The sequence below is a fragment of the Daldinia decipiens genome (genome assembly GCF_022478715.1).
Source record: "Daldinia decipiens strain CBS 113046 unplaced genomic scaffold F4813scaffold_26, whole genome shotgun sequence".
Taxonomy (NCBI): domain Eukaryota; kingdom Fungi; phylum Ascomycota; class Sordariomycetes; order Xylariales; family Hypoxylaceae; genus Daldinia; species Daldinia decipiens.
Window position 1 is genome coordinate 257,727 of NW_026054569.1, and position 111,260 is coordinate 368,986.

Sequence of the window (111,260 nt, forward strand, 5' to 3'; positions counted from 1 at the left end):
CTCTTTCTTATGCGGTCTTCTATCGTTACATGTAGGTAGTAAACAACGCCATGTAGCGTTGTTCTGCCCTTCGAAAGAATACTTCATACGGTGCAACGGTATCCAAAAATACCCTCTTCACGGCGCGGATACCGCCAGTTTATACCGACATAGAAGCGTTACACAGCTGTCGAAGACTGCAAGTCCGCACATACATATAAGAGCCAATGGCTATGGAGTGTCCCTTGTTGGGGCCGGCTCATCAAGTATCAACCTACTTCGGGGCCCCTATTTGGCCTGCTGAACCCTTGGTAATTCTTAAATAATTGAAACTGACCGCATGACGACACGAATTGATCGAATTTCGAGTTCCATTCGGCTAAGAAGTACCGAAGCGAAAGGAGTTTCCCCAAGTTCGGATCTGGCCTTACGGCGAGCTAAATCTTGCGTATGCATTCGTGGAAATGTACCAACCCCTTGCCTGTCGCCTCATGGACGAGATCAAGATCCTAGTCCAAACAGTAAGCGATACTTCGATACTTCGTTTGAGCTACATGTGTACCTAAGATACATATCGCCTACATATCTAATGCCATCCGGTCTATTTTGTGGCCCGTGGGAAATAGGTAGTTCTAGAATAGAACCTCTCAGGTTGATATATCTCCATATTGATCATCAGACCTGTGCTTGTAACAGTCGCCCGCCATTACCTCACACCACCCCTTACGTATGGGACAACGCAGCACATCAAAAACGTCTCTCCTGCAGCATGCAAGAAGCGAGAAGCGCCGCGAGCGCTGATCTAAAAGAGCTAACCGTCTACATAGGTTACGTGGGCTTGGCATCTCGCAGCTCGTAAGCAGGGATTCCTATGCATAATTCCTATGCATAATTGACATTTAAGTCTACTGAAAACAAGGGAACACCACCCACTAGCGGTCCGCTATCCAAGCTCACGTGGATGTGAACTCCAAATATGCCACCCAACGATATGGTCCATCAGTACGGCGGCTATTAGAGATCACAATGCATTTGTTCAATATAGGAGCCGAGCAAGATGGTATAGAGCAATAAGCCATCGTAACCGGAACCCGAGTATCTGGATAGCCTAGGCTTGTAGACCACCACAGCAAATTTGCCATCCACATCTCCAACACGCAACCGTTCACTCTCCACTCCCCCGGTTTATTCTACGGTCTACTAATGTAAAGGAACCGGATGTTCTCGGATTAGCAAGAACTGACCGACGCTCGAAGTCTCGTAAGCAGATATGTAATACCCCTTTCAACAATTTTAGTTACATATGGTTCATCGTCTCTCAATTTTCTTATTTTCCGCTTAGCGCCTTTAGCGACGATTAAATTCGGGATCTTGCTAAAATTTGACCTGGTTTGGTGGCCCAAAATATCCGAAGCTACTAATTGTGGGATGGCCCGTCGATTTGACCAGTTGAAATGGCTTTTCCATTGTCATCAATCAATGGATGGCCTGATCAGATTACATACAAGGTTCTACACAGTACGATTCAGGAGTCGAGGTGACCGCCAACAAAAGAGGGTTCCTTCGGCGAGCCGATCGAGAGGACCTAACCGTTATGTTTTCCCCACGAGCTTCCTGAATTGGTAATCTGCTCCATTCGGTTCAATGGCGTTCCTAATTCCTAGGCATCTCCATGGTTTTACATACGACCCCATATTGCTCTCATCCCAACAACACCCCTGAGGATAGTCGAAGTAGCGATTCCGATCCCACTACAAATCGAAAATCTAATGCTCAAAGCATTGTTATTGCCACCACCTGTCACATTTTATTGCTCATTTCCCTCGATATACATACTCTTCGTAGATCCAATAACTCGCTTCCCATGGACTCGGTCCGCGGGGTGCCTACTGACTAGTCAGGCTAAATTAACGCGTAGGGTTACGATTAACTTGGTTTAAAGGAATTTACATATTAGTAGTTCGGGCATTTTTAATCCTCCTTAATAAGTGGTCATTCTACCGAGCTTCAAATTTGGCCGAGTACGCCATGTCAACAAGAGAATAGCCTTGCAGTACTCTCAACAACTAGTGGAGTAGCTACTATATAGCCCGATATATTATTAAATTTCATTTATAAAAGTTGTAAACATGATTAAGATAGTAACTAAGAATGCGTGCCTTTATCATCTATAATAGCTCATGACTGCTCACTTAACTACTTTATCTTCAATTTTCCGATTTAATAGTAATCCGTTATTTATGAGATCTCGATATCCTTACGGCTGTATAAAAGCCCTTAAGTAAGGCCAGGCTTGATTCAATCTTATATCGTCACGGCCTATGAGGCTGCATTCCTATTTCTTAACTAAGCAATGGCATACTGGACTTTTCTATTTATAAGTAATTACATTTTGCGTACGGACACAATCGCCTATCCCGTATGTTTATATGGAAGCGACTAACCTAGGTATAACCCTGCCTACCAACCCTTGATCAATCTCTATCCAGTATGAGACGTTGGGAGACCTCATTTGCCAGCGGCGACCCCCACTACCCGATCTCTAATATATTTTCCTCTTTGCTTCCTCGGTCAACTCACCCAGCAAATAAGGCTTCCCCGCGTTTGCAGCTCGTAAGGGTCCATATGCGAATCATAGCTCCCCTCGCTTGGCGATGACATCTACGATCTTCGCCTGAGGGAATGGAAATTCCTCAAATGGGCCGAAAGCAAATGCGTAAAGCTAGGTATCTTGTTGATCAATAAATGTTGATCAATATACTTAAGTGATATGGGTATGTTCACTAGAAAAGGTAAGGTTTGAGGATCTGAAGTCAATACTGGTATTCGGAGGCGACATGATAGATCTTCGATGTCGCGTCACATGCACAGTCCTATCCTTCCACCTTCGCCTCGCTAGAACTAAGGTACCGGCTTAAAGAGTATCTGGGGAGACCCGCCCGGCAAGTAGAGTTATTATGGGCTATAGTATATATACTCCGATCTAGGGACCTATCTCAGGCCTAATAGGTCGGGCGACGAATCTATGCCACCAACACGTCAAGATCAAGATGCAATTTATGGGTGTCATTGGTAAAGCACCAGGCACGTACATACTACGACTAATGCGAGAACTGGCTGCCGCCAAGATCCTACGAGTTCGCGCTGGTGGATCCGGCGTCCGTGGTCGAATCAGCCCAATCGATGGCGAGTGCTGATCTCCTTCTGTGTTCCAGCTGATCCGGCATGATATGGTCCCCCGACGTCCGTCCGAGGTTTGGGTTTAGCTGCCTTGCTATTCGTCGGAAAGTCGGACGAGTGTTTGCTTGCGGAGCTGATGAGACTGGAGAGTCTTAACGATATAACTACTAAATTTTCGTACGATATTTTATATACTAAATGTTATCTTACCTATCCTGTGATTGAATGACGACGCAGGCATAAAACTAGGCTATTGGCATGATAACACAACCTATCCAGGTTGGTTAGTGTCTATATCAAACCCGTCTAGGAGCGCCATCTCGGGATATCAAGGGAGTAAACTTTCATCTCAGTTACAATATTAATGAATAGTACCGGTAGCGACGTCGTAAATTCTCGTACCCTATTGAGAAGTAATGCATCTACCTTAACTTACGAGGTGCACATTATCTTGATATTACCGACTCTCTAGCCTTTGATAGATAAATAGGAGGCTATCGGACCCCTCGCGCAACACATTTCTGAACCCTTTAAGCGAATGTAGGTTACAAGTAGACTGCTCTTAAAGTTATCATGTTTAATTATCGTATTTGTATAACTCATCGAGTAGTTCCACGCAGTGCCTATATAAAGGAGGCTGCCTTCTCAGGGCTACCCATATGTAGATTTACGAGCCAATATTCATAAAGGAATCATATACTTCTCGCTTGCTAAGGAGCCCCCCTTCATGAGTGATGTTTTTATTTAGCTCAGTAGTATAGAATCGCCTTCTCCAGTCAAAGCTCTTAGAGAGTATCTAGTTGCTAGAACTACCTAAGGTATGACATGCACATAGTTAGCAATGAAAACTTATCGTATAAGTCTCCTATTTGAATTATTAAGAGCAATAGCCATAGATCATCCCTTAGCTATTTATAAGGAACTTGTGAACATGTAGGTTCCTCTACCATTTATAGGCTTTTCTGGAGAGCTTGATAGTCTGCGGAATGACAAAGCAGATGTTATAGCTGTAAACATATATGATGATATCAAAAGATAGACATCCACATATTGAACCTTTGGCTTTTCTCCTATTTCAAACGTAGCTCTCAGGTATCACTACCTAGCTAGTTGCATAGAAACTGACTCGTAATAATAGGAAAGAAAAGGGAAATGACAATGGCGTAGTTAGGCTGGATACCTTAGGTAGACAAACATAAAAATTTATTGATGATGAAGCCGAGGCGCTGAATCCCGCGCTAATAAGAGTTTAGCAACTGCATGTATGTAACCTAGTACTAGGTATGTTCGCCAAAATCCAATGGGAGCTCCCGCTGGCCAGGCCTGAAAACATGTGTTAACTTAGTGGAGACCGGCGATAACCACGAGGTCTAGCCTAGGGCTAGCCTTGTTAGTTAGCTGAAAGAGAACCGGGGCTGGGACATACCAACCAATAGAAGGCCCAATTTCAAAGATTTTACGAAAGCAAGCACGCCTTTAGTACGCCTGTGATACCCCACGAGCACCCCACTATACATAGGTACACACGGAGGTCGCTTTCTAGATCTTGTCTAATCTATAAGACCAAAACCAGCTTGGACAAGACCGACCGGACCCGATATAATAAATATTTTTTCTTTCTTTTTTGCTTCTCTTCAGGAACGATTTCGCCTCAAGCTACCAACCCGTCGCGTCTTGCAAATAGACAGGCTATAAGTTAGACTTATACGTCCTATGAACTTGGTTCATCTCATGACCTTTTGCTTGTCTATTATCTCAAATCCCGCCCGCGCGCATAGACTTATGCGCACTCTCCCATCGAGGTAGCATCATTTGCAGGCGACTTGAAGTCTTTGCGCTTGCAGTAGGGAGACGACAGAAAGACTTACACGAATATAATCGGAGATTTTTGGATACCAGACCATAATTGATCTCAAAGTTATTATTCATTTGGCGCATTTTCATTTAATCAAGATACCCGTCTCGCTTGTCGATTTTATATGAGATTCTCAGATATCTCATCTACCACCGTACATACATTCCGAGACACATTTAAACGAGTCCATCGACACCAAGGATATAGCCGGATCCAGCAATTCGAAATGGGCGATTATAATAAAACAAGCCAATTCCAGGCTCCTACCACTACCGTCGAAGTAACAGGCGGTAACAGTACCAACGAGAGCTGTCGCGGTGCCACCGACACCGATCGTGCTACTAATGAAGCCGTCAGCCATGGGTTGCAGCAGATCGAAGCTAGGAAGTTCCATTGGTATTCATATTTTACTACCACCGACTTCTGGATCGTCCTCTTGCTAGGCCAGACGCTCTCACTGTGCATCACGGCTACTAATACTTTTTCGACCTTCCTAGCTAACGGCGGCGTTTCCATTCCAGCGTTCCAGACCGTTTTCACCTACATCCTATTATCGCTCATCTACCTAACATATACGCTCTATACCTACGGTCCCAAGAAGTACGGCAAGATCCTGTTGCGGGACGGCTGGAAGTACTTTATTCTTAGCTTCCTCGATGTTCAGGGTAACTACTTCACCGTGCTGGCGTATCGCTATACGAATATCCTGTCAGCGCAGTTGATCAACTTTTGGGCCATCGTGTGTGTTGTTATTATCTCATTCCTCCTATTGCGTGTGCGGTACAAGATCTTCCAGATCCTCGGCATACTAATCTGCTGCGGTGGTATGGGAATCCTACTCGCTAGCGACCACATCCAGGGCACCAATGGGGGTGCCGGAGAAAATATACTGAAGGGTGATTTGTTTGCCCTGGTTGGCGCCACATGCTACGGTCTTGCCAACGTTTTTGAGGAGTGGTATGTCAGTAAACGACCTATGTACGAGGTGCTGTCTTTCATGGGTCTCTTCGGCATGCTTATCAACGGCGTGCAAGCGGCTATTTTCGACCGCGAGAGTTTCCAGCAGGCGACATGGAGCAACTCTGCGGCTGGGTACCTGGTGGGCTACACGCTAGTACTAGCATTTTTCTATTCGGTGGTACCGTTCCTTTTGCGTATCGCGTCTGCAGCTTTCTATAATATTTCGTTGCTAACGGCCAACTTCTGGGGTACCATCATCGGCATTCACGTGTTCGGTTACGCGATCCACTTCCTGTACCCCATCGCCTTCGTCTGCATCATCGTCGGCCTCATCGTGTACTTCCTCGCGGGAAGCATCCTCGGCGAGTCCAAGAAGCCTTGGCTCGGTGACAACCAGGAGGACGGCGTAGCGGGCTTTGGAACCGCGAAGCTCAAGGCGTTGAATGAAGCAAGGAAGCAGGGCATGGCCCCGGCGACTAATGATACGGTTTAGACTTGTACATGATTATGCATATTGGGTCTTGGATAATGTTCATGAGGGGGGAGTTAGGAACCGAGGGCTTTAAGATACCAATGCCTTTAGCTAACCTACTCGCTCGCGTATTTTTATGTATTTAAGATCGATAGTATGTAATGAAAATACTGATCTATAACATCTTTCAAGATGTCAGGTATTCGGTGACTTTGTGTGCAACCCTAAGGTAAAACCACGACATGATTCTATCCCAGAAAGACATATTTTCTTATACCCCTTAACTGTAGTTGCTATCGAACACAGTAGCTATGTCGCCATATATGATCCTATATGATGGCTTGGATGATACACAGGAAAGGATGCCCTATTCCTACGTATGGTGGACGAAGCCTAAGATTCTAAGGCCTCAAATATATCGTGCTACGAGCGATTACTACCGAAATAAGTTTGTGCTTGTGCCTTCTCTAAAGAGACGGAATGGTCAAGGTCTAGCCTCTCTCATAGATGATTTATGATCTATTTATACAGGATAGTTTACATATTGGTTATGCAAGGAGCAATTTACCTTCGTCGTTTTACTACGTCTACTATAACTTGTAAGTTAAGATTCCGTCTTTTACAAGTCTGAGATCCAGACAATCTAGCCTCCCTTCACTATCATTGAACCATATTTAAACCTATTTCTTGGCCGCTCGCCGGCTTGCAAGGGTATAGAAGATACTCCCATCGTAGATTCCCCTAATGTCGTCTTTCCTCATCTTGCCGTCTGCCGGCCACAGCATCAAGTACGTCGCGAGCCCTATCATCTCAAGCGTCAGTCACATATTCTTATCACCTCGACGCGACAAGACAGGGATAACAGGTAGGTAAATAGATTCACTCACACTCAAAGAATGCCCCAAACCACCCCACAGGATCCATAATGCACCTCTGCCCTTTAAGCAAGTCTACGACACCCCAAATAGTCAGATAATCGTGACCCTTGCCGTACTTGGAAAAAACGTCTTCGAACCGCTGCGGTATAAACCGGCCCTCGGTGTCGAACGTCCCCGTGTCGCTGCCGTGCTTGTCCTTATGCACGTTGGCGATGAACACCCGGAAGAATGGGTCCGGCAGCCACCCTGATACCGTCGGGTATGAGAAGTTGGCGTGGATTATGAAGGCTGAGACTAGGGAGAGGATTATCCCGAAGCCGATCCGGTGGAAGCCCCGGAATGTATCTTGTGGCCAGATTACGCCGTCGCGGTCCTAGTCAGCGGGGTTAGTATGCTGAGGTGGATTGAATGGAGAAAGGGTGAAGAGCCGGCCTACGAAGTCGAAGAACTCGCAGTGCTGTTGGAGTACTGTTTTATCCCGGTGCCGTCTCGCCCATCCATCTTCCGTTGTTCCATAGGGCTTCTCATAAGTAGCCGCTATGTTGGCTCGAGCAGTACCTGTGCGGGTAAGTTAGGGAGACGGTATTCCGTACAATCGAAGGTGAAAGTACATACCAGTATGCGGTAACCTCTGGTCATCGTCTGGCTGAAGAAACGGTTTCCTCTCAACCGTTACTTTTACACTCGGTATCGTCGACACGACCGGCGGCTCACGACTGCCGCTCAAGCCGTTAATTTCGTCTATGCTTTTAACCTCGACAGGCATTGTTATTTATTATCGCAAGTCCACGTTATATGTTGTATTGTATATTTCAGCTCGAAGCCTACTATTTTATATTGAAGCTGCGATTAGTATAGAAACCCCATCTAATCGACCTTTTTGCATTCCCGAGCATTGCTCTGCCTAGAAATCTAGAATCTCATTCACACGTGAATGTGACGTCACTGAAGGTCAGATCCAGAGCAATCCCACCATCACGATCGTCATTCGGAGTCTAGTTTTAAACTGGAGAACAGGGTCTACTATGCAAGCCGAGATGTCTGCGACATGTGAAATATGACAGCATTTACTCATGACGCTAGTTTGATATTATAATATGATCATGTTCACTGGAGGGATATGGTTGTAGCAACATATGTAGTCTCGTATATAAATACCTACCTACCTATGCATTATCGCGACTTTCTCAAGGCAAAGATTTGATGCTGCGTGGTTTGGTTGGCAATCAAAATTCAGCCACAAAGGCCTGACCTAATAAACCACCTACCCATGAAGGCTGATATATATCGTTGACGCTAGGCTGATCTAGATTTGGGCTGTAAAAGAAGGGGCTTAACCTAGAGGGTTTGCCGATCAGATGTCAAAGTGTTCAACCATTTCAAAGTCTTAGTAACCGAACCTTAGAGAAGGCTTCCCATAGTCTCAGCCTTATTCATATTGATAATTTGTTGCTACGTGGCATATGCACATTTCACATGAATCTTATAACATTCTAGTAACTAGAGACGCCTCTCACGTACCGTGAGCGCAAAGTTCGATAGTGATGGATGGATATTGAAAGGGGAATAGGGGAACTAGGTACATAGTAAACTTCAGCCGTAAGATCTGAATACTCCTTACTTCAATTCACCAAGAGCCTAAAGATAGAACATATGTAATATATATATGCCGTCCGCATTAACAATAGACAGTAATCATAGATAGCTTAACTAGTCCAACAAACAAAGCCATATCTTTCTTTCCCATCTAAACCGCGCATCCTAGAGTAGCCTTCTCTTTTCTCTTCCTTCAAACAGATGCTATACATACATATGCGATACAGTAGGCGAAATACAAACCACCAATGCTTAATGCTGATGCCGATGCAGACAATACATGAGAATTCCATTTTGCTTCCCCCTTCCGAACGCCCAGCTCGAATCTCAATAGCGAATCCTATATATCGACAAAGGAAGTAAAGTATAGTAACGTAAAGATAATGTTACGGGTATGTGTGAATATATAAGGGGTATCTCGGCTGAAGATGATGCGATAGTGTAATGTAACGTGACGCGACGCGCTGCTATGCGATATTCTAAGGACAAAGGAGAGAAATAACAGGAAACTGAAGCTTAAAAACGAATGTTATCAGTTTCCGCCTGACTGTTAGTAGGCGTATGTGAATCGAAGTCAGCTAGCCAGCCAGCCGCAACATGATATACCATAACAATAACAAGGCTAGGTTAGATAAACCCACCACGCCCGAAATCATCCCCCACGATTGCCGGGCTTCTAAGGCCACGGCCGTGCCCATGGCCCATGCCGGGAGACACCGTATTTGACCTCGGCGGTAGCGGCCTACCAAATGCCGGCGAGGCCTGCGGGTCGCGGAATCCAGGTGATAAGGGGGCGGTCTCGGAGCGTTTCGGCGGCATTGCGATTACATTGTGACCACCACTATTACCACCATAATGATTAAGGTGACTAAAATCGTGGCGCGGCGGCGCATGTCCTAGAGTCGGCGTCATTGGCCGGCTGAAATTAAAAGACCGAATCCCAAACGGCGACTCTGATCGCGAACCAATCATTACGTTACCTCCCCTAGCCATATCCGCTAATATGCGAGGCGGTGTCTCAAAGGGGGATCCAACGCGCGAGTAATCATCGAATGAGGAGGCGGTTGGCGAGGGCATCGGCCACATCGTGGAATCTGGAGTCGGAACATTGCGGTTACCTAGGCGTGGGGGAATTAGCGGCTCGTCTAACTCGGCCTCTTCTTCATCCCCGTCGGCAAGGAATAGTTCCATTTCTTGTAGACGCGAACGCGAGCTCGCGTTCTTGAGCGGCGGTGGTGCTAGTGGCGCCTCGATGGGCGTGATGTATGGGCTTCCTGCTAGCGGTCCGGTGCGCGGCATTAGAGGGCTGTCGGGGGAGGTCGGCCGGTCATAGTTGGAACCAATGCTGTCCTGAGACATTCTCCTGGCCCGGGACTGAGATCGCGATTGAGATCGGGATTGTGGTTGAGACGACGGTTGAGACGACGGCTGAATCACGTACTCGTCTGCGGCGGGTCTGCGCACATTTCTAGTGTTTGGTCTACGCGCCCCGACGGCAGCAGGTGGCGGGCCACTTCTATCCCTCGGCATCCTACGTGGACTCTGCATCGGCGACTGAGGTTTCTGATTCATGGCGAACGGTGGTGGATAAGTGCCGGCGCGGTCGGGGGTTCTCGGACGAGAATCGATGTTCAACGGCGGAGGTCGCATGAGCTTGCGCATCTCGGGACCGTTCGATGTCCTTGGACGCTGTATTGGTTCCTCCATGCGCGGTCTCGTGAGCTCTTCTACTCGCATCTCGAGGCTTCGTCTCTGGGACAGGATGGGGGCTGAAAGGGAAGTTACTGTGTCGCGTCTTGCCCCGACTGACCGGATATGGATACCGGGATCGCCCAAGATATTCGCTAAGCCGCCCTGAACTTGGTCTTCGCTAACACGGGGAGTCGCTATAGGCGAAGGAATCGACGCCGGTCCAAAATGCCCGTAGTTCGGCATATCCCTGACATTTTGTACCTCTTTAAGCGTAGTCGGCCCGTTCCTGTGACTGCCTCTGCTTGACGGACGGAACATGTCCTCCCTAGGAAATGGCGGGCGTCCCAAGACCGGCGTTCCGCCCCTAATCGACTGCGGAGGAGATGGTGGCTTACTTGGTGACTGACTTCTCTGTGGTGACTCGGCAGAGTGTGGACCGGGGCTTGGCCTTATCCGCGGAGGTACCGGAGGCATTGATGGATCCTCCTCCCTAGGTAAGGGGGCCGTATCATTAGGGATTTCTAGTTTAAGTTGATGTTTGCTCAGCGATGGTAAGGGCGCCGATGCCAAGGACGGTGGGGGACCTGTGGTAGAATGCATTTCGAGGGGATTCATCCAGACTGTCTGCTTCTGCTGAACGGGAGTAGCTGGCCTTGAAGGATTTCGCATAGGAACTGGAGGTACTATGTCCTGAATCGGGCTATTTTGCCAACCACTACCACTTCCCAAGATGGGATTCGACGAATGTTGCTTTAAAGCCGGAAAACCTGGCTGAGGAAGTTCGGATATGTTCATAGTAGCTACATTGGCCATGTCTGCGCCGTAGGGAGATGGTTTCGCCTGCATAGCCGTGATTTTGACTGAATGAGACGTGTTGGGACGGGATACCGAATAGACGTTGGCACTATGAGATGCGGCTTTCCCGCCCTCCCTCGTGGGAAAATCCTCATCTAGAGGTTCTCTAACAAGTTTCCTACGAACCTGCGTTGGTGAAGCCTCTTCATCTTCTCGGCTTCTGGATATTGTTAGTCAGATAGATGTACTACGCAAGACTTATTCCGACTCACTTTTTCTTCTCGCCACCGAGCTTAAACCCAAAGAATGAGACCATTGTTTCCTTTCACAATTATACATGCGCTGCTTTCCACCTCTAAGATTACCGTACTCTCACTCTTACACGCGAGCGCGCACTCTCTCTCCCTAACAACCAAGACGGTAATGACTGTATAGAATAGCAGAAATCAAGAAAAGAAAGTTTAAACTAGGTATGTGTAGAATTCAGAAGGGATATGCTCGGACCGCAGATTCGGAACCAGGAGCGCGCGACAGGGACGTGTTGGATACAGCGGGGTTGAAACGAGGATGCTAGCAGTACATGTCGATCCTAATAGCGACCAAGAGCTCGGCGTCACAATGCAATCGACGTTGTATGTTAGGATGCCATGCACAATCCTCCGAAATCTTGATAAATCTGGCAGCGGCTGGCTTCTATTTGCAGAAAATAATAAGGGTAAGGTAAGAATAGTCTTAGGAGGGATCGTGATGAATTTTTTTTCTCCTGCAATTCCGAAATTGTCACGCGGCGGGTGGTGTGAGGTAGTATTCTTCGAAGTCGCCAAGCCAGAAGTCTAGTTCTCTTGTTCCTGACAGAGCAGTTAGGTAAAGAAGGGATAAATACTTATGAAGTAAACCTGTGTAGTGAGAATTAGAAATGGCGTAAAGGCGGCATTGATATGATCACAACGGGGCGAATTACAACATTATGCATAGGTAACTGCAGGGCGAATAGCAACCTACGTTCTATGGGTAAACTACTGATGTGTATGGTTCAAATTATGAGAATTGATGTCTTGATTCCATGTATCGTGAGGGCACAGGACCCCAAAAAAGGAAAAGGGATACAAGGGGATACGGCCCCATAAAATTCAGGGGAACATATTGACAGGGAATAGACAACCCTGGCTTGTCTTGGCAGGGGTTCATTTGCGCTAGAATTGTACCGATAGTGTTCTTTAGACTCCGCACATGCTTTTCTGCGAACAGTGACCTATTAGAGATTTTCATCAGTATGAACAAAGTGAGCGAAGTCCATGTGGATGAAGTTATATATAAAATGAGAATAAATTAGTCATCCTATTAGAGCATATTATATTCTTAGTTCTTAGGACTCCTCGGCAAGGCCGTCTTTAACTAATTTACAGCCTTCGTATGACATCTTTGTTTGTATTAGGCTATTAGCTAAAGAGGATATCATGGCAACTTACCCACTCCATACGAACAAAGAAGAGAGAGAAACCTTCAACTCGGGATGCCACGTCGAAGACTTATCACTATGCCTTGTCTTACCTAGAGATGTTGTTGTTGGTAGGTTTGAATTTATCAACAACGGTTGAGAAACATCAAACGGGGATGAGGGACATTATGTACGAACATAGTAGCTCGGAGCCATCCGAATCCTCACGTTTAATGGCCCTGCTGAAACCGTCTAACCAATACTGGCGACTCGAAACTTCAAACCATGATGTGTAGTTTGAATAGCGCGTGCGGTTAAACTCCTCATCCGGTCAAGGCTGATAATTATGTGCTTGTAAAATATATGTGACAACCTCGTATTCCTATTTTTAATTCGTTAGCTCGCCCCGTCCCGACCGGACGACGACTTACACTAGGCGAAACAAACCACACTATCACCACCGATATAGACTAGGTTAGATTCCTATCCCCTTGCATCGCAGCCGCAGAACTGCATACATACATAGGTAGACGAGGCAATCAGCACACTCAGCTTCTCGTACAAATTGCCGTATATATGTAGTTAAGCGACAGCATTGCCGATACTGGTTCCTGCCTAGTAAACATGGCAATATAGGGTATTATGAAATACACACTAAACCCTTATAAAGAGGACAAGTTCGCCGGCGCGTGTCCTAATAAGTAGTCCGACCGCTACGCTCGGCCAGCCTGGGTATTTCCAAATATCATTATATCTCTTTTCTTTAAAGAGGGTTAGCTTGGTGTGAGAAGCACTAATATTTGTCTACACATGTCTTGGCGGTAATAGCGTGTGTAATAACAATACATAGTATGTGGCTTTACCTAGTGTTATAATATACCGGTATCTTAGAAGAGAAGCGCCATTTTGTCTCTTCCTCATGAGATTAGAAAGTCTTTATAGGCACTATCTATCTGGCTATATAATTTGAATTTTGATTTTGATTCATAAATGTATCAGGAACCGTTTCCGTCAATAGGCAGTATCTGAAGTTATGCCGGGGTTCACTAAGGAAACATATTCGATGACACTGGAGTTCTTACGGAGTGATGCTACCGTTATACTATGCCCGAACGACAACCAAAAATTTCATACGCGGTTCTCATATTGGATCTATTAGCACGTACAACGATACACAACTATGCAACCTGAATATATATGATACATGATGGCCAGCCTCGTAGGTCGCAAAAGGTAGGTAGTTCTAATTCTTATTAATACATCTTGCTGCAGCTCCTAAGATTATCAAGTTGAAAATGTTCATATCACTACTACTAGCTACCACTAAATATAATCACTCGCCAAAAGCGAGGAAGATGCGCCAAGGTATTCTCTGTAACCTAGCCTTAGTTCTAAATAATTCTAGCATTGAGAAGTGATGAGTAGATTATGTTACCGTTCGTTACTGACAGTCTCGTAGGATGCGGCCCTCCTAAAAGTAGTATCTCCTATAACTTTTCCCCAAGTATTAGGAGGTACTATCCATCGACTATGAACTCTCTTGCTCCGATACCCAGCAGGAAAACAATATAATCCAATGCCTGCTTACCTAGGTACCTAGATACGTAACCTAATCGCTTCATAGAGGTACGTAGCAAACCACCTAGTAAGCTCACTCGGTTGTATTAGTATCGCTTTCAACTCGTATCATTCACACATCGATATTTATATATATCTCTACACTAAAGAGCAACACAAACCCGCCTCATCTGTATCTCAAAACACTGGTGGGTATATATTGTCTCTCACATCTATACACGGCCGGCCGGCCGCCCGTCTTTATAGACGATAATCTATACATAACCCACAACCGACAACTCACACATGAGACCGTGACAAGATTCCGCTACGGACTTGTGGTTTTGATTTGTAAGGTATGCAAGGTAGGTATATACCGCACCAAATACCCAAAGGCGAGCTTATAGCGCAGGCTTATCACCTCCGCCCTTGTCCTCCGCCCTGACACTGTCGTCCACCGTAACAGGCTTCTCCTTCGTAGGCTGCAGTGGCTCATAACTCATCTTCGCGTTATCCTGCTCTCGCGCCTCCACATCCTTTCCCTCATCTTTCTGGCCTTCCTCTCGATCCAATCTCTCAGCGCTCTTCGCCGGAACCGTCTCGCCGTCGTCCACGAGCTGTGCTGCATCACTAGGCGCAGGGCTCTTCTTAATGCCTGCCTTAGCACGATCCGGTCCATGCGTTCCAACAGTCGTTGTGCCCTCTCCCTGCTTCGCGACGTTAGCTTCGGATTTGTCGTCGTCGCCCTCGGAGATGCCCAACTTATTATCCATATCCTCGGCTAGCTGATCAAGCTCGTCGCGGATCTCCTCCTCCTTCTCCGTCTTGGATAGTTGTCGGTTTGCTTCCTTTTCCCCGACTACGGCTCTCCATGTCGCCTCTAGTTCATCGCCCCATCCTAGCTCATCCGCTAGCTTTCGGATCCCGGAGTCGCAGTCCCCTAAGACTAAGACGTCGTCTGCACGCGAGCCCATATCGCCTACACGATCGCGGTTGATAAGTACGCGCGGCACACCTTCACGTGCCCGTTGCGGTAGACCGGCGAACGGATGTACCAGCAAGCTGGTGCCCATGACAAGCATTAGGTCTGCGGTGTTAGGTATCGAGATGTTATTATAAAACGTCTCAGGGAGCTGCTCGCCGAAGAAGACGATGTCGGGCTTGACAAGACCCCCACAGTTCTTTCGGATACATCGTGGAGTCTCGCCACGCTTAACGTGCTCGCGCATCAGGTCATCAGGGAACTCAGTACGGCAGTCGATACAGCGCTGCGTAGCAAAACTGCCATGAGCCTCAACGATTTTCTCGGAAGGCACACCAGAAACGCGCTCTAAGCAATCTATGTTCTGGGTGAAAAGCATGCGGAGAAGACCCTTTTTAGCAAGTAGGGCGATAAATGCATGTGAGACTGTCGGGCTAAAGTTTCCGGGGTAAAGCTCTTTCGCCAACAGGTAGAAAGGCTCCGGGTTAGTGCGGAAGAAATCGATCTCGAAGACAGCCTCCGGATGCGGGAGGTTGAAGCGAGAAAGATTGTGATATAGCCCCGTCTTAGGGGAGCGAAAGTCGGGTACTGCATCGCGATAAGTAAGTGTGATATATGATAAGGCCGGCTATATAGAACTTGGGTAGATACGATATATAATTTGCATAGTGAGAAAGAAAAAGGGAAAAAAAAGGAAAAAAAAAGGAAAAAAGAACGGACTCACTTCCAGCCGCGGTAGAGATACCGGCGCCGGTCATAACAACGATATTTTTTGCGCCGCCATCTTTGATAAGCTGTGCGACAGCGCGAAGACTGCGCTCCGATAATGTCTCTGGCGGTGTGTCCGGGTCGATGAGATGCGAAGACTCCTGACCCATTTTTCTTGACCGCGGGTACGGTTTTTGGCCTTTTTGATGGCGGGGTCTCTTTCTACGACCTATGTTGAGTAGTGGTCAATTCTTTTTTTTTTTTTTTTTTTTTTTTTTTTTTGAATGAGATTGTTAATGGGGTATGTAAGGCTGAGAGCTAAAAGACCAATCCTTGATGACTTAAAGAATAGTAAAATGTAAGTTGAAGATTGAACGAATTAGAAGTTACATGAATTTTTTTATCAGAAACGGCGTTAGACTGGTTACATAGGCATGTACCTCTATAGATGTACACAAGGCACATAAGGTACATACTTGTATGTAGTGATTTCCATAAATAATCGTATGGCGGGGTCCATGTTATCTAATCGTATGACGCCGTAAGATGTATTGCCCTTCAATGAATTTAGACAACTTGAGTCATTTGGGGTTGTTTAATCCAAAAAGTTATTGCCATTGCACAGTATACAAAATCACATATGTATTTGGATACATGTAGCTATTACATTCCCGAACATTGACTTGAGCTATGTATCTAAGGGACCTATCCCCTCAATGTACAAAAAGTACATTGGACTTCCAACAAGTATCGATCCTGTTGAACGGTCTTCGCCGTGCAGTGCCGAACCTCGTCATGTCAGTGCCAAACCTCGTCATGTCACAATATACCTAGTCAGTCTCGCACTCGGTTAAAGTGTTCAGGCAATGACTAAGAGACATAAAGCCAACATATTTTCATCTTCACGCCGGACCATTGCTCAAGCTAGTTTTTCCTTGCTTTCTTTTTTCCCGCGCATCGCACATTATATAATACAAGTGTACAAGTGGTTGGATACCGAATGACTACACTTTTATCATCTTGCCCATTCTACCGTCTCTAGCGCCATCATGACGAGCACTAATGTTGAGGGGAGAATCCTAGAAACCGTTAATACTTTGAATTCATATGAAACTTGGCATGATATATGACTTACCAAATAACATAGCTCTGGAACAGGATCTTTGACATGACTCCTTCGTATACCTCGTTGATCTGACAGATCTGTGCCAGCTGTAAAGCGCTCGGCGCACCCGTGAGCAGAAAGCAGACGATAATGAATATTGGGTCGTCCAATATGCTAACGGGGACGTATTTGGCGAAGAGCGCCAGAATAGGTGCCATGATAAGGGTAGGGAGTAACATGCGGCTAATGAGCGAAGCTACAAGGAGGCGCTTTCCAATCTGTTGTTCTTCGGGGTCGCTAATCTTCTGGGCTTGCGTGTTTCGAGCGAGGTTGGCACCAAGCACCACTAGAATAAGAGGTACGGCGACACCGCCACTCTGAGATACTGCTCTGGTTACGCTGTTGTTGACGAATGTTCCTTCTTGAAAAAATACTCGCTGTAGGTCAGGTACCGAAGCCACGATAATGGCAATAAGCATGGCCCAGAGTGGTGGGTTCATGAAATCCCACAAAAAGTTGTAAACTCGGAGCCACCCTCTCCATACCCTAGCCAGACCATTCTGGATCGGATGGGGTAAACCTTTGTATGCGCGTGTAGAAAGCAGAACGATGCGTTGCTTAATGGACGTAGTAACCTTCTTGATTCCGAGACATGCGCGCACATAGCATCCCTTAACTCCACTTGGAATGTCCGTGTCATTCAAGTCTCGCATACGAGGAAACAATGTTATGTCGCTAGGCCCGGTTGTTACGGAGTGACCGTTGGGGGAATTAGTACCATTGCTATACCCCTTCGCTGATCGTTTTCTTGGCGCGGCAGTTTCGTCATCAGACTCGGCGGGCGATGCTACCGAAGTCCCAACTACTGGAGTTCGGCCGGCCGGTTCGTATACGTCCGACTCGTCCGACTCATCTGAGTCGTTGTGGTCATCATTCTCGGTAACGTTTCCGTCAAGACCTGGAATCAAAACGTCGTCTCGAGGTACATCATCTCTATATCTGCCCTCTTCTACCGTCTCATCCTGGTACTCTTCGTACTTGTTCTTGGGTGCTAGCAAAACGTGATATCCCCAGCTCCATCTGACCAATTGTCCAAGCTGCTGAAATATTAAAAGATATAAAATGCCGCGTGCGGCTACTTCATCATCATTGTCGCCTGGTATTCTGTCCCAATGGAGCCCCTTCAGAGTTTGCGAGAGCGAAATAACGAGGGAAATCGGTAGCGAGTTTGAATTTCCAAATACACCCATAGCCGTAACGAAATTCGCCGGGCGCTTCGAAAAACGGAATGCTTTCGAGACACATATGGATACCAAGTAAGATATGCTGGTTTGGATGATAAAGATGAAAGGTATAACTGCGAGGTCGATAAGTTTGTCGGCGTTAAGCTGTGATGCTAATTTGGTGAAAACTGCCTATCTGTTAGTATTATACCAAAAGAACAGACCCGTCCATATGCGCATACTTAGGCATGGAGTAAATAGCATGACGTTGAGATTCGCTAGGAACTTTTGCTTGTCGGCGTCGAAATGTCCTAACCTTGCGATAATGTATCCGGGCAAGCTGACACAGACGACCTCCAGCACAGCCTCAAAGACCAGTAGGATCAAGTGGTCAATAGAAGGATGGGAATCGTGAGTGTTTTCTATTGCCATCATCGGCATATCGGGAGCCCAGTTTACTAAAGCATTGTTGACCCGGAAGGAGGTTGGTCTTGCGCTTGATAGGTCTATCATCTTGTTCGACTTGAGAGATCTTGATCGACTAAGGACAGAGTGTGTTACTACTATTGCCGTTGGTCTTACTATTGGCGAACACCAGCAGTTAAACTCGTAATCCTACGACCAAACAGAAACACCGGGGTTCAACTTTTGACGGACGAATTAGTTGAATGGTAATCGAAGAAGATGGATGATCTCTCTTCGAATACGCTGATCAGCCCCTTGGTCTCCGGCACGAGATTGTAGGTAATTGTATGATGACTTCGTCTAGAAATCCAGTGCTAGCTATTCAGACCAGCTGCAGAGCCGCCAAGGTGTGACGCAATAGAGTTCGTCAGAAATACGAGGTGAAGAAAAAAGAAGGTTGAGTACCTAAAGGCTGAAAAAAAGTACCTAAGATAATGAGGTAATAAAGGAAAAGGGAAGAATAAAAAGGCAACTTGAGAGAAGCTGCTTTTTCTTTAATGGCAGCAGTGCCTAGAAGAATTGAGTGGATTAGAAACAAGAAAATGAAAAAGGAAAAGGTGAAGGATACTGTTAAAGTACCTGCTGATCTTAGCCTGCGCCGAGATCTCGAACGAGATAAGTCCCAATAAAATTACCGGTGAAACATTGAAGCGCATACCTTAACATTGATTAGCGTGTGTACCTGGTAGGCAGGTAAGTACATGAGGTATGTATGTATGTGATACATGTACCTTTTCAAGGCTGGGCGTGGAAGCTGCCCGGTGCATGGCCGGGTGCAACCTGCAGGTCCACTGTGTGAAACAAATTTGGAAGGACCTTTTAACTACGCTAATTGATTGGCCTTTACAAAACGCTAAAACAGCCCCTCAAGGTCTTGTCCTTGCGGGTGTGGGGATTAAATGGCTTGAGTAGTATTATAGAGAATAAAACGGTCTTACCGCAAGGAGGCAGATTGGAGACCTCACTTACAGATTATGAAGCAACTATAACCGTATGTTATGACGCTCTTTATTTCGGTTATGTATGCACATACTATCATATTGATATGCGTGTATATTAATATCTTATTAATACCGTTGTCGGGGATATCTACCTAATCATATCAATGAGAAAGAAATAAAGAACTTCTCTGTTGTTTTGTTACCAGTGATATATACATGTATCGTGTTATAATGATGGGATTAGCGCGTAACTATCACAAATGCCCAGTCTGCCAGCTAAAAGCCATTACCGGTGCCTATTACTTATCAGTGTTCTAGGTAGGTAGCTTTGGAGTCTACGGTATTGCTTTACCTATGATTTTGCCCCAATACGCCAGTGCGCAATAATGACGACTCTAGGTACCTAAGCCAAGAATGCTTACTGGATATATATTGCGCCCAGAGTCTATGTGCTTGGCCGGTGGCTTATTCAGGCCGTGTTTAGCTTGAAGGAATGCAACCATCCGTCTGTTAATCGCTCCCAACAGTTGTCTTCTAGTAGGTACTGGAAGTGACAAAGGATTCATGAAGTCACCGATAGAGGCGCATGCAGAACTTATACAATTGGAGGTTGTCTAGGTTAATTCATTTTCCCTCCCAGAGCATGATCTTATATTTTAACCATCTTGGAATGTACTTACTAAGTTATTTTATTTAGTTAAGCTAAAATGCTTAACAATATTTATTACCTACCTGCAACATGTTTCAAATGGTACGATATGGTCGTTGGACTACGATGACGTCTTTTTAGACTGTAAGCGTCGGAGAGGCTGGCTGAATAGTACCCGAATATAGCCACGGGCAGCAAGGCCAGTAAAGCCAACACATCAACCGCACAATGAGCGACGCAAATGTTGCCGCATTGTAAATCATGGACCGAGATCTTGAAATGCCGGTCTTATGGCCACATCTCCGATCCGGAATTCCTGCTTGCTTGCGTAGGTATATCAGCCATATCTGCCTATAGGTAAACAGTGTTGTATTTGGGGCGGTGATTGGGTGATTGGGTTGAAGTGATGACGAGTGTGGCGATGACGTGATTCGTTCTTATCAGTTTCTATTTACTGCCTTACGCAAGTACATGTACCTATGTAATGGCATACGGGAGTATGTAATACCTAGGTAGATAGGTACTTAAGTATGTCCTGTATTAGGTAGGTAGTGTATGTGGCTTGAGGAGATTACATACCTACATGTACATAAGGTATTGAATGTTTTAACATCAGGTGAGTTTATGAATTCCATTAACTACCTAGGTACCTAGGTACTTCTAAGATGTTATCCATAGTATTAACGTACATTAGTCCCTTATATACAGTTAAGATTTCCTTGGCCAGAAGCTTCTAATGACTATCTCTATAACCCCTACCTTAATACATATTGTAAGCCGCAGTCGTTGCTCAATCAATAATGTGCGCCTCACTAGTCAGAATGGCTTAGGTACATCGCGTTGGAATTCGAGATCTACGTACGTTGCATTACTATTTTAACAGCATCGTTTGCGGGGTGACCAGTTATTATAAAGGAAAAGATCACCGGGTTTTATCGGCGTTAGTATTGGTTTACAAGTTGGTCGTGATGTATTGCGGCATACTCAAATCATTCCCTGGTAACCTGATTGCATCTCCAAATTGGCTCGTGATAATTATAATGCTCCCCCCACCCAAATCATGCTTTGATATTTTCCAACCGCAGTCCAACCCGTAGTTTATCTTATTTGAGCCTCGCGCTTCTTCAGTCCGCCCCGTATATATGACGTCAACGATTTCTTCTTTCCTTCTTGTCGCTAGCATCGTTTAAGCATCATGCCATAATCTCATAGCATGCGGGTGTACGTTGTCGTTTAAATTAATGACGGCGGTTATATTAATAATAATTAATATTTAGGATGTAGGTTAAAGGGGAAAGGAAGTAAATGGATCGAGTTCATGAGAATTCCATCTCTGATGATTTGCGGCTAGAATACATAGGCCATCATCTTTTATCATTGTTTCGTACTTATTATTTAATCCTATCGGAGTTGTTTAATTGGATAAATCAGTTAAAGAAGCTGTAAGCTATGGCCACGTGAAAGTCTATAGCAGGTTAACCAGCATTTCTGAAACTAGAAACGCGGGGCAACATTTTGCAACCTTCACAAGCTAACCACTAAAAATCTATAGGCCATTACTACTGTCTCCATCATTCATTAAATCATCCCTCTCCAACTATCCAACTATCCAACTATCCAACTAAAAAAAACCTAAAAAACCTAAAAACCCTAAAAAACCTAAAAAAAGACGAACAAAAATTTAAAGCATCTAACAAGGAACAAGGTCGATTACCAAATCCCCAAACCCCATCGTATCCAAGGTCTTGGTTTTGAGGGTCCAAGGAAGAGAAGACACGTCTAAAAGGTTCCACAATCCCACAATCCCACAAACCTCTTTGTCAACAAGCCTCGGCCGCTTCATATTTCGTACGTTCGTTCTTAGCAAAAAAACTAATTATCCCACATACACACACATACACATACATCTCTTATATACATCCTTCTCACTACTATCTCTTGCATGCTAGTAGTTATCACCACTCCATACTATCTACACCCTCTCTCTCTCTCTATCACTCTCACTCTCACTCTCACTCTCATATTTACTCTTACTCTTTTCTTTCCCCCAAGACCCTTAGGGTACTCATACGGAAAGATTAGCCGCTGCTACATACAACCAAGAGTTTAACAGCTCATGAACCTCACAATTGGGCAGCTTAAGCTAGTGTCTCGGATTTGACTAGGTTCGTGCAGCCCTAATGATTCTGCTTTGCTTCGGGTTGTCAGACGAAGAGTGGCTGTCCGATATGGAACCCAATTACTCACTACCCTCCCACCTTCATTGCCTTACCTTACTTACCATGTCTACCCGAAGAGCTCGGCATGGGCTCCGATTCCGTGGACAAGACTACAGACCGCTAATGAAAAATAACTATATTATAGAACGACTCAAGACCCTTGTGCCGACGAATCGGTGTTGCGCCTTTGCCATTTATGTAGAAATTTTTTCCTCGATCTTTTAGACGCCCAACCTGACCTACGTTTTCGGTCGCCGAGCTGCCCCATCGTCATCTTTTTATTATTATTTTTTTATTAAACGCCGATTTGCGCTATTCCCCGCCAACCAGCAAACTAATCCCACCATACCGACTTCTACTTTAGTACCAACAATAAATAAAACATTATCAAGAGTTACTACTCGGTGATGATAGTATAGGCGCACTACTAGATATCTTGTTTCCTTTACCCTAAGACCTCTCTTTATCATGGCCGACGTACACGACGATCCGGATTCGGTGCCCGCGACGCCTGATGAGCTGATCGATAGGGATGGCATGGGCAGCCCCGGTTCACCTAGCTCTATTAACTCTTCAGAAGCAAGTACACCTCTCGAGACTCCCAACGAAATTAACCCCGAGGTACCTAAGAGAATGCCGTCGTTGCGCTCCGTTTCCGATCCCCAAAACCCGGCCCATCCAATGTCTGCTTCCTCTACTCACCTAGGCGTTTTGTCCAATGCAAGGCGCCCCGGTGCTGCTACGCATATGTCGAGTGGACGCCTACCTGAAGACCTTAACGCAAAAATGCGAGCTTTCCACCTGTCGCGCCAGGGTAGTTCTCCTCTAAATTCGCAGCAGGCCACACCACCTAGCGGGCCTTCCCCAGGCGGTCCAACAATAGCCGGCCTACCTGGGCGCCTTCAAATGTCTGGAAGTTTACAGAGACCCGGCGCGCCCTCGTTTCCAAAATCAGCCCCTTCGGTACCCTCGGCAGGTGGTGGTTTAGCAGGCAAGAGGCGGTTTGGTTTTAAGCTTGGGGATATGGGCGGAGCTCCGCCTGCTTCACCCGTATCCGGCGGTGTCAATACCGGCCCCCAAACGATGCCCATTCAAAACGGGAATGCCCACATGTCACAAATGAAGCAATTCGAGGAGTATATCGACTCTGAAAAAGGATACCTAACATTTAAGGGTAAAGCGATTATTACTAACAAGGGAGTCAACTTCTCGGACGGATCCGTGTTTAGAATATCGCTCGACGAAGTAGAGAAGCTCGATGAGCTAGGGAAAGGTAATTATGGCACAGTTTACAAGGTGAGGCATACGAAACCGAGGGTTCCGCGCTTCGGTCCTGGCCTCTCTGGATTCAAAACTGCTTCCTTGCCAGGTGTTCCTACGGGCACGCAAGACAAGGTAGACGCCGAGACTAAAGTTGGGTCTACTACCGGTATGGTCATGGCTATGAAGGAGATTCGCCTAGAATTGGACGAGGCAAAGTTGACAACCATATTGAAGGAATTGGTAATCTTGCACGAATGCGCATCCCCATACATTATCGAATTTTTCGGAGCTTTCTTCCAAGAAAGCGCAGTGTATATGTGTCTCGAATATATGGATGGAGGTTCTATCGACAAACTCTACTCGGGAGGAATTCCGGAAAATGTGCTTCGTAAAATTACGTACTGCACTGTAATGGGCCTCAAGGAGCTGAAGGATAAGCACAACATCATCCACCGCGACGTCAAGCCCACGAATATCCTCATAAACACCCGAGGGCAAGTAAAAATCTGCGATTTTGGTGTAAGTGGTAATCTGGTGGCAAGCATCGCCAAAACCAACATCGGATGTCAAAGTTACATGGCACCCGAGCGAATCTCTGGCGGAGCATTTATGCATGCCGGTGCGGGAGATGGCACATATAGCGTACAAAGCGATATATGGAGTTTAGGCCTGACAATCATCGAATGTGGTATGGGGAAATACCCCTATCCTCCAGAAGTATCCTCAACAATATTCAGCCAGCTCAGTGTAAGTAAATAATCAAGCTCGAGTCTGCAAAATTTAGATAACCCCTAACGTTGTTCCGTAGGCAATCGTCGAAGGAGATCCTCCCGATTTACCGGATCGATATTCTGAAGCTGCGCGAATATTCGTTCACGGCTGTCTCAACAAGGTGCCTAAGCTTAGGCCGACATATCAGGCACTACTAGCTTCCGAGTGGATTGAAGACTTGACGAAGCCGGAGACCATCGCAGAAGAAGATGAGGAGGTAGAAGAGAATGATGTTAGCGCCGAAGCGGTTGCCGGCGCGGCTGAGAAATTGGACCTCAGCCATTCAAGCACCGATGACGCGGAAGTCGCCGCATGGGTTAATGGAGTATTGGAAAAGAAGGAAAGTGGACAGTATGGCGAGGCAGAAGGGCAACCAGCGCTCCACCACGCCCCTCTTGATGCCGTGAGCCCGTTAACCAGTCCACAAATTGGGAAATAGAAATGGCATGGTACTTCGCGAAGGCAATTCCCATTAGATCACAAACAGCGAAGGGTAGAATTTTCTCGCGATATGGTGGAGCAGGCCCTCCGCGATCTTCCCTCATGATTACTTCGAGAACATAGCATTATTCGGCGTACAAACTTGGTTCAACACACATAGCACAGTCAGGGGCGGAAATGCTGTCTCAACATTTTATCATCTCGCGTCTTGTTCTCCTTCCGCAAAAGGGTCTCTTAGGGGTTTTCGATCATCGAAACGGCATTTTGGACGAAGCGAGGAGCCCCTGTATACGTATTCGGGATATGGAAAGGATAGGCTGTTATTTAAATCCGGGCAACTTGGAATGAATGACGCGACGCATACGCGAGGGATCCGTGTGATATTATAAAAGCGGCCGAGGAAAATCGAGAGATTCAGAGAGGGCTGGCTCTTCGTTCTATGCAACACATTGTACACTTTTTGTTACTATTTCTTTAAATTCTTCTGATCTTAATATTGGCATCACGCGAAGGGAAAGAAATAAAGAGAGCGGGATATTTCAAGCAATCATTTGTTTCTGTCTTGCGAGAGATGCTTTTTCCTCCCCTTACTCCTCGACTTCTTGTTCATCGCGGTGGATAATTTTTGCAGAGATAAGATGGGAATTCGCATTCCGGGCGGAGTTATAGGGACTGGAAGAGGCAAATATACGGAAAGAATAGCCGCTGAGGAAGGGATGCTTGGACGGTCGAGGCAAGGCAGGACAGAGCAGATTGAAATGAAGGTTGTTCGATAGGGGAAGTATTGCCTACCGAGGTGTAATCCGGGGGCAGATAAATAAGACTTACTTTGAGGTCAAGAACACGAGTTTAGTTGAGTGGATTATACTATAGATGAATTGAAATGGTAATGTGACTGGAGAAGCGAATACATACGATGCTGCTGTTAGGACATGAGGTTGGAAACATGCGTCAGAGGTGTGATGTGATATGATATAAACATGTATAGGAGTAATTGTAGGCTGAGTAGAGCGTATGGTACATCTACTTCTTAAGAGTATGGGCTGGTTTAATTTGTTTTACATTAGTATTAATACCGGCGAAATACTGAGAGAAATCCCAGTATTCATAGAGATGAATAAAGGGGGGGGGTTCTTATCCCTCGATCAATCTACTAAATACGGGTATGTAGGAGGTAGTCATTGGCTTGATAGCGGCGTAGTTCGTAGTTCTCTTAGGTTCTCAAGTATATACCCTTCGTACAACAATTCTAGTTCGCTCTTCTAGGGAAATTTGAGGTCCGATTGTTGACATACTGTTCAATTGGAAGGTATCTGTGATACTGTAGACACGGCGTTCAAGTACCAGTAAGCTCTAGCTATATGAAACACGATCATCTCTCAATCACCTGCAGTCATCCTCTTCACAATAACATCACAAGTATTTCCTCACGATATAACTTAAGCCTGCAAACTGGCTAGATAGTCTCAATCAATTCATTTACCATAACGACCGAGTAAGCACATAAGTACCTGTAGCATACATAGAGCATAGGCGCAACTTATGGTTGTGGTATCTCAATTATTACATTCTCCACTATTCATCTATCCATCCATCCATGTCTCTGTCTGCTGGTTTGTTCCTTGATAGTCCTCCGTATCCTTGCTCACGGTACCTCGTATGTAACTTTGGGTCGGTCATTATCGTCATTATCCATTATGCCAAGCTTCGTGTAAAACGCGTAAAACTTGAAGCGTGAAGTGGTATGCGTGCTGTCAAAATCTCCAACCATCCATTCATACTACTTCATCTAGCGCAATTTGTTTTTCTTGTTTTTCTTTCCCCCTTTTCGCACGTATGTTTCTTGATGTAATTCATTTTTCATACGTATTTTGCTATAACCCCTGAAACTCTTAGGCGTACTCCTCCTTAACGCGTCGGCCATTCATGTCGTAGCTTCGGTGGCTCCGCACACTCCTCTGACGACCCCACCTACGACCGGTGTGACCCTCACCGTTGCTACCGCGGATACCCAGACAGAAGAGTACGGTGGCGATCAGTAAGGCGGCCCAGCTACCCCAGCTGAAGCCGAAGGCCCATCGACCGAGGCTAGCATCACGGCCGCTCGCAATGAACGCATTACGCATCTTAACGAAGACAGCTGTCATCAGCGACACGGCGATGGTGTGGAAGAACAAGGCGACAAGAGCTCCTAGTCCCGCGATGGCCGAGCCTAAGCGTCCACAGCATGCCACGAAGCCTGCAAAGAAGGCAAGTACGGAGAACACGAGCGCGATTAAGAAGAAGACCCAGCCGAACCGCCACATGTAGAAATAATAGGAGCTCGTAGTATCGCCACCATGGGTACCGATCAGAGAAGATGGCGCATTAGTCGGGTTTGCAGACCAGGCCCAACCCAGGGGAGGGGCAGGCCATGCGCCGCTACAGTCGGTGTTGCCTTCACCGCAGATATAGAAGTAGGTCCACTGGGTGACGGAGCGGGCGCCTGTTATGCCGCCGGTCTGGGCTGACAGGAAGTAGGTTTGTTTTAGGGGCGATGTATCAGCGACGGCTGATAGGATCACGAAGAACAACATCACTAGGGAGCCGGCGAGGAAGATGAGGGAGAGAGGCGCGAGATATGCGTCTGGGGAGCTATTAGCGGTGTTGCAAAGCTAGAAAGTGATTGCGGTGAGACTTACTTGAACGCGCCATCTTGAACGCTATTGACCGGCCAGAGCTGATTGAAGTGTATAGAGGTTACTTGTGATATCGAGAAAGATGATTGAAAAGGAGCTGAGGGTTGAAAATGTTAGATTTCAGGTTGCGAACTTTAAAAAATTTTTTTTTTTTTTAATAATAACATTGAAATTTACGTTTGGCGGAGACGAGCAAACAGGTACCTAAAGCAGGACAGCTGGCAGGGTAAGGGGTAGGTAAAACTAAAACTGTGTGCAGCACGTACCTGATTTTTTTTAACACTTGTTAAAACACTGTTTCGTTTCCAGGAGAAAATAGAGCCAAGACACAATTTCTTAGATTAGGTTGTCTTAGATACGAATCCGGAAGAGGGTTTGAGATCAAAGGCGGTCGGGCAGATGGTTTAAGGGGATAGGTATCGAATTGTACAACCCAGATAGGGATTAGTATTAAAGGTATACGAGTAATATAATCGTAAGATCGAGTACGATTTTCGCAAGGTTGTTACCACGAACGAGAAAGGGGATGGAGACGGAGGCGGAAACGAAAACAATAATAATAATAAAATGGTTGAAGGTCTCTTCCGATTGAGAGTGTGTTGATCATCGAAAGAAAAGTCGTTAGAGGTTCGTCAAAGGGCGGGCACGAGCCAACTCCTAGTGGGGTAATATGACGACACTGACGAAGCTATTGGAAGAGCTCCTTACCTAAATTAGTCTAGCTCTGCCGAATAGCCTGATAATAGTACCAAAGAAGCTACATCCAAGTCTCTCCTCCCGGCAAGATCCTTCGACCTTATGATTGCCCATTTCGTTGAAATTAGCACGCACTTCCTTTATTAAGGTATGTATTACATATTACAGGTCAGGCCTGGCTAAACAAAAACCCGCTCTACTCATACGTCATCTATACAGCCCATTCAAAGAAACCAAAAACAGACGAAGTTGGATCATCGTGATAGCATAGCCCTGATAATCACCATGATGCCAAGTCGTCGTCATTCTCGTGAGGCTTAGAGATAGCGACAACGGCAACGTGGTGCTACGCTTGCGGCGTGTCCTCCGAGGTATCCGACATCCGAGTCTAGAACACCGGTATCCTACTTTGTATTTTTTTTTTCTTGACAACATTGAAATCACTGTGGTGCTTATGTAAGTACCTACAACTACGCATCGAGCTTCTATTGGTTAAGACATGAGTGAAGGCTCCAAAACAGGGGTTAATGCCGAAGTCCGTCAGTTAATTATCTACGCTCTCCGCGACTTGAAGTGGTCTTTTGCTTTATATTAATGCCTCTTTGCTGACGACGCTTAATATATTCTCATGGGTCCTCTATACGTGGAATGTCCATTTTCTTTAGAGTCGGAATTTATATTGAAAGGCTAGATGATTGGGCCCATTCATATACCTTTTTAGGGGTAGGTAGATTCGAATTTACTGTTACATCTAATCAATTACTACCTAGGTACTATTATTATCCCTACGAGATATTATTAGCACCTGAGATAGAGGTGATATTAGTATGCTATGATGACTTTATCACTATGATAAGGCTTGAGTCCCAGCCACAACTTGTATATCACGGCCACCAATACCTACCCCGTACGAACCATAACATCATTGTTGATAATGAGGGTTTTCGAAACTGAGAAGTTCGTATAACTACTTAACCTAGATGGTTGTTTATAAATACCTATTTAACTAAATATTTTGATGGGATTGATAAGATATAATATTTCCGAGTCTTGCGAGCTTTCCATTCCTTTCCTTCTCATTCGAGGCTATATGTGTAAGCCAAATAAATTCTAAGATATGTTAAGCGCGCTCTTTCTGACCCTTGTTAATACTTATTATTTGTAGTTTTGTACGCATTTAACGCTATAAAAGGCAGTCGTAACAGACTCAGAATAAAGATTAGCCGATCAACTCACCACATTACTTAGGCTGTTTTAAAAAATTGGTATGTAACTTATCTTAAGGCTATTGAGATGAGCACAGGAACTAAATTTTACGCCAGCCCGGGGCGTGCGACATCTATAGATACGTCGTAAGATTGCAAACCAAGACTGGCTTTGATTTCGCTACACTAGCCTCCTTTATCCATATCTCATGTTAGCACAATGGCTTCTTAGGTACCTGATTGGTGTCTATGGAGTTTCCTTCTTTATACTCTTATGTTCTATCGTATCCAAATATAATAATAGAATTGTTCCAGGAATATTCTTTCACATACAATCGTCTCTATAGACAACTAATGGAATAGATGGGGTTTAAAGTCTATCCGTTTATAAATAATTTGGGCTCGCTACAATTAGACTTTGGGAGCTTTGAAGAATCACAAACCGTAAACCAAGATAATCAAATATTGCGCCGCGAAACCCTAGGGATAGATTATAGAAATTTATCTTCAAGGTAAACTGTAGAGTGCCCGTGTCAAGGAGGCCATGCGCTGTAATCATTTATTTCTGGAGTCGAATCGACCATTTCTTAGCACTCCCCCCCTGAGCATGTTGGAGAGACGATACTACATGCCACTGAAGAAGTAAACATGTCTATTCCACTTTTTATTTTCTATCTATTGCTTCTAGCTTGGGTGGTCGTTGGGGTCGCCTCTGGCATGTTTATTCTTTATGTACAAAAATGCTACGCCCAAGCACAACAACCCGACGAATCGGATGAACATACTTTTCTGATCCAAGGATCAACGCTGCGAAGATCAGGCTATCTTTCCGATGATGAGCTGAGCTTTGATGGTTCTGATAATTACGACGAATCTCTAATGTCGGTTGAGATAGCGCCTGTCAACAGGTTTGAGTGGTATATGTATATTGTCTGACGAGCTCCATGCTCTATTGTATCACTACTCGGCTGCTAGCTGTTACGCGGGGTACAGTTGATATACTTTTCGTCAGATACCATTGTCATCGCCTGCCCTATTGGATCGAAAATATGAAGAGAGATAGATGAAGGAAACACCCATCACTGTTTAATGGCTCGATGGAAAACTACGACAGAGGCCACGAGATCCCTTATGAAAGCTTCGCTCAAGGCTATATTTGGATGAAAACCACCTTATGCCTTATGTTGACGCGCGCGCAGGGGCGCCGGGGGGTAATAACAACCATTATGGAGGATACGGTCTGGATAAGAAGTGCGAGACGAATCACATTATATCATGGGATATTTACGTTTGGCCAAGAATAATTCTACACCACCACTACACCAAACAACCGCCACAGCTAGCACTACTACTCCTACTCCTACCACTGGTACTATTGCTATAAAAAAAACTCATACAACCCATAAACCAACAAATCTTAAATAAGAGTTTAAAGAACTTGGGAAGTGGCTGTATAGGCAAAAGGAAATATCTTGTCCTTCGAACGTTGATTTAAGGGTAACTAGCTTGGACAATGGTCTATCTATGTATATCTTACTGTTATTTATGTATCTACTTTGTGTTTAATTTTATAGATTCTAACGAATTCTATGTCTCGTCAAGAAAACCACGCCTTGCTGATCGAGTTAGTGACTGAAATATCTGGCTGGATATTATGTTATAAGGGGCAAAATATTCTGGAATATGATAAGGACGAGGTAGCGATATGCTTATGCGTCATAAGAAGGATACACGGTATCGTATTATTTCTACGCTACATGATGATATACTACTCAATTTACGCCTTGGTAGTTAGATGGGCTAATTTGCTATGCGGATGAAATCGCAGGTACAGATGGTACTAAAAATAATATAAGCACTTCTGCAAGGATGATATACCAGCCGCTATATCTTCTGGTCTTTTTTAGAACGGGCAACACCTCATGCATAACTATCGTACCTAGCACCTCCAGCAGTAGATGTCTATTTCAGTGTATCGCAATATGGTCATATAGTCAATTACCGTTGTACCTAGGCGTGTCTGTCTCCAATATATAAATTAATCTAGACTGGACGTGGCGATTACGAAACGAATATCGAAGACACGGAAACAACTCTGTTACCCCCTTGAAAACTTTATATCCAAAATAGGGAACCAGCTATGTAATACTAAGAGTATTCTTTGTTCTAGACGTCTCATCGAGAATCCCACTAGTCGCTATGGTGCCAGTACTTGATAAGTCTCAGGATAGTCGCGACATAGCAGGACTTGGACATCACTCCCCCTTATTCTGAGATGAGACACGGATTAAAATAATCATTAGTATGCTATAAGCTAGGCCCATGCTTCTTAATCTGTGCAATTCGATGCCTGGTATATAAACGCTCGCTGAGGTATGAGAAAAGTAAGTTATATTTAAGAACCAAGCGAGAGTTAGCCGGAAACCAGGCCACTTCTAAGCACTGTTTAAGATATCATTGCTGTCTTGTTTGTATAATTGAAAATAAAAGTTCGTAATTGGAGGTTTAGATGACATCGAAAGAGAGTCTAGCTGATAGGTGGCGTCATTTCAAACTAACTAGAAAAGAGGTCTTAAAACTATCACCAAACATTATCAAGCCCTTTGGAGATGGATGAAACATTGTGACTACATTCTGCAATTGATGATTCTCGGCATTTGTTGGAGTGTAGAAATTAGCCAGTTGTTGTCCTATTCAGTCCGGGTATAAGGTGGCAAAGGACTGCCGTGCTTGTGCCGAGGTCTTGTGACATGGTAATAGGTCAAATTCGCCGAAAAGCTCCTTGGAGAAGCTGACATAAAACGATGCTCCATATCAGAAACCAGCTGACTATGCTATGACCGCATATTATTGCAATTGTTCTACTTGCTCTTTTTTTCAGGCACAAACTTTCGTGTCCATGTAACATTTGACAGGAAGGCAGAGGATCGACGGGATGTGCATTGAGAGAGCGTTTTTCGAGCACAGCTAAAGCACTCCAACAAATATCAACATGGAGGCGTCAGGGTAATCAGCCCTGAAGGCGGGATTGGCAAGGTACGTTTCCTTGTTTTCTCGAGATCCTTTGGGTAGGCGTTGGATACGATGGATACGGAGTCCTCTCCGTAGTGCTGGAGTTGAAATGCCCAACTAGGGGCCGAGGATGGACGGCAATCTTGGCTGAAGATCTTTTCCGCCTTACATGGGATTGATTTGTAAAGAGAGCCTACGCCGGGCCGTCGCGTGGGTGGGCATAGGGCGTACACCCCTTCCTCATCCCGGCCGTTCAATGTTAGAATGCATAAACTTGATGTTGGGCCTGCTCACTTAGTGTACATATGCCATTGTTGGACAAATATGTAGTTGGACAGGTATACACCATTACACGTAGTCTCGGCTCCTCTTCTCCCTCATCCATGGTTCGGTAGTGTCTGGTCCGAACGGAGCCGCACGAGATTACTAGTCTGCTGCGCATATACATAGGAGATAAGTACGATACATACGATACATACGATACTTGCGATACGAAGTGATGGACCGACAGTGAATTAAACACACTCCCTGTCCCGCCCCGGAGCAGATCTTTCACACTCAGCTACCAATCAACCCGAGGCGCCCAATAAGCGAATTCCGTATTTGGCAATGAAGTGCCATAACGTTCGGCTCTTGACAGGTTTGTACCACTGAAGTACCGGGCACCAGCGGGAACGTATACCCCCCTGGGAGGCTAGACTTTAGGGTAATTTGGATATAACAGATATGTATCTTGCGGCTGATGTGAGCAGAGAAAAGGAGGTAGCCATCGATGATCATGTGCACGATCTATTATGCGGTGAGCGAGGCAACACAATGTTGCAACGCGCAAGTGCTTACATGTATCTCTCAAGTATCAGTAAAGGAGAGACGTGATTTCTACCATGTATCAAAAGAGAATCATAAGAATAGAAGCTGTTTGAAAGTGGCGTAGTTGGTGGTATTTCATGGTGGACTAGACTGGAACTAGACTGGATTGGATTAGGCTTTGATGAACGAGTCGAGTTCGAGACGTTGTCAGCAATAAATAAATTCGAGCGCGAGACCGAAGAATTGTAAGAAAAGTACCTAACTACCTACGTAATTACGTACATGTGCCTAGATACCTACCTACGGTATGTTATGAGGTAGGTACATAAACTAATCCAGGATGACAAAAGACAGTAAGTACACTAACAAAACAAGTTTACACTAGTAGGTTAGCACAATGCTTTTAAATCGCCAAGAAATGACAGCTCACAAAACGATAGGAAACAGGGATCAAGGCTTTAAGAAACCCCCTGCTAGATCGTCCCGTGCCATGGATCCATCGTAGCTCTCTCGTCACCGACAAAAGGTGGTCTGAGCTTAAGCTATCTTCACCTTGAACTTTCCTGCTCTTTCCCTAAGGTACATTAGGTACCTACCTACATATGTAGCCTAGCAGCCTACCTAGGTAAACAGCCTGCTAAGCCTGCACGGCGCTAGGAACAGGGTTAAGTTTAGTTGAGCCGGGTACGTATGCCTTACCTAACACAGTAAGATTTACATGGGAACAACCTCAATTCATTCTCTCTCTTCCAATACATACACTATTTCCGGCCTGGGCATTGCTCCGCTTTCTGTTATTAATAATCTAGGTATCGTCAAGTGTAGGTGGTTTTTGCACCTTGCCGGAGAAAGCAAGCCCTAGGTTAAAAGATATCCCTTTCTCTTATCTCCCCCTTTCCCTTCTTCTTCCCCCCTCCTAGAGCGTGACATCCAATGCCGCTCCGCCACATCGCTATTCCCTCGTGGCCCCGGACCACGCCGCCCAGGTACCCGACCTATGCCCTGGCGACCCGCATCCAGTCGAGGTTGCAGAAAGAACTACTGGCCTGGAAGGCCCTGCGAGATGACCCACGGCGACGACCTGATGATGCCCCGCCTCCGTTTCCCACCCTCATCTCCTTTACCCCGGCGCCCACATACACTCTCGGCAGGCGGCAGACCGAGCCGCTATCCGCCTCCGAGCTCGCGCGCCTGCGCGCCCCTCTCTCCGTATCATTGCCCCCCCGCGACGACCACAAGTCCATCACTACTGCCGTCTTCGCGCCTGAGGTCTTACACGCGCCCCGTGGCGGGCTGACTACGTACCACGGTCCGGGACAAGCCGTGCTCTGGCCCGTCATAGACCTTCGGTCCCCGCAGCATGCGCACTTCTCCGTGCGAGACTACACTTGTCTGCTAGAAAAGACTACTATCGCGACGCTGCGCCGTGTGTACGGTGTTACCGGGTTCACGACCTCGAACCCGGGGGTATGGGTGCGCAAGGATGATGACTTTTCGAGAGACGAGGAAAAGATTTCGGCGCTAGGTGTTCACCTTCGGCGGCATGTGACCGGTCTCGGCGTGGCGGTCAACGTCGGTGTCTCGGTTACCGGGACCGAGGCGACGAACCCGTGGGCGCGAATCGTAGCGTGTGGATTAGGGGATAGGGGAGTCACGAGTATCGCCGCGCAATTAGACTTGCTGCCAACTCACGAGATTGCGCCTGAGGATATCACGGCAGCATGGGCTGCTGAGTTCGCTGAGAGGCTGGAGCTACCTGGTGCCGCTGTGGAGGAAGAGGACTGGGAGACGTGGGGGAAGGAATTGCAATTCGAACCGGTGGGGCCAGGCACGGATGCTGGGTTTATCGAGGGCCAAGTGATGCAATCATGATTCGTACTACACGTTGTCGCCTTGAGTCCCTTATTATCTGCCTATATGGTATATACGTCACGTCTACGATGCCCATCTTGCGTATTCTCTTCGAAGCCTTACGCAAACGAATCACGTGTTCGCGTACTGAGCCAGACAACGAAGTACTGAGGGTCATCGTGGGGGTTTGATCTGTACGAACAGATACCACGAACAATGGAACAACTCTTCCACGAAGCAGGGCTGGCCACGCCTCTGCCAGCCCAGCCCAGCCCAGCCCCAAAGTCTCCACGCCAGGGCCACGCCCCTCCCGATCGATCTACACACGCACTGGAGTACGGGTATACACACGTACATACATACATACACACACATATACATATTTATGCATCGCGATTGCTCATAACCTCCTAGCCCCGAAAAGCTAGCAGCCAGCAGCCAGGCCTACGTATACGCGACCTTCCCCACCACCAAGCCCCCAACTTAACCAGCACCAGCAACCGGATATCCGCTAGAAGCGCTCGGTCGGCGGACGGTCCGCTCCTATCTATCCACCCATCTGTCTTGTCTGCCTGTCTCGGAGGAGTCGTATATACGAACGAATCAATCAGTGAACACGCGCTGCGGACACTATCATCAGGGATGCTGGGATCTCATGCAGCGGTCCGCGGCCGATGTCGGCGCCAAGTTAAGATTGAAGGATAAGTATATACCTAAGGGTTTCGAGCTGGGACAGGATAACTAGGATAATACCTAATGTATGGTATGGTGTGTACTGTGCAGGAAAGCGGACAGGACGGACAGCCTTTTCACACAGGGAAGAGAAAAGCATGTACGCATATATATTTAGCTGGGTAGCGAGCGGCAAAGTGCAGTCTTCTAATCAGAGGGCGACGTGGCTTACCGTCGTGGTCTTGCTTTGCTGTACCAAGAATTGGCTGCCTTAGTCAGGCATGTAGGGAGTGAAGAGTGAGCGAGTTACTAGGATCGAGGATGCGAAGGTGTTCATTGTTTGGTGCGCGGCCGGGTCTAGCTGGTCAAGACCAATGAATCCTTGCTCTTCGTTGGCTCGTGCTTCCGTCCTAGGATGCAAGGTACAGCAGCTACTTCGATACGGCTATTGGACTGCATCTACGAGGCATTTATATACTGATATACTGCGAAACACCATTACGAATATCACAAATCACATCATAGACGTCGGATTAAAATATCATATTAGTTTCTGCTCGAACTTTATTAACTCATCTGCGTTCGGCTTTGCCGATTATTTCGAGGGGCTGCGGATATACGTGGAATTTTATCCTGTTTGCCCTCTGGTCCATATTACATACCAAACTCGTAGGCCTTAATTCTTGTATTAGGGATACCGGATACTCCGTCTCATTATTTCGTGTCGGTGATATAAATGGTACCGGCCGGCAAAACGGCCGCGTACCTCGCAGTCTTTCATTACCAAGTAACGCCGTGGGTGTAATAGACGGGAAGTGTCACCGCCTCCCAAACGGAAGAATGCTCATGGGACCGGGGGAAAAAAACCTCTAACCCCTGTTCTCTTTTTTGATGACCGCGCAATGCTCGCTACTCCGTTTCCGACCGCTGCCTTTTCCATGTGATATCTCTTCGTCTGCCTCTGGCCTGTACATCTCAGGCTGGAAATTCATATTATTGTAATGAGCCACATTGAAGTGGCTGTTTTTAAAGGTATTTGTCGTGAAAGCTGGTTCGTGAAACGTGTTGGTTTCAACTAGGTCAGGGAAGTTGTATTTGCTGAAGCGCAGAGGGTGCAACGTCATGGGGGTTGCTGGCTGTTGCTGCGGGGGACTCGGTTGTGGAGGTGGAGGCCCGGTAGCTAGGCCATCTGGAAACGGCTGCGGCATCCATGGCGATTGCGGAGAAGGGGCATAAGGATCTGACATAGGAGACGGTGCGGCCGGAGACCCCAAGGGGGATATGTCGGCAACACCAAAACCGGGTATCATAGCTAATGTACTCATGTCAACCGGGAAGTCTTGAAGTGGCATGTCGGTGCTTTCAATCTCTTGATGCGTGAAGGGCGTTGCCCGATTGATCGACAGTGTAGTTAGTGCGGGCGGCATGGGTGAAGGCTGGACAATAGAGTCGCGATATAAAATATCGTAATGACCTGGACGGTACAACAGGTAAATTATTGGCCCTAATGCAGTCTGGTCCTGACCGTTAGCTTCTTCGGGCATCCGATGAATATTGGCTTCCATGCCGTTGCTCCGGTCTAAGTAGACAATTTCGAGCACGATATTCGCTGGTTTGAGTAGCACGTCGTGAAGTAGCACAACACCTACGTGGTCGATCTCCCGGTCAATAGGTAGGATGGTATCTTGAACGTAGCTCTCGGCGCCACCCGTTATCCAGGGCTCGTAATGGGCATAACGACCCTTCAACCATGACGATGCGAGCAAGCGCTGATGGTAGACGATGGATTGCGACTTCTCAGGATTGTTGAACGTATCCATCACGGCTAGCATAGCATCCTGGCCATTAGACATCGCTCCGATGATCTCATTGAATAAGTCAAATGTTACGGCAACCATATCCTCGAACAGCCAGACACTATGTCCCCCAACGGTCTCGATGAATTTGTTCAAGCTTGTTAACCGAGCCAACTCGCCTTGAGCTTGATTTATATCGCCGCAATGTACCAACGTCTCGAAATAACCGAAGGCGATCGCTACAACAATATAACAAAGAGTCAACTTAGGATACTATAGGTCTGAAAACTAGGTGAGGTGATGAAAAAGCTGAATATTGTCCCCACTAAGTTGCCTTATCTTCACAGAAGCAGATCATCGATCGATCGAAGAATATTCTAGATAGGACCCAGATCCTAAATTGACTTGGCTACCTACGCATGAACTGCGGGGTATGCGTACGTGACGCAGGAGGGTCCTCGAGATATATTAAGTAGGAAATATGTCAGAACTCACCTCGCCAACCACAATTACCGTCACCTTGGACAGGGCGATAGTGGGAGTAGGTCTGGGGTAATGCCTACGATGTCACAACGAGTCAATTGAAAGTGTCCGATTGTGCTGCTGGAGCTCGGGTTTGACTAACCATAGTTTTGGCGACATATATAGGATCTGCTTTCGCATACTCCTCCGTGATTATCGTGCTTGGTCGTCTCTCGCCGACTAAAGGACTCTGTATGCCGTTGAAATGTGAGCGTTTTGATGCTTCCGATGGAGACGAGGAGGGGCAATGTGCAAAGCGAGAGGTATGATGGCGATATGAGCTAAATATATAGCTATTTACGTGTAGATAGGGTAGATGGACGAAAACAGAAGAGTATCGCAATAAAAACTGTACTTACCACTAGCTGAGGCTCGAATTCGCGAGCTGCAGTTTCTTGCTGAGCAAGGTCGGTTGGATGTGGTGGTTCCATCTTGATGTTGCGATGATTTTGATGACGATTGTGGGGTATCGCCGGGTTGTTTGTATTGGTATTGTTGGTGCTGTAAGGAATATGGCCTGAATTACTTGCGTGAGGCGGTATTAGAGGATTATGGTTATGATTGTGATAGATGGGAGAGGCGAAGAAGTCGACGGCTGCTGGTCTACCACCTGCAACTGCGCCAGCACCGCCAGCTTGCGCCGCCCCGAATTGTCCCAACGGAGTGGGCTGGAAGGCGTATTCGGGAACTTCTGCGTTGGCTATGTGGATTCCATAGGAAGCGTACGAGGAATATGGTGTGGGTTGAGGCTGGAACATGCCTGTGCCTGGGCTTGACGAGCCAGAGCTTGACCCCAAGCTTGGGAGCTTCGGGTCATGAAAGCTCCAAGTACGTAACCGGGTGGATGGTCTTTGAAGTTCGGGGTGGGCGTCCTAGCTGCAAGTAGCTCAGAGCTCATAGATTAATCTTAGTTCCGTCTGGATCCGCCTGGCTGCTCTCGTGCAAGGAATTATTAGGGCTTCTCTTCGGGCTGTAACCAGCAGCGACAGATAAAAGAGAAACGAGTGATAAAAAAGAAGGAGGCAGGAAAGAGAGAGCAAGAGATAGGAGGAAGATGAAGAGGAAGAGGGAGAAGGAGGAAAAAGAAGGAAGTAAGAGAAGACGAGAGGGGATCCAGAGAGTTGGTAACGGGCGGGTTTTTGTCTAAAAGGAAGATGAGCACCGAGAAGCGATCAATCAAGTCCATCAAAGTCGGGGTTACACATCCAGCGGTAGTGGTACCGACCCCCCTGCAACATGGGGTTGCTTATGTGGTAAGTGAGAGGTACCCTAGGCGTAGGGAAGCTACAAGCTATATACTTGCTTGTATACAAGTAGGGTGTATGTATACATTTAGAACCTTTAGGTACAATTTACGTTAGGTAGTTGCGCAATGTATATATAGGTATATGTCTACCTATTTACCATTCGTATATACATATACATTAGGTACTTCGTTATATGTGTAACCTAGGTATGTAAGAAATAAAGATATCTACCTAGGTATTTACCCCTTGTAGAATCTGGGCGATTCTATCGCTTTTCTAGCCGATGTCCGAAATAGTTTTAGGTGAATTTTGTAACTTGAGTTATTACATTCAATGCTGGTATAACATTACCTCAACTAGGTACGTTCACCCATATATACATATATACTTGGATATGTAAATGGAATGCAGGTATGAAGATACATTTAAGGTTCAATGTTTCAACGGGAACTTCCCGTTTACCTCTCAAAAATATACTAAAGTGCACCTGGGCCGTACCCCACTCCCGATACACCTACATCTATGTCTACGTGTAAAGACTTTAGAAGGATTGTACATTATCTTTTGTATGTACACTTTTACTCTGTACGTACCTAAGTTCCCTAGAAACTCCCTACGAAGCTTCTACCTATGTATAATATATGTCTAATATATGTAATCGATGACCTATCCAATCTATCTGCAATATGTAAGTATGTAAGAAAACAAAGTCCACGACTTATACGTGCAGGAGTACGGCAGACCCCTGAGAGTGTTACCCTATGTAGAAAAAATCCCCTATAAATTAGGATACTCTACCTAGGTAGGTATTACCTTAGGTAGGTAGGTACATACCATAGAGGTAATTTAGGTACTTAGGTACCTAAGCAGCTTGCGCAAGGTCTGTGCGTCTATGCTTCGAGCTAGTTGGGCTTGACGTCGGTTAGCGATCACAAGAGATCAACACATAGGTAAAACGGTTAGGTACCGAGTAGCACAGCGGTACCTAATAATGTCTACGGTGTATATCGCTAACTTCTGCCTTCTAATGCTAGAAGAAAGCACCCTCCCGTGTTTGTCTATGCACAAACCACACCTTATAGCCTTATAATTCATGTTAAATACCTACAGTCAATTTACTTACACAGATGCATAGATAATGCACTATACATGAACCAGTCAGAACTTCTCGGCCAAAAGTTCTATGTTGCATTTGTGGCTTATCTGGCTGGTTGGTGGCTGGTCATCATGTGTAATGGTTCTATATTTCCCTAAGATGGAAGATGGATTAATAACCAAGGCGTGAAAAACTTGGACTAATTATTGGCTAACCTGATAGTCGTTCGTCTATATGGTCCATCAGCCTACCTATCCATCAGCCTACAATTTTTGACATATCACTTCTAGGTACTGCAGCTGTACTGCAGTTTATTTACCTGGTATAACCGTATGTTGAAGTGGAATCCTTCACGCTATCAGACCCGAGAACTTTTACCCAGATCTTTCCTTACCCCAGACTGGTGCTTACGATGGATGCAGCACCATGCTCTGGTGGGTAAGGTATACCGACGGCCAAGACCGCTACGTACCTTCTCTCGTGGGTACCGGAGGATCGCGAAGCACGATCGTTGCGCGATATCGTCAACTTCACACGGTATCGGGGCATGGGAGCTGAGTACCTAGTGCATCTTCTAATCCTCATTCGTCGCTGGTCTTTCAGTTGGGGTCATTTGATTAATTTTTGACGATGAAAACCGGCCAGACAGCATGGACAATATTAGACTAGCTTTCCCGGTCAGCCCAGGAATCAGGATTCTCCGGCGCCAAAAAGGAAATCTCTCCAGCGGCTGAAGCGTTACAGAATTGCCAGCCGGCCCGGAAAACGCAAAGCAGATGCAAAGCAAAACAAGCAAGCGAGCCGTAGTAGCAGGGAAACGTCATTTGGTGGCAATTATACCTAAACAATGGGTGATACACGGCCTACCTACCTACCTATGCATACATACCGTGTATACGTGTTATACTGTCGGTTCATGAACCTAACTAGCGTAAACTTCATGCGCGTGGGTCGGGATATGTGTTGGTGGCACAAGGTAGACCAGCACAGAGAAAAGCCATCGTAACACAGCATCACAAGCGAGGATAGAAAGTATGTATCATCATCACGTCGTCCCTAACGACGCCGAACTAGACCAGTCCACCCACCAATCCGCATCATGCTCTGCGTGACAAGCTTTTCAGGGAATATTATTACAATTGGTGCTCAGGTGAGCCTCATGATGGCGCGAGATGGATACGTCGAATAACTACCTAGGTTAGGTAAGTAATGCTTTATTAAGAAACTAACTCAGAAGAAACTAACTCAGAAGAAACTAACTCAGAAGATGTAGGTGTAGCGCCGTTATTTCTGACCATAGACGGACCTACGAGGGGCAGGCCACGTAGGATCCATGGGTATTTTTGCCTCGTCCTTAAGAGGATTCGATTAATACTCCCGGAAACCTTAGGGCTGAAAAGACGGTGTGAGATGAAATCATGTCTATATGCTTTCTTCGAAGAACAGTACCTCTACGATCGCCCAACAGCTGGCAATAGTAGGTTGGAATTGGTAATAAAGAGCGGATATATCTACTTGGGGTCTTTCTTCACACAGTTCATCTTATAAGTCGAGCCAAGACCCGGGCTTATACCTATCTAATATCCATTAGTTGAAGGATCGTGGGTGAACTCCAACGGGGGCCCATGCCAAGTGCTACCTATTACTACGTACATAATAATGTATGTACGCTCTAGCTTTAACCCCGCCTTCCCACCGCCACCGCAACACGGTACTGGATCAATCTAAGACTTACATGGTGATAAACCAGCACCGATAGGCACGCCAAGGGTTAGCAGGTCCGGAGGGTCGCAAAGTTGTCGATACGCTACGTTTCTATCACTAAGCGAAATCCTTATACCTATGTCCCTCGAGCTCTAGAGATCTTTAGTGGTACCGAGTTGCTCTATGTATATGTTCTGCAAACCGAATCGAAGACGTCGGCAAAATGTCCCCCATCGTCATCATCTATCGAACATCCGAGATTTCTTCCAGAACATCTTACATGCATGCACGTCTTACAACCAGTTTATTCATACCGACCAGGTCTAGTGCTGGGGAATTCAAGCCTCTGCAGACGACTTCTCAGTGCCCTCTCTAAACCAACTAACTTCAGACCTTTCTGATATTAAACCCGGGAGCGGTGGACTAAGAGGTGCTTCATTTGCTACCGTGGGGTGGATTGATGATTACATACTAGAGTACGTTTTCCATTCGCGTCGAGGTCTCCCACCCTTGGGCCTATAGTGCCACCCTTGAAGCACTGCGATATGTAGCTCCTAAAAGAGATTACGGCCGCTGCCCTCGTGATTCGCTGGTTGTCATTCCATCTAAACTTCACGGCTACTACGCTTCGGCCTCTAGTTAAAGTCATTGGAGACTAAGCCGCTGTCGGCAGCGATCTATTGTACTCGGAACTCTCGGACCAACAACGAGTATCGCATTAACACGTGTGTTAACAGATATCAGGGTCTAGTAAGTAGACTACGAATCTAGACAAAAAGCGGGAATGTCCATCTGCCTTACCTCTCTTATCACAACTTCAACCGTAAGTCTTCCGGCAAGCTGCAATCTATGCATTGATTAGAACTCGAGCTAGGCTTGGGGGCTATGGAAGCATCCGAATTTACCGTAATATCTGCATAAAATCGAAGAGATCGACACTTGGCCGTCGCCGCAGAATTAGAACGGCTTGGTTATTCGGTATGCTCATTGGATAGGAGGTAGCTCCATAAGCTATTCTACGCCTCTATTTCTGGGCCATTGAAATGTATGGAATTTAAGCTCTAATTTCTGGAGAGTATGCGTGGATAGATACGCGACCTAGAACTCTCGTACGTGAGGTTGGGATCGCACAGCCAACGGCATTCTGTCAATTTGCTCTGCTGTACGCTCTGTCACGTACACTGCATACTATCAAGTACATTTGTACTATCATATTACACAACAGGTAAGCTGTATGGAGAGAACATGCAAGGCGTTTTCATACGAATCATATTGGCTTTTAGCTAAATGCACTTTAGGATCTAGAGTTGCTTATAGACAAGGACAACACATCGCCTTTTCGCATATTATTGTTCAGATTCGTGCGTAAGAAGGATATCTGAAACGAAGAGTATCGCAGAGCTGGAACGATCTTTCTAAGGATCTGGACTTCCATAGACCTATCATGCTTGGGTCATCTGTACATCGAAATTCAAGCATGTTTTAAAAATTCTAACAGCCTTCAGAAAATGCACAGCTATGCTGTAAGCAGACCAAGCCAACCAACGGGAGCGTGCAGAAAATCGCGATATGTGTTACGCCAAGCCGGTGAAATACCTACCTAGGTAGTATGGACGCCCACGACGCAAACCGCCGGCCGCTGCTGAGATTTCACTACAAATGAAGCAACATCAACATCCACCCGCTATTTGTCTTACCTCCCGCAAACGGACACGAGAGGGCGAGGTCGCATTCGAACCAAATATGTCCTCAGTACCATTGCTTTTAGACTACACACACGACCGCCGAGGAGCCTTGTTACGACCTGTCACGTAGTTCAAGATGAGTGAGGAGATTGATCTCCCGATAGTTCCCTTCCCATCTATAATCCGCATTATGCCGGTGTCCACTCGGCATACCTCATTCGTCAGTCTAGGGTGCTCAGCAGGATTCCCGCAGCGAGAACCGTATCTAGACGCTTTAAAAAATTTTATATATCGCAATGCCGAGCTAATCTATTAGCACGTTGCCATCTAGAAATTCAGGGCTTCGCTCGTCCTTTTGCGCTCCATCTCACTGTTGTTGTGCGCGCAAACAAGAAAAAAAATCTTTTTACATCCATAATCCTGTAGTAAATAGCCCCTAGTCATGGTTAGAAACGCCGTTTAGTATTCAGCCAGGTAATTCCCGAAGCAAGGTCACGTATCCCTTAGGTCTGGGTTGGCACAGAGAGACGTTACACTCGCTTCCGGGCCGTTCTACCCACCGCAGCCGTTTCGACAGCCGCGTTAGTTGATCTTCTGGGTCGCCGACCGGGGATGGGGAATGAGGATCACGGTTCTAGACGAAACCCCGAATATTGCCCTCTCGCTCCCCCCTTCCCCCCATGTCCTATGCCAATCTACGGCTTCCGCGCATCGCATATCATGCTTCTCCCTTAACAGTTTGGATAATATGTATAATATATATGCAGCAAGCTTGTTTAAACGGGAAGGGCCAATCATATCGTAGCCATGAGACCGCCGATCAGGAGGATATTAGGATATGAAGTAGGAGGGAGGATAGGCTGGTTCCAAGACACGCATCGCGTGCATCTAGCCACCAAGCTGCGTGCCCACCCAGTCACAATCACGTCCTTTGATGAAGGATATTGTGATTTCCCATCTCGCTCTACCCAGATCATACTCTTTGCAAGTCCTCTCCGCCCAACCAGAGTGAGGCGGGTAAGGAGGTGCTCGAAGGGGTCATTATATTACTTGCCGCGGGTGTTACCTACGGTTGCCCATCTTGCCCTCGTTGACCCCGATCCCGCCCGCGGGGTGCGTGCCTTAGAATACGACGGTGACGCTGTGGCCCCGCCACAGTTACCTTACTTAGATGCTTACCTATCCATCCAGATGCTACTTCTTCATCTACTTTCCAAATTATGACCTATCTGTGTTTGGCTCTATGTATATGCCCATGCTACCTCCTATATACTATATACTACCTGTTACTACCTACTATAGCATCTGCCTTCTACCAAGGGTCGGGGAGGAACATTGGCTTTGCGGTAAGTGGCGTACGGAGAGGATTCCTGCATTCGCTAGGACCCGGTGCTATTTCCTATTCGCATGCTACCGTATATTATTTCGTTACACGGGACACGACGTATGTAGTTAGCAAGCAAGCAATCAAGCGGGTGAGCAAGCGGGCAGGCAACGCCATACAAGATAAAGTAGCCTAGTTTCGAAATGCTGTCAGCCGCAGCCGCAGCCGCGGCCACGGCCACGGCCACGGACTACTATGTTAGGTATCTGAGAAGTCCTATGGATGGATCACACCGGCCAATGGCTCAAGTTAATATTGGTCTTGGTCAAACCCCCTTGGCACTCGTGGCTGTGGGGTGTGTGGTCACATTTGAGGGGATCGACTTTATTATTAGTATTATGATAGTTATTATTATATTTTCCCGGAGGGGTTCCGAGACGTACTACGCTCATGTCTATTACGGTTTGCTAATTGCCCGACTATCCGAGTCTTTTTTCGGGCGGCGAGTGGAAATACACGTTATGCGCATGCGCGGAGTCGGTGGGAATGGCCTATCTAACAATACAGCACAACACAACGCGATACACCATATCCTGTCCCATCGCAATCTAAACCACGCTTCTGAATACAGGATTCTTACGGCGCCGGGTACCTACTTACCCGGCAACCGTGGGCTGAGACATCATGCTAGGAGTCTCACTTGTTTACTTGATTACTTGCTTGCCTGCTTGCTGTCTGTCTCGCTTCCGCAAAGGGTACTATATATATATATACAAGAGGGTAAAAAATAAGAAAGAGTGGAAAGGGGGGGGGGGGGGGGAAGGCGTTTCCCGGACAATCAGCGACTTGATGGCGCCGCCGTGGCGCAGCGATGGCTTGGACATGCGCGCGCGCGAGACAGATAAGTAGACACATAACGGATTCCGCGCTGCCCAGAACGGCAGGCCGAAATGGCTGGGTGGCTGCTAGGGGGGGCTGATTCGGTGCCCCTCCCTCCCCCGGATGGGACTGAGTATGACGTAGGAGGTGGTAGAGTAGGAGTGGGTGTGAGAATGAGAGTAGGAGTAGACAGGTAAATCAAGATGGGGATTAAGGTTTGGACATATGGATATATGGCGAGGATATTTGGAAGTGGATGTATGGGAGAGACAGTTGGAGAGGCAGTTGGAGGGATATGCGCGGTGGTGAGTACCTAGGATATAGATTAGGTAGGTATAAGTGATCCGTTTGAAAGCCGTATTATAAGGAGATTAGTAGCAGTTTACTTTGACTGGTGAATTGACAAGTTTTCAATCAATATCGATCGAGTATATGGTAGCAATGGAATTAAACTTACTATTTATACCAAACTCTCCTAAGTGTCTACCTACCTACCGCACGTTGGCCCCTTAGGAACATCGGCAACAACTATAGGTCTCATGAAACAGCAGGAATATATTTCATTGTATATTTTGTGGTCCACTCTTCTATAGGCGAGATAAGTCTGATATGTCGCAGTTACACATGAAGGATTGAGCTGGTCTAAACTCCTATTGCCGAAGACTAACACATACAATTATTAAAGATACCTTATTGGCATCTATTGCGCTCCCCAAGCGCTATAAGCGACTTTCAATATCAATATTTTATTATGTTATATTCCTCTTTAGAGATATTGACTTGATACACTCCTGCTAGTTGATACTGAAATCTACTTGACGACCCTGCTTTCCTATATTTTATGCTAGTACTCTCATCTGATAATAAACATGCATTGGGCTTAGATTAACATTGCAGTATGTAAATAATTGTCGGTGGCATCTCGAGTTAACCTCAAGGTTGGTAGAAATTTGATGTTTCAACAGGCGTATGGTCTTGGTGTCATAACTTCTACAAAGGCTGACTAACGCCAACTACTTTCGAATTTCGACTTGAAATTAGACCCATATGAGCTGCTAGTAAAATTTATTCTCGCTAGAGGATATTCATGTCATATTTACTATATAATGCTTCGTCATAAATCAAGACACGTAAACCGTAAACCGTACGCCATGTGTAACATAAGGCTTTTAGCAACACTCTACTATATCCTTAGTTACTTAAATCTTACTCCGTACTATCTTCTTCAAAAACCACTAATACCGTGCCAGCTTTACATTTATCCTTCAGTTGAAATTAGCAATCACGAGACCTAACTAGTAAGACGCAAAGACTTACCCCTTCTTTATGCGCGAGCCTCTTGATGACGCCATCTTGTGGTGACCGAATGACTGTTTCCATCTTCATGGATTCTATACTGGACTTGATATGAGCACACCGCCGAGTTATCATGTCAGAAAATGGGAAATGGACTTACACGACGAGCGGGGCTCCTTTGGTAACTCTATCACCCTCCTTAACTTCGTTCTTGAGGATCTTGCAAGGCATCGGGGCTGCAACCGACCCTGTGATCTCTCTCAACCCCAAAGCTTTCTCGTACCATGACGGAGATACTAGTGTTAATTCCGTCTTAGTCCCAAGTTGGAATATGGTGACCTTATTATCATTATTGGGATCTTGAACCACTGTCGTTCCTATCCGCGTGTGGGGGAAGTAGGTTATCAGACTAGTCTTGTCGGAGCTTGAAACGAGGGAAGACACGAGATCTTTAAAAACCTGAGGATCTTCATCTTTCCGTATGACTCGAGCGTCGAACAAGCTGTTGCTTTTTTGAGTTATGCTAATATTCACCACCTCTCCTTCTTTCTGATCTAGCACATCAAGGGACTTGAAAATAAACGTTCGTTCACTGCTGTTTAAGCCAAAGCCGAGACACCCTCCATGAGGCTCAACAACCTCCGCAGGCTGAAAAGCAAACGTGCCAAGTGCTGCTTGTATATACACTTCAGGCTTGATTACCACGGGATCGAAAAGTTCCCCTTTCCACTTTTCGATAAAGCCCGTCTCGACATCTCCTTCTATGAACGCCGGTGACCTACATAGGCGTTTCAAGAACTCAATGTTAGTGCTCAAACCTACAACTTCGTAGTCGCGTAGAGCGAGCTCCATCTTCCTAATAGCAGTCTCGCGATCCCTACCCCTGACGATGAGTTTCGCAATCATCCCGTCGTAGGCTTCGGTAACAGTATCGCCTTCAACAAAACCAGCATCGATTCGGATGTCCTTGTCGACCTTGGGAGTTTTCAGATGAACAAGCTTTCCCGAGTCAGGTAGGAAGCCCTTTTCGGGACTTTCAGCGTATATCCTGGCTTCAATGGCCGCTCCCCTCTCGTGAATTCTGTCCATGATTTCTTTTTGCGTCAATGGTAACCTTTCCCCAGCTGCAATACGGAATTGCCATTCCACTAGATCCGTTCCCGTGACCATCTCACTAACGGGATGTTCAACTTGGAGTCGAGTGTTCATCTCCATGAAGTAAAAGTCGCCAGTGTCCTTGTCGAAAATAAATTCTACTGTTCCCGCACCCACGTAGCCTACTGCTAAGGCCGCCGTCTTGGCCTTTTCCCACAGATCTAGTCTTGCGTTATCATCCAAGTCTGGAGCTGGTGACTCTTCCAATATCTTTTGGTGGCGGCGCTGTATGCTGCAGTCCCGTTCTCCTAGGGCAACACAATTACCGTGCTTATCTGCGAATACTTGTACTTCAACATGTCTTGGCCGTACGATGTATTTCTCAACCAGCATAACCTCACCGCCCTCTCCGAATGAAGCTTTGGCCTCTGCTCGCGCGCTTTTCAACTGTTGGATAAACTCCCCTTCTTCCATGACGATACGCATGCCCTTGCCGCCACCTCCCTTTACGCTCTTTAGCAAGACTGGGAATTCGATCTCCTTCGCAAATTCCAACAGCTCCGCTTCGCCCTGTTCACTGCCATGATACCCGGGAACGCATGGTACGCCAGCTTTAGTCATGATCTCCTTGCTTCGGGCTTTGTCTCCCATGTCTGCCATGGCTTGAGCAGGTGGCCCAACAAACACGATGCCCTCTTGCTCACACCTCTTAGCGAAAGCGGAGTTCTCCGATAAGAAGCCATAGCCTGGATGTAATGCCTGAATACCGTGCTGCTTTGCTAATCTCACTATCCTCTCCCCATCAAGATATCCATTAGCAGCACCAAGGCTGATGGAATGTGGGGAGCAAGAAGCATGCTGTGCGGAGGCGTCTGGGTCAGTATATAACGTTGTGGTTTTTATACCGAGACGTTCAGCCGTCTTATTTATCCTTAATGCAATCTCACCGCGGTTTGCAATTAGTAGAGATGTTATAGGAGTAACGTGCGGTTGTATAGAAGAACTAGCTGAGGATAGGTAACGGGGAAATGGACCTCGGCGGAGATGTCTTGGCTTGATTGAACGCATTTTGAACTTGTTTAGATTAATGTGATACTCATGAGGTGACCACGAGAGGTACAAATAGTATATTGAGTTAGTTATAGAGTAAATACATTGAGTTAGGTATGTTAAGAGAAGGATAAGAGGGAAGGAATATATTTTTGTCCATTCCATCTTGCCGTCCTCGACGTAAGATGGATGAAAGCCGTAAGTAAGCGGACCCACCCCGCGAAAAGCCGCGGTTCTAGTGTAAATCCCCGGTTTCTGCCTGTCCTTTTACCTTTTAGCTATGGCCCAAGCTCCCAGCTCCAGCCTCAATGGAGTATTCCAGGGGTTCAGCCCCAACCCCAACGTCATCATGGGAGATCTGATAGGATCGCTGATATGTAGGATTATAATTTTTGACCCCTCCATCGCCAAACCACTTCACGCGACAAGAGATCCCCAACGCTCACCACCGACGCGATGGATCAGATATCTCTTAACCATGAGGCCTCGGCCGGCGACACACACAAGCAATTGGTTACGTCGCTTCCTCCGGAAGTTGTCCAATGCCTCGAAAATGCTCGTTTTGTAAGTCCCCCTCCAATCCCTGCTTATCATGTTCGACCCCCAGGCGCTAACCCAGAATCCCGGTATAGCTTCACCTGGCGACATGTACCGATAACCAACCGCACGTGTCGCTGATGAATTACACTTATATCCCTTCTTCACAATATTCTTCCGCGCCGGTTATCGTCATGACGACAAACCCTTCATCTAAGAAGACCAATAACCTCGTGGTCAACCCTAATGTCTCCTTATTAGTTCACGATTGTGAGCACCCTTAATTAAAGATTATTGTCGAAAAAAAAAACGCACTGGAAAAGGGCTAACCGCTTACAGGGGTTTCGCATAGGCCGCCAACCCAAGGCCGGCGGATGTCCGGTGGCTCTCCCGGACCCGAGAATAGATCGAGCCTAGCATCGCTACTGCTGAACCTTAACACGAGCGCCATATCTAGCATCAGCGCGACAATCAACGGGACAGCGGAGCTTGTATCCCGCGGTTCGGCCGAGGAGGAATATTATCGTAGCCAGCATCTCGAGAACAACACCTTCGACTCCGAGGGCGGCGTCGCGTTCAACGCTGCGGGTGGGCTGACATCGGGAGGGCAAGAAGATGGTGGTCGCGAGTGCTTCGTTGCGGGCGAGGAGGTGCGCGTTATACTGGTGCATATCAATGATATACGGACCAGCGACTGGAAGGGCAGCGTCAAGGATTGGGTTTTGGTTCCGGATGCGAATCCGGCGCCGACTATGAATGGTGGGGGAGGGGTTGGTCTGTGAGTTGGCAAAGTTGAGCTGCTTTTGAGAGAGATGGCTTTATTATTTGCTCAGTGTCGCTTCAGTTCAGCGCATTCGGTGAGTTATTTCAGAGACAGGAGGATATTCACCCTACAACATGTTCTATTTATGTTCTATTACATTGTAACATCGGGATAGCTTGTCCTATAGCCGTTTACATGGGTTAAAAACCAACTACGCTTTTTAGTCCAGATTTAAGTAGCGGGATATACGTGAAAAGAAATAGCCCGCTAGGCTACCTAAAACTATATCACGTATATACCTTTCCATGTTCACCATTTTCAGGGTTAGTTAATTATGTCAATGTTTAATTTCGAACTTGTTGACTTAGTAGATGAGTCAACAGATATGATATTTATTGGTATTTTATCGCACTTGGCAACGCATTTAAAAGTAGACCAGCGAGTGCAGTATTTGGTTCATTTCTTTTCGTTGTTTTGTCATCTAGATGGCTCAGATGCCTCGGCGGGCATTGTACCTGAGATGGTAGTCATACAATCTTCGAAGACATACACATCGAAGAGTAAGCCCTCCTGCTTTCTAATATATACATGCTAGGTTGAGCTACCGTTTTAGTGGGCATATTCCAGGTCTAAGGGCCTGGCTTTGTTATAAAAAGAGGATAAAATCGTGCAAGTCGACCTTATATGCTCTCTCTTCTTGATATTACTGCCCCATACTGAGGTTACGAGGCGCGATGCGCTTTCTATACGAGCATATAGAAATTCTTAATTTGTCGGATCTTGGGGTTTTGAATCGCCTTGGATCTCACGCGGCATGGGGGGCGGAGTCCGTGGTTCGGTATTTCGATATTTTGGTTCCATGATACCGACCTGGAGGGTAGTCAGCATGCAATTACTATTTCGTATAATCCCTATGCCTTTACGCGTTTATAGTCATGACGTAAGACTAGCCAAAATTGAGAAATATGTTTCATACCATTGATAATAGTCTCCAAACAGTATCTGTGGGCTGCGCACCAACACCGATCCAATACTTAGCTCTTAGTGTGTCCAGCTTGATGTCTTTGTGCAAATTTCCCGAGTCGTCATATGGGTCAGGCTTCGGGATCGGGTCGTATGTGCCGATGACCTCGAGTGGCTTGCTATTTCGTGCCGTTCTATTCCGGCGGTTAGCTTCCATGATACCACCCGGCTGGTAGTCTTTTTGGTTGAGTGGCTTATATAAATAAAACTAACCTCGCATGGGCGACTACAATATTGTAGAAAGGAGAGTTCTTGCGCCCGAAACGCGCAAGACGAATCTTCACTACCATCCTGATCGCAGTGCCGTTTTGTGGTTTGTAGGTCGACTGCGACTTACGATTGATTGTATTTTTGGTGTCGCATGCGATAAGGTTCCATACAGATGGATGGATGGAACCTATTCAATAATTTTGGCGGATCTGGAAACTGTTTTCTCCGTTCTAACCAATCGGAGTGATGTAATTGCTTAGTCAGTTGATCGTATGGTACTTATACCAGTTAAAGCCAATTAAGATCACAGCTTTCCCCGGTGATGTCAGTCGATCAGTTTAACTAAATCCCTAAACTCTCAAACTCCTCCTTTTTCAAGTAACTTTCCAACCTTTTTTGATTTTAGATAGTTTAAATTGGTGACCTCATAACTATCAACTTCCTAACATTATATAACTAGTATAATAAAAACCATGGCAATCAAAGTAAGTTAGGTGGCATATCAATACATCAAAGTTGGAAATTGACTTACACCATTTCAGACCTTATCGGCGAAGGCAGCAGCAGCTCTGGATCAAGAGCTTATGAGCACCGGTGCCTTTTCGCTTGATCAGCTCATGGAGCTTGCCGGATTAGCAGTCTCACAAGTTGGCACGCGCTTTAACTTGGCTAATTACTCGTCTGCCGGTATCTAATGGCTGCTGCACAGTGTACCGGGTTCATCCTCCGAATAAAGGCAACAGAGTGCTTGTAGCTTGCGGTCCTGGTAATAACGGTGAGCAACTCCATTGAACTGCATAGTCAAGATTTCTAATATGTTAAAGGTGGCGATGGGCTCGTTGCAGCTCGTCATCTTCGTCATTATGGGTATCAGCCGGCTATTTACTATCCAAAACAAAGCAAAAATGAGCTCTACCAGGTATGTAGGATATCGCATGCTGTCTTTGAAAGCTCCCAATACTATTAATACCCCGGAACTGGTTCTCAAGTACCCTCTGATTTCTCCGTCTCGATCAAGTCATAATAGCCATTAGCCACGTTCTTAACCGCTCTATTTCATCACTGTTACTATACCCCTAGACTTGTCTAGTGTATATCAACCCTTAGTCGTGGGCTACGACGCGTATATATTGTGTTTCGCTCTTCTTAGACGATTTGATCTAGCGTCCGATATACTGATCATAAACTCTCTCAAATAGCGACTCGCTAAACAGCTAGAAGACCTTGAGGTGCTGTTCGTGGAGGATTTCCCGGCGGCTATTAAATCGGCGGATCATATTGTGGATGCCGTTTTCGGTAAGCATTATTGTCGTACTTCGAATATACCAGACTCATCCATAAGCAAGGATTCAGCTTCTCGGGCGAGGTTCGTGAGCCCTTTCCTGCGGTGATCCGTGCTTTAGAGGACACTAAACTTCCCGTAACCTCCGTTGACGCACCATCATCTTGGAATATTGAAACTGGACCACCGGAATCCGGCCTGGGAAGCAAGTTCAACCCTGATTTCTTGATCAGTCTGACAGCTCCCAAGCCACTCGTTAAATACTTCAAAGGGCGTCATTTTGTAGGCGGCCGGTAAGGGTCTTCTTACGGTATGAGAAAGCCTCTTGACTGACGTACTCCACAGCTTTGTCTCTCCGGCAATTGCTAAGAAATATGATTTCGAGGTGCCAGGGTATCAGGGAATTGACCAAATTGTCGAGGTAAGTATTGGGGGGGGAAAGCTCTAATTGCAGAGGCTCGACCGGGGGTGCCCTCCCAAGCTGGAAATACCGGCTTGTCGAAGATGCGCATACCCTGTGTTAACTGACACAGCAACCGCCGGTGCGACTGTAAGGACAAACTGGGCTGGGACATCTTCCTTCCTGCATATCTTCGCTCTCTTCAGCTATTCCCCTAGGGCACCGTAACAATGGAGGATGATAGTCTTTGCAGAACTCGACATAGACGAGATATTGTTTCCCGCAGACAGGGCACTCCGCGGTGTGCTCAGTGCACATTAAAGTTGCAAGCTGGGTCTTTGCCCCGAATTGCAAAGAACACCTGAATATGGAAAGTCCCTGGAAGGACGAAAGTCTCGACGACAACTGTTGATTTGGCATACCATCCGTATAAACGTGGCTTATTAAAGTTGGTGTGGCTTTCGAGTACAGAAATAGGACACAGGCGTCCATAAGAGTTATTGTAATACGACTATAGAATCGCCACCACCCGAACCAAAAAAGCACATTTGACCACTGATGTACTGCTAATGAAACCCCTGTGGCAATTACTGGTCATGGGGATACGTAACAGACAACCCCGATAAATGTACAAGAAGGTGGTTTCTCATTTCTGTTTACTCTAGCAGTTCATATTTACAGTCTGCCTGCTCTTCCTAATTTTTTGTGCTTGTTTAATCCAGCATACAACTAAACGGAGCCATACTACTGCTCTGTGGTGAGCCGGAGCAAATGCTCCGTAACACATGTGATAGGCCAATATGGATCTGCAACGCTTACTTTGTTAGTGGTCCCAGTGAACAGGTCTTTTTTTATTTTTTTTTTATTTTTTATAATTCTTTCTCCATTTAGGCTTCGACCGCCTTTAGGTGATGCTCGTAGATTCTGGATCAATTCGACCAATCTTACTCTCTACACGAGCAAATTCGAATCAGAATAAGCTTACCCTTAGACAATCCACAAGAGAACGTTCTAGTGTTATCGTTAAACCTCTACTGATTATTGATACCCGCCGGCGGGAGTGAGGTTTTGGGGGATCACAAATCCATGACGCTTATCTGCTATTGCTAGTAACTAAGCGACGATCAGTAAGAGGATGCGACTGCAGCCTTACAGATCCGTCACTGGTTTAGGGGCTCTCTTTGGTGTAGGTACGTAGGTACTAGAGAGTTGTTCGCGGATAAGCAAATGGCCAATATCCTGCATCTACCGTGAGACATTCTATTTGACCCGCTACCTAATACCGACACGGTGGCGCCTGCGATGCAAATAAGGTCGCTGCATTGTTGACATGTAATCAAACCATTTCCTTCGAGGCATCCCTCGCTTGGGAGACACGCCATAGTAAAGAAAAGGGGCAACAAACGTTTCGAGCGAACGATCCAATCCACCACGTCTACGTCTATGCATCTTGGCCTCTCGGGATGTTCCCACACGATCCCCACACGATCCCCACGATCCGCATTAGAAACATACATGTGTACGCTGCATGTGTATAATTCCCATTACCCACACTAGATGTTCCTTTCTTTAGCCACTGTTCTGGCCTGAAATTTATGTAGGAGTCAGCTTCATGCCCAACCGTCCCGCTGAGTGCAACCGAAAGGATCATGTTCCCGCTCTCCGCCGTAGCCAAACGGCCGGGGCCATAACTACCTATGTAATCAAATACCTAGCGGCTTCGAACCGGCCGGTGTAAATGCCAAGCTAGGAGCATTTAGCCCGCTCGTAGCCCGCTCGGATAGATAGACAACAGATATAGCAAACGATGTTCACATTCAAGCTCGTAATCCTTTTTCCTCTCTTAGAAAACGAAGGCTTCTCCTCGTCTGCATGCGCACTGCCAGCGTCGAGTTCGGTATGAGGGCCGTTTTTCGATCCCGATTCATTCGCACGCGGCCCCTTACCAAAGTCATCGAGATTGATTCATCTCAATACGACATTGGATGCGTTGTTACCTTATAACTTTTGATCAATATTAGGCATCTCTTCCGTCATTGTTTGTATTCACTAACTATCCTTACTTTGTGGCCTCGGTTATAGATAACCTAGGATCGCGCCTAGCAGATCATCCAGCCTCTTAGAACCCGTGTCGGTGAGCAGGTGTATCCACATATTAACATCCTAATGCTCGGATCATACTCCTCGATAATTCATTGGTATTTGACTGGGCTGCCTGGGTGCGGTCTAGGATCAAGCAGATTTAGGGTATCACTATGTAGGTCGCGAAGCTTGATGAGCCGAGCTAAAGCTGATATCAAGCTGGAAGCATAGCTAGCCAAATTATAGATGGAGACCTTAAGAAAGGGCCGAATTTTCCTCTCATCAAGCCTCTGAAAAACAACGCACATTTTCTTTCGCCACAGCGGCTCTTGAACATGAGTATCATTCCCTCAAGCTTGATCATAGTGACATGCTGATATCGTTTGGTAGCTATGACGGTGAGTTATCTTAAGCTTATTTCACTCCGCTACGCTACGCAGAGCAAGCATTATTCTAAGGAATGGCGTCGCATATCGCGTTTGGTTCGTCAATCGCACGACAGCAGTGCATCAATAACGTCGATCATGGCCTCTTACGGATTCACTTATACACCAGGTAAGTATAGAACTATATAGGCCAGCTAGGTGAACCCGAGCTGACATGTAGCCTCGTGGTCTTGACTGTTCGCTAATCTCCGCTCGGGATAGGCCTCACTTGCGAATCCGCCGCTGACGCTGTCGAAAGTTGGGGGAGACTAGGTTGTTTGAGAATATTCGCCACTCTTCTAGCATCAACCATTACCCCCTGTCTTATGCACAGCCGGATCATAAGCCATAATGTGGCACCTATGTGGCTGAAGCTACCCCCTGTCACATGACCCCACTAGAGTACCTAAGCTCAATTCCGACTTTGTAAGGTTCCACTCCGTCTCCACTCCGTTTGCCACTTTACAACGACAACTTGCGAGGCCAGACGCGAATCTACGGGATTCCCATATGTAGAGACCCTTAACCTAGAGATAAGATGCAAAATTCTTTAGTAGGCAATGCGAATACGAATATTTCCCCATATTGCTAGCCACTCAGCCACTCTCGCACGATGTATACAGGTCGCATTCCTGGTAATTGTTTGCCGTGATAGCCCGAACTCCGAAGCATTCATGGCTTGACTCTTAGCTTCTATCGATGACTGGATACCGTAATTATACCTGCCTACCTATGTTTCATATCCAGCCCTACCGTATTATTTCCGCTTAGTGTTTTTGACAGGTGTCTGATGCTGGGGCGCAAACAGGGCATTTGAGATGAAATGTGACTGCGCTACACGTGTTATATTCGCCTCTATCACGAGACACGCCTCAGGTGGCGTAGTCGGCAGCTGTCCCGTTTAACTCATATGTATTATACAGTCCTGTGGCAAAGTATTTCTTCAACTCTGTGAGATACCGGTCTCGTTTAAAGCTATGAGACTAAGCCGTGCAGAAGTCTCTTGCTAGAGGCAAATCTGGACAAGACGCGATAGTCTTTTTTTACTCTATGTAGATCAACTGCTGAGTTATTCCCTGGAATGGAAGGTTTTACTACGTATATGACAGCCTGGTTTGTGATATTTAAGTTAAGATGGCACGACGGATACTGCCATGGGAAGGTATAGGTAAATTGGGATGAGAAATCGTAAAAACCTTTTTAATTACTTAGGTATGTTTCTAGTGCAAATGCCAAGTTCCAACAACGTCGATGTCATGGCTTCATAGTAATGGCCAGCCTCTCCCCTTGGGGTACTTTGCCTATCCTGTCTCATCTGATTTCTTACTCCTCCCCATACACCAAACAAAAACAATAAAAATAGTACTACCGAAACAAAAGCTCTATCCGTCCTTGCCCCCCTTTCAAAAATCTCGGTACGATAACAAAACTAACAAAGCAAACAAATAAGCTGAGACTCGAGAGAGGTCCCTGCATAAAAATGCTCTTAGAATTCCACCATGCCGTACGAAAATGTTCTAGTGGCCTAGTACTTGCAGACGATGCGAGAGAAAATCATATCATGATTCATATATCATCGCATCAAATCCACCTTCCTCGGAGGTAATTGTCCAGAGTCCAAATATACTGCCGTGTTTTTCTCCTTAAGAAGTTGGTTATGCTGATCTGGCCTTTATTCCCCCCTTCTCAAGGATTAATATGAAGGTAAATGCAGTTTGGACGAGCTGGGCAAGGTGTTGCCTTTCAGGCTGCCTTTAAGGGCATCTCGGTAGGAAAGGCATGGTAGTCGGAATTGGTGGTACTCCGGCTCTTGCTTCGACTTTGGCTCGGGTCTGGACTCCAGTTTAGGCGCCGGCTTAGGCTCCAATTCTTGTGTGCGTTCTTGTTGTTTCTTTTGTCCACGTTTTTGCTTTTGCCCCTTCCTCTTCGGGCGTGAATTCCTTGATCCCTTCTGGACGAGATCCTTCTTCTTCGGATTGTCTTGGCTCTTAGTGTGGTCTATGGAGTGACCGCGGAGACCGGTAGGGATAGTCGCGGACGAGGCGCCGGTAGTAATTGCCTGGCTATAGAGGAGGGGCTTCTTCTGTGCCTCGGGTAGCACAGGTGACCTTTGCTCATCCTCTTCACGTGGAGCAGCTAGGGTGTCCTTAGGAATGGAATATTTGGAAGTACTAGCCTTGGCCTTCTCAACGTTTACCTTGGCTGATACGACGACGACTTGTGAACTGGTTGGTGCTGGAGTCTCAATTTTGGCCTTTGTTTGAGTCGGGGCCGCAGTTGGAGTAACGATCGGAGTAGCAACAGCTCCTGGGGTAGATGCAATCTGGGATGTAGCAGACCCTCGAGGAATCTTGGCTTTAGCTATGGGAACAAGAGGAATCACCGGGATGACCGCGGTTGATCGGGTAGGCCTTTGAATTCCTAAGGGTTTCCCGCCCTCCTGCTTGTCAATTCTGTCATCTTTAACGGTATCGGCGCTGAATACTACTGGAGAAGTCGGGGCGCTGGAAGCCACAGTTGCATAGCTCGTAGCAACAGGCTGCCCGATGCAGTCTACAGTAGCAGATTTCGCATAATTGCCTGCGAAAGTTGGAGCAGAGGCCAACGGGGTCACAATTTGCTTGCCTTTTAAGTCATTGCTGGATGCTGTTGCACGAATATCGATATCGTCAGAATCAACCGGGGTAAACGATATAGGCAAATGCTTCTCGTTGGGCATAGTGATGTCTGGCTTAGCAGCATCTCTTGGCCATACATTAGATGGGTTTGGGAGAGAAGATGACGAGTCTTGCTGGTCCATCTTGGCAAACACCATCCTATGTGTCCTATTTGACCAGCGACGGGTTCCTTTGTCGGTTCTACGACCAGGCTGGCCGCCCACAAGGCCTTGCTCCAGGACCGGTACAGGAGGTCGAAAATATGGCTGAACCGTCAAGTTCAACGGGATCGCAATTTGATAGTGGAATGCGCTAGCCCGAGACATTTCAGATGAAGTAACGATAAAAGAAGCTACCTTTTGTGGTGGTGAAAGGTTGTGTGCAAAGTGGTCTTTAGTGGAATTGCTATTTATTGCCGGATGACCGGCCTTGAAAGGGCGGATGCTTGTCGGGCCATTGAACCCCATCAACCAGTTGCTAAATACCGAAACGGTAACATCATTTCGGTCCGGTATGGCCGCTACGCGAAGCATGCCTTCCAGACTCGCGAGATTGTCGAGGTATTCTTTGGTCTTCGACAGTACAGGGGCACCGCCAAGACCTACGTTAGAACAAAAGTAACAGTAGCGTGCTACGATATGTCGCTCGTAACGAGTCGTGTCCAGGCAAGCTGGTGCTCCGGGAGCCACATGCCCACAGAAGAAGTTAACAGCGACATAAGCGTCCTCGCATATGCAACAAAGCCAGTGCTCGAGTCGACACATCTTGGCTGTCGATTTTGCAGTTGAAAGACGAACAAGTTGTATTGGATCTCCCTGTTTCGAAGCTTTGATAGGCGAATGGTTCAAAGGCAATTTAGACAGCCAAGGGTTTATGTCGTTTATCCTATGAAGATGTCGATGTTGAAAGGACAAGGCTGGGGAAAGGGGGAATATATATAATTAAATAGAAGATTTGTTGGATGTATTTGTTAAAAAACAACCACATCGTTTCGTAACCATCTTTGTGTGAGGAAAGTTCTCTGATTCACGATCTTGCACTTTGTTGCACAACACCTTGTATTGTCGACCAACTCATAAGTAGCTTTAGTCTTGTGATGGGTTGTTCCGAACAGACTATTGGCTGTGTAGCACCATATAGGACTAAGCACTTACTTGGAAAGTGACAAGAACTGACTCAATATGTGAGCCCGAATTCGGAAGAAATTATCGGGAAGGAAGATACAAGGCCGAGAGGTTTTCCGGTTCGTGGTTGTTTTCTGGACACGGGATCTACGTATAAAACCGAAAACCGGGGCATATGATAGCTTCCGAGATTTAGGCTCTGAGCTGAATATACTTATTTTAATTGTTTAGGTTCTTGTAGGTAATGAACTCAAAATTAGTAGTTTGTTGGTTTTTTTTTAATTATTTTCTTTTTTATAATAAACAATTTACGGCCAGTTTTGCTTAGATATATCACAATAGAAGCAATAAACTCCTTATCTATTTCTAACATAATATTCTATAAGACATGTTCTGGAGAGGAGAGTTCCTTTGATATCGTTAGTAGCTCGCCTTTCTCACATGATATATAAATACCTTACCGAAAAGCTCACCTACTATAAGAGGTTGGCCACGAGTAAGGGTAGTGGAAGTTAGTGGTAACCTCGCACACTGTCGAGAGTTGGTGGAGGGGACAAGCCCTTTATTATAAATAAGGAAATTGTTTCTGATTTGTCCAGGTTAACCATACGTCCTCGAATAGACTCAACATGAAAAGCCTAGTCTACACACAATCGAATATGCTTAAACGTCGAGGCTTTATCATGCTTGCTGCAATTGTTATCTTAGTAAAAAGAAAAATAAAGGATAAGGGTCGAAAACCTTCAACTACAGATCTTTATAATAAGTTTTCCAAGTACCTATGCGATTGAGGAAATATATTAGGCACCTATATGGTTAATGTTGTCATGGGTGATGTTGTAAGCACCCCTTATCAGTGGGTGAACTCAACGCCATCACCTACTAATATTTTAAGGTTGCCTAGGGCTGACGGAGATATGCTATATGCAAAGCATGTCTACTTAAGGCTTTTAACCCACAGTAAAAAGGGAGGTAGTAAGATCAGACCATTAAAAGAACTCCGAATCGGGGAATTGAACCCCGGGCTTGGCGGATTTGTCAAGTTATTATCAGTTACGAAAATGAGAGCACCAAATGTTAGCCACTACACCAATTCGGATTGCGTTTAGATGAGTTGGTGAAAATAATCTAGCGCAAAGATAGGGTTATATAGAATGTTTGCTGGGGTTGCCCTAACCTTGTTAGCGTCCACGATGGCATCTAGTCGATGCTTTAAATACTGAATATAGGCCATACCATCGGAAAGCTATCTTCCTTGAAGATTGTGTAGATACCCTAGGTAGACACCCTAGAAATTTCTTCTATCAAATGTCAGAATTGTAAGGGAAATAGTGCTGTTAAATATCTTTGGGGCTTAAATGATCAAGCGAACTCTTTATCCGATGCTGGTAAGCGGGATGAAAGTGTTTCAGCGCCTCTTTCACCTCTGTTATCTTAGTGTCAAATGGCTAACAATGATACATCTTCAGTAGAACAAGTTTCTGGGGTTATAACATAGAATTTATCTCTCTACATTTGATTTGAGCCCGGCTTGTTAGTGATTGGCATATGATGTTTTAAGGTACCCGATAGTCATTGGATGGCCTTAGATATATCCAAACCAGTAAGAGGGATGTTCATAACACCAGACCTCTAACCGTAGTAGCATGGGATAGAACGTACTTGACCATAACCCTAACTAGGAATACGACCCTTTACGGCACTCGAGGAACAAAAATAAATTCTCGCCAGGGATTTCAAAGTTGATTCTACGCACTCCAGAGTTTAAAGGTCGCTCTATATCCGTACAATAAAAGTGATGCCCTGGTGATAACGTCTAAAAAGGGTCCTATTGATGTAGTTAATAATGATTACATACAGACGAGAGAATTTTGAAGGTGTTAAAAGTAAAGGGATGATTGACGGCAATATACAGGTAATAGTTATAATTGATTGATGCCTCATTCAATATTGTCCTAATAGTTAGGCATAATAACATAAGAAACTACACCGAATTTCTCACTGCCAGTTGGATATTAATGTGTACCTAGGTTTATATCAGTCAATATTGATGTAAATTTTCAGAGCAGAGATTGATCTATGAGATAGGCAACTGTTGCTGATACCTTGCCCTTTTATATCACAATATTATTTGTTGCCGTGCGTGTCATACCGACTAAGTCAAACCACCCTTACTAGGGCCATCTTAATGGGGGCCACCCATTTCCCATACAAAATCAACAATTTCGCATATTTGTATCTAATTTAAGAAAATAGATAAAATTATATAATCCTTGATTTTAAATACGGTATTGGATTTTTACCAGGCATAAAATTTTAAAAAAATGTTAAAGCTAATATTTATAATAAAATAAATATAAAAATATACATTAATAATTACATATATAAATTTATATATAAAATTATTAAAGAATATTATTGCTTATAACTTTATTAATTAATATAATATAAATATAAAATCTATATTATTAAATAAAAAATGTTTTAATATAACTTTTAAATTTAAAACCAATTATATAACTTATTTATTTAAAAAGTTATAAACATTTATAAGGTTTTATAATAATTTAATAAAATTCTTATATAAAATTAAAATTTTAAAAATTTTAAAAATAATATTAAAAATACACTTTATTATTTTATTATTAAAACATTAGATTTTAAATATAATAAAATATATATAAGTTATTATAATTGATGGTTATATGACATTAATATAAAAGCACTTTATTAATGATAAGGTATCTTTATTATTAATAAGAAAAGAAAAAATAAAATATTTAATTTTATTAGGTAAAAGGGTTAAATATTTATTATTATTGGAATATAAAAATACGATATACTTAATTAACCTTAAATAAATATTTTTTCTTTAAATATCTTAATATATTAATCTTAATATTATTAATTTATTTATTATTATTTTATCGTTATTATTATTATTCTTATTTATGTATATATTTATTAATATTAATTAATATTGTTAAATAATAATAATATAAATTAATAAAATTAAAAAAATTATTATTGTTTTAATTTAAAAATTTTTATTGTAATAATATAAGTAATATTAATATTTTTTTTCATTTTATTTTTATAATTTATAATAGATTATAATTTTATTTTTTTATATAATCTATTTATATTTTTGGTAAATTATTACAATTTAAACCTTTTATCCACGGAATTGTTATTATTTATGTTATTAATTTTTCTTATTATATTTTAAGAAATATAAGTAAAAGGTTTAACGTAGGCGTAGGTTTACGTTATATACAATTTTATTAAATAAGAAAATATTAATAAACTGCATAAATTTTTAAACTATTTCCTTAGTTAAATATTTATACTTAATATAATATTTGATTATATGGTAGTATAATAAGAAAATATTAATTCTTAAATAATTACGTCCGAATAAAAAATAATATAAACATTTTTTACATTAATAGATTTTAAAACTATCGATAATAAAGCATTATATATATGTTTAACCAAGGAAGTAATAACCGAGTACCAGGAATAATTTAAAAAATTTATAATAAATAATTTTAAAATATTATTAAAATAATTACAATTAATATTATTAAACTGGTGCTGGTGTATCAAGTGATTTTGATCTTGATCATGTGATTATATTCTTAGTATAAGTACTATTTATGGTTGCACATACCTATTTTACATAGTATTATTTATTTTTAATATAAGTTATTCCTTTTTATCATTAATCATTATTTAAAAATCCTTGATATTAGGTTTAATAAGGTTTGATCCAAGGCTAAGACGTTTAAGTCTTGTTTATTATAAAACGTATTAATATAAAAAAATATTTATATAAGAAAATATAATATTAATCACGTAAAAGTATTTATTAATTTTATATTATTACGTAATTTATTTATATAAAACGTTATCAAATTAGAAGTAGTAAAAATAAAATGGCTTAACGTATTAACGTGGAAAGTTTCGGTTTATAAAATCGAAAAAAAACTAATATACCCCATTATACGCGCGTTTATACAATTATAAGCGTTAATATAATAATATTAAGTAATTTTTAACCTATAAACGTTAATACATATAATTACACCTATAAGATAAATTTTAATATAAAATATTATACCTTAAACTTTACCTTTTTTTAACTTATAATATATATTATTTATTTTATAATTAAAATAAATATTACCCTTTATTTTTAACTAACCTTCGTTAATTTTTAATGTTTTATTATTAACTTAATAATTAAGATTTACTTTTTAACCCTTTAACCAACCATCGTTTTTAACATATATCTTTTTTCCTTTTTTCCATACACTTAATTTAAATCTATTATTATAAAATATACTAAATTATTTATAATAATTAACATAATTTTAATAAAGTAATAAATAAGACTTAAATGTCTTAGCCTTGGATCAAGCCTTATTAAACTTGATATCAAGGATTTTTAAATGATGATTGATGATGAAAAAGAATGACTTATATTAAAAGTGGATGATATTATGTAAAATGGGTGTATGCGACTATAAATAGTATTTATACTAAGAATATAATCATATGATCAGGGTTAAGGTCACTTGATACACCAGCACCAGTTCAATAATACCTAAGATATTAAGAAGGTTATACCACAAGGTTAATGATCAATAGCCTTAATAGCCTTAATAGCCTTAATAGCTTAAGCAGTGCGAAATTTTTTTTTTAAAGCTTAAGATTCGATCCCCACTCGTGTTATTTTGTTTCTTCTTTTTTCAAGTCTTAACCCTTATTTCGTAAGTCGAATTTAATCTCGTAACCTTGATAAAATTCGAAAAGAAGTTATAAATTGGTATTAATATATTAAATAACTTTAACCTTAATTATATAATTATATTTTTAATATAAATACTATTTATAATCGCATATACCCATTTTACATAATATTATCCACTTTTAATATAAGTTATTCCTTTCTTTTATTAATTTCATCATTTAAAAGTCCTTGATATCAAGTTTAATAAAGCTTGATTTAAGGTTAAAACATTTAAGTTTTATTTAATATCTTTTTTACGAATAATATTTTATAATTTAAAATGTATAATAAAATATTTTATTAAAGTATAATTATATTTAAATCTTATATAATTTACGAAATTAAAAGGAAAAATACGTTAATATCATATAAAAAATTATAATTTATAATATAAAGTTATAAAAACCCCGATAAAAATTTTATTATAATATATATTTTAATAATTTAATACGTTAATTAATATTTAATATTAGTTTTAACATTTATATTATAATAATAAGATATAAAGGTAATAATATAAAATATTATTATAATATATATATAATTTAAAACCTTTATATAAAAAATAATATACGTATATTTACCTTTAAAATTAAAAAGTAAATATCTTAAAAAAATATTATTACAAATGGTTAAATTTTTATATAAACTTGTAAAATCAAATATATATTAATTTAAAACTTATTTTAAATATTATTAAAAAAAAATTAAATATAACTTTATTAACATTTAACCTTTACTTATTAATTGTAAAATTAAATTAATTATTTAAAATTATAAATTTATAAATAAATAATATATTAAATATTAATATAATAGAGTTTTTAACCGAAAAAAATAAGGTTTTTATAAAGATAAATGTTAAAATAAAACTTTAAAAGGTTTTTGATGGTCGTGTGACACTGACATAAAGGCACCTTACTGATGATAAGGTGCCTTTATCGTAGATAAGGGAGGAAGAGATAAGATACCCGACTTTACTGGATATAGGGGTTGGATATCCACTATTATTAGAATATAAGAACATGCTATACCTAGCTAACCTTAGATAGATTCTTCCCTCCTTAAACATCTTAATACACCAGTCTTAACACCATTAATTTACTTGCTATTGCTTTATCGTTATTATTATTATTCCTATTTACGTACGTACCTACCAACAGTTTTAAAATTAAATATAATTGAAGACTTTAACGGATTATAAATTATAATTTATGAAAAAACAATTTTTATTATTTAAAAAGGATAAATTAAAAAATTAAAAAAATTAAACTTAAAAATACTTAATATAATTAAGAAATTTATAAAATAATGTATAAAAAATGCTTATATTATATCCATTTATTAACCCGAAATAATCTTCGATTACTTTATAATAACGTAACATATAAAACTTAAATTAAAAAAAACTAAAATCTTTAACGCAAAGATTAAATGATAAATAAATTATAAAAATCGAAATTTTAAATATATAAAGTTAAACCTTTAAAACCTATGTTTATACGTTTTTATAAACGGCTTATTTATTAATAATAAAAATATAAGCTTTTAAATCAGTTATATTATAATATTTAACAATAAAAGATCCATAAATTATAATAATAAAATATAATTTATTAACAATATTATTTATTAATTATTTATTAAATACAAACGCGTTATACGTAACGTATTTACTAATAAAATTTATAAAATAATATAAGATTTTAATATAAATTATATTATTTATAATATTATTAATATTATTTTAAATTAATTAAATTTTTTAATAATTTCTTTTATTTTATATATAAACTCTTTTTTGTTATACCAATACCTTATTTAAATAGGTAATATTAACGAAAAAAAACTAATAATTAATTTTATAACTTTAAAATAATTATATAAAAATAAAAAAATTAATAATATTTAATAAATATATAATAATTATAATTTAATTAATATAATAATAAAGACGTTTTTAAATAAGATTATAAGAATATTAATAAAAGATAATCAAATTAATTTACGTTTAAAAAAATAAATAAAACGTAAGAAAATTAAAAACAACATTAAATTAATATAATAATAAATTATTAAAGCCAATTATTAATATTAATTTAAATATAAATTATTATAAAAAATAAGGAAGGATATATTAAAAATAAAATAAAATAATATATATTAACGCAATTTTATTTATGTAATAATTTTTAATTTAAATTATTACGATTTTATCTTTTAACTATTATAAATATATACAATTATAAATATATAATGGCATATATTTAAACTAATACAAATATACGTTAATATAAATCTTAAGGTTTTATTTATTTAATTATATTTTACAATTAATTAATCGCAAAAAAAAAAAAAAATAAATAATAATTATATAATATTAACATAAAAACATTTTATTAATGATAAAATACCTTTATTATTAATAAAAGAGAAAGAAATAAAATATCCGATTTTATTAGGTAAAAGGATTAAATATCTATTATTATTGAAATATAAAAATATAATATATTTAATTAACCTTAAATAAATACTTCCCTTTTTAAATATCTTAATATACCAGTTTTAATACCATTAATTTACTTATTATTACTTTATTATTATTATTATTATTCTTATTTACGTACGTACCTACCAACAATAATAATCGCAAAGTAAAACATAAGAGATTATATATTTTTATCTATTTTCTTAAATTAATTATAAACATGTAAAGTTGTTGATTTTGTATGGGAAACAGGTGGCCCCCACTAGGATGGCCCCAGTAAGGGTGGTTTGACTTACCGCTTTGCATTAGTAGTTGTCAGGGGACAAGTGAGACTAGTATGAATTAGGCATAGATCTACATAGAGCACATATATAAGGGGGCGCGAAGCGCCCTCGAAAGAGAATAGAAGGTTAAGCGTTAATAGATTCATACTACTATGCGGCTACTATACAGCAGCAAAGCTGCTGCTTCTAACATTCACTCTACGTATGACATCCATCAAGGGGTATCTCTGACAGTAGTCTGGGTTGAAACCCAAAACGTGGCATGTTTTCTACATAACTAGATAAACGGCACAATATAACTTTCTTACGAGGGACCTATCTAAATAGGCGCATATCATGGTTTGGAACGATATTATCCAACTAAAGATAACGCTGTCCGTTCATAATATATAGGAAGGGGGAAGGTTCTCTACCTACGTTGAACTGCTCAATTCAGTAGAACAAATTTGATATAATTCGAGATCGTAGTAAATATATACTTTTCTCATATAGAATTGAATAAGACATCCGAGTTACTCAAGTAATTATATGCGTCTTACTTCTTACGTAGACCTTCTGGGTTGAGTCAATACCATAACTTAATAAATACCTAGGTACCTACCTGGGCGGTAGTTTTACCATATTATTACTTAAAGCATGGCATAGCTCAAGAATATTTTCTTATTGAACATAGCCGAACGCAGATATATATGACCTCAAATCTATTGGAGGAGGACGAATTCAACCTCCACCACCTACACTGTATTATAAATCACACATATGTTACAATGTAAAACGCCACCGGTGTACAGAAACTCATTCCAAATTTGTGACAGTTCCATGAGGGGAAGCTTTAGCGATGAGGAGGGGAAAGCCTCGACGGCAAGGATTATGTAAACGTGATATGATGATGGTTTTTATTACTCCGATATATGTAATACCTTATATTTCCCCGCCGTGTAGTAGAACGTTATCCTTACCTCAGTTGACCCTCACATCTCGTTCTTGACAATTATCCCCCTCGTCACTTATAATTCCAGCGCAGCTTTTATTGAATACTACACTGTGATTTATTGATATGGATCTTCCTCTGAGAAAAGACTTGCGGCCAAAATCCGGTCAGCCCGAAGATGCAGCATGGATATGGGGAAGCGATGATGAAGTTCGGTACCTCCTATTTCAAGTTAATGAATCGTAAAATATGTAGCCATCCAGCTGACTTCATCTAAAGCTAGGTAGATTAAACCTTCAAACGCCGGAAAGGGTGAAGAAAGCACTGGAGACCATCTCTTCTGGAGAGGTTATCCCTCTTGGGTGAGTAAAATGTCGAATATAGTTCAGACAATGATTAGTCTGAGGTATAGAAATACTTGCTTACTAATTCGTACATATAGTCTCCCATTCGACCAGGTTGCACCGCCATGCTATGAACGACAGGTTTTTAAACATTCTATCCATGCTTTGGGAGAGATCGGATTTGACGACCTCTATGACATGAACCCTCAAAGCACTTCTCAATGGGACGGGTTTCGTCATGTAAGTTTCGGCCGAGCATCTGGTGGGCTTTATCAGCACAGTGATTAATCCAGCGCAGTTCTCCCATATCCCTTCGGGGTATTTCTATAACGGGGTAAGTTTATTCATCACAACCGCTACGTATGTCACGTAGTCTGAATCGTGTCGTCCAGACCACCGCCAAGGATATTCACGGTGAAAATGCTTCGACCAAATGCGGCATGCAAGCGTGGGCGAAGCACGGCATTGCGGGCAGAGGTCTACTTCTCGACTATGGCCGCTGGGCCGAAGCCAGAAATATCAAACCAGTATATTATGACAACTTCAAAATTACTCATAGCGACCTTGTCAACGTGGCAGAGTCGCAAGGAATCGATCTGAGACCTGCCGCACAAGGAGGCGACATTCAGATTGGCGATATCCTAGTCGTCAGATCTGGGTTTCTGAAGAACGCAAACTCGCTTACATACGAGGAGAGGGCTCCTCGCCACCTCGGGAAGAATAAATTCGGGCCTCACGATGAACAGCGCTATATAGGTGTGGATCAGAGTGAGGAGATTCTCGACTTATTGCATGACTCCTACTTCTCGGCTGTAGCTGGAGACCATCCCGCCTTTGAAGCGTGGCCATCAGAGAAAGGTATGTTGGTATTTCCGCTGGATAAACTCATGGGAAAAGAGAGGATTGCTGATGCAATTTACCTCATGATAGATTACTATCTTCACGAGAAGTTGTTGGCACTTTGGGGGGTTCCCATCGGTGAGCTTTGGGACCTCGAGAAGCTTGCAGAGAAATGCGTCGAGAGGAAGCGATGGACATTCTTCCTCTCAAGTGCTCCTAACCATGTAAAAGGTACGTAGTGTGGGGTTGGATAAGAACGGGGTTGTTAACTAATAACGAACTTATAGGAGGAATATCAAGCACTGCGAATGCTGTAGCTATCGTATGAGACGGATGAATCAACCTAGATGTCTTACATTTAGTCCTTCTTCCTTCTTCCATTTTTTCTGGACGGTATAGTGCTTGTGAAAATAAGGCTAGCTCAAGGTGATAATATTGAGTGGCTGATCAGTTTCATGCCCCTTGAATGTACGTAGCCGTGATAGTGGAGATGGATAAATGAATATGGCAATATCGCAGCGAGACCTGTAACGTCTTATCCACATGTGACTTTTGTTATCGGGCTGACCAAGCTCAACGCTTGGACCAATTCAATTCAAGGTGCAAGGCAGCGCGAGCTTTCGTCGCCTCGCAGCCGCCTTAAGCTTCCCTCTATCATCATCGCCTTAAATATTCTACCACGAACTATCTAACACATCAAATATAACCCACCAAAGGTCCGCCCTCGCACATCACTCCGAAATTATTGCACTTTCCTCCGATTGGATTATACGTTAGCAGTAAATTTCAGAAATCATGGCGGACGCAGCTCTGAAGCCTGAGAAGGACTTCAGTAAGGAAGCTGACGTACAAATCGGCGAAGCAGAGAAGCTTGCCAAGGTGCACATACCCGGGTTAGAAATATTGGAATATAAGTTGCTAATGCATAGTTATAGAATGACATTCAAGCGGCTATCGAGAAGCTTACCATTTTCGAGAAGCAAACCCGACAGGTGAGCTATTCTCTCTAATCTGTAATCGTCTAGCACCACTAACTACAATACTTTATAGGCTTCCGATCTCGCCTCTACATCCCGAACTCTAATTGCCATATGTACGATCTGTAAAAATGCCGGAAACTGGAGTTTGCTCAACGACCAGGTCTTGGTCCTCTCCAAGAAGCATGGCCAGCTTAAACAAGCTATCACCAAGATGGTTCAGACCGTTATGGATTTCCTCGACGCTACCCCGAATCTAGATACTAAGCTATCGGTAATTGAGACCCTGCGTACCGTGACCGAGGGCAAGATATTCGTCGAGGTCGAGCGCGCTCGCGTGACTAAAATCCTGTCGGACATCAAGAAGGAGCAGGGAGATCTTAAGTCCGCTATGGATATCCTCTGCGAATTGCAGGTAGAAACATTTGGTTCAATGGAGAGACGGGAGAAGACGGAATTCATACTTGCCCAAGTCGCATTATGTATCGAGAACGGCGACTGGACCCAAGCTAGCATTCTTAGTCGCAAGATCAGCACCAGATACCTATCTCGAAAGCCGAAGAAGACAGCGGAACAACTAGAGAAAGATAAGAAGGCCCGCGAAGAGAAGCTTAAGCGAGGGGAGGAGGTTCCCTCCGAGCAGGAGGACGACACTACCGACTTAAAGCTGGCCTATTATGGACAACAGATCACTCTAGCGAAGCACGACGATAAGTATCTTGATGCCTGCAAGCATTACAGACAAGTGTTGGATACCGAGGCCGTAGAAGAGGACCCCTCAAAACTACAACCCGTACGTTGTTCCCATGTGTTTATCAAGGTAACTTTTGCTAATGCCAATTAGGTCTTGCAACGCATCATCTACTTTGTCATACTCGCTCCCCATGACAACGAACAACATGATCTTCTCCAACGTGTCTTCCGTGATACCCGAAACACCCAAATCCCTGTCGATGCGGCGCTTCTCAAGCTATTTACAGTACACGAGCTCATGCGATGGCCAGAGGTTGCGAAGCAGTACGGTCCTCATCTCTGTGGCACTGATATCTTCGACGAAAGTCCAAACCAGTCGGGCGACGAGAAAGCCCACCAGCGATGGCAGGATCTTCGCAAACGGGTTATCGAGCACAACGTTAGAGTTATCGCGAAATACTATACCCGCATTGGCATGAAGCGCCTGACTCAGCTGCTCGACCTGACGGAGGATGAGACCGAGAAGTATATTAGCGAACTGGTGTGCTCCAAGACGGTCTTTGCCCGCATTGATCGGCCAGCAAGTATAGTCAGCTTCGCCAAGCCCAGAGATGTCGATGACGTCCTCAACGAGTGGAGCCACAACATGAAGAGCCTACTCGGTTTACTGGAACGTGTAGATCATCTCATTACCAAGGAAGAGATGATGGCGAGGATCCAGCCTGGAGTGAAGGAAGGCAAGGAGAAGAAGGGTAAGAAGAAGGCGTGATAGACGATTTATGACTCTGTTTTGGGGAGTAATTCTGTCGGGGCTGGGAGAGGGGCTTGGTTTCGAGAGGAGCCGCACAGCACAGCACAGGTTTGCATCAAAAGTATGCGAATGTATAATATTTAAATTAGGAGGCACATAATGCCCGTGAAGAACAGGGTTGCCTTCTATGTCTTGATTCTACTATACGTGTAGTCGTGCGTATGATGCCCCCATACCTAGTTTCTAATCCCGGGTCAATCTCTCTTGTAGAGTCTCTAAATTTTAGACCTCAACGGCGTAGCCCTACCTACCTATTCACAGCGACCGTTTACTCGCAGCCTCCGGGTCCTCATACCGCTGCCTTAACCAGCCTGCCAAAGCCATAGCCCAGTCCTTGGCAACAGGCACGTAGTGACCCCCTGGATGCACAATGACCGTAGGATCCTTGCACCGGTCCACAAGACCCTTGCTCCGGCTCTCCTCGACAACCGTGTCCAAGCTACCTAGGAAATGCAGCGTCGGCGTCGTGATAGGCGGCTCATATAGCCATCGTAGCGAGTCTATCGGCGCGTAGAAACCAGAGTACACGACAGAGAAGCTCAGCGCTTGGTTATTGTTCGCTCTGCGCAGCTCGTTCACCCAGGACCAGTCTGCTTCTTCAGGTTGCGAGGACGGGTCCGAAGGGGATGCTGCGTGGGACGAAGACGGCGGGTCTCGATATGGTTGCTCCAACGCTGCAGCCACAAGCGCAGCCACCGCTCCTCCCTGGCTAAACCCACATACACCATCAATACCTCCCGCTTTGGCAATCTCAGCCGCAATACTCTGCATTCCCTCCTCAAACCCGCGATACGCACCCGTCGCCTCGTCCTTGCGGAACCAGGCCCAGTTGTCGGATTCTTCGTCGTCTTCGTCCTCCTCCGGGGGGACGTACCCCGGAATGTCGGAGGGACGCAGGCGATGCGGGGCCGTGGGGAAAAGGAGCGTTGGGTGTAGGTTATAGGGCGCGGGGGATAGGGCTTTGATGAGGAGTTTGGAGAGGGCTTTGGTTTTGGAGGAGAAGAGGGGCCCAGATTGGGTGTAACCGTGGAGCATGAGTATTTTCAGCTCGGTTTTGCCTTTGGGAATTGAGGGCTTGGTTTGGGTCGGTGTACCCCGGGGTGCGGCCGGTGTTGACATGGTGAGGGACCGGGTTGGGTGACGGGGGAACGTTGCTAATGTAAAGTGGATTGTGCGAGGATGGGATGGGATGAAAAGTTTCATAGAAGTGGTATAGAGTTAACCTAGTTCTGTTAGTTAGTTAACTAGTTATAGGTTATGTTATAGAGTTATGTAAATGAAGGAGGCCCTTGCTTATTCGTGGGTTCAGGTGTGTGTAACGTTGTCTGATAAGAAGATGTATGTCTTGAGGTAAATTCCATAGGATTCAAAATTGACCTAACATGGCTGGTATAGGTACCTAATATTTGTCATGCAGCCACTATGACATTAGGACAAATATTGGAACATTTATTGATTAATTGGCTTGGTATAGAGAAACGTATCCAGGGAATTGACAATCTTTACTCCTTTTTAACATACCCGATTATACATGAAATATGGTGAAAGTTAGTTCCTTTTGAAAATCTGAGCTCCCAAGTCTATTTTCCTTTAACCTACTTGCTACAGCAAAAGACTAGTCGTCTCGAAAGGCTAGATATAATGTGATCATCGATAAGTAAACTTGCATGGGTATTACGGTAAACTTGCAACTCTAAGTGTAAAGCCAGCGATATATTTCAAACTAGTGAATTGAGTTGAGCCGTTAGGACTGCGGCTATGCTTGAAATTGTGATGGGCACAGATCGTACATATCCCAAGTCTGGGGTAGTCATTCGACCACGGCACGAATGGATAGATTGTTGGACATAGCCCTCGATTTAACGCGAACTCACGATCTATGATACAGTCCCGCCTTGCTCATTTATCGGAATGACTCGACCGTCTATAATGCTTCTCGCCCGGGATAGTTTGTCGCGTTCTCCAAGTTTGTCACCTTCATTCTAGTGTCCACCAGACTTTGCGTTCGGATTGCGAGGGTCGTTCTTCCACTCGTCGGCTATTGAAGAATTGTCAATTATTTCTGCTCCTCTGCCCTCTGCCCTCTAGGGGCTATAGTCAACACATACACTTCATCATGGCATTTTGCAGCGAGTTGACACCGTAAGCGATGATTAGGCCTGTTCGTCTGTTAGGCAATTATTCGCGCATGCTAATTTTCGCATAATATCAATCGTGGTTTATCATACCAGCGGCGAAGAAGGGTGCATAAGGCCGGACTATCGATATGTTAGTAGCTGTCGCGAGTTATGCAATCGGAATCCGGGCTGCGGAGTCAATTGACGTACGAACTGGCGCCGGGAACTTCTTGAGAGGGGTAACACCGAGCCAAGACATCTTGAATGTGTATTCGGAGGATTTGAGTAGTAGACGGCGTCGAGATTGGAGATGATTGAGGTTGAGGTTGTAAAGCGAGTGGTTTTCTTCTGCCGCTAAGCCTGAACTTGGCGATTAACTGTTGCCTTATCGAGCTGTGTTATGTAAGCCTGGTGCCTAAGGCATGAAGTACTGCCCGTACTGTACATACCCTGTCGGCCTACGGTCAATGGTTTTACCGCTGAATTTAGGTGACATCATTGCACAGTGTTACACCTTTGGAGATCATGTCCACATTTGTTAAGCAGCAGTATGTATCAAAAGCTGGGGAAATCGAACTTACAACCTTCAAAGCTTCCCTCCCGAATTCAAATGCGGGGAGTAAAGTAACCAATTAATCGAAACCGCTACTTCCTACCTGCCGCTTGCTACCCTCCACCATCGACCTTGCTTCTTCTCTCCGACCAGTTGTGCTTTGCCTTTCGATATCCAAACTGCTCCGCGGAACCTCCATAACTGCCTGTTCCTTAGAGGACTAAATTCGTCTAGACTTCCCCGCGAAAAACCACTATATCCGTGCAGGGGTTTTCACACACAGATACACCATTCCCACACCTCAAGCTTGATCATATCACCAACCAATCCCGAGATTAGCATTCCTCACCACCTTCACTCATTTTCTTATCGGGTTGCGTCAAATTCGACGCTGCTACCAAGTTTCTCAGACCCTTCTTCTCGAATCCTGCTCTTACGAAATCCCCCCACTTCAACCCGTTCCTGTTTATTCTTTTTACACCCCCCCAGAAATATCTCAAACTCAAGCAACCGTCATGTTTTCCCGACGTCTCGCGCGAGCAGCAGCGGTGGGAGCTCCGCGTTCGCTTCGAGCGTTCAGCTCCACCGCTGCTAGCCAGCGTACGCCGACACTGGCCGACATCACACCCGAGGGTGTCGACTCGTTCAACTCGAAGCAGAAGGAGTTCCGCGAGCAGTTGGTCAAAGCACATCAGGAGCGCGAAGCAAGTAGGTTCACTAAAAATTCTTCTACTAATGATTCTTCGTCTGCTGCCCGAGAAACCTCCCAAGGCTTGGGCTCATTAAGCACCCATACAGGACAGCGAGCGGAGGCATCAACTAAGGAACCCGAGCGACCCGATAATCTTCTATCCAGGGTTATCTACGGAACAAAAGAAGGACGCGAACTGGATGCTCAACTCGAAGCAAGTTTTTCCGCGGTTCTGGCTCGTGGCAAGTACGTTCACTCGATCGTGTTTCACGAGGTGCAGCCGGACAAGGTGGACGAGTATGTTCAGTTGGTTGGCCAATGGTATCCGCGCATGGCTTCCTTGGAGGATAATAAGGTTCATCTCGTTGGAAGCTGGCGAACCGAGGTGGGAGATTGTGATACATTCGGTAAGTTACGGCTTGGGCCTCAATTCAAGATTAGCTACAATATGCTAATGACGTAAATGCCAAGTACACATTTGGGAGTACCAGCGTTACCAAGGATACCATCAGTCCCTAAATTCCATCTCCCGCCACCGCGACTTCGCCGAATTCGACAAAAAGCTCAAGACACTCATCAAGTCTAAGAATACGTCGATTATGCAAGAATTTTCGTTCTGGCCAACAACTGCACCACGCCAACTAGGCGGTTTATTCGAGTTACGTTCGTACACTCTTCACCCTGGAAACCTGCTGGAGTGGGAAACCCACTGGCGACGAGGCTTAAAGGCGCGGAGACAAGTTATGGAAGGTGTAGGTGCTTGGTTCGTACAGATAGGCGATCTGAACACAGTCCACCATCTTTGGCAATTTGCGAACCTCGAGGAGCGTAAAGTTCGGCGAGAGGAGAGCTGGAAGCAAGAAGGCTGGGCCGAGACGGTCCATAAGACTGTTCCTCTAATCCAGTCCATGAAGTCGAGGATCCTTGTCCCACTGCCATGGTCACCCGTGGCATAATTTCTGCAGATAAGGGATGATTGCGTTAATATCAGCCGATTTTTAAACCTACCTAAGCATCTGATATGGAGAATTGGAGTTTGGAGGCGATTGTTTCTTTATGTAGTCGATTCGCCGTGTTGGCGCGAGGGCAGCTGCGGGAGTGATTGTACTTTTACTGCCGAGATCGGGATATTCATGATGAGAGCTTGAAGCTGAAAATTACGCCTTGAGGACTATGGCCACATTTCACTGATACTAATACGAAGCAATTCGAGTTTTCTTCTTGGAGGCAAAGTCAAAGCCAAAGTCGAGATGAAGTTCCAAGTGTTTATCGTGATTTGATTGTCTTGTGGTTTTAAACTTGTTACCCTATTAGGTACCTAGCTAATGCTGCTGTCCTTCATTTTCATCCAGGGAGACTCCACCCCCTATTCCAACAATGCATATAGCTCTGCCGTACTAGTCTATTAGCAGGAGATAATTCTGTGATGCCATATTCTCCCGCGTGGCTTTATTCTTCCAAATCTTGTTCCATGACGGCGGCCAAATTACGCCGTGCCAACCCCAACGTATTGCCCAAAGCGCTCAACTTTGCGGATAGCGAAAGGAGGCTAGGGTCCGCGCTCTCAACACGCACCTTCTCGCGAACATATACCTCGACTTCTTTCTTATTCCCCCCGTTATCCTCACCACCGGCATTACTACCACTACGACTACCATGATGCTCGGGGGCGGACGTGCCGCCATCAATTCGCGACTCGTCGTCACATCGGTACGAGAACACGCGGTCGGCTTCATCGTGCTCGATGCGCCGTGTTGTACCAATAGCAAGCGCGAGCTTTGTTCCGAAATTTACGGGTGCATCGGCGGGTTCTAGGGCGCGCAAATATATGACCAGACAGGCATCTTGAATCGTTACGTAGAGAGATAGGTTGCGACTAAGCGGGGGCGTGAAATGGCCTAGTGACACTGAACTTGTCGTCCACGTGGTATCAAGAGGAACTTTCTGCTCCGGTAGATGCTGGCGTCCGGGCACCTCATGGCTCGCCGTAGAAGCACTAGTCGATGGGCGCGCAGGCGGTTGAGACGGCCCTTTGACTAACGCTGCTGCTTCCGCAATATGTAGTGCTAGCAGCCGTAATTGGGAGGCGAGGTACGGCGCAGAGGGCGGGGGCGTAGTTTGATTCTGGTGCTCTTCTAGGGCGAGGCATAACTCAAGCGAGAGCGAGAGAAGAGCGTCGAGACGGATTAGAGCGGGGACACGGACGGGACGCGAGGGGTCGAGGGATATAGTCTGTGGTGGGAGAGTTCGCAGTCTAAGATGGACTAAGCCGCGCACCAGGCGCGCGCCCACACGTGTCGTGTGTCCCTTTACGGTCTCGTTGCGTGGCGTTGTTAGCACGAGCGTACTACCTGCAGAGTCGGCGGGAGCTAGTAGTGCGCAGCAGTCTTCCAAGCCGCGCTTGATTTTCTCGAGGGTCGCACGCAGGGATATTAGGAGCCAGGTTAGCTCGCGGGCCTGTTTGGGTTGCCGCTGTGGTGAGTATATAGTTGTAAGAGAGTGGTACGGGGGGACGAGGACGAAGTCGTCTTCGGTGAGGAGCATGGTATTTTATATACCGACTTGGGATTTGGGACCTGATAAGGGGGACATGATTGGAAGCAAGGGAATGAATGAATGGGGGTGATAGGATCGTACCTGAGTGGCATCTTCTTGGATTTTAAGCTCAGCCAGCGAGATGGGAGGCCAGATCTCAACGGACATTGTGGACGCGAGACGGCATAGGCAACCGCATTTCAACGGGCCATCTGATGGTATCGTGAGGTGTACGCTTTGGAGCTATGATGATCGGGCTGAGCGAATGTGGTGGTGTATAAGCTGTAGCCTTGCTAATGCGTGTAAGTGGGGGATTTCGACTGATGATGCTTGACTTGCATAATGTTGGATTGGACGATGGCGGATACCTAAGCTAAAGATAGCGATGTGGGTCTGTCCCTAGCTGCAGGCCCCCACGTCATTTTTATACTTTCTAGCTTATGGATAATTGAATATCAGATGCTATCAACTATATCTCCAAATCAACTGCTTCTTTATTGTCAACACGACGGTGTTTTCGAATGTGACTACTATCTCCAAGGTTTTCATGAGTATGAAGTGATAATTAAAAAAAATTTTACTAATAAAAAAATTAAAAAAAGGAACTTGGTAGATACCTTAGGTACACAACTGAACCATCATAAAAATGGCTACCGAACAGCCAGAGACCGTTTCGCAGGTGCCTGAACAGCCCACAAAGCTAGCAAAGCTGCCACCTATACCAAAAGGTTAGATCAGAAGCTATAGTTACCTCAATAATCTCTCCATTGTACTAATTGATAATACCAACTCAGGGGCTACCGTCCGAAGACGTCCCATCCCCACGCGCACACCCTCCACACGCGCCTCGAGACGCATCTACATAACTCCCAAAACGCCCTTCCGCTCCGTAACAGCGCGCGTGCGCAAACAACTCGACAAGAATCTACGCGAAGCATCAGCATCCAATAGAGCCTTCACCAACAGGCTCGCCAGCAATAAGAACGCATCCTTGGACGAGCGTATCCGTGCTATCCAGCGACAGTCTGCCTCGAAAAATAGCGGCAGCGGGATCGGGCTCGAAGACTCGGGCGAAGTCGTGGTGCTGGGTACGGGGCGCGCTATCCAGAAGGTCGTTGAGGTCGCCATGTTCTTCCAGAAGCAGCAGGATTGTATTGTGCAGTTGAAGACCGGGAGCGTGGGCGCTGTGGATGATGTTGTGTTGGAGGGGGAGGAGGAGTGGGGGGGTGAGGGAGAGGAGAGGACCAGGATGATGAGTTCTCTTGAGGCGTCTATCAAGTTGAGGTGATGACAGGATTTCTCGCGAGGAACGATGATGCTATTTTCCGGATTCGGGCCCTTTAGGAGTATGGCCCATCCGATCAGCAGTTTTCCTACGGTATCATTACATCCTTAGCGTTATAGACGCGCCGACGACAATTATTCGCCGAGGTCGGTTCTAATTATTATAAATGGGCGATACAGTAAAATAGTAGGACTAGAGGTACGGATCAACCACCAGCACAAGCGTGGCGGCGAAGTCTTAAAGCCGGAAAAATCCGTTAACCTCTAAGGTTATTCATTACCCTCAGAAGTAATGAGGGAATATACATTAAACCACCTCAGCTTACATTCCGTATGTAATGCATACTGGGCTCCTGTTCTAGTCATACGAGCTAGATGTTTGAGGCGAAAACATGCGATAAGGCCAACAATGATACGGTCACAGCATCATGGACTTGGGACTTACTAGCAAGAACAGCGGAGTAAGAAGAGTATCGAAGCTATTATAAGTATTAGAAAGAACAGATTGATAGGATCCGTCCAGCGAGGCGACTTGACCGACAAAGATGATAGGAATTCATTCTATCCGAACACATTCAAAATATATAACATCACAAGTTACTTATAGAAGGAGTGCTGGGGCCGTCTAGGTTTGATATTAGCACCATGTATTAGCAACTCAAAAATCGATGTAATATTCCTTGGGTGCATATGGATGAAAGCCGAAGAATTTGTATCAATTTAAGGTAAATCATATTAAAATAAATAAATTACAATGCTTCTATCATTAACTAAGAAATTTATCGCGCGTAATTCTCGTTCCCGTTTCGGCGATCGAGATCTCGGTCCTATAATTGGAGACTGATCGGCTGCTGATGGGCACCACGGCGTTAATGTCGTGATCGCATTTAGGACTAAACCGAAGACACTAATTCGAAATCAATTTATGCTAATCCCCCTCTTTCTATATAAAATAGTTTCATAGATACCTAGGTAGATATACTGTTAACAATCGCGATGACATCCTCCCAGCCTTCTCCCTCTTATATCATCGTCGGGGCCGGCGTCTTCGGCACCTCGACGGCACTACATCTTGCCACTAAATTTCCAGATTCATCCGTAAGACTTATCGACCGCGACGCGCACACAGCGCAGCGCCGCGTTGCCGCATCCTGGGACTGGAATAAGGTCGTGCGTGCCGATTACCGGGACCCGGTGTACTGTCAGCTCGCGCTCGAAGCGCAGGACATCTGGCGCGCAGACCCCCTGTGGCGCCCGTTCTACCACGAGACGGGCATCTACTGGATTAGTCGCACGGGGTTCGCGCGTCAGGCTTTGGATAACTATGCTCGGCTAGGACGGGCTACGGATAGTATCCGTGTCGTGACAGTGGAGAAGGCGAAGGGATTGTACGGGGGGATTTTTGACGGGGCGGATTATACAGGGGTTGAGAACGTGCTGGTCAATGAGACGAGTGGGTGGGCGGATGCTAAGGGGGCACTGCAGGCTGTAGCGGAGAAAGCGGTTGAAAAGGGAGTTAGATTCGTTGAGGCTGAGATTGAGGAGTTAGTGTTTGGGGAGGATGGAGAGTGCGTTGGGGTTTTGACCAAGGACGGAGAGAGATATGCCTCTACCCATACGATATTGTCGACTGGCGCTTTTACACCGAAGTTGCTGGATAGAGTGGCTGAGAAGACCGGGCGAGATGAGTTCCTTGCTGGGGACAGGATGATTGCGGCGGGAGTAACGACTGGGCTGGCGAAGCTTGACGATAGCACTGCGGAGGAATTCTCGGGGATGCCAGTTGGTATTCAAGAGAATGATCCCGAGAGAGGTGAGCGGTCAACTATTTTCTTCTTTCTTCTTGATAGCACTAACTAGCAATACAGGTGCAAGTAATGGCGCCTTACCCCTGACCGAAGACAAGAAACTGAAGTGGTGGGGTCAGTGCATATTCAGGAACACACAGACGATGCCTTCTGGACGTCAAATCTCCGCACCGCCAGCTTCCACGGACTACTCGCAATGGACGGTTCCGAATACTCTGGTGCAAGACCTCGAATTTGCCAACAAAGCCACATTTGGGAAGCGCGGAGAGGCGTGGAAGATTTCAGAACATCGCATATGCTGGTACGCGATTATTATAGCTTGTTATTTCTTCCCCTTGTTATATACCCATCTAAGTACATATAAATTACGCTTAGAAACTAACCCCTGGACGCTAGGGATGCGGTCACACCAAGCCAGGATTTTATCATATCGCCTCATCCAGCTTCTAAGGGACTATACGTCGCGACCTGTGGTTCGTTTCACGGGTGGAAGTTCTTCCCCATCATTGGTGAGTATGTTACGAGGATGTTAGACGGGTCCCTAGAATCGGAGCTGCGACGGCGATGGGCATGGAACCGTGATCGTCCGGACCCAACAGGGAATAAAGTCTGGCCTGTGAAAGAGTTGAGAGATTTGTGATATTATTTTGGTCGTGGCTTGTAGGAAATGAGCAATACGGATTCAGGTAGGTAGTCAGGATCGAGATCACTTCGACCGCGATTTATATGATATATGATATCAGCTAACCTAGTTGAGTGGCACACGGTGTAACTCGTGTGAATCATGTCCTTATAGATCATGTAGCTACGGTAACTGATGCGCATATATAAACATAGCGTAGATATACTAGATCTTAATCTCCATCAAGTCGTCACCATTTTAGGAATCACATCCAAACGACTCAATATTGCTATAATAAATCACCTCGAAAACGCCAGCATTGCGCAGTGCCTACCAGATGGAAATCTATCTAGCTCGGATCTCTCAGCATGATGACGGTACATTTTACGTGGAGCGGAAGCAGGCGCCGATTGACGCAGAGCACTACGTCGCCATCTCTCACGCATGGGGCCACCCGGAGACAATCGAAGAAGTCCACATCAAGGGAGTAGGATTGTTAAGCTCAGCCCAGGCAAACCATATCTTCTATTTATTCTACACTGGCCCGACGTGTGCGGTACCGGGTGATTCTGGCTGGATCTCCTTTGTATTGACCAGAGCGACGGATCGCCTATCAACATTTCAGATCAACTTATGGCTATCCCGGCCATTTATAGACATAGCATCATCATCGTCGTACTTATCGAGTCGCTCGTATGTCGCGAATGGGTTGGTGATGTTACTAACGCCGCATACTAACACGTTAACGATGCCGCTGTCTTCGATGAGAAGGAGGCGCATCACGCAAAGGAGTGTCCTAATCTCGTGCTGATGGACTCCTGGTTCGACCGCATCTGGATCCGACCCGAGGGGCTATATGCGACAAAGCTTACAATGTCTATACTTAACGAGGTAGAATGCTGTCGTTTGCTATCATACAAGAAACATGGGAGCTCCTGGCTTGCGGAACAGCAAGTCAGACAAAAAAGAAAAAGAAGCAGTGAACAACTTCATTGATGATAAGATGGTGTATCATGGAATTAATAGTAGCGGGGATTTCCAAATACGTATGTCCGTCTATATAGATTTGATATACAAGAACCATATAGAAGTCTCCTGGTACGGAGTTTACCGGGAGAAACTCTCGGGTTAGGTCATTATCACATGAGTGTGTAACGTCCAAATACATACGGCCATCTATAACTTTGCGCATCTTGTTAATGTCAACAGCCTCCAGGAACATATTGCATGTTTCGAGCGAACACTCAACAGAAGTTATTATGCCATTTTGGAATATGCTTATTAACCCGGTTGCGAGTAGAAACCAGGTATCTTGCTGGATTCCGACTACGAAGAAGTATACTGGGAGACTCGGAGAATTTGTGCCACGGCTGTGTACCCTTAGGAGAAGGACTGCCGGAGAACTCCTCTATTTCTAAGCGGTGCCCATTACTTTGATAACCATGATGTACCTAGATCTATTACCAGATGTCAAGGCGTAGCTAAATTTTGAATTTTGTTGGTTGGGGAGTTTCCCAGCTGCCCATCGGGGCAGCCTACCAGTATGAGACTCAGACATGTCCCTACTATTGTAATAATCAGGACACCTCATTCTCCATGCATTACGATAGGAATACTGGCCACAATAAGTTTTAAGAACATAGTAGCAGCACCATAAGCATGAATATAGCCGAAGGAGAAAAGTATACAACGTTCAGATTTAGCTTAGCCTCGTAGACGGTAATTCGAATATCCTCATTTTCGAGTGGATCCTGTTTCGACATGAAAGTCTCACGGTCGCGTAGAAGCTTTCCATGACACCAGTTCTGATTATCTCGGTAGTAGCCCGATTTAAGATTCCAGACTTTGGCTGGAGAATCTGGTGGTGGTAGGAAACGCCCATCGCCAAAGGTATTGAGACGGGACATGAACGCGTAAGCGACCCAGCCGAATGAGAAGCAGACAGGCGTAAAGGCCTTGCCGGCTGTTTGCGCTAGGGTTTTCTAAACGATATCAACATCAATGACTATCAATACTGTACTAACGTTACGAGGAATTTTCCATTGGGTAGAAAATTCGCTGATACCTACGCCCCTTTTTGTTGTCAATTGACTGAAGAAGTTAGAAATGTTGTGGTAACCAATGTCAACATTTCATAAAGGGATAATCATTGTACTATGTTTTCGTCAAGAATTTATAGCATAGACTTTGCGCGTGCTTAAGCTAGAGGTTCTATCTATATTGAGAGTCTAAGGTGAGGAAGGAAAAGCACTGACTGTTAGCCGCAGGCCGAGTATAGGATGTTTGGGCTGAGATGCGAGAGGGGAAGAATGTACAAGTTAACTCAAACGTAATAATAGCGCTTCGCTTATGAAGAGAATTTGATATCTTTTTCTATATCGAGTTTCCGAAAAGGTTCTTAGGTTGTTGATTTATGATATTTATATTACTTCATTGGAACGGCAGAAAAGCCAAAGTTGATACGTGAAGGTATTTACTTTTGGTGCTTCCATGTAAAACCTTCTTGGTCGCTGATTATTCTTCCTTCGTATCAACGGGAAATCCACCTGAGAGCACTGGGAGTCTCCAGTCCAGCTATTTCACTCTCAGCAACTGACCCCGTCTATGCCCGTCCTAAGCACTATTAGGGGTAGCCTCGGCCAAACGCTTCCATTATTATCTGGATCTCTTATGGATGACGATGTGACCTGACAGTAAGTTTCTGTTCGTCGTAAGTAGTTGGCTGAGCGATAATCTCACACGTCTGAAAGGCTTTATCAGGGATTTGCGAGAAAGTAAAGACGAATTTTCATAATGGGTTACTGCAAGCAGAAGCTGTTGGTAGGTACGTACGTAAATAGGAATAACAATAATAACGATAAAGCAATAGCAAGTAAATCAATGGTGTTGAGACTGGTGTATTGAGATGTCTAAGGAGGGAAGAATCTATCTGAGGCTAGCTAGGTATAGCATGTTCTTATATTCCAATAATAGTGGATACCCGACCCCTTTATCCAGTAAAGTGCCTTTATGTCAGTGTCACACGACCATCAGAAGCCTTATCACGAAATAATAGTGAAAGTAATGACGGCAAAGTTAGCTCGGCTTCTGCAAATGCACACAAATTGAACGGGTATGTTTAGAGGCGTTATTGCCAAATTCATAGGAATCGCCATTCTAAGTTTGCGATATCTCACGAAGGCTCGTGTTGGCGGTCGAAGGATTACTACGTGATCCTGCTTCGGCATTCCAAGATTTCATCGTCTCGCGTGCCGAAGCACATTTGCCAACAGCGGATCCAGGTGAAGCTGAAGTCGATTACGGGCGGGCAACACCAATAGAGATTGAAGTTACGGAACCTCTATAGTCTATGTTTTTGGGATCTATCTCCTCTCTCAATCATTATATATTTTCCATCGCAAATAGCGCCACTCCAAACCGCTATCGTGTCATCGACTGTTCTCGCTTAGTTCATCGCCTTGAGCTACGTATCGCCGTGTATATGAGCGTCGAAAAAATCAATTTCGCGGCCACCTCCTATATATGGCGTGGAGTTGTTGGACCCTCACTAGAGGCCATGTCGAAGTGGGGTTCTTTTGATGTTGCCGAAGCGACAGACGGTGATTCTATCAGCGTTGACATTTTGCTCCACGTCACGCGGGCTTGCCTAATAGACAAAACCCCCCTCGTGTGATTAGATCGACTATGTATAATGCAGTGCAGTCAAACCTGAGTATCCCGAAGATCCCAGTACCAGCAAGCCCAGGCACAATGGCTACGATGTGGTTTGAGAGGCGCTCGAACTCGCAAGAACATGGGCCAACTCTAGCGGGGAGATTATTCCGAGCCCGCTGCATTTAAAATGGGTAATTAACAAGATCGATGAAGATAGCTAAATCGCGTTGATGCGTGTTGTGTAGTAAGAATATATGGAACAAATTTTGTGTCTCCTTAGCCACGGCGCTGACACAACTTTGAAGGACAGGAGGCGAAGAACAGCGTATTAACTAGCTAAATATCGGTATCATCATGTTGTGGCCATAGTTAGGTTAATACCCCCGAACAGCATTAGAAAAGCCCAAGTCAACAGTGTGAATCTTGATCCTATTACTAATTCAAGTCAATTCTACTTTTAAGGTACTCGGGGATATTAAATACATATCTTGGGGTCTCGAGTTTCTACGACTATTATAAACTGGTACTTGAATATTATTCTGAGATTGGGAGTCATATTCTTGTGATAATTATAATATTTCATTCCTTGACTGCTCTATGAAACACAAAAAGTCTGACTCTTAATGTATCTCCGACTTCTTCAATCACCCCAAGGCCGCCGCCCCCATTTATTAGGATTTTGGACTAATTGCACAGTAGAGAGCGGCCTATAGCATGGAGTATAGTCTTGTTAGTTACTCATGGAAATATTCATGCGACGATTTCCGCGAAGTGACATATATTCTACGTCGATTTCGGAGAATTCTTCTTGATACTTTGCCATCAGGACTCCTCATAGGACCGCTTATACCACACCGTTCGGCGTCCGGATTGTTGCAGTACCTAGACTTATACACATGCGGGAATGTACTAGACAAGGTTCCCCGCAAGCGGTACCTCGTGTTTGGAGAAAGGTGACGGAGAAACCGACTCCACAGGGAATCAAACATCATCGGCCGTTGTAGACTGGGGAAATACCTTGGCGGCTACTATGTCGTATAAAAGATACAGCGGCGCTCGGAAATTTCGACGCATGAAGTTGATATGGGAGAGCATTCAGACAGTTCAGCTCGGGTGCGTCCGTAACTAGGTCGCAGATGAATTCCCGCAAGATGAAGACTGTCACTACTTCGGCGATCCTGCTAGGGGCTTCTGCGGAAGCTGCTCTTTACAAGACAAAGACACCACCGATGGGATGGAACAGTTATAATCATTATAACTGCTACCCTAGCGAGGATATCATGAAGACCAATGCCCAGGGGCTCGTAGACTTGGGATTGGCTGACCTGGGTTACACATATGTCACGACGGACTGTGGGTGGATGTCGAGGGACAGAGACTTGGAAGGTCGGCTACAGTGGAATGCTACTCTTTTCCCATCTGGAGGCAAGGCCCTAGGAGATTATATCCACGGCCTAGGCTTGAAATTCGGTCTTTACTCCGGTGCAGGTTACTATCAATGCGGCTCGACGGATCTCCCAGCTTCTCTCGGTATGGACCATGCGTGTCTTCGCTGTTTGAGTAGAATTCTAACTAGCCATAGGATTTGAAGAAATAGATGCGCAGTCGTTTGCCGAGTGGCAAGGAGACTCCTTAAAGTGAGACTAAAATTAATTAGCAGAGGAGAAGTTGACAATGGCTGAGTCTTTATAGATATGACAACTGTTATTCATCCTCAAAGGACAAAATGGCAGATTATGTGTCACCGGAATCTACATCGCCTGAGCGTCACAAGAAGATGGCCGCGGTTTTAGACGACGTAGAGCGAGATATCGCCTACTTCATTTGCCAATGGGGTATCGGAGAAGATCTAGGTGAGTGGGCGCCGCCCATTGGCAACGTCTACAGGATCAGCAATGACATCTATAACTCGTGGAGGAGCGTGTGGCGGATTGCAAACCAAGTCGTGCCGTTTTATAAATCTACCTCGGTCGGTGCTTATCCCGATATGGATATGCTCATGTAGGTGTACACGTATTAAATTGCATACAGTTGCTGACATATATAGTGTTGGACTTAACGCCCTGTCTCTCGAGGAGGAGAAATTTCACTTCAGCATGTGGGCTATCAATAAGTCTCCTCTTAACATCGGGGTGCCAATGGACCCGAAGCTCGCGCCGGCCGCCTCTCTTGATGTGCTTCGCAATGAAGAAGTTATAGCTATCAATCAGGATTCGCTGGGAAAACAGGCGCGGCTTATCCGTCGGTACACCGAAGAAGAGTGGGATATTTGGGCTGGCGAGCTCTCCGGATCAAGGATCGTTCTTGGAATTGCAAACTGGAAAAACGATTCTCAGACGGTAGAGTTCGACCTCTCGGCAGCGGACGTCTCGGAGGCTCACGCTCGCGATGTTTGGGCAGCGGAAGACATTAGTACGATCTCGGGGGTCCAAAAATTCGAGCTCGCGGCCCACGAAATGAGATTGCTGGTCCTGGGCGACATCGTGGCATCGACCTCACGACCTACATCAAAAGGCTATTACTCGGTAGAAAATGCCACGCTCTCGGGTGGCGCGACGAAGGTTACCTGCGAGGCAACTCAATGCGTCCCTACGGGTAACAAGATCAGCATTGCCGCCCAAGGAGCGAGCGCAACTTTTGACTCAGTAACTGTAGGCTCCGAGGGAAAGAAGCTAGTTGGTGTTGATTTTATTAACTACGAGATCGCCCTAGACAGTGCCTGGGGCTGGGGTTCCAATACTCGAAACATGACAGTTGTGGTCAACGGCGGATTGCCGAAGAGATGGGCGTTTCCTATATCAGGAGGTGACTGGTTTGAGTCTGATAGGTTGCTTATCGAGGTTGACGGATTTGTGGAGGGTGAGAACCAAGTAATCTTTGCTACGAGTGGAAACTCGCCAGCCCCGGACCTTATTGGATTTGAACTGTTTGAATGAACGAGTTAAATGATTAGTTGAGTAGCCTTATAGAGCTGATTGGTATTATTTCGTTAGATGTATAAAATATGACAGACAGTTGCCGCGATGTCAACGAAGTTATGAACTCTATTGGATCGTTTGCGATTGATTGATTTCTTAGGTTGGACGCTCAACACATTCAACTGTAGTATCAATTGTCAAATAAAGAAGATGGCATCAAACGTCTATAACATTGGGCTTAAAATAAATCCTGAACTATCGTGTTAGAAAGGAAATACATATGAGACCTCATTCAGTGAAAATGTACTAACCTTATATAAACTCAATTCGCAACTTACCTAGGTAGGTACCCATGTACATGTACAGGTCACTGATTACCGATTAGCAACCCCTCATTGGCCACTGCCACCCGGACCTTTACCTTTCTAACTTTTGCCTCATGTACCTTTGCAGCATTTTCTTTAAATCCGAACTAGCGCCCCGCGACATTCCGTAGACTTCTACCTTTTTACCCTTTCGCTGATCCATCTAGCAACTTTTTCTTCTCCATCGACGTTCTTTTCTACGTACTTCACATAACACAAACATACACACGCTCATTCGCGCGCTACCCATTTATACTTCTCGACGCGTAAATCAAGATGGCTCGCAACCGTTCCGCCGCTCGACCTGCTCCGGCTCGTCCCACCGTCCCCAGCAGAGCGTCTGCTTCCTCTTCTCAACAGACGCGGCCGGCAGCGACTTATGCCCCGGCGCAATCTGCGCACCCGCATCCCCCTGCGCAGGCCGCTCCCCAGGGCTCCCAGGGACCCGGTTTGTTTGGCCAGATGGCCAGTACTGCGGCGTACGTATCATCTTAATCGACTTTTTATATAAAATTAATATATATAAACTATAACTAACATCAACACATACAGTGGTGTCGCAGTAGGTTCCTCCATCGGCCATGCGATCGGCGGGCTCTTCGGCGGCGGCGGCTCTGCGCCGGCCGAAGCCTCTCCCCAAGCCGCCAGCGCACAGCAGCAACAGAGCCAGTGGGGCAACAACTGTCAGGGCGCCACGCAGTCCTTCACCAAGTGCATGGACGAACAGGGCGGAAATATGCAGATCTGCGGCTGGTATCTCGAGCAGCTAAAGGCCTGCCAGGCTGCTGCTAGCCAGTACTAAGATATTCATATGTTCCAAGATGGGGTAGGGAAGGAGGAAAAAGAGAAAGGAGCAGGAGGAGGCTGTGAGGATGGCTGGAAAAGGGGGTAATGAGAACTCTCCCATCTCTGCGCCTTTAGGCCGAAGTAATCGTGTCCTCTAGCTATTTGTATCGTCTTTAGCCAACGCATAGTTTTGTCTGTGGAGTGCAGTCGCGTTTGCTTGCGGAGCCCTCGAGCCAGTGCTTCTGTATATACTGACGTAAGACGATTCATAAAGTAAAAAATTTCACCCTACGTTCTTTGATATGTGTATTCCTTCTGGTATGTATGAGTTGACCGATTTTGATACATTTTGTCGTCGAATATAATTAGACCTGTCCCCAATCTAACACCGCTACCTCATTCACTACCTACGCATGGTGGACTACAACACGTTACAAGTAGATATCTCTAATATAGAGGCGAGACGTTGCACGTGGATCAAAATCTAACATCTCTGATTCGTTATACAAATAATTTGCGTAAGTGTACACTATATACAATACCAACTCAAACCTGCGTCTGTCTATTTATACTCGGGCCATACTGTGAGCTGCAGTTTCTAATAATCATCATATTCCGGTACAAGTTTGAACGGAATTTCGTGCATCTTACGTCTGCTTTCTACCCTCGCTTTAAGCATGGATATAGCTAGGCTATTATCCCTGTGGTCGACTCCGACCTCCTGGGCACGTCTCACAAAATAGCCGTTGATGAACTGGACGGGCGGTTCTCTTCCCATTCGGACATCCGCTACCCACTGGCTATACTCCGCACCTTGCCTCTCTAGCCTGACTCTGAGCATTGTCGCAAACTGCCTTTCGTGTAAGAATCTGAGCTTCTTGCGATGGTCTTGGAATTCGGGAAGAGATGAGATGATGTGTATCGTCTCTGCTAACATATTTTCCCATAATCTCATCGCATTTTTATTGCGCCTTATAAGGTTGAAGTTGCAATCTAAGATGGCCGAGAGCGTGTCGGCTAGGGATTGAAATATCATGTCGGGTAGCTTTTGCAGCAACAATCGTGACCAGGACACGCCGACTGCGTTGAGGTCACTAGTCGCCGAGAGGAGTTTGATCATGTGCCGAGTATGTTGATTCCCAAGCAGTTGAGACGTTGCACTGTCTAAATCCTCGTCTTCGTCATTCCTAGGAACCGCGTGGAGAAGTAGTTTCCCAGGTATGTGTCGTATCGAGTAATGATAGTACGAATGTCTCGCAAGTTTATGACTGCTGTGACAAATTACGTAATTTGGACGCAGAGCGGGAACACCAAACACCTCCTCGTTTAACATTTCCATCAATCCAAGCCCTGGTTCGAGCAAGCAGATTGTTGTTCGACGGTCGATGCGTTTACGCAAGGCATACAAGGTGGGGAAAGCAGCCCTGGCCGCAGTGCTAATAATAATATTGTCCAAGATAGGCTGATACCCTAGCGACTTATACCGACGACTGACATAATCTGGGCAGAGGATTTCCCGGGAAGATATGGGATGGCCGTTGCTATCATGAATACTGACAGCTCTACCTTCCTGTCCCCATGCCTTCATCGGTATCGGGTTGTGAGTGAGCATCTGAACCGGTGGTAGTTTAGGATCAGCGGCAAGAGCGTGGGCGACGAATCTTGCATGTGGATCGAAGCCTACAACGTGAATCTTATTCGAGAGCGTGATCGCGGGTACTGGTCTCGGGGAATTTGACTCGGTTTTCGTTTCGGCTCCTATTTGTGCTGCTACCGCCGCCGAGGCTCTAGCGGAATCTGCATCCTCTTTAGTAAACGGGTAGGGAGGTGTATCAATGTTGTACGTTGGCGGTGACGTATAGAAGGGATAGCTTGGAGAAATACCCTCTCTCGACCCGCCTTTATGAGATGAGGTTGGAGGGTAATATATAGGAGGATCGAGGCGGAAGCCGTCATTCTGGCGTTGTAGGTCCGGCATTACGGCAGCGACAGCGGACAAGTACTCGGTGGCCCCCCGGCCCACAGAGAGGTTATCGCGACTCCATGTTGTAGCTCTGCTAGGTATTCGCGCTGAAGCCCGCGAAAGCGGCTGGCGAAAGATATGAGAATACAGGATGGGAGTTTATCGTGAGTTAATCGGCTGTTCTCATGTCGTTGGAATGGCCGAGGGCTGAATCGTGACTCTTTGCTAAGGCCAAACCCTGGACATCGGGCGAATATTGAAGAAGATGAATAAGAAATTAGAAGAAAGAAATATCGGTCGAAATAATAGATACAAATTCGACGCGGTGGAACCCAGCAGCGTGCGTTTACAGTATAGGTTTACACCTGCTTTTCATGACGACGATATGAAATTTTTTTTCTTGAACGGATCCGATTCGGGCCCCACGATTGCGCTAAGCCGGTGCGAAATGAAATGGCTATTATTGGCGGAAGCAACTGAAGGCCCATATTTACATCCAAGTAGGTAGGGTAGGTACGTCGTACTGACATGTATAGAGGTACCTACGTACAATTGCCCAGGGTTCTTAGAATTCGCTTTATTCTTTCTCCGTTTCATATTCTGCCTCTAATCACCGCCATAATTGTTTCAATCCATGTTTAATAATTGCGACCCGCGCCAATGCGATAGTCAACCTCAGATAAACCAGCGCTTTCCTCGAATGATGGTTGCGAATATCTTATATCTGATTCTTGCATAATGGACCCGCCAAATATTTCACCCCAGTTAGATCGGCTCGACGATGAACTTGATAACCTTGAGGAAGCCCTACAGCCCATCCTTGGTAACATCTCGGATGTCGCTAATAAGCTGCCCCTGCTCGACAAGGCCAAGCTCTACGTGCTTGCGACCTATTCCATCGAATCGATGCTCTTTTGTAAGTGCAAGCCTTTTAAATATTGCAAACATCTATTGGTCTGACATACGACAAGCTTCCCTTCGACTCAATGGCGTCGAGGCAAAAGAACATCCCGTCTTCAAGGAACTCGCCCGCGTACGACAATACTTTGACAAGATTAAAAATATCGAGACTCCCCCAGCGAAGCCCGAGCATACCCTTAACAAGGAAGCCGCCATTCGATTCATCAGAGCCGACTTAGCCGAGAACAATAATAAGATAGTCAACACTAAGCTAAGCGAAATGATCGCGAAGGAACGCGCCAAAGCCGCCCTAAAGGCTGCTCAAGCAAGTAGCAAGCGAAAGGCCGAGATATCTATACCGCCAGTAGAGCCCAATACCGAATCTAATGCCGAAGAGGTTGACTTGGAAATTTCACGGAAGAAGAACAAAAAAGAGAAAGAAGACAAGAAGCACAAAGACAAGAAAAATAAGAAATCTTCCAAGTAAGATATGGAATTCATGGGCGTCGCGATTAAAACCGAAACTTGCAGCGCCATCATCTACCACAGCTTCCGTTTCTACTCATAGAAGTCGAGGATGCGTATTAGGAGGGTCGAAGAATTGCTTTATAATCTCTAATATGTTGCGCCGAGATATGCTAAGTTGGAGAACTAATTCAACGCCCTAGCAAGGCGAGCGAAGGAAAGCGAAGGGCCCTCGGACCAAGTGAGCTTAGCAGGTTAGCAGATTGCCAATACTCCTACAAACACTAGGCTACCAGGCTACGATACTAAGGAAAGTCGAGCCTTTAACATAGATAAATGAGTATTCAATAGCGCTGGACTCATCTGACCAGTTGATGGCTAGGTAGGTGATGCTGCCTGTCCTAAACTCTGCGCAAGGCTTGATACCGACTGCTATAGTCATCCATATACCAACTTAATAAAATGCGAAGAAACTTGATACCTCCGTAGGAATCTGCATTGTAAACATGTAATACTATGGACATACCGCGCGAAATTGTCCTAACACCGGCGAGGAGTCGGATCCCCCATACTGTAAACCGGCATCGGAAAATGTGGGGCTCGATGGCGGAGCCGATCTGGCGTACCGAATTACCATACTGGGTGGTCCTGTTACCGTATGCACCCAACCAAAATACCTAGGTAGTTAAAGGTATGTTTGGGTATGGTATTTAGATAGTAATTAGAGAGTCCGATATATTTCCCTGCCTTTCCCATTTCATAAACTACTAGTTAAAAATACGCTGCTGCAATTCGAACGTTCATGTTGCTAGGCGTTGTAGGTAGGTACTTTAGGATTGCGGCGTCGGGAGGCAATTTGAGTCCCGTCCGTCAAACCCTTGACAAAACGTATCCGGTAACGTCATGGCGGAACGAGATTTTAACTGATTCAGCCGGGTCCCTGGTCAGAACCGGGATTCAATAAAACATCCGGTCCGAATAAGAGATATGCGGATTTAAGAACAAGAAGTCCAATATGCCGTAACTAAGAACGATCTGTTCCACGACAGAGGATATATAAAAGCCAGTCGCCACGCAATATACGTAAGAAATGTCTAGACCAATATTGGTTCCCATAGCTGCGCCCTTCCCTTCCAGTAGCACAACTTACAAGAGAGCCCCTTTCTCGATTTTCCATCAAATACCATAACTCGACATAACTCGACAGTTTACATCATGGGCCCAGGAAAAGCAGCGCCCACTCGTGTCGGCGGCAAGGCCGTAGGCCCTGTTGGATTCGGCATGCTGGGTAAGTAGCCTATCATATATGACCTATGCATTAACATCAAGGTAATACTAATTAGACACCATATAATAGGGTTAACGAAGCCATGGGCCCCTGTCGAGTATCCCATTGCCGTGAAAGTCTTGAAGACTGCATTAGAGCAAGGTGCGAATCTTTGGAACGGCGTAAGTGAACCCCCCCCCCCCTCTTTACAAATCCCTAAGAGAGTAAGACTGATTCGAAAGTAGGGCATGCACTACGGAACTCCCGAGGCAAATTCTCTACATCTAGTCAAGTACTACTTCGAACAGTATCCCGAGGACGCTAGCAAGGTCGTCCTCAGTGTCAAAGGTGCATTTGGGACGAAAACCGGGCCAGACGGCAGCCCGGAAGGTATCCGCGCTTCTGTTGAGGAGGCCCTCAAAGTGCTAGCTGGTACCAAAACCATCGATGTTTTTGAGTGCGCGCGGGTCGACCCTAATGTTTCCGTCGAGACCTCGATCAAAGCATTGGGTGAGCTGGTAAAGGAGGGTAAGATTGGCAGTATCGGCCTCAGCGAAGTTGGCGCGAACACAATCCGCAAAGCTCACGCAGTGCATCCTATCTCGGCCGTCGAGATCGAGTTGAGCTTATTCACGCCCGATCCCCTTCACAACGGTGTTGCGGATACTTGCCACGAACGTAGGTAATCTGGGATATAGTAACAAGTTATAATTCATCCACTAACAGTGCCATCCGCATCTAGTCGGCATCCCCATCGTAGCATATAGCCCTATCAGCCGCGGGTGGTTAACCGGCGAGCTGCGCAAGCTGGACGATCTCCCGCAGAACGACTTCCGCCGCATGCTCCCGCGCTTCCAGCCCGAGGTCTTCGACCAGAACTTCAAGCTCGTCGAGGCAGTGGAACAGATTGCCAAGCGCAAATGTGTTACGACGGCACAGGTGGCTATCGGGTGGGTGATTCGTCAGGGCGCTATTCCTATCCCCGGTTCTGCTCGGGTCGAGCGCGTCATTGAAAACACGAAGGCCGCCGAGCTGACGGATAGGGAGTTGGCTGAGATTCAGAGGATTCTTGATACCTTGCCTATCAGTGGGGAGCGCTACGGGGGTGGGCAAGAGAAGTTTCTTAACGCGTAGTGGGTAGGAGAGTCTACTAGGTTAGGTTGCTTCCTTGACGGATGATGAATGAGATTTAGTATGCTTCTAAGGGAGGAGGGTATATGCCTCAATCTCTTTAAATTACTCGAGTACCTGAGCGTAGCTGGAGGATTGTTGATATAACAAACGCCAAATAACCCAAATACATTGCTCTCAACCGCTAATGAATACTTTCGCCTTTTAACTCAATACGAGGCAAGTTATCCTGTAGAACGTCCTACCTCTGCAAGACAAGATAATAAATAAGCCGGTAATTGGCCAAATCTCGAGAGCCTAATGCGTGCTGATATACTTGACATGTCATGTATATTTGAGGCGCTACCAGGTGAGACAATCTGACCTCGATTATTCCTGTTAGGTTTTTCCGAGACGCCTGTAGCTCTGGATGTATTGAATCATGTTGACGTGTGGGCAACGAGGATTTCTTCGACTATCCCCGAGTAATTAGCGAATGTGTATTCTAATTATCTCTATCTCATTCATCGTCGAGGACCTAAACGATAGTTTATCAAGAGGTTTTTGCTCGTAAGCGTCATCGTATAATTACCCTCTTTTCGACTGTGAGTACTTTATCGAATATTTGAACAAGCAGCACCCGAATTTCTGCTTGGATCGGTGCATCTTCATTGATGCTCCGATTATTATTCTCTGGACGGTGTGCCATCTAGATGGGCTAATGACAGATGTGTTTCGATGTCTGCTTTTTGTTGCGTAATTACCCACATAGCCCATCGGGAGGGAGTAGGTGAGTGTATCGTAGGTTTCTACGTGTGTAAATATAAGCAGATGGTTGGGTACCTCTTTGGTAAATAACGTTGTACTTTAATGCCTTATTGAATAGGGGTAGATTTATTCGGGCGTCGCCGTTCCGACAAACTGGGGATGTCTAACAAAGTAGAGCCGGTGTATTTAGTTTACAGACTTTAATACCTTATGCTATGCAAAAAGAATTTGCCATGTTTCATATTCCATTTCATTGGCTGCCATAGGTGCAGTTGAAATCGTGCCTAGCATAGAAGAATTAAAAGGCAACTTAGAAAGATACCAACTCTTCGCCCATCTCATTCTTTCCGCGGACCTAGTGAAAAGGCCTTTACCGTCTTCCATAATCTTGCACCTACGACCAAGTAACTGCTCGCACGCCACGAAATAATCGCTGAGCCGCTCCGTTAGGTCGGGGTAGTTAACGCTCTCCCGAGCGGTATGCGCATCCCAATCTTGGTCTTCTAGGAAGAGGAGGTGGGTTAATACGATATTGGAGTAGGAGAGATGTGCAATCATGACGAAGCTGAGCGCCGCAAACATGTCTCCTGGGATGGTGAGATACAGCTCAAGAAGCGACTTTGCGCTTTGACAACAAGTCCACAAGGCCTGGCTCCGCATAAATGCCTTATTTGCAGTATCTAATGATTTTATATCGATTACTGGCTCGTACAACCGGATGAGGACCATGTGATAGTGATGCCATACGAGGACTGTAGGATTGTTAATTGGAGCATACGAATTTATGAATGCTTAATAAAACTTACAGTTGGACTTCTGGTCTTCTGGAAGGCGATTGACTATATCATCAAGCTGCCGTCGAATACTAGTCATCGCCATGACATGCGATACTCCTAATGCCGCCTCCCCATTAGTACTATTCTCCGATACTATCTTGGTCGCCTGAAGTACTAGATGCTGCATGCGCACAAGTGTAACGGCAAGCTGATCTGTAGAGCAATCCATGGCTTGGGTTAACTCGTTACAGCATTGACCCACGTATTCCGTAAACTCCATCGGTTCCGTACGTCGAAAAATACTTCGTATACTAAATGGGTACATTTAGACTTTGACATTGGTGATAGGTAATCATCATTAATACCTACACTGATGAGATATAGAACACGCCAAGTAAAGTTCTTCGTTCGGCATGAGTATGCTCCTTTCGGATATTCATCCCTCTAACTAGTATCGTAGTTTCTTCTATGATAGATCTCGAAGGCATCGTTTGAGAGTCTGGAGGTCTATTAAGTCCCATGTCGCCGACCATTGCAATCGCTAATTGCATAAGACTTGAATCATGAGCATGTACGAAGAAATGCCAAACTTGCCTAAAATTTCATCAACAAGAAAGCACGATGAAAATCACGGCGTCAGAACCTCGCGCTAGTATTGTGACGACTTACCAAGCAATATAAATAAGTATAGCTTGTAGTAGCTCTAAGCTTCTTTCCTCCTGCACTACCACGTGGAGGGCGAAATATTCCCGAAACCACTTTTCTATCTCACACTTAACCGGCCAAGGCTGGGGACGACAGACGTATATGATGGCTTTTAGTAGCAAGGGCCGATCCTGGAGCATCTCACGGGCCGACCAGGGGGGTAGATTAACGTACGGAAAGCTGGGCTGCATAGTGGTTCTATATTCGAATAGAACTTGATCGGCCTCGACAACGGATACACGGAATCCAGCCGGAAAGTCGATATACTCTTCAGGGGGCTTAGGAACTGAAGATAATGCAGAAGGTATGCCGACGTTTGGAGAAATTGTATATGAATTGCCAACTTCCCCATACGACATCCGAGGGCCTAGCTGTTGGGTTTGAGGAGCCGGCAAATTACCTATCTTGGGGATTTGTTGACCCGTGGTTAACATGGTCATGATGCTGTCTACTTTTCTCTCAAGTTCTCCCACCCGTCTGAGAAAAAGGAAGAAAGAAGTATTAGTACTAAGCATCTAAGGCTGGTCAAGCGCTTACTTTGATCTACCTCGCCGTTTTCTGGGACCTAACTCTTGAATAAAGCAGTGCAGCTTAGATTTAGAGCATCTAGACTCATGTCAATTACAGACCATCGGTATGGTATTGTCAGTTTTCAAGAATATACCTTTCACAGACAGACCCTGTTAGCCAATGACATTTCGTCTTTGAGCGAGCACAATTCACGCACGCCCTCTGCTTATTGGCAGATATCTCCGGCCTATCGACCTCCATGCCGGGGGGTACGGGTGGGGTAAATGCCGAAGCCATTCTCGAGGAGCAAATTAACCTCCGCGAATGATTAGTACGGCGGGTTGAATGATATTGGTTTTATATATATCTCGGGAAATTTAAGTAGTCCGAAAAAGCCGGAAATGTAACCGACCAATTGGAACTTCATTTGCTTTTTGAATTCCGTCGCTAAAATCCGCGCCTTATTTACTGCTTTAAGTTTACGAAAGGCTATCGTGTCGCATTCTTTCATATAAATGTCGCAGTTGAAATAAGCAGTGAAATTATGTCATTTAATTTAGTTAATGTAATAGAATTTATCTCTAAGACATTTGTCCGAAGGTTGTGTGCGAACAAGTTATAAACACTTATTCTTCTCCAAGGAGGACAGCCACAATGCGGTCATCTTCGAAATTACCAAGCTTTCGAGGCTCACGATATGATTCACCCATGTGTACGAGATTGCAATGGCCTTGCCAAATTTGATCTCGACACATTTTCCTCGAATAGTGAGGTGCTCATTGCCCATTAAATAACAACCCGGCTCACGACAAAGCGAAAACTCGAAAAATTCAGGGGCACGGTCTAAACTCATGTAATTCCAATCTTGTGAGAAGATCGCTGATTTATTCAGTGGAATCTAATTGTGCTTAACAACTGCAATGATTAAGGGGATTTATTTGTTTAAAACGGTCATTTCCCTTTTAAAGACCTTTCCCAGCACCGACGACCTAAGGAGTAAGCAGCTCTCGCTCAGCCTGCTTATGACTATGAGGAGAAGGCAGCCAGTAAAAGTTTACTCCCAAAATACATGGGAATATTACATTAATAATCAGAAAACATTACCATACACATTTCTCAAGTGCGCACTCTAGCCACACGCACAGGAGCTTTCAACTTTCTTAACCATACAGCAGTTTTACATTGTTAATAGAGTCATACCGGTCTTTTCGTCCTTCATGACAGTCGATGACATTTCACAAAGATGCCGTCTCGATTATTCAAACCTTCCGCTTGGTTAAACTTTCGTCATGATGGATACCCCGTCGTACCTTTCAATCAATATTTAAAAATCAGAAAGCAGCATTCCATTCCGGATCAAAATGATTCCGTCGAGCCTGCGGCCTCGAGTCTGGCTGCAGAGATGCAAAGCCTGCTGACATTCGGCGTTTTGGAGGCAGTGGTGGAGAAACATATCCCCGAAAGCGCGTTGACGAGGAACCTTGGTGATGTATGTGTCATCTCAAAAGATGGTCTGGATCAAATCATCCAGGACTGGATCCAGCGAATTCGTGAGCACACAGACGACCACGAAGCCTGGTTTGGAAGAGTACACCTCGCGCTTGAACAATCTAACGCAACATTGGTGTTACTACTGAAGGAACAATTTCGATGTTTTCAGGCCCTCGGAGATGATGCGCCATCTACAGTTTGCCTTATCGCCACGATCGGCGAAGCATTGGTAGCCGCAAAGATGGCGTTTACACAAAATCTTCCTCGGGAAGGCTTCGACTGGTCGATGATTTGGACTCCTCCATATAGAAACTTACTACAAGAAGATATGCTCGCTCAAGGATGGTGCCCTTCTATCATCAACTATCTCATCAGCACTTGCTCTGTCTCATCCCTGGAGTATGCAGTCTCGTGTGGGCCGGGAGAGGACGTAAAGAAGCATCGCGATTGCTCTTCGCGATCTTGTTCCAGGTACATCGTAGATACTGCAACGTATACAGCTCACCATACACGCGATTGCCAGTCCTTGCTAAGTCGGCTCCGGTACGAATGCCGCTTGATCTACAAGAAGTCGAAAGACTGATACTTGCCGGTAAGATACCTGTCGTTAGCTTTGATCGGAACGAAGGTGCGCGCGCGTACAAATTGAACGTGCAGAGTAGCGATGATAAACCATACGTCGCTTTCTCACACGTATGGGCAGACGGTCTCGGCAGCACTACAGAGGACGGGCTTCCAGATTGTCAGATTCGCCGGATATCCGATCTGGTGAGCACCGGAGATGCATTCTGGATTGATTCATTGTGTATCCCTCGCTCGGATACCGTGCGCAAGAGGGCCATCAGCATGATGGCTCAAACGTATAGCCAGGCCAAAGCTGTATTAGTACTTGACGGAACCCTACAAAGGTGCCTATCGACGGCACCCTTGGGTGTACGTGTCCTTCGGGTTCTTACCTCAGGCTGGATGCAGCGGCTCTGGACCTTACAAGAGGCTGTGCTTTCCAAGGATCTTAATTTCGCATTCGCTGACCAAAGAATTCCGTTGATTCATCTAATACCACCTCCATATGATATGCTCCGGTTTCCACACATGACCGACCTGGCCGCCGAACTATTTCGTCTGCTTAAAAAGTCATCTTACAATGTATATTCCATTGGTGATGTTTCCCGGGCTCTTCGATGGAGGACTACAAACCGCCCCACGGACGAGACGCTGGCAATAGCAAGCTTATTAGGGGTTCAGCCTTCTATCCTCGTCGACCGGAGCCCCGAATTGCGGATGATGTGGCTTATACAGGAGTTAGGTCGGATACCAAGTAATGTCATTTTTCTCAGTGGCAATAAATCAGAAGTCCCAGGATTCCGGTGGCTTCCGTCGTCATTCATGGCGGCTCACGGTGCGGGGTTTGGAGGATCTCAGCTATCCTCTGGCGCTTCGGACGCGTTGGTGACTCCCCGCGGTCTTAAAGCCATTTACTACGCTCTTAGATTCCCGAAAAGGAGAATAACAGTTGGCATGCCCTGGGGACTGAGCGATGCCAAGGGTGATCGAATGTACCAGGTACTCGAGCCGTCACCTTCTGCAGGTTCTTACGAATGCGACATGCTTTTGCTCGAAACTAATCTCTCAGCTGGGAGCGCAAGTAAATGTGTGGCCGTCTTAATTCTTGAGGTAGAGACATGCGATGATTCGTTTGTGGTATACACGAAATACCAACGAAGGCTAATACTCAGCGACACGGTAGATCAGCGAGGGGCCAATTTAGGTAAACAGTCGAATATTGTTCCAGTGACTACGTCGGGGCGTTTACGTGTAAACGTGGAATGATTCCCTGATTGCTGCTCTGCCTACCTCTCAGCTATCTAATTACGTGAGAGTTGACTTACTGAAATATTAACTAAAGACCTTTGCCTTTTAAGCCCTGCTAACTTTACTTAATTGCATCATAGCCCAGTTAGATCGATATAACGCAATGGCCTGTTGGTTTATGTATTTTCAAACAAGAAAAAATATATCTTTAACTTAAGCACCGAGTTTACTTGAAATCGTGCCGCCACAATGATTACCACTGAGGAGGCAGTTGATCCAATATCGTCTTCAGTGTGCAATAGTTGCCGGAATACGTTATTTACTAAAGATTTGTTAAACTGGGATATCACTAACCTTTCCCGTAGATTCTCACACCTAACAACGTGGAGTGAGGTCAATGTCTCGGCGAGTTTGGGTTGCGGTGGGTGTCGTATCTTGCAAAAAAATCGAGATAACTAGGAATACGAAGGCGTATGCAATGTAATCGTGAGCTTCTCTAAGAAAGATAGTTCTGGTTCCGCTCCAGAAGGTGTTACATATCTACAGCTCATAGTAAACCGCATTCCTGGTAGGCAAGTACCATAAGAATTACGGCTCTATTCTAGGTTACAGTCTGATTGCTGATTTACTTCAAATAAAGATGATCCTGCTTCTCGATTCCTGCGCGCTAGAGATCTTGTGGTAGATGGCTCTTCACCCTCCAGTTACCAGTTAGCCACGGCTTGCGTTGAAGAATGTATTCAAAACCACAGCGGCTGCTCTCCATCCCGACCAGCTCAACTTCCGACTCGGATCATTGACTGCTTACACCCACAAAATCCGAGACTCTTGCTTAGTAGAAATATGAGAGGTTCTTATGCGGCTTTGAGTTACGTATGGGGAGAGAAGCAACCTTACATGTAACGATAATAGCAGCCCTCGCCAAGAGGGTTAGAGAAGGAGTTCTCCATGATCGACTACGTCTTCCTCCTTACAGCCGCCTACCGTCCATCTGCCCAGAAAACGGACAAGTTGGCAGCACGTCACTTTCTCCGGTGTGGAAGCCATACGATGACAAACAAGAACCTGTGAACGGGCGGGCGTGGTGCCTCGAGGAACGCTTACTGTCGCCTCGCGCACTCGTATACGCTTCTCATACTCTACAGTACCACTGTCAGACTCATACTATCAACATCGGCGACAGTATTAACACGCCCCAGAACGGAGGGCGATTGCTACAGGTCGTTTTCTCTTCCACCACTCCGCTTCCCCTATCGAAGGCCGCGTAGTCTACGGTGATTTCGACAGTCGTTTGGATCCCCAGCGATATAACGTGACGGAATGCCATGTACTCCAATGCGAAGTTTCTTTAATAAACACAAACTTGCCGTTCGGCCGGTTCGATGGCGGGACTATAAAAGTCCGTAGTCCTCTAAGACGCGTAATATGGATTATGGAATCCTAGTGCGTCTTCACCAATGTTATACCAACGTGCAACTCCGAGTGAGCGAGATCCACTGCATCTCCAAAGCGATTGACCCCCAGGTAGAAGGTCTTCGGCCCCTTTTTAACGCATATCCAGACTCTTTGGTTGAAACGTCATCGCCACCAGGTGAGGTATGGGCTTGATCATTGTAGCCAATTCTGACGGCTGTTTTCGTCGGCTAGGATATTTTGGGTCCCTAAACAGTCTGAGGGATATATCCTGGCTCAAGCAAAATCCAGGCTGGTGCGTAATCATTATCTAATATACCTTACGAAAGCATACTTTTCCCGAAGAAAAAAGACGAAAGACCTTTTTAACTCAACATACCTAGGTTAGCAATTACTATCACCTTTCTCCTTTGTTACATGCTTCATATAGCCTGCGGCTTTCTGCTTTTCGAAATCCACGGCCAACATGTCGAATCCATTCTAATTATTTATTTCTTCTTGTTTCGATTCACTTGCAAAAGGAAAGTGACAAGTAGACCTTTACTTATGCATGGGTGCCGGCATTCGATCGCGAACGTTGTTAACGTGGCTATGTGGCGGTCAGCGCCATTAAATTAGTATAAGATTAGTCAGCTATGTTAAGTAATTTAAAAATCTTTAGTTTTACGTAACATAACGGGGTTATACGCGTTTGTATAATTTGTTACATAATTAATACGTATTGAATAAGCAATATATGAAGTTTAATTAATGATATTCTTAATGATTTAATTAATGTTAAATTAATTAATTATGTTAAATGACTTAAAAATCTTTAATTTTATATAAAATAACGATATAATATACGTTTTTACGATTTTATTTTAATTAATTAAATTATTAAAAATATTATTAAAAAGATTTTATATATTACTTATTTAATATATATTAATTATATAATAATTAAAAATTTAATTAATATTATATAATATAATATATATGTGTTAAAATAAATTTTAAATAAATTATTATTTATTATTTTATTATAAATTTTATTATATTATTATTAAGTTTAAAATTTAAATATTTTAATAATTAAAATATATAAAATAAAACGTTTATATTATTTATTTAAAATTATTAATTTTAAAAATAAATAAATTTTAATAATATTAATATATATAAAAAGTTTAAGGTTTAACTTAAGTTTTTTCTTTAAATGCTTTAAATTTAAAATTATAAAAAATTATTTAATTTATTTAAATTTTAACCGAAAATAATAATAAAAATAAAAATTTTATTAAAAGGTTAATTATTAATAATTATTAAAATAATAATTATATAACCTTGTTATATAATTAAGGTTATGTTTATATACATTGTTTACGTATAATTTATACATTTATATAATAAATATTTTTCCTTATTTAAAGGAAATATTTTTTAAAATAATTAATTAAAATATAATTATTATTAATATTTTTTTATATTATTATATAATATATAATTAATTTAATATTAATTAATGGTTAATTGATTAATTAATTATAAAATAATAAGGAAAAAAGACGATATTATTTTTATATAATAATAAAAATATTAAAAATTGTTAAAAAGGTAAAAGTGTTAAGTTTTATTTTTTTACGTGTAATAATAAAAATATTATTGAATAAGAGTTGGTATCTCCTACAGAGTATAGCATATCATTTTAACGTTTAGATTTTTATGAAAAGTTTTAAATAGCTAATGATAATATTATATTTTGGAAAAACTGTAAGGATTTATTGATCGGATAAGATATGTAAGATAAATATGTAAAATAAAGCTATAAGTTGTAAATATGGGAAAATAACGAATGTATTTATATTGAATGTATAATTGAATGGTAATAATTATGGTTATCTGATTAGAAGAATACAACGAATATTAAACTTTTATATGGTTTGTGATTTAAGATTATATAATAATACTTTTGCTCTTAGCGATGTGGCACTACACCAGTTCATTATATTATTTTAAAAGTTTTAAATATTTTTAATAAAATAAAACTTATATTTATTATATATTTAAAAATAATATAACGAAAATTATAACGATTATAAATAATATAATTTAATAATAATTAAAATATATTATAAATAATAATAAAAATATTAAATTTAATTTTTTTTAAATTTATTAAAGTTATAAAAAACAATATTAATACATATTATGTAAAAAGTTTTATAACGTATTAATATAACGTATATAATAAAAAATTATAAAATTTTTTTAAAAGAATTTTTAAAAATAAAAAAAGGTATATTTCGATTAAATATATTATAATTTATAATTGTTAATAATAAAATATTTAATATATCGTAAAATATATTTCGAAAAAAATAACTTTTTTAAAAAATTATTAAAAATAATTAATATGTTAAAAAGCTATTAGTGTTGTTTAAGTATATATAATAATTTAAATATTATTAAAAGATTTATTTTTTTTACTATAAAATGCAAAAAATACATTTTTTTTATAATTAATATTTACATAATAAAAATGGTTAACACCTTAATTATTTATAATCGATATAATAACTACGTTATATTTATAATTATAAGATCTATGTACCGTATAATATATCTTTTAAATAAAAATTATATTTTATATTTCCATATTTATTTTTTGTAAAATAATTTATATATTAATACTATAACGTTATTATATTATAAAGATATTTATACTTATAATTTATAAATTTATACATTTTAAAATATAAATCTATACTTATATTAAAAATAAAACTATATTCTTTAATTTATATAAAAATTATATATATATAAAAAAAATAAATTTATTTATATTTTTAAAACTTAATGGTTGTGTGACACTGACATAAAAGCACCTTACTGATGATAAAGTGCCCTTATCGTCGATAAGGAAAAAAAAGATAAGATACCCGATTTTACTGGATAAAAGGGTTAAATATCTATTATTATTAAAATATAAGAATATGCTTTACTTAATTAACCTTAAATAGATTTTTCTTTCTTTAAATATTTCAATATATTAGTTTTAATATTATTAATTTATTTACTATTATTTTTTTATTATTATTATTATTTTTATTTACGTATGTATTTATTAATATTGATTAATATTATTAAATAGTAATAATATAGATTAATAAGGTTAAAAGAGTTATTATTGTTTTAATTTAAAGATTTTTATTGTAATAATATAAGCGATATTAGTATTTTTTTTATATTATTTTTGTAATTTATGATAAGTTATAATTTTATCTTTTTATATAATCTATTTGTATTTTTAGTAGATTATTATAATTTAAATTCTTTATTTACGGAATTATTATTATTTATGTTAATAATCTTTTTTATTATATTTTAAAAAATATAGGTAAAAAATTTAATATAGGTGTAGATTTATATTATATATAATCTTATTAAATAAGAGAATATAAACGAGCTGTATAAACTCTTAAGTTATTTCTTTGGTTAAATATTTATATTTAATATAATATTTAATTATATAATAATACGATGGGAAAGAATTAATTTCTAAATAATTATATTTGAATAAAAAATAATATAAATATTCTTTATATTGGTAGACTTTAAAATTACCGATAATAAGGTATTATATATATATTTAATCGAAGAAATAATGGTTAAATATTAGGAATAATTTAAAGGATTTATGGTAAATAATTTTGAAATATTATTAAAATAATTACGATTAATATTATAAAACGTATTAATGTAAAAAGGTATTTATATAAAGAAATATAATATTAATTATGTAAAGATATTTATTAATTTTATATTATTACGTAATTTATTTATATGGAATATTATTAAATTAAAAGTAATAAAGATAAAGTGGTTTAATATATTAATATAGAAAATTTCGGTTTATAAAACCAAAAAAAAGCCGGTATACCCCATTACACACGCGTTTACATAATTATAAATGTTAATATAATAATATTAAATAATCTTTAACTTACAAACATTAATACATACGGTTATATTTATAAGGTAAGCCTTAATATAAAATATTACGCTTTAAGCCCCAACCCCTTCTAACCTAAAATATATATTACCTATTTTATAATTAAAATAAATATTATTTTTTACCTTTAATTAACTATTATTAATTTCCAATATTTTACTATTAATTTAATAATTAAAATTTACTCCTTAACCCCTCAACCAATTATTATTCTTAATATACCTCCTTTTCTTCCCTTTTTATATATTTAATTTTAACTTCTTACTATAAAATATGCCAAATTATTTATAATAATTAATATAACCTTAATAAAATAATTAAAATAATATTTAGGTATTATCTAACCTTTTTTCCCTTCTTCCATCAATTTAATAAAAGTTATTTATATTTTTTATAAAATAATAAAGGTATAACTTAAAGTATAACCTTAAATATAAAATTAATTAAATATAATTCCTTCCCTCAATTATAAAAAATATATTTAAATTCCTTAAATCGCCATTAAATAATTTATATATAACGTTAATAATTTTACTAAACATTAAATTAAATAAAGGAAATTAACCTACTAAAAATTATAATTTCTTCTTCTAAATAACTTTATTACCTTTACAAATATTTAATCTCCCTGTTTTAATTTTTATACTTATTAATAATTAATAAATTTAAACCTATTATAATATTCTTCCGATATAAATTCTTAATAAAATATATCTTTTAATAATTATAAATTATTTTAAAAAGATTTAAAATAATAAAAATAATTATATAAAAAAAATATATAATATTTTTAAAAATAAATTTTAATTTTTTTTAAACATATATTATATAATAAAAATTTAATAAATATAATTTTATACTATATTTTCCATTATTTTTACCGCAAAAATAGCAATTTACTTTTTTTATAATATATTTAAATATTAATATTTTATAAATATATATATAATTATAAAATAATATTTTAATATAAAATAAAATAAAATATAATACCACCAAAATTAAATAACTATCACTTTTTATAATATAAAAATTAAAAAAAAAAATAAAGGTAAATTTAATATAAAAATATTATAAATTATTTTTAATAAATTATTACTATATCAACATATTCTTAAACCTAACTTTAAAAAAATAATAATTTATTATAATTATATATTAAATATATTACAATATACCATAATTATAACATATATTATTTATTTTATTATATTATTTTAAAAAATTAATTAATAAACTTTAAATATTTATTAAAATATTTAAAAACCTTAAAAAGATACGTTAATTTATAATAAACACTAATAACAAAAATAATAACAATAATAAATATAATATTAATTAATATTATATTAATTAATATTATATTAATTATAAATATTATTATAATAATAAAGATAATAAATATAATATTTACTAAAAAATATTAAAATATTAAAAACGCCATTATTAAATATATAAAAAAAATATTAATTAATTAAACATTTAAAAAAAAACGTAAAAAAGTTAAAACTTAATAAGAAATTAAGAAAAATTAAATAAAAGAAAATTATATAATTTTTTTAACTAAATATAAAGATATTAAAAATTCTAACATAAAAAAGTTTAAAAAATTTATTAAAAAAAAAAAGTTAAAAAATTAATATATAATTATAATTTATTTTTTAAATAAATCTTTTTAATATTAATTTAATTTATAAATATTACCCCCCAAAAAATTTACTAATAAATCCAATATTAATACTATATTTATTTTTAACCAATACGCAAAAAACATATTTTAAAATATTATACCAAATATAAAAATAACATAAGTATTAATTATAAATAAAAGTTAATATTAAACCCTTATTAATAAAAATTTAAAATATTATAATAATTTAAATATTAACTGCGTTAATAAAACCAATATACGTTTTAAAAATAATTTATTTATTAAATTATTAAAAATTATAATAATTAATATCTTATTTGATAAAATAAACTTTTATATAATAAAAATAAATATTTCGTTTCTTTTTTCTATTAAAAATATAAATTATTTAAAAATATACTTTAATAATATTATTAACCAATTAATTAATAAAAACAATATAACAATTAAAATTATATAAAAATAAAAATATTTATAATTTTAATTTAATAATATTACCTACTTTACAAAAATAAAATTACATTATTTATATATATATTTTAACCACTTATTTATTAATAAATTTTATAATTTATTTAATAAAATAAAATATAAAATAAATATTAAAAACCTTAAAAAAATTAATAAATTTTATTACCATTATTAAATTAAAAATAAAATATTTTAACGTTTTAAATTTAACCTTAAAAACTTTAATATAAATTTTAATTATAAAATAATTATCAATATTATATACCTAAACAAAAAACCAATTTTTTACGTAATCAACATAATAATAAAGTTTTAAACAACCTAATTTATAAAAAACATTTCTACCAAAAAAACTTAAAAAATATTTAAACAATATTAAATCAACATATACCTAAAACTATTAAACATTTTTAACTATAATATAAATATTAATTTCAATAACGTTAAATTCCGTAATAAAACTTACCTTACAAAAATTATTTACAATTAAATACCTATTAAAATATATTAATTAATTAATAAAATAAAAAAATATTATAACTTAATTTAAAAAACGTATAAGATTATTTCCGAAAAAATATAAAAATTAAAAAAAGTTTACCTACAAATAATAATTAAAACCGTAAACGATATAATAAATCCAAACAATTTTATTTCCACTCTATTAATTTTTAACGCCTATTTAAAGATTAATATAGATTTTTTTCTTACGTAATCGTAATTAAAAAAGATTTAAATAATATAAAGAATTATAATTAAAATTAAAAAAATTAAAACGTAAAAAATTATCCGTAATATTATAAATATATAAAATAAATTAAATATTTTAAAAATATTACTTATATTATTACCTATTAATAATAACATATTAATTTATTATAAAAAAAACAAATAGAAAAAATTATATAAAATTATTATTATTATAAATAAAAACGTAATTATTATATTAAATACGTTAAAAAGTATTTTAATTTTCTGGAATACATATGTTAAACTATATATATAATTAAAAAAATTTTTTAAAATTTATTTATCGCTACTATTACCTTAATTTAACCCTAATAAATATAAAGTTATATCCGATAAGGATTTAGATATATTTATTATAAATATAATATATATCAATATAAAAAAAACAATTATATTTTTACCTTAAAATTATAATTAAATAAAAAAATAATTACGTTAGGAAAGTTATATAAAGTTTTTAATATAAAGGAATTTAATGCCTTTTTTACAAACGATATTTTATAATTTAAAATATATAATAAAACATTTTATTAAAACGTAATTATATTTAAATCTTACATAGTTCACAAAATTAAAAGGAAGAATATATTAATATTATATAAGAAATTATAATTTATAATATAAGGTTATAGAAATCTTAATAAAGATTTTATTATAATATATATTTTAATAATTTAACGCATTAATTAATACTTAATATTAACTTTAATATTTATATTATAATAATAAAATATAAAAGTAATAATTTAAAATATTATTATAATATATATATAATTCAAAACATTTATGTAAAAAATAATATATATATATTTATCCTTAAAATTAAAAAGTAAATATTTTAAAAAAATATTATTACAAATAGTTAAACCTTTGTATAAACTTGTAAAATCAAATACATATTAATTTAAAACTTATTCTAAACATTATTAAAAAGAATTAAATATAATTTTATTAATATTTAACCTTTACTTATTAATTATAAAACTAAATTAATTATTTAAAATTATAGATTTATAAATAAATAACATATTAAATATTGGTATAATAAAGTTTTTAACTAAAAAGAATAAGGCTTTTATAAGGGTAAATATTAAAATAAAACTTTAAAAGATTTTAAAATTAGAAATAATTAAAAACTTTAATAAATTATAAATTATAATTTATAAAAAAACAATCTTTATTATTTAAAAAAGATAAGTTAAAAAATTAAAAAAATTAAACTTAAAAACATTTAATATAATTAAAAAATTTATAAAATAACATATAAAAGATATTTATATTACATTTATTTATTAACTTAAAATAATCTTTAATTACTTTATGATAATATAATATATAAAATTTAAACCAAAAAAAGTTAAAGCTTTTAACATAAAAATTAAATAGTAAATAAATTATAAAGATTAAAGTTTTAAATATATAAAATTA

General features: G+C 42.6%; 32 protein-coding genes and 1 non-coding gene across 33 annotated transcripts; 18 read left to right on the plus strand and 15 right to left on the minus strand.

Moving 5' to 3' along the window:
* Positions 1–4,745: 4,745 nt before the first annotated feature.
* On the plus strand, positions 4,746–6,629 carry F4813DRAFT_365788 (DUF914-domain-containing protein). Its single transcript, XM_049243959.1, has one exon. The coding sequence runs from the start codon at positions 5,139–5,141 to the stop codon at positions 6,465–6,467; it is 1,329 nt and encodes a 442-aa protein (XP_049097900.1). The 5' UTR covers positions 4,746–5,138; the 3' UTR covers positions 6,468–6,629.
* Positions 6,630–7,060: 431 nt separating this feature from the next.
* Positions 7,061–8,162, minus strand: F4813DRAFT_365789 (Caleosin-domain-containing protein). The gene is made up of 4 exons (XM_049243960.1): positions 7,940–8,162; positions 7,761–7,882; positions 7,334–7,697; positions 7,061–7,248 (listed from the first exon to the last, which is right to left on the minus strand). Exons 1-4 carry the CDS (start codon positions 8,088–8,090, stop codon positions 7,127–7,129), a joined length of 759 nt encoding a protein of 252 aa, XP_049097901.1. The 5' UTR covers positions 8,091–8,162; the 3' UTR covers positions 7,061–7,126.
* A 1,218-nt stretch (positions 8,163–9,380) lies between these two features.
* Positions 9,381–11,848, minus strand: F4813DRAFT_149421 (uncharacterized protein). The gene is made up of 2 exons (XM_049238939.1): positions 11,680–11,848; positions 9,381–11,627 (listed from the first exon to the last, which is right to left on the minus strand). Exons 1-2 carry the CDS (start codon positions 11,721–11,723, stop codon positions 9,548–9,550), a joined length of 2,124 nt encoding a protein of 707 aa, XP_049097902.1. The 5' UTR covers positions 11,724–11,848; the 3' UTR covers positions 9,381–9,547.
* Positions 11,849–14,264: 2,416 nt separating this feature from the next.
* F4813DRAFT_365794 (NAD-dependent deacetylase sirtuin-2) lies at positions 14,265–16,367 on the minus strand. Its single transcript, XM_049243961.1, has 2 exons — positions 16,109–16,367; positions 14,265–15,972 (listed from the first exon to the last, which is right to left on the minus strand). Exons 1-2 carry the CDS (start codon positions 16,260–16,262, stop codon positions 14,804–14,806), a joined length of 1,323 nt encoding a protein of 440 aa, XP_049097903.1. The 5' UTR covers positions 16,263–16,367; the 3' UTR covers positions 14,265–14,803.
* A 740-nt stretch (positions 16,368–17,107) lies between these two features.
* F4813DRAFT_381781 (auxin efflux carrier) lies at positions 17,108–18,852 on the minus strand (the record flags this gene model as incomplete). The annotated part of the gene is made up of 3 exons (XM_049245716.1): positions 17,108–17,171; positions 17,228–18,608; positions 18,663–18,852. 3 exons carry the CDS (start codon positions 18,850–18,852, stop codon positions 17,108–17,110), a joined length of 1,635 nt encoding a protein of 544 aa, XP_049097904.1.
* A 4,121-nt stretch (positions 18,853–22,973) lies between these two features.
* F4813DRAFT_149516 (kinase-like protein) lies at positions 22,974–25,257 on the plus strand. The gene is made up of 2 exons (XM_049238940.1): positions 22,974–24,704; positions 24,766–25,257. The coding sequence occupies exons 1-2, from the start codon at positions 23,163–23,165 to the stop codon at positions 25,165–25,167; spliced, it is 1,944 nt and encodes a 647-aa protein (XP_049097905.1). The 5' UTR covers positions 22,974–23,162; the 3' UTR covers positions 25,168–25,257.
* Positions 25,258–27,061: 1,804 nt separating this feature from the next.
* Positions 27,062–27,863, minus strand: F4813DRAFT_381783 (SUR7/PalI family-domain-containing protein; the record flags this gene model as incomplete). The annotated part of the gene is made up of 2 exons (XM_049245717.1): positions 27,062–27,795; positions 27,851–27,863. The coding sequence occupies 2 exons, from the start codon at positions 27,861–27,863 to the stop codon at positions 27,062–27,064; spliced, it is 747 nt and encodes a 248-aa protein (XP_049097906.1).
* Positions 27,864–30,187: 2,324 nt separating this feature from the next.
* Positions 30,188–31,533, plus strand: F4813DRAFT_365848 (uncharacterized protein). Its single transcript, XM_049243962.1, has one exon. The coding sequence runs from the start codon at positions 30,397–30,399 to the stop codon at positions 30,682–30,684; it is 288 nt and encodes a 95-aa protein (XP_049097907.1). The 5' UTR covers positions 30,188–30,396; the 3' UTR covers positions 30,685–31,533.
* Positions 31,534–34,095: 2,562 nt separating this feature from the next.
* F4813DRAFT_149669 (uncharacterized protein) lies at positions 34,096–35,636 on the plus strand. Its single transcript, XM_049238941.1, has one exon. The coding sequence runs from the start codon at positions 34,504–34,506 to the stop codon at positions 35,440–35,442; it is 939 nt and encodes a 312-aa protein (XP_049097908.1). The 5' UTR covers positions 34,096–34,503; the 3' UTR covers positions 35,443–35,636.
* A 1,231-nt stretch (positions 35,637–36,867) lies between these two features.
* On the minus strand, positions 36,868–39,266 carry F4813DRAFT_149672 (cysteine proteinase). The gene is made up of 4 exons (XM_049238942.1): positions 38,771–39,266; positions 38,515–38,601; positions 38,385–38,448; positions 36,868–38,128 (listed from the first exon to the last, which is right to left on the minus strand). The coding sequence occupies exons 1-4, from the start codon at positions 39,167–39,169 to the stop codon at positions 36,963–36,965; spliced, it is 1,716 nt and encodes a 571-aa protein (XP_049097909.1). The 5' UTR covers positions 39,170–39,266; the 3' UTR covers positions 36,868–36,962.
* An 8,286-nt stretch (positions 39,267–47,552) lies between these two features.
* F4813DRAFT_381786 (carbamoyl-phosphate synthase L chain, ATP binding domain-containing protein) lies at positions 47,553–49,805 on the minus strand (the record flags this gene model as incomplete). The annotated part of the gene is made up of 3 exons (XM_049245718.1): positions 47,553–47,609; positions 47,664–47,742; positions 47,803–49,805. The coding sequence occupies 3 exons, from the start codon at positions 49,803–49,805 to the stop codon at positions 47,553–47,555; spliced, it is 2,139 nt and encodes a 712-aa protein (XP_049097910.1).
* Positions 49,806–50,084: 279 nt separating this feature from the next.
* Positions 50,085–51,426, plus strand: F4813DRAFT_365869 (uncharacterized protein). Its single transcript, XM_049243963.1, has 3 exons — positions 50,085–50,351; positions 50,420–50,594; positions 50,664–51,426. The coding sequence occupies exons 1-3, from the start codon at positions 50,244–50,246 to the stop codon at positions 51,104–51,106; spliced, it is 726 nt and encodes a 241-aa protein (XP_049097911.1). The 5' UTR covers positions 50,085–50,243; the 3' UTR covers positions 51,107–51,426.
* On the minus strand, positions 51,424–52,550 carry F4813DRAFT_365871 (ribosomal protein S16, mitochondrial). Its single transcript, XM_049243964.1, has 3 exons — positions 52,324–52,550; positions 52,064–52,244; positions 51,424–51,957 (listed from the first exon to the last, which is right to left on the minus strand). Exons 1-3 carry the CDS (start codon positions 52,398–52,400, stop codon positions 51,853–51,855), a joined length of 363 nt encoding a protein of 120 aa, XP_049097912.1. The 5' UTR covers positions 52,401–52,550; the 3' UTR covers positions 51,424–51,852.
* Positions 52,551–52,793: 243 nt separating this feature from the next.
* On the plus strand, positions 52,794–54,050 carry F4813DRAFT_381788 (YjeF N-terminal domain-like protein; the record flags this gene model as incomplete). Its single annotated transcript, XM_049245719.1, has 7 exons — positions 52,794–52,805; positions 52,863–52,971; positions 53,030–53,095; positions 53,145–53,239; positions 53,520–53,616; positions 53,667–53,895; positions 53,948–54,050. The coding sequence occupies 7 exons, from the start codon at positions 52,794–52,796 to the stop codon at positions 54,048–54,050; spliced, it is 711 nt and encodes a 236-aa protein (XP_049097913.1).
* A 4,152-nt stretch (positions 54,051–58,202) lies between these two features.
* Positions 58,203–59,930, minus strand: F4813DRAFT_391229 (uncharacterized protein; the record flags this gene model as incomplete). The annotated part of the gene is made up of 1 exon (XM_049247134.1): positions 58,203–59,930. One exon carries the CDS (start codon positions 59,928–59,930, stop codon positions 58,203–58,205), a length of 1,728 nt encoding a protein of 575 aa, XP_049097914.1.
* Positions 59,931–61,288: 1,358 nt separating this feature from the next.
* F4813DRAFT_t101 lies at positions 61,289–61,389 on the minus strand. Its single transcript has one exon. It is a non-coding gene; the product is annotated as a tRNA-Glu (tRNA).
* A 7,201-nt stretch (positions 61,390–68,590) lies between these two features.
* F4813DRAFT_365895 (uncharacterized protein) lies at positions 68,591–70,496 on the plus strand. Its single transcript, XM_049243965.1, has 7 exons — positions 68,591–68,998; positions 69,068–69,150; positions 69,231–69,372; positions 69,431–69,466; positions 69,525–69,990; positions 70,063–70,203; positions 70,260–70,496. Exons 1-7 carry the CDS (start codon positions 68,915–68,917, stop codon positions 70,298–70,300), a joined length of 993 nt encoding a protein of 330 aa, XP_049097915.1. The 5' UTR covers positions 68,591–68,914; the 3' UTR covers positions 70,301–70,496.
* A 118-nt stretch (positions 70,497–70,614) lies between these two features.
* Positions 70,615–72,525, plus strand: F4813DRAFT_365896 (PCI domain-containing protein). The gene is made up of 4 exons (XM_049243966.1): positions 70,615–70,851; positions 70,908–70,964; positions 71,023–71,742; positions 71,794–72,525. The coding sequence occupies exons 1-4, from the start codon at positions 70,768–70,770 to the stop codon at positions 72,409–72,411; spliced, it is 1,479 nt and encodes a 492-aa protein (XP_049097916.1). The 5' UTR covers positions 70,615–70,767; the 3' UTR covers positions 72,412–72,525.
* F4813DRAFT_365898 (serine hydrolase-domain-containing protein) lies at positions 72,526–73,840 on the minus strand. Its single transcript, XM_049243967.1, has one exon. It carries the CDS (start codon positions 73,654–73,656, stop codon positions 72,709–72,711), a length of 948 nt encoding a protein of 315 aa, XP_049097917.1. The 5' UTR covers positions 73,657–73,840; the 3' UTR covers positions 72,526–72,708.
* Positions 73,841–74,435: 595 nt separating this feature from the next.
* Positions 74,436–74,829, minus strand: F4813DRAFT_391233 (ATPase, F0 complex, subunit J; the record flags this gene model as incomplete). Its single annotated transcript, XM_049247135.1, has 4 exons — positions 74,436–74,491; positions 74,562–74,612; positions 74,682–74,711; positions 74,781–74,829. 4 exons carry the CDS (start codon positions 74,827–74,829, stop codon positions 74,436–74,438), a joined length of 186 nt encoding a protein of 61 aa, XP_049097918.1.
* Positions 74,830–75,638: 809 nt separating this feature from the next.
* On the plus strand, positions 75,639–77,017 carry F4813DRAFT_397861 (NIPSNAP-domain-containing protein; the record flags this gene model as incomplete). Its single annotated transcript, XM_049247983.1, has 2 exons — positions 75,639–76,221; positions 76,286–77,017. 2 exons carry the CDS (start codon positions 75,639–75,641, stop codon positions 76,768–76,770), a joined length of 1,068 nt encoding a protein of 355 aa, XP_049097919.1. The 3' UTR covers positions 76,771–77,017.
* A 53-nt stretch (positions 77,018–77,070) lies between these two features.
* Positions 77,071–78,713, minus strand: F4813DRAFT_365906 (RAVE subunit 2/Rogdi). The gene is made up of 2 exons (XM_049243968.1): positions 78,452–78,713; positions 77,071–78,271 (listed from the first exon to the last, which is right to left on the minus strand). Exons 1-2 carry the CDS (start codon positions 78,515–78,517, stop codon positions 77,264–77,266), a joined length of 1,074 nt encoding a protein of 357 aa, XP_049097920.1. The 5' UTR covers positions 78,518–78,713; the 3' UTR covers positions 77,071–77,263.
* A 282-nt stretch (positions 78,714–78,995) lies between these two features.
* F4813DRAFT_391236 (Rpp20 subunit of nuclear RNase MRP and P-domain-containing protein) lies at positions 78,996–79,637 on the plus strand (the record flags this gene model as incomplete). Its single annotated transcript, XM_049247136.1, has 2 exons — positions 78,996–79,077; positions 79,144–79,637. 2 exons carry the CDS (start codon positions 78,996–78,998, stop codon positions 79,635–79,637), a joined length of 576 nt encoding a protein of 191 aa, XP_049097921.1.
* An 801-nt stretch (positions 79,638–80,438) lies between these two features.
* On the plus strand, positions 80,439–82,102 carry F4813DRAFT_150294 (sarcosine oxidase). Its single transcript, XM_049238946.1, has 3 exons — positions 80,439–81,446; positions 81,502–81,742; positions 81,838–82,102. The coding sequence occupies exons 1-3, from the start codon at positions 80,630–80,632 to the stop codon at positions 82,079–82,081; spliced, it is 1,302 nt and encodes a 433-aa protein (XP_049097922.1). The 5' UTR covers positions 80,439–80,629; the 3' UTR covers positions 82,082–82,102.
* A 222-nt stretch (positions 82,103–82,324) lies between these two features.
* F4813DRAFT_365912 (uncharacterized protein) lies at positions 82,325–83,605 on the plus strand. The gene has a single exon (XM_049243969.1). It carries the CDS (start codon positions 82,401–82,403, stop codon positions 82,872–82,874), a length of 474 nt encoding a protein of 157 aa, XP_049097923.1. The 5' UTR covers positions 82,325–82,400; the 3' UTR covers positions 82,875–83,605.
* A 3,159-nt stretch (positions 83,606–86,764) lies between these two features.
* Positions 86,765–88,897, plus strand: F4813DRAFT_150343 (carbohydrate-binding module family 35 protein). Its single transcript, XM_049238947.1, has 4 exons — positions 86,765–87,247; positions 87,300–87,354; positions 87,410–87,718; positions 87,765–88,897. The coding sequence occupies exons 1-4, from the start codon at positions 86,854–86,856 to the stop codon at positions 88,651–88,653; spliced, it is 1,647 nt and encodes a 548-aa protein (XP_049097924.1). The 5' UTR covers positions 86,765–86,853; the 3' UTR covers positions 88,654–88,897.
* Positions 88,898–89,060: 163 nt separating this feature from the next.
* On the plus strand, positions 89,061–90,077 carry F4813DRAFT_365917 (uncharacterized protein). Its single transcript, XM_049243970.1, has 2 exons — positions 89,061–89,479; positions 89,553–90,077. Exons 1-2 carry the CDS (start codon positions 89,277–89,279, stop codon positions 89,800–89,802), a joined length of 453 nt encoding a protein of 150 aa, XP_049097925.1. The 5' UTR covers positions 89,061–89,276; the 3' UTR covers positions 89,803–90,077.
* A 182-nt stretch (positions 90,078–90,259) lies between these two features.
* Positions 90,260–92,213, minus strand: F4813DRAFT_365918 (uncharacterized protein). Its single transcript, XM_049243971.1, has one exon. It carries the CDS (start codon positions 91,762–91,764, stop codon positions 90,385–90,387), a length of 1,380 nt encoding a protein of 459 aa, XP_049097926.1. The 5' UTR covers positions 91,765–92,213; the 3' UTR covers positions 90,260–90,384.
* A 77-nt stretch (positions 92,214–92,290) lies between these two features.
* Positions 92,291–93,383, plus strand: F4813DRAFT_150404 (Sas10/Utp3/C1D family-domain-containing protein). The gene is made up of 2 exons (XM_049238948.1): positions 92,291–92,665; positions 92,721–93,383. Exons 1-2 carry the CDS (start codon positions 92,488–92,490, stop codon positions 93,134–93,136), a joined length of 594 nt encoding a protein of 197 aa, XP_049097927.1. The 5' UTR covers positions 92,291–92,487; the 3' UTR covers positions 93,137–93,383.
* Positions 93,384–94,054: 671 nt separating this feature from the next.
* F4813DRAFT_365921 (Aldo/keto reductase) lies at positions 94,055–95,965 on the plus strand. Its single transcript, XM_049243973.1, has 4 exons — positions 94,055–94,402; positions 94,472–94,563; positions 94,627–95,059; positions 95,124–95,965. The coding sequence occupies exons 1-4, from the start codon at positions 94,330–94,332 to the stop codon at positions 95,513–95,515; spliced, it is 990 nt and encodes a 329-aa protein (XP_049097928.1). The 5' UTR covers positions 94,055–94,329; the 3' UTR covers positions 95,516–95,965.
* Positions 95,966–96,072: 107 nt separating this feature from the next.
* On the minus strand, positions 96,073–98,694 carry F4813DRAFT_365923 (uncharacterized protein). The gene is made up of 5 exons (XM_049243974.1): positions 98,278–98,694; positions 97,705–98,217; positions 97,405–97,629; positions 97,066–97,346; positions 96,073–97,011 (listed from the first exon to the last, which is right to left on the minus strand). Exons 2-5 carry the CDS (start codon positions 98,178–98,180, stop codon positions 96,473–96,475), a joined length of 1,521 nt encoding a protein of 506 aa, XP_049097929.1. The 5' UTR covers positions 98,181–98,217; positions 98,278–98,694; the 3' UTR covers positions 96,073–96,472.
* Positions 98,695–98,880: 186 nt separating this feature from the next.
* Positions 98,881–101,571, plus strand: F4813DRAFT_397865 (uncharacterized protein; the record flags this gene model as incomplete). The annotated part of the gene is made up of 2 exons (XM_049247984.1): positions 98,881–100,205; positions 100,265–101,571. The coding sequence occupies exons 1-2, from the start codon at positions 99,494–99,496 to the stop codon at positions 101,569–101,571; spliced, it is 2,019 nt and encodes a 672-aa protein (XP_049097930.1). The 5' UTR covers positions 98,881–99,493.
* A 581-nt stretch (positions 101,572–102,152) lies between these two features.
* On the plus strand, positions 102,153–103,537 carry F4813DRAFT_365925 (uncharacterized protein). Its single transcript, XM_049243975.1, has one exon. It carries the CDS (start codon positions 102,429–102,431, stop codon positions 102,819–102,821), a length of 393 nt encoding a protein of 130 aa, XP_049097931.1. The 5' UTR covers positions 102,153–102,428; the 3' UTR covers positions 102,822–103,537.
* The last annotated feature ends 7,723 nt before the right edge of the window (positions 103,538–111,260 follow it).

Coding starts and splice junctions, on each gene's coding strand:
- F4813DRAFT_365788 (XM_049243959.1), top strand. CDS start 5,139: ATGAGATTCTCAGATATCTCATCTACCACCGTACATACATTCCGAGAC.
- F4813DRAFT_365789 (XM_049243960.1), bottom strand. CDS start 8,090: ATGCCTGTCGAGGTTAAAAGCATAGACGAAATTAACGGCTTGAGCGGC. Junction 7,883..7,939: donor CCAGAGGTTACCGCATACTG/GTATGTACTTTC, acceptor TTACCCGCACAG/GTACTGCTCGAGCCAACATA. Junction 7,698..7,760: donor ACTGCGAGTTCTTCGACTTC/GTAGGCCGGCTC, acceptor CCCGCTGACTAG/GACCGCGACGGCGTAATCTG.
- F4813DRAFT_149421 (XM_049238939.1), bottom strand. CDS start 11,723: ATGGTCTCATTCTTTGGGTTTAAGCTCGGTGGCGAGAAGAAAAA. Junction 11,628..11,679: donor CTCGGTGGCGAGAAGAAAAA/GTGAGTCGGAAT, acceptor AACAATATCCAG/AAGCCGAGAAGATGAAGAGG.
- F4813DRAFT_365794 (XM_049243961.1), bottom strand. CDS start 16,262: ATGGGTCAGGAGTCTTCGCATCTCATCGACCCGGACACACCGCCAGAG. Junction 15,973..16,108: donor TATCTCTACCGCGGCTGGAA/GTGAGTCCGTTC, acceptor ATCGCGATGCAG/TACCCGACTTTCGCTCCCCT.
- F4813DRAFT_149516 (XM_049238940.1), top strand. CDS start 23,163: ATGGCCGACGTACACGACGATCCGGATTCGGTGCCCGCGACGCCTGAT. Junction 24,705..24,765: donor CAATATTCAGCCAGCTCAGT/GTAAGTAAATAA, acceptor GTTGTTCCGTAG/GCAATCGTCGAAGGAGATCC.
- F4813DRAFT_365848 (XM_049243962.1), top strand. CDS start 30,397: ATGTCTATTCCACTTTTTATTTTCTATCTATTGCTTCTAGCTTGGGTG.
- F4813DRAFT_149669 (XM_049238941.1), top strand. CDS start 34,504: ATGCCGCTCCGCCACATCGCTATTCCCTCGTGGCCCCGGACCACGCCG.
- F4813DRAFT_149672 (XM_049238942.1), bottom strand. CDS start 39,169: ATGTTCCAGCCTCAACCCACACCATATTCCTCGTACGCTTCCTATGGA. Junction 38,602..38,770: donor AATTCGAGCCTCAGCTAGTG/GTAAGTACAGTT, acceptor AACGGCATACAG/AGTCCTTTAGTCGGCGAGAG. Junction 38,449..38,514: donor TATATGTCGCCAAAACTATG/GTTAGTCAAACC, acceptor GTGACATCGTAG/GCATTACCCCAGACCTACTC.
- F4813DRAFT_365869 (XM_049243963.1), top strand. CDS start 50,244: ATGGATCAGATATCTCTTAACCATGAGGCCTCGGCCGGCGACACACAC. Junction 50,352..50,419: donor GCCTCGAAAATGCTCGTTTT/GTAAGTCCCCCT, acceptor ATCCCGGTATAG/CTTCACCTGGCGACATGTAC. Junction 50,595..50,663: donor CTCCTTATTAGTTCACGATT/GTGAGCACCCTT, acceptor AACCGCTTACAG/GGGTTTCGCATAGGCCGCCA.
- F4813DRAFT_365871 (XM_049243964.1), bottom strand. CDS start 52,400: ATGGTAGTGAAGATTCGTCTTGCGCGTTTCGGGCGCAAGAACTCTCCT. Junction 52,245..52,323: donor ATTGTAGTCGCCCATGCGAG/GTTAGTTTTATT, acceptor CCGCCGGAATAG/AACGGCACGAAATAGCAAGC. Junction 51,958..52,063: donor TTTGGAGACTATTATCAATG/GTATGAAACATA, acceptor ACTACCCTCCAG/GTCGGTATCATGGAACCAAA.
- F4813DRAFT_365895 (XM_049243965.1), top strand. CDS start 68,915: ATGGATCTTCCTCTGAGAAAAGACTTGCGGCCAAAATCCGGTCAGCCC. Junction 69,151..69,230: donor GGAGAGGTTATCCCTCTTGG/GTGAGTAAAATG, acceptor TCGTACATATAG/TCTCCCATTCGACCAGGTTG. Junction 69,991..70,062: donor AGCGTGGCCATCAGAGAAAG/GTATGTTGGTAT, acceptor ACCTCATGATAG/ATTACTATCTTCACGAGAAG.
- F4813DRAFT_365896 (XM_049243966.1), top strand. CDS start 70,768: ATGGCGGACGCAGCTCTGAAGCCTGAGAAGGACTTCAGTAAGGAAGCT. Junction 70,852..70,907: donor AAGCAGAGAAGCTTGCCAAG/GTGCACATACCC, acceptor GCATAGTTATAG/AATGACATTCAAGCGGCTAT. Junction 70,965..71,022: donor TCGAGAAGCAAACCCGACAG/GTGAGCTATTCT, acceptor AATACTTTATAG/GCTTCCGATCTCGCCTCTAC.
- F4813DRAFT_365898 (XM_049243967.1), bottom strand. CDS start 73,656: ATGAAACTTTTCATCCCATCCCATCCTCGCACAATCCACTTTACATTA.
- F4813DRAFT_365906 (XM_049243968.1), bottom strand. CDS start 78,517: ATGTCCGTTGAGATCTGGCCTCCCATCTCGCTGGCTGAGCTTAAAATC. Junction 78,272..78,451: donor TCCAAGAAGATGCCACTCAG/GTACGATCCTAT, acceptor CAACCCAAACAG/GCCCGCGAGCTAACCTGGCT.
- F4813DRAFT_150294 (XM_049238946.1), top strand. CDS start 80,630: ATGACATCCTCCCAGCCTTCTCCCTCTTATATCATCGTCGGGGCCGGC. Junction 81,447..81,501: donor AGAGAATGATCCCGAGAGAG/GTGAGCGGTCAA, acceptor CTAGCAATACAG/GTGCAAGTAATGGCGCCTTA. Junction 81,743..81,837: donor TCAGAACATCGCATATGCTG/GTACGCGATTAT, acceptor CCTGGACGCTAG/GGATGCGGTCACACCAAGCC.
- F4813DRAFT_365912 (XM_049243969.1), top strand. CDS start 82,401: ATGGAAATCTATCTAGCTCGGATCTCTCAGCATGATGACGGTACATTT.
- F4813DRAFT_150343 (XM_049238947.1), top strand. CDS start 86,854: ATGAATTCCCGCAAGATGAAGACTGTCACTACTTCGGCGATCCTGCTA. Junction 87,248..87,299: donor GGATCTCCCAGCTTCTCTCG/GTATGGACCATG, acceptor AACTAGCCATAG/GATTTGAAGAAATAGATGCG. Junction 87,719..87,764: donor CCCGATATGGATATGCTCAT/GTAGGTGTACAC, acceptor TGACATATATAG/TGTTGGACTTAACGCCCTGT.
- F4813DRAFT_365917 (XM_049243970.1), top strand. CDS start 89,277: ATGGCTCGCAACCGTTCCGCCGCTCGACCTGCTCCGGCTCGTCCCACC. Junction 89,480..89,552: donor CAGATGGCCAGTACTGCGGC/GTACGTATCATC, acceptor CAACACATACAG/TGGTGTCGCAGTAGGTTCCT.
- F4813DRAFT_365918 (XM_049243971.1), bottom strand. CDS start 91,764: ATGCCGGACCTACAACGCCAGAATGACGGCTTCCGCCTCGATCCTCCT.
- F4813DRAFT_150404 (XM_049238948.1), top strand. CDS start 92,488: ATGGACCCGCCAAATATTTCACCCCAGTTAGATCGGCTCGACGATGAA. Junction 92,666..92,720: donor CATCGAATCGATGCTCTTTT/GTAAGTGCAAGC, acceptor ACATACGACAAG/CTTCCCTTCGACTCAATGGC.
- F4813DRAFT_365921 (XM_049243973.1), top strand. CDS start 94,330: ATGGGCCCAGGAAAAGCAGCGCCCACTCGTGTCGGCGGCAAGGCCGTA. Junction 94,403..94,471: donor TGTTGGATTCGGCATGCTGG/GTAAGTAGCCTA, acceptor ACCATATAATAG/GGTTAACGAAGCCATGGGCC. Junction 95,060..95,123: donor TGCGGATACTTGCCACGAAC/GTAGGTAATCTG, acceptor ATCCGCATCTAG/TCGGCATCCCCATCGTAGCA.
- F4813DRAFT_365923 (XM_049243974.1), bottom strand. CDS start 98,180: ATGACCATGTTAACCACGGGTCAACAAATCCCCAAGATAGGTAATTTG. Junction 97,630..97,704: donor ATACTTATTTATATTGCTTG/GTAAGTCGTCAC, acceptor ATGAAATTTTAG/GCAAGTTTGGCATTTCTTCG. Junction 97,347..97,404: donor GTGTTCTATATCTCATCAGT/GTAGGTATTAAT, acceptor GTACCCATTTAG/TATACGAAGTATTTTTCGAC.
- F4813DRAFT_365925 (XM_049243975.1), top strand. CDS start 102,429: ATGGGGAGAGAAGCAACCTTACATGTAACGATAATAGCAGCCCTCGCC.